General features: G+C 39.9%; 3 protein-coding genes across 3 annotated transcripts in view; 2 read left to right on the top strand and 1 right to left on the bottom strand.

Moving 5' to 3' along the window:
- The window catches only part of jam2b (junctional adhesion molecule 2b), an 8,547-nt gene extending 5,128 nt beyond the window's left edge, over positions 1 to 3,419 (top strand). The window contains exons 6-10 of the mRNA XM_078262824.1: positions 141 to 249; positions 354 to 461; positions 2,347 to 2,365; positions 2,463 to 2,511; positions 2,655 to 3,419. Coding sequence (XP_078118950.1) covers positions 141 to 249; positions 354 to 461; positions 2,347 to 2,365; positions 2,463 to 2,511; positions 2,655 to 2,693 — 324 coding nt within the window. The 3' untranslated portion in view covers positions 2,694 to 3,419. The remainder of the gene's footprint in view (positions 1 to 140; positions 250 to 353; positions 462 to 2,346; positions 2,366 to 2,462; positions 2,512 to 2,654) is intronic.
- A 33,496-nt stretch (positions 3,420 to 36,915) lies between these two features.
- Positions 36,916 to 84,268, top strand: LOC144525395 (beta-galactoside alpha-2,6-sialyltransferase 2-like). Its single transcript, XM_078262175.1, has 7 exons — positions 36,916 to 37,122; positions 56,151 to 56,207; positions 56,294 to 57,401; positions 65,700 to 65,797; positions 67,029 to 67,130; positions 71,624 to 71,798; positions 80,110 to 84,268. The coding sequence occupies exons 3-7, from the start codon at positions 56,384 to 56,386 to the stop codon at positions 80,355 to 80,357; spliced, it is 1,641 nt and encodes a 546-aa protein (XP_078118301.1). The 5' UTR covers positions 36,916 to 37,122; positions 56,151 to 56,207; positions 56,294 to 56,383; the 3' UTR covers positions 80,358 to 84,268.
- LOC144525396 (vertebrate ancient opsin-like) lies at positions 73,715 to 106,418 on the bottom strand. The gene is made up of 4 exons (XM_078262177.1): positions 105,533 to 106,418; positions 91,122 to 91,447; positions 84,289 to 84,522; positions 73,715 to 77,551 (listed from the first exon to the last, which is right to left on the bottom strand). The coding sequence occupies exons 1-4, from the start codon at positions 105,897 to 105,899 to the stop codon at positions 77,336 to 77,338; spliced, it is 1,143 nt and encodes a 380-aa protein (XP_078118303.1). The 5' UTR covers positions 105,900 to 106,418; the 3' UTR covers positions 73,715 to 77,335.
- Positions 106,419 to 110,601: the final 4,183 nt, after the last annotated feature.

Below are 110,601 nucleotides of genomic sequence, written 5' to 3' on the forward strand. Positions count from 1 at the left end.
TTTCTGCCAATAATCCCCCCTGAATCCTACACACTGGTCCTCTTAAATGCACCCAGGAGTATATAAACACACTTATACACACATGTAAAGACACACAACTGTCTGCAATTCAACTCTCAACTTGTCTTTGTCTGGAGCAGAAGTTTACGAGTGTGTCCAAAACAGACTCAGGGATGTACCGCTGTGAGTCCTCCAACAGTGTGGGTGCGCCTAAAAGCTGTGTGGCCCAAAAACTGAAAGTTATTGAATGTAAGTAAGTTTGGTACAGCTCTTCTTTGAAGTTTAACTGTTTTGATCCACTCCAACAAACAACAATAAAGACTGAGGAAATCCTCTCTTTCCCCTTCTTCTAGATCCTTTGAATATGACAATTTTGATAGCAGGTGCTGCAGGTTTTCTGTCGCTCATCCTTTTCTGCTGCATCTGTGTGTGTGTCTGCCACCGCCGAGGCTGCTGCAAGAGTGAGTAGTGTGATGTTTCTCTGTGTGTGGTTGTGTGTGTGTGTGTTGCTTTTACATTTGAGGCATTTGCATTCAAACTATGTGAAAGTCACAGAGAATTGGCTTGAAAAAGTGTTCTGTCGGCCTAACTTACCGACAGTAGAAGTATTCGCATCCTTTACTTAAGGCTATAGTGCGTAGTTTCTGCCTCCCCCATGAGGAATTCTAAGTAATGACAAAACTTTCAGCGCATCCACATGACACAAACATTCCGTGGTCACGCACCACCCTCACCCCTCCTCCACGCAGTTGCTAGTAGCCAAGGAGGACACAGAGGATTAAAAAAACATGATGGACTCTTCAGAAGAGGTAATTATCTTCAATTGATTTTTTTGCGTGCGAAAGTCACCGGACGACACTAGTTTCTGAACATAGCCATACTGAGAAATACAGAGAGAGTTTTGTGGAGCTGATAGTCATAATTAGCTTTGTAGCAACTCATTTGGCAATGGCTTGAATGTAACGGACGTTTATTAATATCAAAAAGTTACGTACTAAAGCTTTAACTAAAAGTATAAAGAACAAAATGTAATATGCTCCTTAGCAAATAAAAGTCTTACATTTAAAATATTTATTTATGTAAACACAGAGATAATGATCACCCGTCAGTGCAGTTTCTCATTGTTTTGGTTTGATAACTTTTTTTTTTAAGATTCTTTTTTGGGGGTTTTTCCCTTTTTATTAGATAGTGACAATGTATATACATGAAGGGGGTGGGGGGATGACATGCAGCCAGTGTTAGAATTATACCGTGAGCTTCTAGGGGTACAGCTATTTCTATTTTTATAGATAGCGTCATACGCTCATTCGCATATTTATGACATCATTACGCAATAATTTGCATAAAGCTTAGTGTCGTGTCAGCAAGGTAGATAGTAAGAAATATAAATGTAGCTAAATTATCACAAACTCACTACGGGAATATATATTAAATTATAATTATTACTTAGGTAGCCTATATTTGAAAAAAAAAAAAAAATCTACTAAGGGAGGGCGAAAGATCGATAAAAAATTCTCAAAGAAGGCTGGCTGGCCCAGGGCCAGGCCAGCTCAGCGGCGTCTTTCTCCTTCTCTTAAAACATCCGTGGTCGCGTCCCGATGTCTCTCCTACCTACACCGGCCCCCGCACCCTGTCCCCCATCCCCTCCAAGTAGTATCTCGCTGCAGCCTGCGGGAAGGCGGGGCTTGACATCTAGATTATTTTCGGAATTGTTGGTATGTGATGGTAATACTGCATTTGAATACATACGATTTTCTATAGGCTAACATTATATTTTATTACATATTTTCAGTACCCCGCCCCCACAAACTATTATTTTCATCCCTTTTGGGACGGTCCAAGTCTCATCTAGAGGGGGTCAGACCCAACCAATACCCCCTGTAATTCGAACAGTGCATGCAGGAAAGGGCCGCAGGTCGGATTCTAACCCCGGCCGCTGCAAAAGACTTTACACTCTGCTAGGTGAGCTAGAGGTTGCACCTAGTTTGCTAACGTTACTGTTTTGGTTCAGTCTAATTGCTCTTATCATTCTTGTTTTTAGTGACAAAGCTCTAATAAATCCACTGTGCACTACCTGCTCAGCACCAAACAGCAGACAGACACAATTAGCTGGTTAACAAAGTGGAGCTTTTAGCTGCTAAAGAGCCAGACATTTGCCTCAGGAGAGCTGAAAGAGAGTGAATATTGGACTAACATTTTTCAGGTGGACAGAAACACGAGTCTTAATGCATACTTGAGTAAATATTTACTATCCACCATTGCCAAAAGACAATGTCTGGCAGCTTCTTTGGCAATTAGTGATCATGACAAATGTTAACTTTTCTTCTTTGTTGTTTCTTTGAACAGAGGACAAGAAAACAAAAAGGTGAGGGTTTCACTTGTCAGTCTAACTCTTGTTTCACCTGTAGCTGTGTGTTATTGGCTGGTATGAGCTCAGACTAAACGGCCTCCTTGTCTTTCAGCACCAAGTCCTTCAACCCTCCTCCTCCACCACCTCCTCCCATCCGCAATGTGAGTGATCAGAGGGATTGTTATCGTATCACATCTTGTTTTGCTTGCTGGGTTGCCGATAAATTGTTGATAAGTTGCTGATAACACTGGTCCCTAGCTAATTAAAGGAAATGATTCATTGTATGCCTCTCTGCTCTCGACAGATCAAGCACTACAAACCAACTCACTCCTTCATGATCTGAGGGCGAAACACTCACTTTGACTTCAAACCATCCAGAATCTAAAGTGTAGCCTACACTTATTGTTCAACACACTGGAAAGATACCTGACTGTCGCCTTGCTTTTGGACGGCTGCTCGCTGCTTTCTGAGACACGCAGATCCTCAAATATTAAGCCAAAACAGAGTTAAACAAGATTTTGCAAAAACCCTGTTGCTTCCTAAACACTGGCATTTATGTGTTGATAGTTTGGAAAAGGGCTCCTACCTTATTATCTACTACAAACGTACAGTACTGTAAATTCAGCGTTTAACTCAAATGCTATAACATATGTTTTATTATTTGTGTCAAGAAATTTTAAAATCTTTTTTTTTTAAACTCCTCATTCTTTAGGGGCCAAGGTCAGACCCTTCAGTTTAAGTTTTAGCTCTCTTTCGACACCTATAGACAAGTAACTCTTATTCATCCACACTAACAAGTACTGTATAGATTGTGTCCTTCTTATTGCCTTTCATTTATATTTAGATGCAGATATGTTTTATGAGTTTTTTTCTTGTTATATTTTTAAAATATTTTTGTGTTCTCATAATTGTTTAATCTTTGGCTGTAAATTTAAATATTGTGAATTGAGCGACAAATGAACGGGTGTCTGCACACACTGAATGGTGCTTAGGACACTTTTGAAATCTTTTATACTATTTTGATGAGTCTATCGCTTGTTCAGTAAATAAAGAGGAAAGGAAAAAAGTAGCACACTGTGTTGCGAGTTTATTGGCTTGGTGGATTGGTGGATTCAAGATGTTCATTGTCAAACCTGTTATACAAGTACAAACGTCTGAAATGCTTATGCTGTTTAGTGCTAATTAGCAAATGTTAGCATGCTAACATGCTTAGGTAGGCGGGGCAAGTTTATTTATATAGCACATTTCAGCAAAAAAGCAATTCAAAGTGCTTTACACAAAATACCAACAGCTTTGAAACAAAATGCAAAAGAAACACACAAAGGAATTTTCTCATTCTTTTCCCTCCATGTTAGAAAAAGTGCCAAACAATGGTTACTATGTGTTTATTATAAAGATATATACAGTAGCTGTACTGTACAAAGTTATACGTCGGTGCATTATTACTGGATATTATTAATGGAATAGTAATATCCTGCTTTTGCCAGCATTTGCACAGAGGGTGGCTGTTTTCTTTTGTTAGCGGCAGTCACAGAAAACTATGTTGGAAAAAGAGCCTTTATTAGATAATGAGGACATCACTGATGCAAATCAACTCAAATCTATCTCCCTTTGACTTTTGTCTAAGGAAGACCAGTTTGCCATTAAAAGCAATAAACACGAAACTTTGAATACCAGAGTTTAAAATGGTTTTCTTTCTGTGAAGCAGATTTTTGGATGTACACACAGTCTGCTTCCTTGGCAGACAACAGTTTAACTGTGATCAACATTTCTTGTTTGACCACTAGATGGCACCACAGCACTGACTCTATCTGCTCATACCAGCTCAGGCTACAGGCCTAGCTACACCATTCCAGCCATTAACCATTATTTGACTATGAACAGTAGCACTATTGTTCTACTCCTTTTGTACTCGCTGTTCTCTTTATTGTGCTACCCATAAATTGAAAAGCACTGATCTCCTGCAGCTTCACTTCCACGCGGTTTTAAAGAGGATGCATAGTCAGTGCATGTATGTTCATGTTCATGTTAATGACTACAGATTTTGGACATTGTTACATTTGGCTTGTGCATGATGTGTAACTGCTACAATGCAGACAGTGTCTGGAACCAGTAACAGAGATCTATTCTTGTATATGGTCATAACCCCCTGTAATGAGAACATTAAGTGCCTCATATTGATCTGCTAATATGGCGGTAGCTCAAACCTTTTCTGATCAACCACTATAGCTGCGATGAAAAGACATCAGCCGAGCTCTAAAATATGCAAATGTTCTTTCACAGTCTGTGTGAAAACTGCACCCTCAATGGGAAGTGCGCTGGTTTTCAGCATAGTGACAATCCATTTTGAATGGTTTTTTGAGGTATTCATAAGCCCAGGATGTCTGAGTCCAAAAACAAATTAGTGTAAAGGACAATTTAATGTGTAGTTGGCTAAATGAAAAAAATATTGTATTATTATTATTATTGTACAATTATTATTGTAATCCGAGTTTCTCTATTCTTTGATTTGATAGGCGGTCTGTCTGCGCGTGAATGTGGCCGTGAAAAAACTTATTTTACGTATAAGTGAACACTCTGTGAGAGCTGGTGGAGGCAGCCCACTGTTTTTTAGTATTTCGAGTACAGTCCCTTTAAGTATATTTTGATGCTAATACACTTTTACTTAAGAAAGATTTTGAATGCAATGCTTTTACTTGTAATAGAGTATGTCTAGACTGTGGTATTATTACTTTTACTTAAGTAAAAAAAATGGTCTGAGTACTTCTTATAATTTATAGTGAGCAATTCTGGACACAGCGTGGGAGTTCCCTTTGACCCTTACCAAACGTCCCACATGCTAATTAACTAATGGAGTTCCTGGTTGTACTTTGCACATACACATTATATTAGCATACAGACACACAGAGCTAGATGTGTGACTTGAAGTACCCAAATAATAACCCCAGCTACACACACACACACACACACACACACACACACACACACACACACACACACACACACACACACACACACACACACACACACACACACACACACACACACACACACACACACACACACACACACACGCACACGCAACTAGACAGCCAGCTACAGTATTTTTTGTGATTTCCTGTACACTTCTTAACAGGACTTTTTTTATGGATGCTCGCCCTGGATTACAGCTCAAGGGGGCTCGTACATCACTTTTCATAAATGTGTGTGTATCTGTCAGATAGTGACAGAGGAAAGAGTGTGTGAAAATAAGTAAGCGAGAGAGAGAGCAGTTGAGTGTGAGTGGGTGGTGGCTGTCAAATGAAATCTATGTCAGTAACACTGTTTTCTTAGATGTTAAATTAATCCTCAAGCCAGGTTTTGTCCAAGACGTTACTTCCTCTGATGCCTGGTACCAAATTGCCTTCACCGGAGCTTTACCCACATGCTCTCTGTTTTGAGCTCCCCTAAAAAACCTCCAGGAGCACTACTCATCTGAACAGGTGGCACAAAGCTCACAGCACATGGCACAACACCCTCAGGGATTAAGTTGCCTTTTTCATATTTTACAATCCTTTTTTTGCTAATGAAAAGAATCTATTTGCGACAATTTTTATTTGTTAGCTTTTTTTCTATGTTTCTGGTCTCAGTTTGTGGCACATTTACAGCTTTCATAGCCCTCCACATTAGTAACTCTTGGGTTATGCCAAGCCTACATCATACAGACATTGATGTATAATGCCTCAGGGAAATTGTTGTGACAAAGGGAGCAGGAAGAAGAACACTGACACAGGGATTACCACAGGAAACTCAATCTTCCCACTGTAGCAGCAAGAAATAGCAACATTTAAACATTTAAACCCCACCAGACGACATCCCCTACCGTTTCATTAAATCTTTATTCTAAGGTTCTCCTACAATGCTCTGCTGTGAGTGTGTGTGTGTGTGTGTGTGTGTGTGTGTGTGTGTGTTTTTTCAGGCGTGTGTTTGTGCGTTAAGTCGAGACAGGGAGCAGAGGAAGTTTGCTATTTCTGCTGTCTGTCTTGTGTCTGCAGCCTGAATTGTGCTGTTATTTAGCATCATTCACTGACAAGACGGTTATGTGTAATTGCAGCAAAGTTGGTGGAGGGAAGTGGTTTTGGCACACACACACACACACACACACACACACACACACACACACACACACACACACAATAGTAGACAAAGATGTTAATAGTAGACAATTAAAAAAAACACAGCATGATAACAAATTGGTTAATAAATCCAATCAACAGATCTGATTTTTATCAGAGACCCAATTAAAAAGATGTATAAACTTACAATTAGACTCTCAAAGTCTCTGAGAAATTGAGGACACCATTGACTGGGGCTGCAACTAACCATTATTGTCATTATCGAATAAAGTGCAGACTATTTTCTCAATGAATCGATGAATCATTTTATCTATAAAATGTTAGAAACAGTGAAAAACGGCCATCATAATTTCCCAGAATTCAAGCTGATATATTCAAATGTCTTGTTATGTCAGACCAACAGTCCAAAACCCAAATAAATTAAATTTTCTATGATACAGGATGAATGAAACAGGCAAACATTAACATTTTAGAGGCTGAAACCAGTTTTTTTTGCATGCTTAAATGATTAACCAATTATCAAAAACATTTGTTGCAGCTCTACATGTACCATTGATGCCAGGGAAAGGTTTGGAGATACATACACCATGTAAAAATATCATTTGTGTTTTGTCATGTACGTATTGCTTTTCAAATAATTATGCATTTATACATTGAACAACTTTTTTTGCAATTCATGAACAATGCATACATTTCTATGTTCTTGGTAAAAATACCATTAATCTTCTTTATTTTAAGAGACAAAGAAAAACGCAGCACTGATTCAAATTCACAAACCTTACTTATCATTTGTTTAAAGCTGCAAGAAGAACCTTTTAACCACTAGGTGTCAGAGGTATGATATACATTTACCAGTCAAGTCTGCAAGGCATTATGTTGCAGGATTCTGCTGCATTAGAGCCTGCTTTCACAGCTCAGAATTGCACAGCATTTCAGTCTAATTATCAGACTGCTGTTCTACATGATTTACATCCTACGTGACCTTTATGTTGCAAAGCAGATATAGAATCCATATTCTTTTCAGCTCTCTTTTGGTCTCCACCAAATTGTAAGAGGGTCTTTGATTTTCTCTGCTTTCAACACACACCTGTTTACCTTTTGACATTTCATGATAGGCAGGTAGCTTTCACTTGATTTGTCTTCAAGCCAGTTTACAGTTTTTGTATTGCGGATTGTAAGAGCCATCACACTCAATCATACCATTTATGTGCAGCCAGAGAACCAAAACAGTGGTGTGTTAAGCTGAAAGCTCCAACCTTTTCTCAGTACAGTTACTTGATGTTATGTTAATATAAAACACATCTTGATGTAGTTTTTCATTTACAAGCAATAAGAATTCACATACAATAATCTGCAGGATTGTGTCAGCATGCCTCAAGAGGAGACTCAATTTTCTAATGATATTGAAACCAAAATCATAAGTAAGCCTGCTGTAGGTTGTGTTTAAATGTAGCATGTACTATACCATATGCATACTTGTCAGATGTCTGCTCTGCTTCTTACTGCCCATCAGTTTCTAAGATCCTGTGCTGCAGTGTGCTATTTGATAAGACTGTTTAGCATTCAAGAGGAATCCTCAGCACTCAAGTACTCCAAGTATTATGCTTTTAACTCATTCCCCCCAGAGGAAAAGAGGGATAGAGAAGAGAGGAGGGAGTGGAAAGACAGGCAGAAACCGAAGGATCCTTATGGGAAAAGTAGAATTTCACAGGACAAAAGCCCGTTATTGAATTCCTGTCATGATTCTTTAGATAATAACCTCCACTATTCAGCTCCCAAGACACCTTTTACGGATTGCACAATCCCACTCCCATCTGATTTCCCTGGCTGGAAGTGTGTTACTGCATACAAGCCACTCCACTGTCCCACCACTTTTCGGATGCTACTGGACGCCTCTGTGTTGGATTAGACTTTCTGTCCCTTGACCAGAGCTTAGAAAACACCCAAATGCATCCCATTAGTATGTGAAACGTCAAACAACGATGGCTTTACCCAGCTAATGGCTGGATAAAGTCATGCCCTGTTAAAAAAGAAAAAAGGAGGCGAGATGTACCTCAGTATTAAGGCTGCACTGATCGCGCAGCCACAGGAGCCATGATGAGGCCTGATTGCTGTGTGATTTGAGCATCCTCAGACCCACAGCTCATCAATATCCCTAAAAGCTCTGCTCTATAACACACTGCATTGCAGCAGGACGCAGGCATCAGCAGGATGAATATTTATCAAAGTCATGAAAAAGCACAGGAAACAATTTATTCTTCACAGAAAAAAGGCAGAGACCAAAACTCTCCTGGATCCATTTAAAAACAATACTGTAATTCAAACACATGGCCTGCCATGGGATTGTAAGTCTAAAGTTGTTTGTACGCTCCCTGTCAGGACACAATTTTACCATATGTTACAGTTAATTGCTGAATGAAAGCATCAGGTTTAGTTGAGTGTCCTTAGAATAATTGTCTTTGCTAATCTGCAGGGTTTTATTAAAATATACAGATTTGACAGTCCCAGCCACCAGGATTATAAAGTGGAGAGAGAGAGCAGAATGGCCAGCAGAACGTTCCTAAAATGCAAGCAAACATGAGGAGAGACCGTCTGGTTTTACCCCTTAGTCCAATCGCACTCTGCCTTCAGACACAACTCATCTCTTCCCTCTTTTCTTCCTCAGCCCAGTGAGCTGGCTGAAGACAGGATGGGGGGAAACAACCCCCCCCAGTTTATTAAACCCCCGAGTCTACAGGAAGAACCTTTTCATTTGGAAAAGATTTACGTAAGGAGGAATGTACTCAATTCTGTCCTCATTTCCATATGCTGTACACACCAAATCCCCTTCTCTATACAGCATATTTGAGCCTTGCTTTCCACAGCATTGTTCTGGCATCCACCAAGTTTTCCCTGTATTTCTTCGCTCTGACTAACTGAGAGGGCGTTTTCGCAACAGGCCATGTTTGATGTGCTGGCCCTGATTAGAACATGTTAAAAATACCACCACCCTGCACCCCATCCATCTACTCAATCCTGCCTTCTGTCTCCTCTTTGTCCCTTTCTCGCTGTACGATTAAAGGTTTTACTTCAGATGTATTTTTTTTTTTGTCGCTATGTATGTCCATGTAATCCTTTTTTCTTTTCTTTTGTCACGCTTTGTCTGTTTTGTGCCAGAGATCTATGATCTTTGATTATAGCTTCACTCTCTCTGATTACAACCTCTTGTCTCTGTGAGTGGCGTTGTCTTCATCTTCCTCCCCATCAGCCAGAGTGACCTTGGCAGAATAACAGAACCAGCGATAGTGACACGTTCAACTAAATCGTATCTGGTCGCATATGAAAACTGATAAAGGTTCAAAGCTACTGAGAAAAACAATGTATTTATTATGATTTATTTTGCAAACACCTTCATAATAAGGTAACAAAACATATGCTTAATGTTGTCGAATTTCGGAGACTGAAGTTTCAGGAGACTTTGATGACTTACGTAGAAGTGTTTGTTGACACTCGGTCGAGGATAATCTGGATTAAGCAGTACAAGTCAACCACTGCTTAGCGTTGTGTAATGCCACCCCAACTCTGAAGTTCCTGTCTTCTTGAAGAAGTATTTACACATGCTGGACATACAAGATTAGAGATGACTAAATAAGGTCCTTCTTCACTCATCTATTCATGTGTGAAGACGCTATTGGACCATTTACAACAACTATTCTTATATGTAACAAGTAATGTGTCTATATTTAGGCGACAGTCTTTATTATGTTTATGTGGGGTTTGTGCTCCCTGGGACTGCATTTAGTATTATTTTCAGCTTGTCATGCATGCTTACAGACCTCAACACCCCTTACAACATAATATAGCATACGGGTAGAGAATAGATAGCTAGCCCTTGAGCAGAGCATTTGGCACTGTCTTCAAGAATATCAGGGAGATTTGGTGCTTCTCTTCACCTGTCTCTCCTGCCTCTCCCGCTGATTGCACTTCCAGACTTATGATTCCTCTGCAGCGCAGGCAGGAATCCATCGAACCAAGGACAATATCAGAACGTGTGTTATGTCTGTAAACAGTGTTACACGCAGGAAGGAGAGCGAGAAAATTAATGTTTGCCCAGAGAAATTACATTCTTCCCCTCTCACTGTACCTGCTATTCAGCCAGAGAAGGAAAAAGAGTAATGAATATGACACTGAATCACTGCATGTATGATGTTATCAGTTGCACGGTGCACAAGCTTCAAGCTGCAGATGGACTGCGACTGACTCATTAAAAAAAACACTAGGACCACAAACAATGTGTGAGTGAATATATTACAGCAGGATGTGATATTGAAAAGAGGCAGTATGGGTAGAGTACGCTGTACAGTGTGTCTTCAGGTAATAAATCTTCTATTGTGTCTCAGTGTGCAGGTGCACTGCAGGTTAGAACACAGCAGGCTGAAAAAGATGGAGATGAAGAGAGTTTAGTTTTGGTTGCTGAAAAGTTATGTTGTTGAGTGAATGGAAAGGAAAGCAATGATCATTGGTTGTTTCCTGGATTATCCCTTGAACAACCAGCAGTCTACTGTGGGTAGTGCTCCCAATTTAAAACAAAATGTGATTGATCCTTGCAATGATTTTGACATCAAGTTTTTGCAGATTTATTGTTGTTGGACTAAGAGACTGAAGGTTTGGAGACTTCATATTTGGTTTCTTCCGTATAGTACTCTGCTGTTGAATTAAACTAATCAATACAGATTTATCATGTCACTTTTAATATTACTAGAACTCTGTGAAATTCCTACACAGGCGTACAGTGGGTATGGTTAAAGAATAGTTTTGGGAAATACGCTTATTCGCCGTCTAGTTGAGAGTCAGATGAATATCGATACCACTCCAATGTTTGTCTGCTCATTATGAAGCTGGAGCCAGCAGCTGGTTGGCTTAGCTTAGCATAGAGACAGGATATGGTGGAAAAAGCCTGACTTTGTCCAGAGGTAACAAAATCTGCCAAATAGTACTTCTAAGGCTCACTAATTAACATGTTATATCTCATTTGATTAATCAGTACAAAAAAAAAGTCAACTTCCATCACTACATCATTACATCAACTCTCTTATTTTCAGTGTTGTAGTCCTCAAGAAAAGATTTTTCAAAACAGTGTTTTCCTGCAGTTACATAACAAGCAAGCATACGGTGACTGGAACAAGATGATAAAGACCCACTGTGATGGTTTACATGTCTTAAGCTTAATTCAAGTCTCTGCAAAATGCTTTTCATATCATATTCAACTCAATGAAAAACAATGCCTGTCTGGACAGTAGGCCTATGGTCTATTTTGGAAAATGTATGGCAGGTATATAATATTGGTACTTAGTGGCTTGAGTTATATAAAACCACTGGTGTTGTCCCTTTTACACACTGGAAAAAAAGTATTAATAGAGAGAAGAACAGAGATCATGGGAGGACAGAAGAGATGGCCGCTAAGGTTCAGACCAACGGGGTAAGCTTCGCTTCAGAATTCGCACCTCCTATGGCGCCATTTTGATGCTACCAAACGATCACCCGACGTTAGCATTCCATTGACTGCCATTCATTTTGACGTCACTTTGACAGTGAATAACTTTACATCTGAAGCGTTTAAAGACTTTTTTTGTCCATTGTTTATTTCTAAAAAAACACAACAATGTATAAAAGGCTCCATTACCTTGTATCTAACGTTATGGCTCCGTAGTAGACGTTTTTATAAAAATAGGCTAACGATTGTGTCATAACCACATGACTTACTGTCGCATAGTAGAGGAATTACCGTATAGTACAGGAGAAGCTCGCAGGCAGTTTTGACTTACATTAGCTGTTTAAGTTTAATTACTAATGTGAACTAGCATTTTAGTTAGCATTAATTAGCCTGTGTCCATGTTATCTCCTTACATTTACCTACTCTCTCCGTCTCTGTAAGATTGGGAATGATTGAGATTTCTCTTGGCACAGCTACCAGAAGACTTAGAACTTTTAGACAGGTGGCTCACATCACATTTATGTCGTCTCTCTCAGTTGGAGGCTGCGCAGTAACGTTCAGCGCTCACCGGAAAAGTGCTTCTAATATCCTTCACTGGTCTCCGTCCAGAGCAACGGGATCTGTTGGTCCAGTTTATATACTGTCTATGGTTCAGACCCACAGGAGAAGCCATTTAACAGGAAGTCCTGCTCCCACTGTAAATGGAAGCCATTTTTCATCCTTTCATTGCGGATGGGTATGAGTTATCAAACATTCTCCTTTTTCTCCTCTCTCCATCTGTCATATCCGTCTCGCTACATCTATCATTCACTGTCCCTGCCTGCGTCTGACTCCACATGTATCTGCTGTCCCACTTTTCCCTCCACATTTTAGTGTGAGCTCCTTCTACAGCCTGTCTGTATTGTTATTAGTACCCATCATTGTATTCAGCATTGTCTTAATGTGTATTACAAACCCCATTATTCACCCTTTTGTTGTCTCTTTATTTAGTACTGTGACAACCCCTCTCTCCCCTGCTCTACGTCTCCTTTGAGTCTGCTCCACCCCCATTCCTCTCACCCTACATTCAGCTCTTTGTCTGGAGGCCTGTGGCAATTGGTTGTTTTATTCGCCCATACATCACTCAGCCACCCTTGGCCATTTACAACTTTCTGTTCCTCCCCATGCCTTCAGGGCTTGAAGTCTGAGCAGATTTGTCATTGGTTCTCCAGGCAGCCAGGAAGTCACACAGGAAATGAATTTGCAAATGATGAAACCGCAAAGACGTAAATGATGTGCCTCATGTGAGCCAACATGATGTTAATAGTACAGAGTACAGAATAGATGTACTGTTAAACATGCCATTTCAGTTTCAATGGTAGCAGTTTTATGTCTGAACAGGGTCATCTCTGAGCATTACTGCCACCACAACAAAAGATTGTTAATTAAATAAATAAATTATATATATTTAATATTTTCTTTTAGTTTCCACATGCTGCAAGAAAATGTTCTTGTCTTAACAAGATCTATTATGCATTATAATATAAGACCGTTTAGGTCTTTTTTATTGTTTTAATAATATATTAAATGTGCAATAACGAGAACTTTTCTTAAAACAAAAAGTGATATGTTGTTAAGTTTCATGGTAAAACAATTTTAAAAAACTACTATATAAAAATTGGTAATATTTGGTATTTAGTCACAAGAGACATTTGTCATAACATGAAAAATATCTTTTTTTATAATGAGAAATTTAGGACATTTTGTTGTTGTCACCATGGCACTTTAACATACATAAATATGGATGTTGGGTGTTGGTTAATTTGAAACGCTGCGGTCCGTATTTCCTAACAGTACACATGCATGCACGCACACACGCACGCACACACGCACACACACACACACACACACACACACACACTTTTTGGTGGGCTATGCAAACTTTCTGTTGATCAGTGTCCTATCTGAACAGGAAGTTTTATATATTTCGTTATGAAAAACATTCTTCCACTTTCAGATTTAGAATGTGATACTGTATGGAAATGATAAAAAAAAAAAAAACACTCAAGGTGGATTATCTTGTAAATGGAAAAAGTACATGTGTATGCAAAGGGAGAAAAAAAAAATCACATGTAGGGTTGAGGGAGAATTACCAAAGGGAAATGTTTTAGAGTTAAAGCACACACAGGCAGTAGTGAACTGACTTGTAGTTGGGTGGGGTCACCGCTGCAGATGAGCTGGACCTTAAGGTCATGTTTTTTTACCACACTATAATGCTTATTCAGCCTTCTCCCTGTGGTGCGTCTGGAAAAGTATCAGAAGCGGCAGCCATCCCTTGAGGGAATGCTCATTTCATCCAGCTGCTCTTTCATGTGACTGAACTCATCTCAGCAGCTATGTTCTCTGAATCCCCACAGACTTTTACTAATTTTATCAAGGTTAAAGAACACAGATACAAAACGCAGCTGAGTATCCAGGTCTTAAAGCTTTAGTGCGTAACTTTTTGATATTAATGAACGTCTGTTACATTCAAGCCGTTGCCAAATGAGTTGCTACAAAGCTAATTAAGACTGTCAGCTCCACAAAACTCTCTATGTATTTGTCACTATGACTATGTTCAGAAGATTGGGTCATCCGGTGACTTTCCCGCGCAGAAACTCAAGTGAAGATAATAACCTCTTCTGAAGAGTCCATCATGTTTTTTTAATGCTCTGTGTCTTCCTTGGTAAGCAACTGTGTGAAGGTGGCATGGGGGCGGTGCACGGTCTGTTAAGGTTTTTATCATGTGGATGCGCCAACAGTTTTTTCAAATTAGTTAGTAACTTCAAGTAGTTTATGGTTTTGTGTTGTTTTGTATCTAGAAAACTGAGCAGATGTTACTTACAGTTTTCCAATTTAAAACGTCACCCACAGTTTTAGGAAATGAGATCCCTCACATTTGCAATCTCAAGAGCCTCTGGGATATTTTTGCAGAAAAAACAAGAAGTGAAAGTGATGTTGCAAAGCCAGAGAGAATATGCTCTGAAGTAAGTGTGCTTGTTATGAAACAATCCGATCATGATTGTTTTGTCTGCATGTTAAACAAGGACTCATCTGAGCAATCCCAGCGCCCGGCTGGTCACAGATGGTTCTACACAGTTATGCTTTTTGCTTAAGTGTAACAATGTCACTTAAATCCAACTCCTTTTAAGGTTACTTTCATGAAGCCACTCAAGTGCACCTCAATCCAGACTGATGACTGCATATGTAAGTGTCTTCCTACTGCTGTCTAGGAGTAATACGCCAAAAAAAACGGAATGGATGCACGGACATTTTATGATACAGTTCATACCTTAAAGGTTCTTGTTTTTTTTTATTTTATTTCTTTAACCCCGTAAACATACAGTTCCCCCCTTTTCTTCCCCTTAAGAAGCTTTAAGGTTGTTAAATAACCTCATTCCACACTTGTCACATACTGTATATTTTTTATCAGCTTGTTCTAACTTTTTATTGAAGCTCCATGATGTTTACACTGAGTGAAATATTTATTCTCAAGACTCCATGTTTTTATGGCTGCATCATTTCATCAAAGAGAAATATTCTTGTGGATCATTTTGCACATATTTTCCCCAAATTCAACCAGACATAAATGGTATCATTGGGATCTCAACTAGAATTTAAAAAAATAAGTATGGCATGTTTGAACAGTGTTTGGCAGCACAGCATGAATTTGTAATGACTGACCAACTGGTAGGCTGCTGCCAACTCTAATTAATATGAAGTGTGCTATTCACATCATATTCTCCCCCATCAAAGTGTCTTGTAGTCCTGACAATTACAGACACACGTGTGACTTAGTTTTTATCCAACCCGGAAGCCTATTCTTGATAGTGAGGTCCTGAATAATCAAAGATTAACATCAAACTTTTTATTTCTAAGCAATCTATTAATGTTTAAACCACTTTATAAGTAAAAACAATATTCTGAAGGAGTTCCAGTCAGGTATTTAGACCTACACCACAGAAACTACACACGGCAAAACAATCATGTTGATAGTGTCAGTTCTGGTTGTCATGGATCTATTATGAAATTATGAAAATGTTAGGGTTAAGTGTTTCAGAAATATAACACTTCTCTTGGTTCAGTCCAACAAAGCTTCCTTGGTCCCATTCACTTTCCGTTCTGTCTACATTTAATCAGTGTGCAAGTAATAACTTTTTAAAGAATAGATGCATTATTGACAAATCTAAATCACATAAAACATATTGCTACAGCCTTTCCTGTAATACAGAGGAAAAAAACTACAGTAATTCACGCCTTCATCCCAACCAGGCTTCACTATTATTATGCATTTTCCGCCCTTCTTCCTAAAACCTTAATTTAGTGTCAATCAATTGAGTGCTGCTAGACCTAACCCTACAAAGAGAGAGCAGATCACTTTAGCTTCAGCTGAACTTCACTGTTGCTCACATAATTGACTTTAAAGGTCTAAATGGCTGATGGCGGGTTTGCATCTTTTAGCTGGTAGTGACTTCCTGTGTCTGTATGTTCGTTTAGTATTTTTTTTTTATTTCATAACTATTACTGATGTTATTCTCTACTTGATCATTTGTATTTGTACTAACATGTTACCAAGTTATCACATTACAATCCTGTCTAATCACATTCACAATCCTGAACTACAAAGTCAGACGACAATTCTCTGTAGGCTTGTCCCCTTTCACATTTCACTTTGGCATTTGATCCATTGTTAATATAAAAATATTAATTAGAGCAGCTTTAACTGTTCCTGTTCATCTTGTTTCTTCATTGTAAAGAACTTTGGAGTACATTCTTTGTATTAAGAGTGCTTCGAGAAAAAAACAATAATGATCATTATTGCAATAGGCCTATATATGATATATCATCAGAATGTAAGCGCATACACAACAGTATATTTCTATCTTTTTATAATTCTTACCCCTTTGTTTGTATTCTCAACAGGCCTATCTTGGCTCAAGGGGTGAAAATATTGTATCAAAAGGTGAATCTCAATCAATCAGGAGAGACTTCGTTGCAGATATGCAAAGATGTATTGTACATGTGCATAATATGAAAAGTACAGTCTTTGGAGATTAGACTCCATCGTTATGAAATTATATTTTTTTAAAAGATAATCCCCTGATGGAGTCTAGACACTGATGGTGGTGTGAGGAGCCTGAAGACCAAACCGAGGAGCCGACGGCAATGCCTGCTGGAGGAGGACCCAGGAGCCGTGCATGATGAAGAACGGAGGGGCAAGGGGAGGAGGAGGGTTGTGCCCTTGAAATGACAACTGAGCAGCAGAGAGAGACAGGTTTAAAACAGGGATGTCATGCTGTGATTGGCTCGTGAAATTCATGGCCGCTTCTGATTGGTTAAAATAAAAGTGAACGCCTCTAACAGCTGTTTAGTTTAGAAGAGAGAGAAAAGTGATTTAGTTTAAAAGTCTTCCTGAAAGAATTTACGCTGTGCTCCTTTTATCTCCAGAGTAATCCATGCAAACACCTCTCAAATGAACCGTACACAGTCTCCAACACAGTTTACCAGTGGAATAAACAACACCCCACAGTGAAAGTGGCTCAATAGCTGATTTAAACAGTGTCTCCTTCTGTCTTAACCCTCACTTTACTTCTTCTTACCCTGGAGGCTCTCGTAACCAACCCCTGCTTTGTTGCTTCCTTCTTCTCGCATCCAAAGTAGTCCAGCCAAGCATGAGATGGTTGTATAAATGTTATCTCATGGACTGGTGACCTTTTAGGGGCATCATGCCAGGCAAACACTCCAGCTGAAAGCCCTGAATGGATCTGTGATGACCCATGTGTCCCCCACTCCAACCGGTCGTCACACTTGGATGAGTGCACAGAAAGACCTTCTCATTCTAGGCCACTAATGGCCGCCTCTGGACAGCCTGAAGCAGGAGGTCACAGAGATGCTGTGGAAAAAAAAGTCAGACCAAGCTGAAGCTTAACTGTAGCTGTGATTTTTAGGAATATTTGTCCAAATGTTTTCTACACTGCAGTGTGTGTCACTGTCTGAAATCAACCCTGAGAAAACCACGGGGTTGCAGCAAACTCCTAAATGGTTAGAGTTTTTCAATGTTATACACAGTGACATAATTGTAGTCAGGAATGTCAATACATTATGGTAGAGTTGTATTATAAGACAGATATAGTGAGTTACATTACCAGATGTACAATAGAGTTTTAGAGCTGTAGAGTTAAAAGGAGTGAATAGGTTAAAAGGAACTCTATTCAGGAAAGAAACAAACACGGTTTGGTAAAATGCCTAAAGAACTTAAGCGATAAGAGTGCTGACATTTTATTGTCAATAAATATCATAAAAGACAAAAAAACGAATGAATTGACCCTAATACAGTGTATTTACTTTCTAGCTAAAGCCTGATATATCTTATTTCTCTGTGCCATATACTGTAGAGTTTCATTGTTGTCCAAAAACTATTAAAAGCACATTTATGAGCCACACTGTTGCACTGGGTGGCATGTTCCCTCTTTATGGTGAACATGGGCACAATCGTTTATTATAAGTCAATCCCATATACTGTCTTGCTGCTTTAAATACTCACTGGTACACCAAATGTATACCAATTCACAGCTGATAAAAGGGCCCTACGAAATGCACTATTTACTCTACAGAGCCCAGCTGTTTTGACCCATGTTCAAAGATTTATGTCCTCTGTAAAAATGAATGGGCTTGTGGCTCGGCACCACAGACAGGGTAGGGAAGGCAGGCAGTACTGAGAGACGAACTAAAGCATTGTTGGCTTTGGTCTTATCATTGAGATTTGTTGACAACTAACCAATCAGAATCTTGGAGAATTTAGACTGAGGTAAATATGTAAAGAAGAACTGCGTCAACATTTTAAATATATTTTTAGTATAAAAACGCAAATATGTGAAATCACTTCTAAACCTTACAACAGTGACAAAAGTATAGAATAATGCCAGCCTTGATCTTTGAAGGTCTGCGGTTTGTCTGGGAAAGCAATAATTAAAAATAATAATCAAAATATTAGGTCGTAAAACTTGACATCTTAGTATGAAATATATATATTTTTTATTTTAGGTTTGGTATCTCTTTTCCAGTCCTATTCTGTGATGGTACAAATAATTCAAAATCACTCAGGTATTTAGACTACATTATTAGATTTCTGCTACATTAGTCTTGAGTATGTTTTAGAAAGTGTTTGTTCCGGAAGAGCACAAAAGTGGTTAACACTGTGAGAGGGATAATAATAATGATCACTGCAGGGATGTAAATGAAGACACCATGCTATTCCCTGCTACACATTGTTGTTCTGGCTGCTTAACCAACTCAGCCTCCTCCTGACTGTTCTGGTTTCTTCTTGCCATACCTCTCTACGGCTCTTTCATAAATTTCATGCATCCCATTTCAGTGACATGATTCTGTTGGGTATTGCACCGTATAGCTGTGCGAGACTCCTCATGCTCCCAGCAGAATCTTTTTCTTCTGCTAGATTTCATTGTGGATCAAATACATATTTCACTATAATAAAATGTATGCAATAATAACTGACTAGATTTGAGGTGTACAAAAAAAAGACAAAGAAAATGGTAAAACAAGTTTACATAAGATTAATTCTGCGGCTCAATTTTATAAATAACATTTACCTCCTAGCTCTAGATGTGATATTGTGAGATGATTGGAAGAAGAAACAGACATCAGGTATCTTCTGACAAACGTCAGATTCTAACCCTGAACGTCACAGTTACATGTCAGGTTTCTTAGACAACTGAGGCACTTCTGCTTGCATTTCAAAATTACTAAAAAACGGTATCCTGTCGGTCTAGCAGGGCTGTATATTGACTACTAATCAGAGTACATAGTCATAGTAAAAGAATAGAATAAGCAGTGCTTTTAAAGGCATTCTGAGGTCAGAGTGCATGTTGGTGACAGCTCTCGGCAGTCATATGAGCATCATGCCTTTTCCATGTATTTAGAATGAATGTGTTAGAGGCAAGCACACACTGGGACACAATCTGTCGTACATACTTTGCTAATTAGAGTGGCAGCGGGAGAGACAATTAGCTGGAGAAAGCTGTACATTCACATGGGCTTAAAGGCATCTTGTGAGGCTTTTTGTCATGAGCATGTGGCCAGGGTTTTAGTTGTGCTAATGACGACGAAGCATAACATGTTAAGAAAGTTATTGTGTAGTATCTGGTTGTCCATTTTTATATTATAGGAACAGCAAACAATCTATGGGTTAAGATTGTTGGAACAATCTTTTATGCAAGTTTTCTAGTAATGAAGTTAAAGCTGTGCTAGCATTTCACTCTGGTATAAATAGACGTTATGGATGTTGAGGGCTAAAATCTGAACTCACTACATTCCTTCTCCTGGGCTCCACAGCTAAATATATGGCTGCCATCTAAATGTGTCCTATTACTGTCTTCCAATCTCTAATTCTGCTGGGCTAAATCAGTCCTCTCTCTTTTAGTAGTGGGGAGTCTTACTCATTACCATTTCAAAACCTCTAGATTGGCTTCCATGTTCCCTCATTATATCTGATGGGGAGTCTGGCCAGTTTGGGTAAAGGGAAGCAGGCATTCAAAGCCTATACAGAACTCAAGTAAAATTACACAGCGCCGTTCAAAACCACACACCCATAAAGCAACAACAGTGGTGTTGGTGGTCAATGTGATGACACACACCAAGTTTACAGATACTTGTGTGGATGTCTGTCTGTGTTTTGTGTGTATAGTTCATGTTGCATACATGTAGTGGATGCAAAACTGTCTTACTGCAAAAATAATTACAACTGTGCTCTCTAGCTACAGTCAGCCACACTGGGATACATACATTATGTATTACTAACAGCGCTGACTCACAGTGCACACGTCTGCTGCTTTACCTGTTGTGCTTTCCATAAGCCTTTTTTAACATCAAAGGCAGGGGACTACTGATGAAAAATAGCCTTTTGGCTAATTCTGGCTTTTTTAACCCATGGGAAATCATGTGTTTTATTAATTTGCGTTGTCCCCTTCCATAAATAAACTAAACTCAAACTCAAACTTCAGCATAACCAAATGAGCTCTCTTGTGTGTGGGTGTGGGGGTCCTGCTCTTCTTGTGAATTGCTATCCAAAGCATATGGTGTCTGTGACCTGCAGGTGTTGAGTTGCAGGCGTGCTGAGAGTCAGGAGGGAAAACAGGAGGGGAATAGCGCCACTCTCAAACATGCATTCGCTCTGGTGCTGTATAATTACAGTTGGTTCAACTGCAGTCTTTTTTGATGAAGCTGTTATTATTGTTTACAAAAGTGAATTGTTGTTGGCTTTTTCTTAGCAACCTGACTTAAAAACAAAGCAAAAAACAAGTGATAATAACAATATGGTTTTCTTGCACTTGCAATCTAGGGAAAAGAAATGAAAAATCTCATCCTACTCACACAGTAATCCTTTAAAGAGGGCTTTGCTGCCTCTCACTGCCAAACACTTTGATACATCCTTTTTGAAAATAACTGAAAAAGGGCTAGAATATAGTAATTTAAGGGGATTCAGGAAGAGAGAGAGAGAGAGAGAGAGAGAGAGAGAGAGAGAGAGAGATTTGCAGTTATTCAACATCAGTTTTCAGCATGAATTCTTTTTTAAATGCACGGTCTATTTTAGAGGAAATTAAACTTTCATTGCTCAGTGCAACTACTGATGGCAGACTTTGAAATCTTTAAGTTTCTCCATGTTTATACTGAAGATGAGTAAACCGTTCTGAACCGTGTTGCACTAATACTCATAATCACACATCAGTGGTGCTTTAGAATTAACTGTCACATTCTAACTTACTCATGTAGCAGAAAAATGGCCCCTGTGAATGTGACAATATTTCCCTCTGAAATGAAGTGGAGTAAATGTTTAAAGTAGCTTGAAGTGGAAATCCTCAAGTAAAGTGCAAGTACCTTTAAACTTGCACTTATGAACAGTACTTGTGTAAATGTACGTAGCTGTTTTCCACCATTGAGCATAGCTGTAGGGGATCTTAGTTACGTCTTATTAATGACTCAATCACTCAGTGATAACGTCATGCAGTACATGAATATGCATGCTGCAAGAGAAGACTCAGAAACATGACAGGTTGCAAGGTTTGAATCTGAAAGCTTTGTGTTTGTTTTCTATGTGCTGTCTCATGATGAAACAACATTTTGAGTGTAGGACTGGCTGAAAAATGTTTTTGTTTGTATCTAAAAGTAGACAAGCTTAGTTTGGGGTATGAATGCAATTGTTTCATTGCATGTAGGCCTACTGTATGTATGTATATGTACAGTATGTAGGTGTAGAGTTACAGACATGCTAAATCCTTCCATCCGGTGTGGATTGCAGCAGAAGGTGGAAGCTCTCACAGTGGACCGGCCATCATACACAGTCCTGTCCATCAAATACTTGGTCGCTATGGAAACAACCTAGTTCCAAGCTAGCGCAAGGCGGGTGCAGTGATATAATGGAGGACCAGACAGAACTGTGCCTGCCTGGGGATGTGTTGCTTTTAAAGCGACCACCCTCATCCTCGTCTTTTCAAACAAACAGCACCTTTATATTATAAGTGGTTGTTATTCAAATTCATTTTAATACTTAGGCCCAAGCCACATGACAACTCTTCCACCGTTTCTCGGGAAACAATGTCGTAGGTTTAGAGAGGTTTATACAAGAGTTTCAAAGAGCTCGAAAAGGCTTAGCTAATCAACAACAAGTAATCATTAAAGGTATTACACCCAGCTTACATCAGTCAGATAACAGGCAGATAACAAGCTGAACCAGAAAATAAAAGAGAGCGATGGGGAACGGGAGATGTAACATCAAAATAGACAGACTTGGTAAGCCTGTGATGGGATGACAGTAGAGTTTCTAAGGAATTGCAGAATTGTGACAACAAACTGAAATCTTATCAGTATGGTGATGATTGGGACCTTACACTGTCAGACATATAGAAAGGAAACTAATTGCTGTGTCGGAAAGTGTGAAGCCTATGAAGGAAATACTGTGAAAAGAAAATAAATGAGAAAACAAGCCTGAAGCCCAGGAGACAGAGAGAGAGAGATAGAGAGAGAGAGAGAGAGAGAGAGAGAGAGAGAGAGAGAGAGAGAGAGAGAGAGAGACCATTGGCGTATGTTATGAGCATGTTGAACAATGTCTGACCATATAATGTTACCCACTAAGCATTAGCATTAGCTACTTGTCAACCAGCACATTGTTGACAATATCAATACATAAAGTCTCTGCTGTATTACTGTGTTGTAAGTAGCATGTAATCAATGAAAAACGTATGCCACGTGGCAGAAAAAAGCAGTATTACAGTTACTGAGTATTACTCTTTCTGTGACTCAAAACGTAACATCTGGGTGCCCGTGTTTTGACAAAAGTTAGAGGAACCAGAGGGGTCAAAGCTTTTATGACGCCACTGACAGGCAACTAAACGAAACGTCCTGTGTCAAAAACAAAATTAGAGATTTCTCTGGGTTTGAAAATTGTTGGAAACGTTTGGGATAATGTAAGTACACAACTCAACAAAATATATAGCATAGGTATAGTCCTTTGTACCTTTAATTGTACCTTCATTTATGAAGCATAACATAAACATTCGCTAGTTACAGCTTCTCAGATCTGAGGATTAACTGCTTTGTCCTGTTACATATCATTGTAAATTGAATAACCATGGGGGTTTGGACTATTGGTTGAACAAAAGAAGACATTTGAAAATGTAACCTTGGACCCAAGGAAATCAGGGTGAGTATTTTTTTAGGTTTCACTTAAGATAAGATTGGATAACTTCATTTATCCTGAGGGAAACTGTTGTGCTGCAGTTGCAATACAAAGTGGGAAAGAGTCCAAATAAAACAAAATATAGAGTTAATCAATAAGGTGCAGAAACCAAATGTACAAACGCCAGAAATGTAAACAGGTTAATGGTGTCATAAATATAACTGGTTAAAGGTACACTGTGTAGGAATTTCTCCCATCTAGCGGTGAAATTGTATTTTGCATTCAAACAAATAGTGCTCTCTAGCGCCTCGCTTTTTCAAATGCGTGTTGCAACTACGGTAGCTGTTATGTACCAAGAAGCTATGACAACATATCTTCAAATTTTCGCTTTTTTGGCAACGAGGATTCCTTCTCCTGTGGCCGGCATAAGTATGATCCTCCATTATGAACTAAAGTGCAGTGCAGGCTTGCAAATTTTTTGGGGGCAGTGACAAGCGCCTCTCACTGATCTCCTTCTCCGTTTCAGCTGGTTTCAGTCACGTGACGCTGGCTCTGAACGGAAAAGTGTTGTGGATTAGCTAGACAGATAGGCTAGTGCTTTATGTCCCTCTCAGCGATTATAGTTTTTCAAAATGGCGGAACGACATGGACGCCTCCTTGGACTTGCCCGTCCAATGTAAATACAGATAAGAAATTCTTCGTTTACGAGGATAAGTCAGATCATTGGCAGAGGTAATTTTACACCAATGAGGACATATTTATGAATGAAGACATTTATTTTAGCTAATAAAATACTTAAAACACTACACAGTATACCTTTAACAGTGAGGTGCAAATCCAAAATATACACATGAAAAAAAATAACAGGTTCGTAAAATAAACAGGTTGATGGTAGGATAAACTGTATTTCCCACTTAGCATTAATAAAAAGTATGCACTGTTCATAATGGGCAATAAAACAGTAAAAAATGTCCATCAGTTAATATTCCTGTGTTGTCGCATCAAGAATCCAGAAGATGGAAAACAGTCACAGGGTGGAGAGAAGCAGGAGAAAAACAAGGTCAAAGGTTAAAAAGGTTTATTTGAGAAACGTGAATCTGCATTTACATCCAAATTACTTTCAAGCAATTGTATTGCCCCTTATGAGGTCAAAGGGGGGGTTTCACACCTGCCTTATTTAATCGCACTAGAGTTTGTTTTCCCCCTTGGTGCGGTTCGTTTGGGCAGGTGAGAACGCTGCAAACACAATCAGCGGACCAACCAAGCGTACCGAGACCTGCTTGATGAGGTGGTCTCGGTACGGTTTTAATCGAACTCTGGAGCAGTTCGTTTGTGGTGAGAACGTGATCCGTTGGAGTTGGAGACAGACACCTGCACAGCAGAGCAAAGTCTCGGTGACAATGTCTGGTTATTTAAATGACATGAGCTGGTTTGACCATGGAGATGCAAGAAATATGCACTAGTCCAGAACACAGGACCTTCTTCCTGTTTGAACTTTCTTGCTCCCGCCCCAGAGACATCTGACCAATAGGCGCAGTGAATGTTCTTGCATGATTTGTAATGACGTGTTAGGTACGCTTGGATTTTTACAGGTGTGGAACGAAACCGAACCAAGGGGAAACCGCTACAAGTTTACAAACTCATCAACTGATTCGGACCAAAGCAAACAAACTACAGTATAGGAGTGAAAACGCCCAAAGTGTTGCTAGCACATTACAACCAGGTAGGCTGTGAAAAAGCTGCACCAGTAATAAATATAGATTTGATATAGGATCATAAATGCTTGTTTCAGGTGTCTGACTGTTGACTGGAGGGGATTGGTTTATAAAACATGGCTGATCCAACAGCTTTTCTCTACATTTTCTTTTCTTGGGACGTTGAGTTCATCCAGCAATGTTGAGCACTGGAGGAAATGTGGAAAAGAGCAGGTGCCGTTACATCACATCCATCATCCACTGGTCTTCCTAATGCACATGCAATATTTAGGTGGAACAAAGAAATGTGGGAACAAAGGTAAGTGAAAGGACAGACAGCCACTAGCCTACCTTACCTTAGAATCTAAGAAAGCCTTTTTTTCTGTTTATTCCTGCCTATTTGATGAGTTGCAGGGACATCATCTCAGTAATGAGTTTCAGTGGAGATATTTCTCATCGTCTTGAGCGTGTTTGATCACAGTGTGGTGCATCGTTCGAGTAAGCCCTGTGGTTCTGTTACTCTTCACAATATAAGGTATTAAGGGAGCAGTGTGGACAAATATAATAAAACAGCAGATGAAGTGTGTATACATGTACCACATTGGAAGTTAAGTAATTGTGTTTTGAGGTTTATATACTCGTCCATAGTAAATCATAATCTTTTGTTTGGACTAGTTTTTGATTAGATTAGTGTGGTATCTGTCATCTTGTGGTTGTCTTGGGCTCCTCATGGAGCGTTCAGCCCAAGGCTTTAACACTGGAGAGGTGTAAGTGGTTCCTGTGGACTCACTTGACTGTTGTCTCCTTCTGTTATATAATAATTTGATGCAAGTCCTCCTATAGTCCAGCTTTCTCTTTCTCTTGTGTGTCTTTGTGTTTGTTAGTTTTGTGTTATTTTATAATAAATCACTCATCCTGAAAAGAAATGCTCTGACTCACAATAATGTTAATAAGAGTAAAGGGATCTAAAATTCTCTGAAGGGAAATTTCCCTTCCATTATAGCAGTGTTTAGTGGCTGGTGAAGTAGAATTTAAACAGGTGTCATAGGTGTAGCAGATAAAACCAATAAAACCATTTAATGATGATAAACATCACATTACTTATTGTACTGTAAGGCCAACAAGAGGGGCCTTCACTTTATAATGTAAGTCCTCAGGAGAACTTCATTGGAAAAATAATTCTGTATTTAAAGGACAATTCCAGCGCAAAATTAATCTAGGGGTTAATAACATGTGTACCGAGTCAAACGTTCTCTGGGATCTGTTTTCATGCTAATTGAATGCTAATTGAATGTTACCTGCTAACGCTAGCTTTCGGGGCACAGGGTAAATCACTATTTTATACCACTAACAAGGTTCAAAATAGCACCACATTTAAACAGTAACATAATGAGGGTCCCTACATGCAAACTGAAGCATTGAGAACTTGTAAGTGTACAGACAGTTTATTAAAAAGATAGATTATAAAGACTGTAGTGTTCGTGTTTACATTTGGGCACCATCTTAGAAAACAGTCATGGGCAGTCAAATCAACGCTGTGTTTGAGCTATGTTACTGGTTACTGGTTGCACGGTGTTCGTGGTTCGACTGCTCATGACTGTTTTCCAAGATGGCGCCCAAATGTGAGGGACCCTCATTATGTTACCGTTGAAGTGTGGTGCTATTTTGAGCCTTGTTAGTGGTATAAAATAGTGATTTACCAAGTGCCCCGAAAGCTAGTGTTAGCAGGTAACCACCGGTTTTGCGGTAGCTTGTTTAAAGCTAGAGACACCTTAGCATGAAAACAGATCCCAGAGAACGTTTGACTCGGTACACATATGTTATTAACCCCTAGGTTCATTTTGCGCCAGAATTGTCCTTTAAGTTATGTTTTCATAAAACTGCTCTTTAAATCATGCCAACCTTTTAGTCTAAACTTCTTCCTCTTCCTCTTTGCTATTTGCTACACTGTTTGTATTTTTATCCATGCTAGGGCCAGTAGAGAGGCCAGTGTTGGTTGGTCAGTCGGTTCACCACTTTGGCTTAGACTGAAATAACTTGACAAATGTTGGATGGATTGCTATTGATGAATTTGATACAGATATGTGAATGCCTCCAGGACCCTGAGGCAGGCAGGAAAGATTGTGGCCGACTCTTTAATGCCCTGGCTTCACAACTCTGTTTCTAAATGTAGCACTTAGAGCAGATCAGCATATTTGATGAAGTTGATGTACTTGCATTTTCAGATGTATCCATATGATTGAATGCACTTATTGTAAGTCTGTTTGGATAAAAGCATCTGCTAAATAAATGTAATGTAATATCTAGTTGATTATGCATGAGTATTCTGTTATGTTGATCTTCCTGTGTCATGTACGTTTTAGTCTTTCTACTCAAGCTTCAGCTGTACTTTAGTGACAATTTGCAAATGTTAGCATGTTAACATTCTAAACTACAACAGCGAACATGTTCAACATACCTGCTGAACATCAGTATGTTAGCATTGTCATTGTGACAGTACATTTAGCTCAGAGCACCACTGTGTCAAGTGCAGCCCCACAAAGCAACTAGCATGGCAATAGACTTGATATGGTTCTGCTGACTCTCACCACAAATAAACAATAATACAACTTGTAAACAAGTTTACCCTTAAAGTGATTACACTTAAAGGATTATTATAAAATAACTTATCCCAAATGTTTCCAACAATGTTCAAACACAAACACACAAATCTGTAATTTTAATCAATGATGTGTTATTTGATCACCTGTCAATGGCATCAAATCCTTTAACCCCTGTCACTACCCAATGTGAGTCAAGTGCAGATGTGAGTTAGGCATGCGTCACTTTGCGACAAGTAGCCTACAACAACCTGCTAACGAGAGACTTCTGTAATGTCAAGTTAGCTATCAAACACAACAAAGGCTGTCACTTGAATGGCGTTTTGAGCTAACGTTAGCAATCAAACAATCATGGATATCTAAAACGTTAGCAATCAAACAATCAGATAGCTAAAACATTTTTGAATTTTTGTTGTTGTTTCCATCTTTTGTTATTGTTTGTAATGAGAAAAGTTTATTATTTTATGGATTTCACAAATTTCAGTATGACACGTTTGTGGCAGTTCAGGGAATTAGAGGACCCAAATGCAGACAACAGGTAGGCAGGCAGGAGAAGTCTGAGTTGGCAGATTTATTTGTCCAAAAAACAAAGTAAAAATTAACAAAGGGAGTCCTGAGAGGTGCAGGCAAAAATTTATCCAGAGTGAAGAAAAACAAGAACAGGGAATCCAAAAAAAACAAAGCAGAACAAACCAGAGACTTGAGACCAAAGGAAATCCATGGAGCAAGAAACCAGACACGAAAGGTATAACAGCAAACACACACACAAACAGACAGGGCAAAAACACAAAACGATCTGACACAAGACAAAGGGAACACAAAGGCTAAACACAAGAGGTAATGAGCAAATCAGGGACAGGTTATACAGCAGGTGAAACACATCAAGGCGGGGCAGAACAATCAGACAAGTGGGAAAACACAGGAAGTAAAACTAGACATTACAAGACAGAAAACCAGACTATCAAAATAAAACAGGAAACAGAAATATACACAATCCACAGAATACACAGTCACAATAAGACAAAACATAGGACCAAAATACCAGACCGAAATAGAACAAAGTACAAAGCAAAATACCGAAACCATAACAGTGTTATGCCGTAAACAGTTTAAATCTGAGCATGCGCAACTCACATCTGCACTCGACTCACATCGGGTAGTGACAAGCCCTCTAGCTAGTTGCCTTAACTTTTGTCAAAACACCTGTAGAGTAATTGTAAATCATACAATGTCACAGAATTATACTCAGTTACAGTAATACATAATTTTTCTGCCACACAGCAGCATTTTTTCATTAATTACATGCCACTTTGTAATACAGTAGAGACCTAATGTTAGGCCTGCTGCTCCTAGGTAGCTTCTCTGTAGCTTAGGTAGCTTCTCCTCTCCCCCTCCCCTCTGTCTGTCTCTAATTACAGGAGTGGAGTCTGGTGTGCGGGAGTCAGGGTTCCAGCTGCAGCCCACAATCAACCTCTGCTTCATATACCTGGTCATTCCTCCACTCTGCGTCAGATCATAGTCAAGATGACCATAGTTAATCTTGCTCATGACCAAACTTGCTGCCTGTTTGCTACTTGTGTATTTGCCTGTCCTGATCCATTTTTCCTTTATTATTGGAACCTGACTCCTGCTACTGCTCCACTCCTGCCATCCACCAGACCAGACAATCACAACTGGACCTCACCACTAGCTGTTCACTGGATAACTCTGATGGTACCACTCCTGCTCGGAACCCCTTAGACCTGTTTGCCTCTCTGGAAACCTGGACTTGCTTTTCCCCCTCTCTGGAAACATGGACTGTAGTTAAGTACTTCAAATAAAGCTGTTAACTTTCACTCTGGCTCTGCGTTGTTGTCTGCATTTGGGTTCAGCTCTTGTTTCCAACGTAACACCTAATTCATTGATATATTTCAATATAGATCCAGCTACAATATGCTATGTTGACAAGTGTCTCATGCTAATGCTTGGTGGTTAAACCGTACTATGTTCAACACTCAAGTTATTTTTAGTATGATCGTTTTGACTACGGTCAACAGCGCTGGGCTAACCCACGGTTAAATTTGACAAGTAATATCAGGATGAGTAGTCTATTACTCTAATGTGAAGTTAGCCAGCTAGCTCACTCTGGTCTGTCAGCCTGACTCCCCGGCGCTAAGAGACTTCAGTTGGAATGACACTGCCCTGGGGACACATCCATAGTTGGCTCCCAGCCAGCAATGTCAACAACCCAAACCCACTCGGCACAAACCCCTGTGCCGGGCAATAACAAAGTTTAATGATCCATATCAGACCCCAGGCGCCCGCGTCTGGCCGAAATCGAGCCGCAACAGCAGCACTCCAGACGTCTCCGGTCTGCACTGGAGATGACGCCCGCCAACCCCACAAAGTAAGAAAATTACAACCACATTCTACACAAATGCAGAATTACATTTAGGGGCTAAGTTAACTACTGGTAAAGCTTAGATTGGACCCAAAAAAATCAAGCCCGACCCTATCCGATCCCGTGGCCCAACACATTAACTAATTATGAGCCCGAGCCCGATTTTTAAACCCAACAAATTTATATATTTTTTTTAAATACGTGGGCTGTTTATAACTGACCTTCTCAACTACATCTGCGTTGTTTGAACTACAGAAATCTGTTAGAATTATCTTAATGAATGTTTGTTTATTCAGACTGGAATGCATCGCAAATGGATCCGACTGAAGAACCGTAAAATAAAACCGCGACCCTAGCTTTCCTCAGCCGAATAGCCTAGTGTGACAGATCAAGGCAGCAACATAATCAAAGCCCTGGAACCATATAGGAGACTTTCTTGTCTCAATCACCTAATTAATACTGTCCTTCGCCGCGGTCTGCATGCCGACGCACTGGCCGACAACGCTCCGGATATAGGAGAGACCATATCTGCTGCCAAAGGACTTGTGAGATATCTGAAACAATCTGGCCTAGTTGCGCAATTATCGAAGACAGTGCTACAGATGGGGGGGAGACACGATTTAGCACAGTTTACCTCACTCAAGTCAGTGCAGGACATATACCCAGAGCTACGGGAGAAGCTGGAGAGGCATAGCTTTCTCCCCACCCATTTAGGCTAATAAAGTAGGCTAATTATTACAAAAACACAAATGCTTGAACAAGGGCCCAGCTCGGTCCGGCCCGAGGAGAGTGGCGGGAAATACTGGGCTCGGCGAATCTAAGCTCTACCCACTGGCTGTAATTTCACTAGATCATTTGCTGTTTACTTATCGCTCCATAGTGAGGATTTAATATTTAATAAAATGCGCTCAAAAGTCCTATCCTTCAAACTGTCAACCAAACACCTCCAACATTTCGGTGATGTGAACGAACCCATTAAGTCAGCGAGGCTTTCATAATGTGTTGACTCGCATAATTTCAAATCAGTTGAGATATAGTGATCAGGGGAAACAGATGGCATGAAATGACCGGGATATTTAAGGCTCGAAACACCCGAGCACATCAGTGTATTGCCATGGAAACCGTCACGCCAGATGTTCTGATATGATGTGGCAGAGAGCTTTGACTGCTCTGATTCATCTCAATCACACTGTTGTGTGTCTCAATGATGATTACGCAGGTAGTGATGAGGGTAGTGCTGGTGGTGGTGTTATGACTTAAAAGCACAGACAGACAGAAAACAGAACAGATGTCAGTGGAAATGAAGACCTTTATTCATTCATAAAAGGAAGCGTTCAGCTATGTAACAATATAAACTGAGAGAACTACTGTATATATTTCGTGGTGTCGCATGAAGTTGTGTGTCTAAGGGAAAAGCCAAAAAGAAAACCTAGCAGTTCATTGTTTGAGTAAACCCTTCCTCTAACAGCAGTTGTCAATCATAGCCAAACAACTGGAACTAGGCATGGCAAGCCTGTCAAACTTTGGATGAACTCAAATTTCTCTAAGCATGTTTCCGTCTGGTCTGACGTAAACTGCAAACATTAGCATGACCGGCTGACTAGCTTAATCAGTTGTAACCTAGTGTACTTCAAAGACTAAGAAGCATACAATTCGGTTTTTTTATGGTAAACATCCAAACATGGTCTGTTACAAGGAAATAATCTTACATATTGTAGTATTATGGCTACCTAGCTACTCTGCAATTAAAGAACTCTTTCTTTCTGCCCCGTTATTTCCATTTCTTAATCAACTGCAACTGGTGAGGATGCTAACTTTTGTCCTTGGGTGTAGCCTTTTTCTTTCAGCATATATGTATGTAGCAATGAAGTGCATTTTTAAGACCTTTACAGGTTTTAAAACGAGTAAGCTGAAGACGGAGTTCAACCATCTCAAGGAGTGAACTTTAGCTAGCTAGCTAAACTCACATGCAATGCTGTAACTTGTCAGGCAGATAGTCACTAGAGAGCCGGCTTAGGGAAGGGTTAATTGGTCCCTTTGATATTGTCATTAGTCATTTTCAAGGGAAACAGCTTTGCAGCTGGGATAAAAAGAACCAGACACACTTTCATGCACACATAGGCCTACTACATACACGTAAACTATTTTGCCATAACACACACTTTCACACACACCTAGTTACACACCTCTCTCCTCATTGTAAGATTATTTTTCTTGGATGTCCACTACAAAGGCAACTGTATAATGAAGTGTGGTTGACTGACACGCACCTGGAGAAAGACGATAAGCACCTGAGTCAGGTGTTCAACAAAGACCTGCTGGGGGGGCGGTGGGGATGATTCTAGGAGACATTTCATTACACAGGTCTTAACATATTGCTCTGGGCCAGAAACACAATTCCCACAGCCCACTCATACCCTCTATTTTTCAGTCACAGTCTGTGAGCACACCAGTAAGTTTGTGTGAGTCATCTCCCTCCAAATGCCCCGTTATTGAGCTTCACTTTGAAACAGCATGTGTGCAATGGAGCCAATGCCTCTGGTTACATTATTTTGAGACAACAGTTTGAATTTTTGTGCTAACTCCCTCCTCTATATGCACGTGTATCTGAATATTTGTTTGTGTGTGCGTGCGTGTGTGGGGGGCACATTTTGCAAGTTTCCTACCACTATAAGTGGTCCACCTCTGTTCTCTAAAAGGCCATCTGAACATCCTTCAGAGTATCAGTGGTTAAAGAGAATGTTTCTACTGTAAACACCATGTTTTTTTCCTTTTCAGTTGGTGTTATGGTTTAAGGATGGCTTTGTGTTGTGATGTATTATTCATTACATTTGGCTGTGCAGCAGGAATTGCAGCATGCAGCAGCGCCTGCATCTGATGGAGAACAAATGAATAAATAAATCTAGATGGCGGAGCCATTTCAACGTTGGACATTTACTGATGAGGTAATTAAGAGAGCAGCGCATAAACACACAACCAGCCATACACTGGTTGATCCTTGCAGAGCACAATAACACAAACGACAAACTACTTTCTCTATTTAACACACACAAAGGGACTAACAGAAAAAAACAAAAAAGGGTAGCCCCACATCAAAATTCTAAATAAACGATGGGGACCCTAATTGTGCATAACTTAAAAATGCTAAATTTAAGCTACTGCCATCAGCTGATTAGCATACAGACTTGAAAAACAGAGAATCAGCTAGCCTGGCTCTGTCCATGGGAAACAAATTACTCCTACAGTACAAGCAGCTCCGAAGCTCACAATATGACACATTATATCTAATTTATATTTAATCAATACAAAAACGACAATTGTGGTTTTTCAGGGGGTTATGTGCCAGACTATTTGGGTGTAGTGACCTCGAGTCTCTTCTGGTTGCCTGGCAACCTCACTGTTACACATGGAGCTGTTTAAAGTTGTTTTTCATTTATGTGTATGAACATTGATGTAAAAACCTATTTTCCATTCTGATCAGTTGTAGAACACCATGAAATACTTTTTTCATCTAAAAATCAGTTTCCTTATCCACCTTGAAACTACTGTAAATGCTCCGGTCAGTTGGCTGAAAACATTGCAGCAAAGCTTTTAACAAGACCAAAGGGACCATATTACCAAACGTCTTGCCTCCCATCTTTGGCTTCCTGTCAGAGTTGACGGTAAGATCTTGATATTTGTTTATAAAGGACCATATAGTTTCAAAAACAGCATTCTGTCCTTATATCATCCTACCAGACACCTGACGTCCTCTGAGACTCTGTTACATGTGTGGTGACAAAGGTTTCAGTTTCATCAGTAACTGCACCAAAATTCTCATTATGAAAATGTTGGTGGGTCACTTTCTCATAGACTTCTATAGAAACCGACCTCCGCAACCGCACGTGTCGCCCCCTGCTGGAATTCAGATAAAATGCAGGTTTAAGGCACTTCCGCATTTGCAGCACTTCGCTGAACCGGATGCTTTGTCCATTAATATTTACAGTCAATGGAAAAAACATTAAACACGCTATTACTTATTATTTTTAAAGACTTTAGAGTGTTGTGTGAGTGATTCTTTAAAAAATTTCAGATTCATAATTTGTTCTTTTTGTTCATCACTATCCTGCAAAGTATTTGGTCAAAGGTTGCCTCCGGGTCACAAGATGAGTCGGAAGTCCGTGTGGATGGGTGAGGGAGACGCAGTACCAAGTCATTAACAACCAATGTGTTGTGAAGGCCAAAGTAAGTAATGCAATAACGTCTTTAATCAACCTAACCTTAACTGTATGATATCATTGTGATACTCAAGGTGTAGCCAAGTGACTAGCCAAGTTTTTTTTTTCATTTCAAAGACCGAACAAGACAGAGTTTTCCCTCGTAGATCCTGGTTGAGCTTTGCCAACCACAAGCGCCTCCTTTCCTCTGATAACTTCTGGCATTCCTCTCCCTGGTTTTTAATAACTTTTGGAAGTCGATAATGTTCCAAATGTTTTGGTATTGGTACAACCTAAAACATGGCAATAATTAACCATTTTCCTTGACGCCGTTCGGGATCTACTTCAGTGCCTGTGCTTTGTTGTGATGCGGAGTAGAGCTGAAGATCTTTGCCCGAACCCGACGGGACCCGACGGGTTCGATCGGATTCGGTCTTAATTTCTATTATTTTACACGGGCTCGGGCTGGGCTCGGGCTTGTGCTTCGGGTTGCATGGTAAATGAGCGGTCAGGTGATGCGTTCCGATTAGCGTGAAAATGGATCCTGAGGAGGTGAAACGGAGGCTGGTCTCTGGAGGACTTAATTTCTTTGTTCCAACTTCCAAGTGGCCTATAGCCTCCGTTAGTCATGAATAAATTATGTTAAAAAATGTATAAATGACTCATTTTTTACGAAAGACAAAGGAGCTGTGTGCGTGCAGCACAGTCTCTTTTTTCTTTCTCTCCCTTTTCCGCCGAGTGATGCGTGTGTCCGCTCGCGGTGTGAAGCGCGTGTCTGCGCTATTCTCCGACACTCTAATCACTGCTGATAGCCGGCCTTTTGTACAGTCGGGCTGTAAACGGGTTCAGGCTTTTAAAAAGCTGTCAATCAAAATGTACTTATCAGGCTCGGGCCTTTTCGGGCTGTACTTTTAAGGCCCGATTACAGCTCTAATACAGAGTACCTCCAACATGGCGACTTCGGGTCTGATGATGCGTCTGATGATGCGTCTGATGATGCGTCTGATGACACGTCGTGAAAACCCTCTATAGATCAAGGTTAACTTGACTTCTTTCTTTCCTTAAATTTTGGGAAATTTGCTTATTCGCTTTCTTGCATAGAGTAATGCTGCGTTCCAGGCAACCCATAACTCGTGTTTTCACAACCTTCTGCCCGTGAAAGTGCCCTGGAACGGCAGTCAAACCCGTAACTTACTACTCGTACCAGATCGTTGTACTCCCAGTTACAGTTTTTGACGTCACACACATAAACAACAATGGCAACCCCTCTTGATGCTGTACAGACATCGGTGATTAACAGTGAGAAATAGAAATAAATATACATAAATAGGCAACATAAAGTAATTCCGCACATTGTAAAACAATACACATACGATTGTGTACTACTAGCTACAGGTTATGTTTATTAAATGAAGCCCAAAATATGTCGCCGACTAGAAATCGCTAGTATCAGCTAGTGCTAGCTAACGTCAACGTTAGGTAGCCACTAGCTAACGCTAGCTAGCTAGTGGAACACCACTAGCCTGGAACACTACCAAGTCATGAGTCGTGACTTACGGGCTAAAAATTGTGTCTGGAACGCAGCATTCGCCGCGCAGAGCAAAGAGGCAAAGCGCAGGGCAGGAACGTTCTGGAATTGGTTGCACCTTAAAGGTCAGCGGCAACAAGGTCAAAGTTGAAATAATTTGAACGAGCGCAGCGCACGGCGGCTGTTCTGAGCGGTGTGCCACGCCAAGGGTAGCGCCAAGTCGGGCTGCACCACTCTCCTATAGGAAAACAATGGAACGACCAGCGCAGAGTAGTTTTACCGCAGATCATGTATAGGCGGTTTAGAAGATTGAAACCATTGTCATATTTGTTTGGTAAATATAAGGCTACAGCTAGCAGCCTATTACCTTAGCGTAAAGAATGTAAACAAGGGGAACCGCTAGCCTGGCTTTGTAAACGTACAAAAAACGAAATGTAAAAGCAACATTTTTTTGTTTTATGGGGGGTTATGTGCTGCACTATTTCTTGGCTGGGAGCAGTTACCGTGCAACCAGCAGAGACACCAGGAAGTTACTACTCCCTAGTCCCGACCAAGGCAACCTAAGCTAAGCTAAGCTAACCGACTGCTGGCTGTAGACTTATATAGCATATCTTTTCATCTAACTTTTGGCGATAGGTAGGCCTAAGTAATAAGTGTTTTCCCAAAATGACCTGCTGGGATGTTATTTGTTTGATAATATGCTTTCCGTCCTCTTTCCATTTCCTGCCTGCTGCAGGGAAGGTATCAAATTCAATATCAATATCCCTTTACTCGCTCCCTTCATTCCTCCCTTTCCTTCCCTTCGGCCCAACAAGCCACGAAATCAGCCCGCGCTGACTCCGCCCCCCAATCTCAGTGGATGTGGATGCGAGAAAAAGGCCAGCAACAGAGTGACAGACATCGTAGTCCCGCTGCTCCGCTCAGCGTACTAGTGGATATCTTCTCTGTATACGGCGAGCAAAGGGGAGCCAAAACGAGCCGCATGCTTGCTGTGCAACAAGGCGAACAGGAGCAAAATGGACCACCGGACAGAAGCACCAGTACCAGCATCCAGCGAGGACCGATACGGTTTTTAGGTAAGGCTTTGTTCGCTTTCTGCAGCATTTCCATACAGATCTGCATTTGCTGCTTCAGTGCGCTTTGTGCAGGGCACGGAGCAGCACAGGGGGAGGATGTGCATGCACGATGTTTGCTTAAAACGATTGAATATTTAGTATTAGATCAAACCTAGGAGAAAATCCTTTGTCTACGTTACTTTACCCGGATCACGGTGGTCATAACAGGAGGCTCATTTAACAGCAGCTCATATAGTCTCCGCGCGGCTCTTTAAGGTCCACACTAACAATTGGTGTAATAAACATTAGGAGCATAATTGTCACATGCAGCAGCGTTCAATGTGCATCAGTTAATGACGCTCATCTGTATGGTGCCTTTGTGTCCTATTTAACAAAATCGGCGTTCTCCACACTGAAGAGTTCATTCGCATCTCACAGTGAAGGTAGGCCTGCATGCTGTTCTTCAACTTGAGGAGAAGATGCAGAGGTTTATTGTTCCCTTGGCACTCGGTTTTTGCAAAACAGCCGAGACTCCATTCAAAACAGGAAACCCAGGCCAAGAAAAGAGCTCCAGGCTGAAAGGCATGATGGCACCATAATGTGTCCTTTTCAACCCACTGATTCCACATGGATATTTGAAGAGGAAACTTAGGTATGCACGGGTCTGTGCCACTCTTTTGTCATGATGTAAATAACCTGCTCTTTTGGTCAAAAAGTTAATTTTAGGAACTGTGTTGAAATGTGTTTATTTCACATCAGTACACTTTCATATCCACAGCTGCATCGCTTCTCATCTGTAGCAGGCTTTTGTTTGGAGCAGTTTTATTAGTGACAAACCAGATAACATCTCAGCTTTCAGAATAAGTGTTTTAAATGCAAAGGTGTCCCCTCTTCCCTACTCACCTTCACATCATATGATTGAAGGCAGTGAAATCATTTAAACGCAGAGGAAAACATACAAGTGTCAACTGGGCAATTAAGTGTTTTCTATTTGTGTGTGTGGGGGGTTTGTGTTGCCTTTCAAGTGTGAGTTGTTTGATATCCGCAACAGGAAAGTGGAATTTGGGCAACTTGCGCTGTCGAGGCTTATCTCAATGTTACCAAAACGCATGTTCACATCACTTTCAACAGCAGCGGTGGAGGCGGTCACAAGTAGACGGAAACAATTATTGCAAAATGAACACACATTCACACTTCACTGTAGTCAACAGGAATAGAAGACACCAGCCTGTCCTTTTTGTAGTTTCTTATGTGCAGCAAAAACAGCACAGGGACATTGCGTCAGAAAAGTGTCAATTTGTTTGCGTGTGCAGCTTCTGAATAATTATATGCACTCTGTTTTTCAAAGCTTTTGAGGGGTTGCGACAAGGACAAAAAAAATTTAACCACCAGAGTACAGCTGAAAAGACACACATTATATAAAACTAAAGCTGAATTATTTATCTTTTTTTTTTTTTTTGCCAGGACATTTTCTTTCATAGTAAGTGAACTATAGATGTTGCTACCCACTCTCACTTACGATGCATTATTAATGTGCTAATGGCTACCTGATAAATGCACATACCCACCACCAGTGTGTGAAAGAGTTGTGAGTCTCAGAACATCTGCATTATTGCTTTTATGTAATTACCACTACACACTTGCTCGCACCTCCTTGTCTCTGCAGCTGGATATTTATTGTCTCAAACGGGGCGGCCTCCTTCTGCGTGTGCTGACAGAGTGCAGGTGTGTACTGTAGGGAAGCAGCTTTCTTTTGTATGCACTAACAATATACCACTTTTATCCTACAATGGCGAACCACTACACACCAGACATGCAGCCATAAGACTTGCTCCACTAAAGAGTTACTGGCATTTTGCTCAGCTGTAGAGCTGCAAAGATTAATCGATTAGTTGTGAACTATTAAATTAATCAGCAACTATTTTGATAATTGATTATCGGTTTGAATCATTTTTTTTTTTTTAAAGAAAGTAAAAGAATTCTGATTCCAGCTTCTTAGATGTAAACATTTTATAGTTTCTTGACTCCTATGACAGAAAACTGAATATCTTTGAGTTGTGGACAAAACAAGACATGTAAGGATGACTTCTTGGGCTTTGGGAAATCAACGTATTCTTATCATTTTCTGACATTTTATAGACCAAACAACTAATCAATTAATCGAGAAAATAATCAACAATGAAAATAATTGTTAGTTGCAGCCCTACTCGGCAGGTTGATATTTTCAAGCTTCCTTAATTTATTTTGACGTTCAAGGTCTTTGACAGGCATATCCATGTGAACACTAAACAGGCTATGCTGTCCAGACAAAAATGGCTGCGAGATTAGAAGGTAACACCCATTTTCCCCAAAGAAATTACTATGCACATAATGTACAAAAGAAAGGACTGTATCCCCTACAGCCCATACTGAGATGAGATAGTTAATTCGTCCGTTCACGGACAACCTTTCAGATTTATTGTGGAATAGATGTACACAGCTGTGAATTCGAACATGCAGCTGCACCCAGCTGAGAAGACTTAAACAAGAATAAATTAAAGCAAAGGTCAGTGTACAATAACTATATGAAAATGGTGATAATCTTCATTGTAAACCACCACATCAATCAAATCAAAAACGATTTTATTTATTTTTTTTAAGCCACAAAAAAGCAATGCGAAAGCGCTGCTGTTCTAAAAATACCAACTGATGGAATGCATAATTGCTGTCAGGGATGACCCAGTAACAGAGGTAACTAGTTAGTCAAAGAGTGACTGCTCTGATTAGCATCGCACCAGAGGAAGTCTGAGAGGGGTGGCGATTTGAGAGAGAGAGAGAGAATTCCCAGTGGAAGTATTAACTGAATTATTTGGTTCACATTAGTTAAATCGATACTGAACAAAGCAAAACATTATGGAATAAGCACACATTTTCTGATAATGTGTTAGTGTTTAGAGGTTGAGTGTGTGAGCAGCGCAGTGAAGCATCTTTTTAATATGGCACCACTGCAGCTTTAAGGCTGCTCAGAACAGTCTCATTGATTTAACCATAAGATGATATTGCCAAGTCATAAGAATGAGGCTAGATGCTGTCAACTTAAAATTAGAAGGTTTTACATGGTTTTTATTTTTAAATCAATTAATATTGGGGGGTTAAATATGTTTAAACCTGCAATTACTGTTTTTTTGTTGTTGTTTTTTTGGGGCTACCTGGGGTCACAGACATAAGCTTTGAACACTATGACCTATCACCACTTTAAGTTGATCTAGTGAACATGTTAGCAAACCGTTATGTAAAATGTAAATAGACTTTTTATGTAGCGCTTTTCTAGTCTTAACGACTACTCAAAGTGCTTTTACATAGTACAGGAACCATTCACCATTCACACACATTCAGACACTGTCCCGATACAGATTCTGATACCTGAACTTGCGTATCGGCCGATACAGAGTACTGATCCGATACCAGTGTGTCATATATTTTATTATGTTTTAACAACTGTATACTACTATCCCTGTATGGATGCGATATGATTTCTATATCTTTGTTGTCAGTCTGGCTCAGGTTAAACTCTTTGTGAAACATGAACAAACATAAACAATGAACGCCCCAGAACTTTATTATTATCCAGTTTGACAGTCAGTTATAACGGAAAAAGAACATAAATAAACTACTTTTAATGTAGATTTTCTTTAGGGCTTTCTTACGTGGTATCGGATTGGTGCATGAACTCCAGTACTTCCCGATACCAGCATTTTAGGCAGTATTGGAGCTGATACCGATACTGGTATCGGAAGGTGCTCATCAGATAAACACTCACACACATTTACGCTCAGATGGCGCATCACAGCCACAGCCACCCATCTATTTACATCTAATTTATTTACACATCCAGCAGTTACAGCACACTGTTATCAATATTACCTCTCTTATAGCTCTGTTTTTAGTCAGTAGCAACTACTGAGGGACATTTGTCTCTTTAGCCATTTAAAAAAAAAAAGAAAAAAAAAGATGATTTCCTCATCTTACTGTATATCAAAATTCTGTGCTCAGTATCTCACAGATGGTCATGAAATGGCAAGGCCAAACATTTAGGTCAACACTGTAGCTTATTTTTAGTTACTCTCGAAATTCTCGTATTTTTTTACTGTCTGCCAAAGCTAGAGTTTCATTTTGATCTGTTCCAGGCTGTATATGTGGAGACTGTACAGAGGAGTGGAATGATTGCATGGGCAGGGCACTCTGGGAAGGTGAAGGTGTAATTTCAGATGTGCGCTAACCGACCAGAGTTGCAGTTATCTGAGCTTAGCCTTCAAAGGCAAGAGCGCTGGAGTCATCAAGACCAGCTGTGCCCCTCTCTCCTGGCTGAGTGTGTGAGCGCTCAGAGGACAGGACTCTCCATGAGAAACACATGGATGTCCAGGGTTATTAGATGTCTTCACAATATTGTAAACTTCCTGAGAGGAGTTGTTTAGGCACTCATTTCTGTGTGTTTTATGAATGGTCCTCTACTCCTTATGTTGAGTCTTCTTAAACAGCGACATGGGAAGGTTTGTGCAGCTTATTGTGGCGTAGATTTCATAGTTGCTTTATAAATCTCTGATAGGCCGTAATCTCAGTCTGTGTTTAGAAGTAAGTGTCCAGAGTTCAGGCAGATTATAGAGAGGTTAAGCTGTCTGAAAATGGCTGTGGAGCTGTAGATTAGTGGGCTTGTTCTTTGGGCAGTCAAACATGATTTTCTCCACAAATGTAAAAGCCAGTATGTAAGGCCCCTATATGAACAAATCCTGACCGCATCTGTTTTTTTTGTTGTTTTTTTTGTTTGTTGAAGCATTAGCATATGTGTTAACCTGTAAGATCTGCTCTTAAATTGGGTCAGGACCAGAGAAATGTTGTTTTGGTTTTAGCTCTTGGAGTAATAGCAGCTTCCTAAGCCACATTTCTTAACTCTGATGAATCTATTCCTAGTTCAGACACAAATGGAGTGAGGGTCACTGTGTTAGAGGGTGACTAGTCATACAATCTGACGGCACAAGCATTATGTCCTCTCAGTCTCAACAAGAAGGGGAACAGACAGTGAAATGAGCTTTAAGTGGACTTTCTCTACTTTCTCACATCAAACGCCCGCCCGCAGTGCTCCCAGCTGTATTTATGGGCCATAATGTGAGGTGTAGAGCTGCATTTCCTTCATAGGACCTTGCTGTTGGCAGGCTGTATTGGAGAGGGCTCTGTGCACCGTGAAAGCCTGTCATCAAGAACCACTGCCCTGTGTGATTTATCAGAATAGGATGTGCTTAGAAGGTCAGTATGATTCAGCTCTTCCCGTCCTCGTGTTTTCGTCAGATGACTCTTTTTTTTGTTAAGTGGAGGTTACTCTATGAGGTGCTTTGAGTACAGCCCTGTTAGATTCAAACTTTTAAGTCTTCCTCCTGTTTCGACATTGAATAGCCAGTGGATGTCTGGTGGCTGATGACTTTTTCTTGTCCGATACTCACTTGGAATGAGTCAGGGGCTTGTTTTCTCTCAAGGGCTGTGTTAGTAGTGCTGATTTTAAATGAAATGCATCCTCTGCTCTGGTAATTACAAGGGGCATGAACACTTAACATGGTGCTCTGATAGAAAGAGAGGGGCTAATTGGTATTGCGGAGACTGTGTGTGTTTTAATGTGTCCAGGTGGATGTCTGCACTGCTCTTTTCAGAATTAAGGCTCATTGTGTGCACATAGATGCTCTCCGCATTGTGGATCCGTTGTGAGTTTACTACATAAGATGGACTGTGAAGGGTATGTGAGGGACTTCCTCCTCGCACCTTTTGGCCATTATTGGGTATAGTCACTTCTTTAGACTAAGATTGAGTGTCTAAGCACACCTTCGCAAAAATAGACATTTTTGCTCTGCTGATATAATCTGTGCTGTGGTTGAAGGAGGATAGCAGGGGACAGGACAGAGCAAATCTGCCTCAGCGGGATCAGTCTTTAATGGAGTTAGTACTTTCTTCACTGACCTTGCTGGACCTGTTATTACAACAGCATGAAGCCATCCCTCATGATTCTGCTAGCACATAGAGAGAACCAGGATGAAAGATGTCTTCTTTTTCTTTTGATCATTTCACAAAATCAAGACTGATTTGATGTGTTCCTGTTTTTGTGTGCATGTACCACATAGAGGCATATAAAACATATATTTTCTCCTTTACCGTGGAGACAGTGCAGCCAGTTGTATACTCTTGAAACTGCCACAAAACTATCTAACATCAGATACACATAACCAAATAAATATTTGCTTTAAGGAGCAAACTTTAAGCTGCATTAACATTAAATGTTTTTAAGCTGTTTTCTCATATGAACTCCAGTTGTCAAACGAATCAGGTCCGGTCATTGTCCCTAGTTGTCCTTTCTGATATGTAGCACACAACAGCAGATTGTCCATGTCTATATACTCCTTTCTTTGAAAAATACTTGTGTAGGGGATTATAGAAAAATTGGTTTCTAGACTCCCAATACTGATGTAGGTATTAGCCTTGAAATGTCAGTATTGGCTGAACAGTCAGTGGTGTTGGGAAGCTGCGGTTGACTTCAATCATTTTGTTTAGGGCTGCAACTTTCTTATTTTCATGATCAATTAATCTGCTGATTCTTTTCTTGATCAATTGAGTAACTGTTTGGTCTATAAAATGTCAGAAAATAGTGAGTTCTTTAAGCCCAATTTTGCATATTCAAACAGCTTGTTTTGTCTGATCATGTCCAAACCCCACAGGTATTTAATTTGGTGTTATAGAAGACACTGAAACATTTTGAGAAGTTGCAACCAATTAATATTTGGCATGTTTTTAAAAAAGAGTTAATGATCATTCTATTTATAATTTTTCGTCACTTGTTTTAGCTCAAATTTTGCTTATTCTTTTTTGTGGAAAGTTGGATCATACAGACAGATGTTACAGATGTGTGCATCTGTGTGGCTTGTTAAAGCTCAGTTTGATAATTTAGTAATTAACTGACTATCTACATCGTATTGCCTTGTTACAATGAACAAGCAACAAGGAATGACTAATAGTGTTTTTATTCATTCTTGAAAGCAGTGCTTATCATACTGGTGGAGAGTAACACTCACGTTGGCCTCCTGCATTACATTCAAGTCCCTGCAAGTTGATTTGTGGTCAGGCAAAACTAGACATGCCTGGCTTTTCTTTTTTTCAACAAGTTTTTAAGTGACCTGCTCTGTGCCACCTTTTAGCCTCCTTACTTATGAGGAGAAGGAGCGGAAATGTAACCTATGCTTCAATGTATTTGTGGCTAGATTTAATTTGTGCCGTAGCGGAAATCTTTTCTCAATGCACTTTACCACCACTATTAAGCAGTCCTCTTGGCTTTTAAGCTTGACACACAAGAATCTTCGGAGGCAGTAACTTCTGTTCATGAAAAAACTTTACTAAAAAAGTAAAGACAAAGTTACAAGATTCTTCTCTATTGTATGGTCAAAAAACTGTGTAGCTCCGTGGGCTGCTTAACCTAGTCTGCCTAGGGGGCGGTGATGTCATCACCTGTATACTTAAAGGAGCATTACAAAGTGTTTTAAAGGAAAACTACTAAAACTTTACAAGTATTAATATGGCTCTTACATTTCCAGCCCCTAATTGCTTATGGCATAACAATTATCAAATATTATACATATACATGAGAGCCATATAACATTCTACAGAATATCAGTTCTACTGTTATACGTACATCATACTACACAATATAAAACTATATACGTAAACTGTTAACATTCTCAAACTGTTCACATTGCATGTTTCAGCAGACACAGTTTGTTTATAGGTCTGTCCAGTATGTTAGTCTTAGTCTGCACACTGACTCGTCTCACTGTACCACTGGAATCTGGTAATGTCTTTATCACTCGACCCATACTCCAGGAGTTGCAAAGGGTGGATTCATCCATTATCGGTACAATATCTCCTGGTGCGAAGTTCCTCTGTGGTGTGAGACACTTTTGTCTCTCCTGAAGGAGTGGCAAATATTCTCTTGTCCATCTAGTCCAAAAGCGATTGGCTATGTACTGTATCTGTCTCCATCGACGGCGTGCATACTGATTGTCTTTGTCAAAGACTCCTGGTGGGATATTGGGTCGTGTTCTCATAAGCAACAGGTGATTAGGTGTTAAGGCTTCGACATCATTAGTGTTGTCTGATGAGTGGGTTATCGGCCTGCTATTGATGATGGCCTCAACTTCGCACATGACGGTTTGGAGTCCTTCATCATCTAGATTCTGTTGCCGTAACACAGAGTTCAATACTTTCCTTACAGTGCGGATTTGCCTTTCCCATACGCCTTCTTGATGTGAGGCTGCCGGGGTGTTGAAAATCCACTTAATACCCTTTTCTGTCATGGTGTTCTGTATTTCTGATTTCTTCCGTGTAGTCTTGTTTCTGACTTATCCGTACTCTTTTTCTGCTTCAACTAGCTCTTCAGGTGACAACGGATGTTGCTGGAATGTTGATTTGAACTTCTTCATGTTCTGTGCAATGAGTTTGTTCTGGTTTTCAGGACTGTTCTCAGACTGACTGTTGTTTCAAGCTCCTTTCTCTTATTTTTCAGTAGCATTCATGTCTCTTTTAGTCTGAGAAACCATGCAACAGCCCTTTTTAGTCGTTGCCATGTCGAGTAGTAAGCAGTAAGATTGTTGATTGCGTCATAGTTCTCTTGTGTGCCGGTCATGATCACTCGAGCACATGTTTTGATTTCTGGGTCTTCTTCTGTGGTCAAACATTTTTTATCCAGTTGTTTTGGCCACTCACTTTCAGGTTCCAGCAAGAAATCTGGACCATGTATCCAGACTTTGTTCTGCAGGAACTTCCTCACTTTGACTCCTCGAGAGCCCTGATCTGCTGGATTTAGCTCTGAGTTCACATTGCAGCGCCACTGGGTAGGATGAGAATGATCCCTTATTGTAGTGACTCTGTTTGCTACAAAGGTTTTGAAGCGAGCACTTTCATTTGAAGGATGTCTGAGCACCGTAGTGCTATCAGTCCAGAAGACGGATTCCTGCAATGGAATCTTAAGCTCCTGTCTCAACATTCTGTCCATTTTTACTGCCACGACTGCTGCCGTCAGTTCCAGTCTTGGTATTGTGACGTGTTTTAAGGGAGTCACTCTTGATTTTCCGATGAGGAGGGAACATTGTTTCTTGTTTTCATGGCTGGTAAGCAATATGTAGGAAGCAGTAGCATATCCATCCTCACTAGCATCAGCAAAATGATGCAACTGTGCTGATTGTTCGGATCCGAACTCTTCTGTTTTGATACATCTGGGTATGCTGAACTCTGCCAAACTTTCCAAATCTGCTAACCATTCATGCCATCTTTTTGCATGTTCACCTTCAATCTCCTCGTCCCAACCATGTTTCTCTTTGCACAGGTCGCGCAAGATGAGTTTTGCTGGCAATATGAGTGGTGCTAAGAAGCTGAGGGGTTCAAAGACAGAACTCACTGTGGACAGGATGCCACGTCTGGTGACAGGCTTGTTTTGCATGTTTATCTGGAAGCGGAACTCATCAGTTTCTGTGCACCATTGCACACCAAGTGCACGCTCCATTGGGAGGGTATTGTGGCTGATGTCCAGATCTTTAACTTCAGGTACTCTTTCGTTGTCGGGAATAGACACCAAGACCCTCTTACTGTTACTCACCCACTTGGTGAGACGGAAACCTCCCCTGGCACATAAGGCTGTGAGTTCTTGCACCAGGCTGATTGCTTTCTCACTTGTTGCCACTGCTTTAAGGCAATCCTCAACATAAAAGTGTCTTAGCAACTGGGTGAAGACGTAGCACTGAAGAGGTGTACATTCATCCTGAACACTTCTGCGTCACGGTTAAGGTCACCAGTTGGCCACCACAGAAACCACAGTAGATCTGCATCTTCCTTCGGGATCCTCACCTGGTAAAACATAGACTCCACATCCGCCATCAGCGCGACTGGATGCTCTCTGAACCTCAATAGGACACCAATGAGGTTGTTAGTGAGGTCTGGTCCTTGGAGTAACTGTTCATTTAGTGAGACACCCTGGTACGTAGCCGTGCAATCAAAGACCACTCTCATTTTCTTCTTCTTGGGGTGATACACCCCGTGGTGGGGGATGTACCACACACGCCCGTCATTGCGGCTGAGCTGCTCGGCTGGTATCTTCTCAGCGTAGCCTTTGTCAGTGATGTCTCTCATGAATTTTATGTAGTCTTTATGGAAGTCTGGGTTTCTCTTTAGCTTCTTCTTGAGATTGTCAGCCCGCTGCTGAGCCATGCAGCGATTATTTGGCATCTTGGTGTTCTCATTTCTCAGGGGTAACCTCAGACTATAATGTCCATCAACTAACTTCGTCGAACTTGAAACCAAGTGCATAAACTTACGATCATCCTGGGACATTTCTTCCTTCTCTTCACAGCTTCGTTCTGGGAAATCTGTGTTGTACTGTTTCACTAACAGTTCTTCTATTTCACTCACTTGAATGCGATTAGCTGCACAGCTTACCACTGTCTGTTCTGCTCTTCGTCCGGTCTTCCTGAGATTTTTCTCTTTTGTCTCCTTTTCTTTACCTTTGGTGGTTTGCGAACCTTCTATAACATCTCCAAAAAGAGGGTCCAAAGCTACTTTGGCTTGCCGATCAATGAAGTCGACTAGGTGAGAAAACCTTGCTCGTCCTCTTCCTGCCTCACAGACCTCAAATGCAGTTGTTCTCCACCTCTCTCTTATCCTATAGGGAAGCTTTGAAATAACAACATGCATATTAGTAGGGTTATCCATTTCTTCCATGAATTCAATATCATTCATCGTATTCTTACAACCAATCGGGAAAAGAGCATAGGCGCTCATTGCTTTACCATCTTCTGGTTTAATCTGAGGCCATTTCAAAGCTTTATCCATGTAAGCATTTGCTATCTTCAACTCATCACCATATTGCCTCTGGAGTAACTTTCTGGCCTCCTGGTAGCCTCTGTCAGTTGACATATGCTCACAGCTACGAACAAGCTCCTGCGGCTCCCCACTGGTATACTGCTCCAAGTAGTACAACTTGTCCTGATAACTGTCAGTTTTGTTATCCACGGCATGATCAAAGGCCCTGATGAAGGATTTGTAAGTGAGAGGGTCTCCTTTAAAAACTGGAATGTTTTTAGAAGGGAGATAGGACCTCGTCTGTTGCTTTAAAAGCATCTCAGTAATAGCATTTTGCTTCTGCATGACTTCAAACAGTCCTCCTTCAGTGCTCGTTACCTGTGTGTGTCTATTGCCACAAGGTTCACTTTGTTGTGCGTCTGGTGAAGACTGTGCCAACAAGCCAGGGACATATGATTCTTGTCCTGCTGCAGCAGCATTTGAGGTCAGCAAAGCGCCATCACTCTTTTCTTTAGGTCTACTTTGTGGGCGCATCCATGGTACATCATTATGAGTACTTCCTTTTAACACTCTCATATTCCTTAAACACCTTGGGCTTTGCGTTAGACTCTGCAATAGCTGTATCAAGTTCAAGCTGTTCCATTTTAGCCTTCAGCTGCAGCTTTTCAATCTCCAGCGCTTGCTTCTTTTTTAAAGCTGCTGAACGCGCCAACAAGGCAGCATGCTCTGCTTCTTCTTTCCTTCGTGCTGAGGACCCAGTTGTTGATGATGAAGTAACTGAAGTTTTCTTTTTACTATGTCGACTGCTTTTAGCAACTTGAGATATGCTGTCTTCTGCCTGGATGTCATCCTGACAAATCTTGCCTTCTGGGTTCTCGCTTGCAGTTTTAACTTCACTAGCCTTACTTCTATCTGTTGACCTTTTCCGCATTACAGCACACCGGTTTTCAGTGTTTTTCAACAAAGTCTTTCACAGGTGCTGTTCTTGGTTCATACCAGTTATGCTGATCAGCTTGTCCTTCGTCTTCATCCATTAATGCAACGACCACAGCATTGATATCTTCAAACTCACAATATGCTTTGTGAAAACTATTGTGAAGCATCTCTTCCACTACGTCCACATTTGAACCATCAAGCTTCAAATTTTCGATGTGTTTCATCATGCCTGTAAGCGGAGATAATTTACCTCTTCTGGATCCAATAAGCCTTCTTATTTTATCATCCATTGCTTGTTGTGTGGGCTTTGGCGCCCTCTTTTGGTCAGACTCTTCCATGACCACAGCACAAACCACTCGACTCAGATTTAGCTCAAAACAGCGCGTCCTACAAAGAAAAACCAATGTCCAACTGTGTTTTCACAAGCACATCACGTTTCACAAACGGCTGATATCCAAAATCCGTCCCAATGAAATGCATCCACATCTGCGCTGCGCAGCTCCGACATGATACGACAAGCACGTGCTTAACAAGTTAAGGCAGACTGACCGACTCCAGTGCGTTAGCTTTCCTTGTGTTAGCTTACTTAGCAGTTGAAATCGTGTTGCAAAGCATCCATAGACTTACTTTCTTCCGCTATGAGGGCTTGCGTTAATTCCTCATCCATCCAGAAACGGCTTTATCCACATTAGTTTGTCTTCTTTCCATCGAGAACTGAGTTTTTTGACTCGCATGTAGCGGCAATCTTTTGTCAATGCACTTTACCACCACTATTAAGCAGTCCTCTTGGCTTTTAAGCTTGACACACAAGAATCTTCGGAGGCAGTAACTTCTGTTCATGAAAAAACTTTACTAAAAAAGTAAAGACAAAGTTACAAGATTCTTCTCTATTGTATGGTCAAAAAAACTGTGTAGCTCTGTGGGCTGCTTAACCTAGTTTGCCTAGGGGGCGGTGATGTCATCACCTGTATACTTAAAGGAGCATTACAAAGTGTTTTAAAGGAAAACTACTAAAACTTTACAAGTATCAATATGTCTCTTACATGTGCTATACTTTAGGTTTCAAAGCTGCTCTGTACTAAGCTGTGCTTCTTTATGCGTGCGTTCAGCCATGCAATTGCATGCTCTAGTGTATGTGATTGGCAGGCAGTAGGATGGCTGGAATGAGCTGTATCTCCTGCAGTGTGTTCTCGGCTCCACATGCTAGGTGCCAGTGGTGAAGAGCTGGTTGATCTATTGCTGGCAGTCACATTACCATGACATTTCCAAGACTGGCAGGCAGAGCCATAATACAGTAGTGACACGCGTTTCCTCATGTGGACAGAGATGCAGTAGGAAATGCAATATTAATTTGGTTCTTTGCGTGGGTAAGGCAAAAAATGTCTGCGTTTAGAGCAAACACACATGGACACAAACAGTTGAGTGGTATCTGCATGCACAGCACCACAGTTAAATGTAGGCCACAGAAAAAGGCAGATGTGGGGGAAGGAAAGAAGGTGAGCAGTGGAAGTAGCATTGAAGGAAGGAGGAAGCCTTTCATTATGTCATTATGCTGGAGCAGCGGCAGGATTAGGGTTTGGCAGGATATATAGGGAGAGTTTAACCCTTGAAATTTGAGCTTTTGTCTTGGAAGTAAAAAGTAGTAATTCTTCCATCCATCAGTCCTGTCTTGTTCTCTCTCTCCTCTGGCCTTGAAACTGTGCTACAGGATTAACATCAATAGCAGATTTGAAACTAAATGTTTTACACAACAAGATGGCGCTTTTAGCTTATTTATATATAAAGGTTTCAAAGCAGCGCTGTACTATATATACTTACACTTACTTAGGTAGCCCAGCCATTCAGTCTACAGCCTATTCTTAACAGCTGCACTGACGGTTTCAGGATGTGATGAAGTGCAGCGGACCCTTCGGAGAGCTCGGACACTGGCAGTTTAATTACACAGGGTAAAGTCTGATGTCCTACTTGGTAATAACCTCATTGCCTCCTGAGGCTAAAGCGGGGTGGGCCTGTAGCAGGGGGTTCAGAGAGAGAGAGAGAGAGAGAGAGAGAGAGACTCGGTTCATTTAGTCTGTGCATATGCCTATGCCTTCTTTGTAACTCAATTTTCTCACTTCAGTTCAACTTTAAATGGCTTCTAATGTCCCTGTTTCAGTCCACCTTTACTGTGTTTGCAGTGTCTAATTTTTCTTGTCTAATCTGCAACCACAAAAAAATGTCATCTCTGCATGACATGAGAAAGCACAGACATGTGTGTGAGCGGTACAATGAAATATTATGCCTTGTATTGGCTGAGTTTGGACAGTTCGTATTACCGCAGTCCCTAAAAATGGTACAAGATCAATACCTTTTTAAGTGCCTCTCCGTTAATGACGGATTTGTGAAAAATTATTTCTAGGATTAAATTGCAGACGGCATTTTTTTATTTATTTTTTTATCGGATGCAGCCCAAAAGTCTTGAGGCATATAGAATTTTGACATGCTGTAAAGTCAAACTTAAGCATGTAAGAAGGGTGTTGATCACATGGTTAATTTATATAACTGTGATCTCAGTCGCATACATACATAGCCGTTGAAATAGTGAGATTAAACACTTCTTAGCTGCTTCACAAGTTTACACCTTGACGTTTTTGACTTTGGTTTAAATTCCAATTTCTTCTGTGCATACAACAGCTGTACAGGCTCCCTGTTCTAATGATAATTTAAACTCTGTTCAGCAAAAATGTGCTCATTTAAAGTGGAATTTGTAAAATTTCAGGAGTGGAGCATGATCTCTGCAACGCAGATGTTCATGTTCATTGCGTGCAATTGGGCAGATGGTACTGTCCTCCATTTTAAACTGGATTCTGATAACTGCGTGATTCAGACAGAATGTCTTCATTGTATCTTCACTTCTTTACGCTTCGCTTCAGGCAACTAAAACACGACTAGGTTTAGGCAACATGTTAAGACAGGTGGAGTTAAGAATTCAGTGTACCCGTACAATGTGCTTATACCTGCTCCACGTGGCTACAGTCGAAGGTGGGGTGAAAAGCCTGCCGTTGTAGCCTCCTCCTGACTGTATCACACTGCCTCCTTGAAACAGAAGTATAGCTGTTAGCAGCTAAGCTGTTAGCTCCAACTATGTAAAAGCAATGCGTGGAAACAGTATTTGGGAAATTAACTAATTTGTTATGTACATGTGCCACATGATCATGAAGTACACAGTAGAATTACGGCCTCAAGTATTTCACTAGGAATGTGTGCCTGCATTGATTTGATTGACCAACGCAGTGCATTGCTGCTCCACTCAAGCTCATAAATAACTGTGCCCCAGTTATAAAGGTTCATACACCCAGCCGGTTTCTAAATGTGTCTCCCTCATGTAATACCTTAATGGAAAATCTGTTTTTCTCACTTTTAATACATGAAGCACGTATTGTATTTTTTTTCATGTTCTATTCACCTAATCCTGGGAGACTTGGCCTGGACAAGTTCGCAAATTAATTCAGAAATCTAAAATATCTCTTGACCATACAGTTCATACTTCTCTCTGCCTGTCCACAAATGCTTAGTGGACCTTGTCCTCTTGCCTTTTTTTTTTAACCACACAGTGATTTATTAGTGTGTACCTCATTGAACTGCTGTGAGGTGAATATTAAAGTAAAACAGCTTTATTTTTAGATGGAGAACAACTTCACTCTGTGGGTTCAATATTTCATGAGCAACAAGCCCTTTGGTTATTGTTTTATTTGAGAGAACGTGCACACTTTCATCCTATTGCTGTGCAGTGTGCAAAATAGAGGCCAGCATGTTCTCTTGCAGAACTGAATACCTCAGTCATCCCCTACCTCCTTTGTTAGACTCTTACTGTTGCCTCTATGTAATTTCAAGTGTTAAACACCACAGATTATTTTTTTATTACACTAATCAGTGTAATCTACCCACTCATTGTGAATTAACATACTGTATTTCTTTGCTTAAATGCAGGCATTGAGAACATGTTCCTGTGAGCCAACCTCACAGCATGGCCTTTGTATTTTCTGTAAAGTTTGTGTGGTCCTTATTTACCTATGTCACAGTCAGAACCTCTACTGCCTACAGAAACTGTTCATTTATTCGAGATTTTTTGATTCAAGCATTCATAACATCTTCACTCTGGTAGTGTACTGAACAATTTTCAGAGTGGCTGTATTCCCTCAAGGGCTGATAGTAACCTCTGGCGATGCCTGAACTGTAGACAATATTACAGCAGGCAGCAGCAGGGCATGCTGGGACACAAGGAATGTGGTTACATAATTTATTTTATCTATATAGTCTCTATATTTTACTCTTCTGGTTCTATTGTGGCTTTAGCAGCATTTGGCTGCCTTGAAGAGATGCAGTCATATTATAATCGACTATTTTTATTTCAAGCAGTGTTCATTTTTGGCAGTCTGTTGACAAACAATAGTCCACAATGATGGATTTTTGTTAGTTTTTGTCAGTGACATTTTTTATTCACATATTTTAAATGTTTGTCTCCTAAGCATTTTTAGACACACAGTGTTCATGTCACTCACAACAGACTGACTCAAATCTAGTCATCATTTCCAAACTCTGACAGTTTGATCAGAACTGGTTTCTACGTCCTTCCTGCTCTCCGAGCATTATCGCAGCTACCTGTTCTCTCCACAAAGAAGCTGGATTAACTCACTTGTTCACTAAAATAGGCAACAAAATATTTGTTGTCATATTTTTCGGTGACGAAATTAACACTGGTTTCAAGCAATAGATTTTGAAAGAAATTTACATCGGCCCGCTGTTCTTATATGCTGACTGAACAGACAGACATGGAGGCTTGCTTGTACTCAATAGTTATGATCAAATGTGTTCAAGGTTAAACTATAACATGTATAAGCAGTGAAGTCTAATAATAAAGGTCACTTGATGAAACGGTTATTTCAGTTAAATATAGTTAAAGTTGTCTACAAATCTACAAAGTACAACATGTACAAAAAAAGACCACAAACCACGCAGCAAACCAATACATTTCTAGCTTTGTGCTCTCAGCCTGAGTAAATGTAGCCCTGTAGAGTTTTTCGTTTTTAATGGTTATAATGTTCAGTTCTTGTTGAAACTGTTTTAAAGAAATGTTGATTCAACTTTGTCATTTCGGAGGATGTAGTTTATGGTGCTCTTGAATTTTATTGCATTATACAGATTTCTCTTTCATGCAGGTCATAAACCACATAATTTTCCTCCTGAGGGCAAATGGCCTGCAAATATTTAACCAATCTCCTTTTCCCAATTACAAAAGCTTCCTCTCTCTTCCTCAATGACATATCTACATTGGATCTTGGTTTTGGCCTGTACAACGTCGATGCTTTATATTTCATCAGGCTCCTTTGTTCATCGCCATCTCCTGCTAACTCCCACTAAGTCATTTAGTCGTCCTTTGCTGCCTGGCAGTGGCTCGTTTCCATGTTTCCCGTTTTGTACTGTGTCTTTGTGTATTCCTCACAAAACTAGCTCTGTCCTCCACCCCCGCCTCTCCATCTGTGCCACACATTTGTTGTTTCACCGCAGTTACTGAAGCACACATCCTGATCGCTGCCAGGTGAGGCAAACTAGCTGCACGCACACACACACACACACACACACACACACACACACACACACACACACACACACACACACACACTGGGCTTATGTTGAGCAGTGGTGCATGTAGATGCCATTTGTTAGTTGACAACATGTCATTGGGCAGCTGTGGGTTTTCCTGCTTGTTTTCTTTGTTTTGTTTTTGTGCGTCAGGCCTTCTGGCCTTCTGTTGTTATTTCCAGATGTTAAATGTCATATTTTTTAACTGAGTGACATTTGGCCCCAGCCTAGTAGACATGTTGAAACTGCTACACAGGGGATTGGGATGCCTGACACCTACCCCACCTGTCAATGACTTGAAAGCCTTAGGCAGAACTGCAAGTTTTGGGAAAGTAGTCAGATTGTTGTCTGTGTTTGTGCAGACACAGACAATTACACGCCTTTGTCTGAGTAATTGCATTAGTTTCTTTCCCGTTATTTTCTTTCTCCCACACTGTGTCTTCTCCCTCTGGCCCAGTTGCTCCCCATTGTTTGACCAGGGTATGTGGATGAGCTTTGGCCTCCTGTGTGGCTGCGGGAGGCCTGGATGTCTGGGTATATGGGGGGGCACAGGGGTGCCTGAGATCACTTCTGCTGCACTCTGCAGGACTCGGCAGCTATAGAGACGGGAAGCTGTAATTAGGACTAGAGGAGGCTTGACACTCAGGAGCTTTTATTCTCCTGCTTTACCCAGCCACTCTCTTTCTCTAGGGATAAAGAAATGCTCCCACATTAAGAGACCAAAACTCATAATTACATGTGGTTGAGAGGATTGTAGTTCCTCTGATGTGAGGCAATTTAATGCTTCATTTATTCACCTTCATTGCTGTGTATTTCAGTGTGTAAGCCATCATTGAACCTAATGTGTTGTACACCAGAGTATTAGAGTAAGTCAGGCTGATAATGGTAGTGCTATTTTTAATGATTGTGTTTTTTTGTACAGCAAAGGAATCATGTTGATGCACATGTGAAATGTTGATGAAGTGTTGATGATTTTGAAGTAGTGTCATAATCGTAGTGCATTTCATTGGAGCACAGGAACAGTGGTTGATACGATGGGGACAGCTAATGGAATGCCAAACAAAATAAAAAACAGATGTTTATCTTTTTATTTAGATAATTCACATCTGTTCAAAAACGGTGAGCTTTACTTGACCAATTTTTGGTTTGAAAAATTCTGGTTTCAAAATATGAAAGCATTTGCTGCTTTTGCTGCCGCCAGGGGGCGATCGAGATGTTTTGGCTTCACTTTTGGGGAGCTGTCATTCATCCATCTTTATATACAGTCTATGGATGTCTGAAGTTCTTCACACTTAACAATTTCCTTGGGCGAAACCCTGGAGTATGTTTGTTTTTTTGTTTGTTTGTTTAAAAAAAGGGGGTTTCTTTAAATGATTCATATTTTGTGGGATCTTTTGTTGTCTGAGTGTTAAGTTCTTGTTGTGCTAAGGATTTAATGAAGGAAGCTGTAAATTTGATTCTAGTGGTCAGAAATAAAATGTCTCCTTTTTTGTTAAGAGTGGAAAGCTGCCAACTTCTTCCCTGCATGAGGTGTTTTCCTGTGGTGTGGCGTCTTCTTTTTCATTCACACACAGCCTCATGTATGCATGTGCACTCTTGACTTCACTAATTTGTACCACTCCTCTTCTCAGGGTCCTGCTATATCCTTGAGGACACATGGTCATGAAGAAATAGAAGTATCAGTTGAGGTGAGTGTCTCAAACTTTTGCTTCACTAGTCCCCATTTTTCTTTTCTCCCCTGAGCAGTTTCATTTTGAGCTTTCGTCTTTTACAGGCCCTCCAGCTGACCTCTGGGCTAAGTCCTGGCCGTGGGGCTTTGTTGTTGGTGGGCCAGCTGAACAGGCGTGTATGTGAGTGAGAGGTAATGAAGTCCAGGATGAGGCAGTGGCGGAGGCTAGTGCTGGTGGGAATGCTGGCCTGGGTTCTCCTCTTCCTAGCCCTCCTCTCTTACTTTCTGGATGCTCGTGTGAATGAACCCCTGACCTCTGTTGGCTCTTTACTCTCCCAGCACCCTGACACCCGTCGCCTAGCTTCTATACAGGCCTCCCATCAACAACATGCCAACCTGGGCTCCCGACCTGAGCTGGTTTCCACCTTAACGACAACCTACCCTGGAGATAAGCCAGAGCCGGAGCCGGAGCCTTCTGCCAGCTCCACGACCCCAGAGCTCAGCCTGGAGGTGAGCCACAGCCCCAACAGTGCTCCCTACGCCATTTATGGTAGCCAGGAGACCAGCCACCAGGATTACCTGGACCCACAGAGCCTGGCTGCCTGGTCCTCCTTTGGTACAGAAAATGTGGGTTCTCACTCGGACCCTTCAGTCCAGAGTCGTGAGAGAACTTCCCAGACAGAGTACCAGAACCACGTCGGCACCACACACTATCACGGTGGGGGGGAAGAAGAAGAAGAAGAAGAAGATGAGAGGGACAACGAAGAAGAGGAACTAGAAAACAGAATAAGGGTTACAGGAGGCAGGAGGCTCGGTGGTGACTCCTCTGATCTGGATGAATATTACTTCTCCAAGTCTGCCTCTGTGGTGCAGAGGTTATGGCGGGGTCGTGTGTCCGCCGGCATGCTGAGTCCTCGGCTGCAGCGCGCCATGAAGGACTACGTTAGTGCCAACAAACACCACGTTTCCTACGAGGGGCATCGCAGTGCCGCCCAGAGTGCTAAGGAGCTGCTGTGTCAAATGAAAGCCCAAGCCCAGCTCAGGACAGTGGACGGGTCGGAGCAGCCCTTCTCTTCACTTGGTTGGGCTCGTCTCGTGCCGTCTCTTCCTCTGAAGCGACTGCACAGGCGGGAGGACCAGAATAGCTTCAAGACCTGTGCAGTGGTCACCTCGGCGGGTGCCATCCTGCGCTCAGGACTGGGCAAAGAGATCGGTGAGTAGAGAGGAAAACAATTCTGAGTATGAGCCACAGGGCTTCTTTTGTTCTTTTGTTAAATGAAAAAAGGTTTGTAGAAAAAGGAGTTTGTATTCTTAAAAGCAAGGTATGGGAAAAAAAAATATATACATTTTTTTTTTTATTGGTACCAAAACTTAATAATGTTAAAGAAAAGGTAATCATACCCAGCCTGACAATTAACAAAAGAAAATGACAAACTTTAACCGGAAATATAAGCTTCATTACACACCACAATAAACCAGTCACTGAAGTTTCCACTCCATACAGAGATGGAAAACAAATCAGCTCTGTATGGATGAACGCGCAGACTTTATTTGGTTCAAGTTTGCACTAAATTTGAATGAAAACTTGACTAGTGTCATTTTGTTTTTACTTACGTGAACTTTTTCATACATACAATAATTAGCATTGTTGGAGGGCGATCCTGAGCTTTTCTTTACTGCAGTAGATAATACTATTGCCAACAGAGAAATAGTTGGTATCATAAATTCTCAAATAATAATTTTTATTTGTGACAGGATATTATTAGAGACCAAAGCCTTAATGTTATTAAGTGTGGGTGTCAGTTTACACTAACAGCAAACATGGCAAATTAACTTGAGATCTTGAATCCGTTTCAAATACAAACACTCCTATCAGGGGGTGTAATTCTTCACTTTAAAGTATTGTTATTTTTAAACTTCTGCAAAAAGTGTAGACTTTCATTAGGAGCATCTTTACATCATAAAATGATACAAAGCATAGCTACATTATAGCTCTACCGGAATAGTACTGGTGTAGTCTATATCCACGACGTTCCACTTCCAGGATTGCTCTGTTGCCGTCGGAAATTCCGCTGGAGTAACCTTCCGTTTTGTTTGTGTTGGAATTTTAAACTCCGGTGGATTTCTGAGGACTATGGTTAACTGCTCCTCAGATCTCTGCAGGGTAAATCCAGACCGCTAGCTAGACTATCTGTCCAATCTGAGTTTTCTGTTGCACGACAACTTTTGAACGTACACATGTTCCACTAAAACAAGTTCCTTCCCGAGGCTATTTTGCAGCGGCACCGCTGCTTTTCCCAGTGCTCAGTGCCAGCCATGACGATTGTGATTGGTTTAAAGAAATGCCAATAAACCAGAGCACGTTTACAGCACAAGCCCAACATAATGAATCAGGTTTACCATACTAGTGAGTAAGCTAACTAATTTAGCTTGATCTGTAATGCTTTGCGCACAGTGGCCCACCAATGCTGCATTATAAAGGTCAACAAATATCTACTTGTATAATATCCACATGTACGGCATTTGCTGATTAACTTGTCAAGCTGATTGTGAGCAGGCTAGAGTGTGTGCCTAGTAGGGTGTATGTCGTTGTGTTTGAATGTGTGTGCTCTTGGTTTACAGACTTTGGCAGCTATTTGGTAAGTGGGGAGAGTGTGAACTCAATGACAGATGGCTCACTAGAAAAAAGCTGAACCCCCTCTGGTAACCGATCAGGCATTCACATCACATATAGCTTCCTTGCATTGCCTTTTGAAATCAGTGTCTCAAAGCAAGCAAGATCTTTAATACTAAGAGCTTTGGCTTTATGAATTATGTTTCTATATTTCCACAATATGTCGATATCCTATCAGTGTTCTATAGACACTAGCCCCAGGTAACACTGTCCCAGAAAGAGAAACGAGCAAACAACTATCACTGAAAGTACAATGCAGACAAGTGTTGCAAACCTACAACTGCACTTGACCCTGTGATAACAGTAGGATTATCTTGTGATGCCGCGTCAGTGAAAACATCAGCGCTGCAGCCTTTCCACACTGATGCCTCCACTCGCTGCAGGAAAAGTTCTTTTGTTGCAAAAGAAATCTGAACTTTATAAGGTCAGATTTATTTATAAAGCTGTAGGTGAATCACAGACTAAAGTTGCATTCAGTAAACCTCCAAGTGAGGTTTGGATTATTGAATATTAAGGTGTTTTTGGTGTATCTGCTTACTGTTTTAGTGCTGGAGGATGAAGAATATTTGACTGCGTGGTATTTCTTATTTTTAGAAGCAAAGAAAAGCGGCAGTTTTCAGCACCAGGCCTTGGACTTAAACTCAGCAGGTGCTTCTAAATCCCCCCCCATGTTTGTTTTTGGTTTCTGTCCAATAATGTGAACCAAATGCACATGCTCATAACCAAAGGAAGTGAATGTGTCTTTTCAGAACCACACATCATTGTTTTCTTTGTTTTGAGCATGCATACCATGCAAAAGTCGTCAAATAAAAAATTGTAATTCATGACCGTTTATTCTCTGAGGGCAAACGCATACATCTTAATGTCAGGGTATTGGTTCAGTGTGTCATCATCATGGTATTCAGTTCTTAAGAAAAGAGATTTTGCGTTGACAGGGGGACTTAATGACTTGACAAATTAGATAAATGTTGTAGAGCTGATTAATTATTAAACAGTGTTGGAAAAGCTTGACTTTGTTACATTAATTCTCATACTCAGCCTCAACTGCAAATCAATCAATCAAACTGCATCAATCCCTCTCCGTCTTCTCACCCTGCTGTCCTTCTCAAAAGGCTGCACTGCATCAATACCTACATTAACCTACATTATGCAGCTGTGAATTGTGACAAATGAATGTGACCATCATACTCATTCATATTTTTTTTTTTTTTTTTTTTGTGTCTGTGCCACTTGTAGGTTGGCTGACATTTAGATTATTGGGTTTCTCTCATTGGCTGCAGCACAGAGTTCATCCTGTGAGAGCTTTGTAACTGAGGTTTTGGTTCAGCTCAGTGTCACGCGTGTGTGATGTGTGGCTGCCATCATGTGGTGAACAGGAAAAACTGCATCCCCAGTGCAACGTAGGATGGATTAAATAACAGGTTACATGTTACATGAATCATTGAAATGCCCTGCAACAAATTTGAAGTTTATAGCGTTTATTGCTTTTGACACTTGAATCAATTTACATACAATTTACATTTTTTAGATCATAGTTTTTGGTAAATATACTGTTAGGATCCTTTAGTCTGTACTGGTGATGCATCAGCCTACCCATCTTTGTTAATGTTGGTTTTTTTGTGCAAAATTGGCTTATGATTTTAGATTGTTTTAATGAAGTAAATATGACTAATTTGTGTTGTTGTCTTTGTAACTGTGATTTACCAAATTTGTGATTGGGTGCCCCCCAGTGGTAGAATTAAACAAAGACACTTGGGTAGAAGTCCTAGCAGATCTGACCTGGGGACACTGGGATATAAAGGGTTTAGTTGCAACGCATAGATTTAACTGACTTTCACTGGGATTGTGTCCTTTTTTCTACAAACAAAGTGATGCCATCAGAGGAATTTAATTTATAAATGCACACATCTTGCAGTCTCTACCCACCTTTAAAACCTTCCTCAAAACCCACCTATTCTGAAAGGCCTACCCCACCCTCCATCCCATGACTCCACTCTTCATCAAAATCATGGATAGATTGCTAGATCTCAATCTTTTAAATATGTTGGTTTTAATTTAATTATATTTGCCTTTTAACTGTATTTTTGCTTGTTTTAACTGTAAGGTGTCCTTGAGTGCTATGAAAGGCGCCCATAAATAAAATATGATGATGATGATATTATTTTTACCTCCTGTATGTGACAACACAGTATTGTGGCGCTGCTCTGCCTTTTAGTCTTTATATTCTGATTGAATGAAGACAGAAAATGTAATACCCTTGACACCAGAGTCTTAACAGCTTAACTAACCCTAACCCTTTTTAGCTACTACACTCCAAGACTGCACAAGAAAACCCTGCCCAGCTACATATGCACACTCTGACATTTTAATAAATCAACTGAAGACATACTTTTTCAGGCAGGCATTTAGTTAATGTTTGTTTTAATCTTTTCTGCTACCACTTTTACAACTTTTATTTTACATCTTCAACAACAGCCAGCATATGCCTGCTGGGTTCTCAGGCACACAATGGCTAAACAGGTTAGTAATGTAATTGAAACAATTAATTAATTAAAGTCATCTCAGTTAATAACTTAACACAAAGCTAATTCAAGGTTGCCAGCACAGTGGAAACATGGTAAAGTAATAAATGGAGCCATTATTGATACCAGAATAGTGCATTATAATATTTTATTATAATTTATAATATATTAAAACATTTCATTTACTGCCACACATCCAGCAGCCTGCTTATGACATTATTTGCCTCTTCTGATTTTATTTGTCAGGCATGGATGTTGACATTCACACTTTTAGACATAAAAAGACCCCTTACTTGAAGTACATATATCATAACTGCAGAATCAGCTACACAGGAGCAGTTATATTAACTTGTGTCAGCTGTACAAGAGGTCTAACAATCAACATATCTATATTTGAGTTTACAAAGCAACATGATTCATCTAACAGGTCCCAAAGAGCCAGAATAAACTCAGTCACAGTCAATCTCAAACTGTGAAATTCATTGATCATCTGATAAGGGCAATGTAAAGGTCGTGACACACTAACCCGATTTTCAGCCGTTGGACAGTCTGGCGAGGTCAGTGACTTGAGTCTGTTTGGTGTGTTCTGTGCCGTCGTCCGTTGGGGGGGCCGTCGGCCTTCATTTTGGCGAATTTGACATGTTGAATCGGAAGGTGGGCACGGCTGGCAGTCGGACTCAAATGACCAATCTGATTGGTGGAGTGCTAACCCGGAAACGAAGAGCGGGATGAGCGTGACTAGAGTCTCTCAAAATCTGACAAAAATCTTTTAAACTGACCTTTGTCGGATCTGAAATGAAGACAGATTCAGCAACTGCATGGCCTATTTCTCGCTTAAAATGTTTTCAGAAACACGTTTTGGTGAACTATTTTAGTAAAATATGAGATTGTATTCTGAACAAGCCGCCATGACAGTCTGGCTTTGAATTTCTGGAGAAAACAAACCCACGTGACGCGTTCGTCCAATCAGCTGCCGGTTTTCATTTTTGGGCGACAATACAGATTAGCGCCGCCTGCTGTTATGGAGACGTATTACGTCTCGTTGCTTTGGTGTATGAATAATAGTGTTGCAATACTTTAGTTTAATCACTGTATATGTCACAAGCTTCACATGCTTTATGGTAGATCTGTTTACAGTAAAAAAAAAAAGCCAAGGTTTACTTTTAACTATTAATACTACTGTTAATATTAATGGTCAACGCATCTGGTTCGGCAAAGTGCTGCAAATGCGGAAGTGCCTTAAACCTGTTTATATTATATTTGAATTCCAGCGTGGGGGCGACACGTGCGGTGAGGAGGTCAGTTTCTGGAGAAGTCTATGAGAAAGAGACCCACTTATCACTTGATTTATTACCTCAGTAAACATTTTCATAATGAGTTTATGGTCTCAATCACTAGTTTTAAGTCTTCTGCAACACAGAATGATGTTCATTTTTTGAATTATGGTAAAATCGGCGATAAAGCAGGGGGTGTTTTAGGGCGTGGCTATGATGTGATTGCCAATGAAAGTGTGTAACGTAACGTGGCTCCTCCCTCACTTTTTCCTCTCGTCTAAAATCGTCACATCCGCAACCAGGATGGCTGCACCCATAACGGCAAACTCGACTACTCATAGCAGATCTCCACAAACCAACGGGTGACGTCACACATGCTCTCTCCATTAATATTAACAGTCTATGGATTGTACACATACTTAAAGAGGACATATCAATTCACTATTTAAGTTCTTGTGTACATTTGGGTATCTGGAGTGCCTACCAACTGTGAAATAAGAACAACCCATTCATTTTTGGGGGGTGCCTTGATGCGTTGAAATCGCTGAAGTTGTGGAAGTCGTGGAATTACAACTTCCGTGTCCGTAACATGATGCCATGGGGCCCAAAAAGACGTTTCCCCATATACTTACATGACGAAAGAGACGTCTGTAAAGAGACGGGCGCTATAACGGAGCGTTTCAGACAGGGTGAATACAGGTATATTCAGAGAGACTGTACGAGTATTATTTGTACATAAAAGCATGCAAGTTTGTAGTAGAAACCCAAAATACAAGTATTAACCTGAAAATGAGCATGTCTTCTTCAATAAACTTTTACTTCAGTATATTGCAAGATGATATTGCTACTAAATGCTGCTAAACAAATTGAAGAATATTTCTATATTATATCAAACTCCTTCTCACATCTACCTTTTGTGTAAAAACTATTTAAATTCATCCTGAACTTAAGGCATTTCTTCTTGAAAAAGATATTCTGATATCAACTATACTGCTCATACCATTGTACTAATTTGCTTGTTACTAAGTTGTAATGATTTTTTCTAAAATAAATAAAAGAAATGCAAAGTGGGTTTTGACTCATGAGAAATTGTAGACCTAGACATAGGACAATAATTGCAAAAACAAGGTGAGGGTTGAATATCGATTCTGGTCAGGTTGAGGTTAATCTAGACCAGTTTTATACCTCGGGGTTATGGAATTATGATTTAAGAGAGTTGGTTGTTTTTTTTGGTTTTTTTTACTATTGATATTTTGGTATATTTTTTGAATTGGGTATGTTTTTTTAAATTTCTCTGGAAGTACTTGATAGTTTTAAACCTCTAGGGCTTCTCGGAGAAGGAATCAAATGATCTTTTGATGAAACTGCTCACCACTCTGCTGCCTGTAATGGGGGTCATGAGAAAGAAATCACTTTATTTTAAGGGGTCCCAGTTGGACAAGCTGGAGAATCACTGGCTACGAGAAAAAAATATCCATAGAAATGATTTGTCATGAACTCAATTCAGGGGAAGGGTACTCTGTGGTATGTTACATAATTGATGTCAATCAAGCAGTCTTAGTGAGTTTCCTAACACAAAGATACTTACAGTATTATTACTAGGCGTTTTGTTTATTCTGTGAAAGTAGTAGCAGCACTATAACACAAACTATTCTTTAATAAGAACCACAAGTATATGTAGTTGGATAGTCAGCTGATAAAAATATACTATAGGCAAAGGCACGTTTATTGATATAGGCTAGTACAATTCATACACAATTCAATTTCAAAGTTCTTTACATTAATTTCACCTTAGTGATGAAAACATCACCATCAAAAACAAATAACTGAAACACTACAAACTAGACAATTATATATTTTTATATATATGTGTGTGTAATTACAGTAATGAAAAATAATTGTTTTAACTGCAAGTAAAAAATAAATAAATCATGAAAAAATGGATAATAAAATAAAAATGGAGATAAGAAATCTCACAAAATATTCTTCAGTCTGAAGATTGTGTGAAACATTACTAATGTAAGTTTCAGTAAAACTAACCTCAGATGAGTGGACAAAGAACGATCCCTGCTTCAGGAAAACCTTCTTGAAAAGCCATCAATCTGGTGCGGCTCCGTAGGAAACGGATATGTTTACAGTATTCTATTGGAGCAGGAGGGCAGACTCAATGTCAAACTAGCCAACAGGTTTTGAGTGTTTGCAGTAGGTCGTTTGTTGTGAATGCCAATCGGTGTTGTAACAGTCGACTGGCGGGAGTGATAAAAGAGTATTAGATCAAAAGCTGGAGGATCATACATTCTGGTGTCAGATGACTGACGGATCGATCAATAAACAAGTTTCTAATTATTACTATAACTGTCCATCAAGCTGAGGATTTCATGTTGGTGTGTGAACTGTGAAGGATGAACAAAACAAACAAAAATATGGACATAGCATTAAAGATGAAACTGTAATGTTTTCTTTATTAGTGGTGGCTCATCAGTTACAGGAGCTAACCACTAGAGAGCACTTTGGTTATGTCTGTGAGCCTGACAGACATCGTTGTTAACGGTCAATGTGATTATAATTTACATCACTGCAGTCAGCGGCGCGTTGTCTCTATAATTACTTCTGCCACCAAGACTTTGATGATCTGTCTGACTACAAAAAGCATTAATCAAACTACCATTGGAAGTCATTCAAATGCAAACGACTGTTGCCATTTAATGTAGTTTTTCTTTTTGAAGTACCCCTTCAAAATAAAAGACTAAGCAGCAATTCTAAACTCACTTGTGACTACATCAAAACCTTGATGTTCTGCCTCGCTGATATCAAGCCAGATTTAAAATTGCTGTATTTTTTTCTCAGTTTGTCCTAGTTTGCATTCATCTGAACAACTCCAGGGCTGGGTGTCAAACCTCAAACACCAAACATATATTGCCTGATATTTTGATATAAGTATTTAGTTTTTCTATGTTCTGTGTTTTTACACAATAACATGTATACCTCAAGGTCAGTTAATTACCTGCTTCAAGTGATATGGTCTGTGGTTTTTCTTTTAGATACTCATGATGCAGTTTTACGATTCAACGCTGCACCTACAGAGGGATATGAGAGAGACGTGGGCAACAAAACCACCATCCGTATCATCAACTCACAGGTGAGCGAGAGTCTAGCATGCATGGTGCATATAAATTAATAATTGATAGATGTATACCTCAGAGCTGTGTCGCTGAAACACTTGTAAAACGTGGAGTGGCAAAAGTTAGAAGTATAAATGATTTATGACTTCAGTCCACTTATTTCTTGACCTACAATTACAAACATAATTGTGGCACTGGAAACGGTGGCACTGGAAGACAATCCTCTCCAAAGTAGGCGAAATGTTCTCCTGTTTTAACAACGCATTAAACTAAAGAAAAGTCTCATCTGTCAGCCTGAACCTGAACGATCCCTGTGTTGTTCAATTCATTCTGCTCTAATCAATATTTTTATTTTTACAATGGATGAAATGACTGTCATGTGAAAGGTGTCGCTTGTAGTGGCTCAGTGGTTAGCACTATTGCCTCTCAGCAAATAGACACTGCTGAGTGCTGAGTTTGCATGTTCTTCCCCTGGGTGCTCCGGTTTCTCCCACCACCAAAAATATGAATGTTAGCTAAGTACTCCCGTCAGTGCCCTCCTGGCAAAAAGAACTGGACCCTGGGCGCTGCGGATGTCATACCCTTTACAAAATAAGATGGGTTTAATGCAGCGGACATATTTCGTTTCTATGTATATAAGTGCTTAGAAATGAAAATAAAGGCACCTTTAACCTTCGACAAACCTGGGAATATTTATCACCCGATTCTACAGTTCTCCTCAGCTCTGGAATAAGGGGGAAACCGCTAGGCTGGCTCTGTACAAAGGTAACAAAGTATGTGTACCAGCAGCTCTAAAGCTTGATATTTAAAATGTTATATCTCTTGGTCACCGCTGGTTGCCTGGCAACCTTGCAATGATGACGAGACTGTAGAAGTTATTGTGCCGGCCCAAGAAAGAGTCTAATACATAACTGCACATGAAATAACATGTTTTTAATTTATGGGCACTTTTCAAAGCAAAGTTAGAGCAGACTTGTTGTTTTTACACTTCAGTTTTGTACAGATTGATCAAACTAAATTGAATGTGTTTGTCGATGACAGCTTTTGTTACATCTGGATAGAGCCAGGCTAGCTGTTTCCTGTTTCCAGTCTTGAAGCTAAGCTAACTGTCGAATAAGCATATATTTTCCAAAATGTTGAACTATTATTTTAGGAGATTTGGGCTTCGATGTTGATTTAGTTTGGTTACAATAATTGTTAATACACTGTTTGGCTTAATTTAACAACGATACATATTTCCCTCTACAGATTTTGGCCAATCCTAAACATCGATTCAACACAAGCTCAATCTACAAGAATGTGACTCTGGTGGCCTGGGATCCTGCACCTTACACTGTCAACTTACACAAGGTATGTTTTATTTGTATCAAATGAGCCTGTTGCTCACACAAAACATAACCAGTTCATTAAGTTCCCAGCTCAGTTCATTCAGTCAAGTAGGACAATGCATAAGTTTGTCACTCCACCACAGTCGCGCTGCGGAGGAGGGTCTGGCTAGGCCACACAGCATTCCAGGATGGGAGAAAAACGTGCTCTGGTTTATTGGTATTTCTTTAAACCAATCACAATCGTCTTGGGCGGCGCTAAGCGCAACAGAAAATTTAGATTCAACAGCTTGTTTAGCTAGCTGTCTGGATTTACCCTGCAGAGATCTGAGGAGCAGTTAACCATAGTCCTCAGAAATCCACTGGAGTTTAAAATTCTAACACAAAGAAAGCGGAGGGTAACGGACATCCGGCCGAAAGGAGGGACATCCAGTGGAATTTCCGGCTGCACCTGAACAATCCCAGAAATGAAACATCGTCGATATAGACTATTTCAACTACACAAAGTGCTCATGAAATCTGCAGCTGACCCTCCTCTCCTCCCCACCCCCCTTCTCGCTCATATCCGCTGCTTGCTCTTATCTACCTAACCTTCACCTTCCCTTGACATTGCTCTGATTCATGTTGGCACAGGTTCAAAACATGTTTTTATTGTGACTCTTTTTCATTCTTTTCTCCCCCTCTCTTCTCCCCTTCTTCATGCTACCTTATAATTGTTATTTAAGTGAATGGTCAATCATTTCCAAGACTTCTGCGAGGACTGAAGCTTTTTTTTTCTGCAGCTGCAGTACCTGTTCGGAGAGAGCTAAAAGGAATAAAAGAGAAAATATTTTTTTCCCCCCAGAGGACAATATTTCATTAAGGAAATAGATTAATAATAATACTAAACAAACAAATAGAAAAGAATAAATTGACAAGATGTGTCCATATTGAGCCTGTTATTAGGCGAAAGCAGCAGCAGAGCGTGAAGAAAATTAATTTCCCCTTGAGGGACTAATAAAGGTTTTCTTTCTTTCATGCACCCAACATTAGTTCTCTTGCCTTATGTAACGTTAAAGGCTACTCAAATAGAAATGTATAGAAAATAAATGGGTGGTATCACACAGCCTTGTTCTGCCTACATATAAATAGAAACCTTTTCCCCAAGTAATATGATTTTTTTTTTCTCTTTTTTTGGCCTAAACAAATCTAAAGCCTGTTCTTTGCCACAGGAGCGTCGATTGACGCGGGTCAAATGAGGCACATCCATTATTACTTTCAGTGCGTTTGAGCCTTTATTAGTTTTACTTTGGCCATTTACATTTTTTATAAACGAATAATTGAACGACTTGCCCTTCTAAATGAACAGTGACACATTTTCAGGCTTTAACTATTAGTTCTATCTGGAACTAATGGAACTTGGAACAGGGGTCGTTATGTGCAGCATTGTCATCTCATTTACGAAATATTTTACAGGCGTATTACAATTACAATGCAATGCTGCAAGGAGTGGGAGCTCTTGTTTTGAAGCCCAGTACTGAAACACCTAGTTTAAGAATTAACACAAAAAGGTTGAGCAGTTAGTGTGTTACTGCTCTTTTAAATTTTAAACTTTGACTCATGTTAGGACTCTGGACTAGAAAGGTGGAGGCTGGGGTGGTGGTAAGTTGTGCTTCTGGGGCATACACTTGTGTTCCAATTAAAGCTGAAGCAATTCATTGATGAATCAAATAGTTGATTGACAGAAAATTAGCAGCACAATTTTTGGTAATACATTAATTGTACTTTTTCAAGCAAAAATGAGCTTTTGTTTGTTTTCTGTGATAGTAATCTGAATGATAGTAAACTGTTGCTCAGATAAAACGAACAATATGTTTTTGAATACGTCGACTTGCACTTTGGGAAATTGTAATGGCCAAATTTCTTTCTTCTATTTTTCTGATATTTTATAGACTTAACAATTTAGTTTTTTTATATGAGAAAAGTTTGCCTTTTAGTAAACATACTTCACCTAAACAATTAATCACAGTAGACTGTAGAGTGCACTATGTATTGTGTGTAATTGGTGCGTCATTTAAAGGAGGTCAAACTGTTGGGAATTAGGAAGGTACAGATTAAATTATTGCCAATTTATCAACGATGTTTTATCAATATAAATAAAGTTATGAATATGTGTATTCATTCTTTTCGACCTCCAGCCATCTTTTCTCATGGAGGTGTGACTTTTAGGCTTTTACAGTTGCATGGAGGCCACATTCTTTGTTTGAAAAGGGCACTCAGGCTGCTTGTGGAACATGGGGTTTCCTTTGTTTCAGAGGTCACATGCTCTGAGATCTTTGTTTAAAAGATAGTGTTTAACCACACTGCTCGGTTCCCAACACAAAGTAATTCATAACTATGGATCTATGGAAAAGCCCAGTATTTCAGCAGGCTCTCTTTGCTTTATGAAAACAACAAATGGTAGACAATGATCTAATGTTCATTTTGTCTCTACTGGGAAATTAGAGATGGTACAATTTATTAAAGAAATGCACAGTATTATGAATAGTATGAAAATGATAAATTATATGATGATGGGTTTCTGCCTTGAATGGTTGTAGTAGTACAAGTAGTGTATTACAACAGACATATACATACAGCCGGTATGCATGCAGTGTACGTCTGTTCTCTTGTAGTTGCCTCTGTACACTTATCTTTCCATTTCCTTGCCTCCGTTGAAGAGATGCACGCACGCGTGCGCTAAGACATGATGACATTTTTATCTTCAGTATGCACAGTGACATTGTCAGCATGCAATGTAGATATGCAATGCACTCCAAAGCAGCACAACTGTGCAGAGGCTGTTTGGAAATGTAAACACTGTAAGCTCATCTTAGAAACTCCAGCATGTCAATATCCACATCATGTCTCTTCGACTATCATTTTATAATGCTTTCTCCCTCACACAGCTGTATAACATTAAAACATCCAATTATACCAGGAGTATATGTTTACCCCAAAAGCAACAGGCCATTCTTATTCTCATTTTTTCTCGTTGCCTTGGAAAAACAACAAATGGTAGACAATATGTGGTCCTTAAAAGGTCCTTCAGAAATCTTTACACAATTAAATTTAACAATTGTACTGTACTGAATACGTACGAGTTAGAATAGAATAAAATCAACTTGATTATCCATTATGACAGAAAATATGTATTTTTATTCAATGCATACAATGTACATATATCTACATTATCTTTAGGGGTAACAAAAACGACATGTGAATGATGTATTAAAACATCAGCACACTAACTGTGAAAGAATACACAAATTAAATCACATATACATGTAGTACAAAGCCACAGCTACTGTATGACCACACAGCATGACAAAGCATAAAATGGCAGTCTGTTATTTTCCTTCAGAAGTCATTGAAGTACAACCTCAACATATTTTTTTACATTCAGTGGCCATAACAGCATTGATATTTGCAAAAAAGAACATTCTCCATTACAGTTGTAAAAAAGTGTGAGATACAGTTCAAAAGGTTGACTGTAATTTAGAAACCAGCATGAAGCTCTGATAAAAGCATGCTCTGTCCATCTGGAAAGATCTGTATTGCATCACAAGTAGGGCTGCAACTAACGATTAGTTTCACTGTTGATTAATCCGACGATTATTTTCTCGATTAAGCGATTAGTTGTTTGGTCTATAGAATTTCAGAAAATGTCAGACCAGTGTTTTCCGAAGCCCAAGAGCCCATTTTCTCTCAGCAAGCAATATAAGCACATCATTATACTACTTTGTATTTACATGTAGGCCTACATCCATGTACCTTCATTAACACATACTTCCACCCTAAAAGACCCTAAAGATTACCTCTGGACACATGTTTCAAGACCTATGAAACTATTGCGCTTTGAATAATAATTTGTGTCAGATATGGTCTTTCCAAAAAAAAAAAAAAAAAAATCAGTTACTTAGTTAAAAGTTCTTAAAATTACATGTACTCCTTATCCCTCATTGTAAAACCCAAAGCTATGATATGCAAATATTTTCCAGTCTTAAGAGTTTAATTGCTGGACAAAAGATGTCTCCTACTTCACTTAAACATTGATTGTATGTTCAGGCTTTGATCTCAGATTTAAAGTGAGCACAGAGAAACTTTCCCTCTTCAGCAAATAAATATGGAAACAGTCTTTGCACATACTGTACATCATTCTGCACAGTGAAGCTCAAACATTCAAGTGAAGGAACGTAAGAAAAAACACATTTGAGTGGAAGGGGAACATTGACTCTCTGCACACATGGTCCGCCTTTGTGCTTACTTAATTACTTTCTCTGTGGCAATGCATCATTGCCTGTTGGAGGTGATTTGGAGGGGGACTGAAATCCTGGCACTTCATAATTGCCATATTGATTTCATTTTGCCTTTTTAAACCATACAAAATATGTTTATTCACCAAAGTGGAGAAGAGGGAAATTAAACTCAGAAACCAGTAGAAAGTCAAGACAATGTTTTCCTGTAACTGAGGTGTTTGTCCATCTCTTTCTTCATCAGTGGTACGCCAGTCCGGACTACAACCTGTTTGGTCCGTACACGGAGCACCGCAAGCTCCATCCCGGCCAGCCCTTCTACATCCTTCACCCGAGCTATGTGTGGCGACTCTGGGATGTGATACAGGGCAACACTCAGGAGAATATCCAGCCCAATCCTCCCTCCTCTGGCTTCATAGGTAAGTGCATACACGCACATGGATACATACAGCCGTTATGCATGCCGTGTAAGCCTGTTCTCTTCTCTCTGTACACTTATCTTTCCATTTCCTTGCCTGTTTCTGAAGCAGATATAGACACAAGCATAACACACACACAGACACACACACATGCTAAGACATGAAGACATTTTTATATTCAGTATGCACAGTGACATTATCAGCATGCAGCGCCGCTATGCAATGCACTCTAAGGCAGCACATCTGTGCAGGGGTTGGCGGAAATGTAAACACTGTAATCTCATTTTAAAAACTCTCCAGCATGTCAATACCATAGACAGTTAAAGAAATGGACAAAGCCACGCCGTAGACATCCACTGAGTCCAGTGAAGTCTATTAGAAGCACTTTTCACTGAGCTTGCCGACGTAGATGTGACGTGAGCAACCTGTCTGAAAGTTGTAAGTCTTCTGGTAGCTGTGCCAAGAGAAATCTCAATCATTCCCAATCTTGCAGAGACGGAGAGCGTAGGTATATATAAGGAGATAACATAGGCACAGGCTAATTATTGCTAACTAAAATGCTAGTTAACATTAGTAATTAAACTTAAACAGCTAATGTAAGTCGAAACTGCCTGTGAGCTTCTCCTGTACTGTACGGTAATTTGTCTATTATGCGACAGAAAGTCGCGTGGTTATGACACAACCTATTTTTACAAAAATGCCTGCTACGGAGCCATAACGTGAGATACAAGGTAATGGAGCCATTTATACATTGTCTTGTTTCTTTAGAAATAAACAATGGACAAATAGAGTCTTTAAACGCTTCAAATGTAAAGACATTTTTATGTGTGCCATTGTAAAGACCTGTGACCGTTGTAGCGGGCTAACTCATTCTATTTCTATGGTCAATACACAGTGCTGAGCGCCATTTTCTTTTGAACTAGTCAAATTACCACAACAAATGGTTCAATGTCCGTTCTGCTCTCATTCTATTTCTATGGGTTGCAACTATGCTGTTTAAAGTTATATTCTGTAGAAATTTTACAATATAGCTAGCACAATGAGCTTCTTTCATTTATCACAGCAATGTAGCTACAAATATCACATATCTGTCATTGAAATGCAGCAAGAGATAAAAACCTAGAAGCTAGATTTGATTTGTCTTTGACTAATGGTCTCTGTGGTTCAGATAATGTTTAGGCAAAAGTATCAAACAGCAATAAGAGTCTACAGTCATGCTAGCAGCTTTGTGAGGCTCACAATGACAATGCTTATATGCTGGTGTTTAGCAGGTATACCATTTACAGTGTTCCCCATCTTAGTTTAGTGTGTTAGCATGCTAACATGTGCTCATTAACATTAATTTCGGCCATTTAGGGTCCACAGAAATAAGTTGGAAACACAACATTAACATAATCACCTTTTTCGTTATTTACACGTCCAGCAGTTACTAAGCAACATTTATTTAGAGTTGTGTTAAGTCCAATATTCACTCTTTTTTTAGCTCTGTTTTTGACATCTACCATCACCTGAGGGACTATCTGGCTTTTTATCTGCTAAATGCTCCACTATATTCAGCTAGTCTCTGTGTGTCTGCTGTTTGGTGCTGAGCAGGTGTATAGTAAATTTTCAGACCTTTTTTTTCACTGAAAACCGCTGCCTGCTGTGGACAAAAACAAGATTAGGACAGCGGTGAGAATAAACCACATCAATAATAAAGTTGTGGGCCAGACAACTAAACAATGAGCTGAAACTCTCTACAAAGCTTCATGAAATTGAGAAGAGCTGCAGATTTAGATAATTCTTTGGTTTATCACTACAAGTGTCCCCTTTGACAAGTCTACAAGTGTCCCCTTTAGTTTTTCAGAGACTCAAAACCGTTAAAAGGTTTGAAAGTGGCTATTTGACAGAAAAACGCACCAAAAAATTACTTCCTCACAAAAAATGTATTTATTATTGAGAGCATATCATTATGCAGTCATAATCTACTGGTCAACAGTCTTTTAAGCAAAGCATAACAAATAAAGCATTGAAACAGAATAAAAACGGAACTAAAAACAATCAAACAAGACAACATGTTTCCACACAAGCACAGTTTAACTACACAGGAGACACTTTGATCTGTTGTTGGAGACATGTCCATTATTTGAGACTTGGTAATAGTAATTTGTTTCTATTTCAACCATCGCTGAGTTATAACGGAGTGCAAATGGGCCTGTGTTTTCTTCCAAACACTCACATTACATTTCACTACATTTATTTGGCAGGTGCTTTTGTACAAAGCAACTTAAATTTTAAGTGTGTTCAACCTTCAAAGGAACAACAGCTAGATTTTCCCAGAAAGTAGTATGTGCAGTGCATGGGGCATCAATTTCTCCTACTCGAAGGCCATGGCTAGTAATTGCTTTTTTGAAGAAATACAGTCATTATGGCTCAGATACGGAGAAGATGCACTGCAATTTTCTAGTACAGATGTCATTTTTTTACGATAGTACTTATCACAAAATCATCATCACAGAAAAGACAGATTGGTGTGGCACATTTAAGCTGTTGATAATTAAAAAATCTATTGACAGTAATGTGGCACATTGGAGCCTAACATGTCATTTTTTAGAAAATTCAATTTTTCAGTCAAAGTTTTGTTTTCATATAATTCTCACAAGAACCTCGAGCCTCTTTATTTGCAATGTAAATTTACACATATGAGGAATGTATCCTCTGCATTAAACCCATCAACAACTTAACAAATTAGGAGCACTGCGCACCCACAGTCTGGTACCCGGGGATCAACTCCAGTTGTAATGTTGCCAATGTCAAGGGCAATGGCAGAAATTACCTACCATGCATGTCTTTATGGTGGGAGGAAACCTACGCGAACACAGGGAGAACTCCACACAGAAAGGCCCTGTCGGATCAACCAGTACTCAGCAGTGTCTACTTGCTGTGGGGCAGCAGTGCTAACCACCGAGCCACCGTACAGCAACACAATGATTCTCTTCCACAGCAATGATATTTATTAATAATCATTAAAACCTACAAAACAATGACTACCTGTCACTTAGGGTTACTGTCTAACTCAAATCAGCTTCCAGACAGGCTTAAGTCATATTGTCAGAATACTCATGTTGCAGGGCCTCATTACTACCGTGCAGTGAGAAGATCAGAGCGAAGCAACTGCATCTTGAGAAAGTCTGTATCAAACGCACGTGGTATCTGCTTCACGTTTCACTCAGGGCCATTCAATTTTAGCAGTCTTTTCCAATCCCTGATGTTGCATCCTATTTGTCTGTTGAGAGACCCTATACACCACATGTCAACATTCATTAGAGGGGTGTGGTATGGATTCCTATCAGTGATCACATATGGGTCTTCTTGGCACACCATTACTCTTACTGGCCATACTGTACAGTATTGCACACTGGCTTCACCCCTCATGGTGTGGGAAACTAAAAGCAAGTGAAATAGGAGCCATTTGGCATCCCATATCCCCTTCCTTGTGCTTCCCTTCTTTTAACCGGTTGTAGCCGTAATCGCCATCGGTGTCTTGCAGGACAAAAGCTCCATGACGGAAACCTACCATGGTCTCCACTCTCTAGCTGTGTTCGAAACCGTTCCCTCATTCACTCACTCACTATTCCCTCTATAGTGTTTATTAAATAGTGAACTATATAGGGAACGACCAAACAAGACTTCGGACACTCACTGAAAACACATTATTGCGTGACTTGGGTCAGGAGACGCACCCGTTATTTGTGTGACGGAGGCAGGCGCGCCCAGCATCATGTCAACAAACCAAAACAAAAATACTTCTAATACGTGCCTGAAACAAACCGAGCACCCAGGAGGAAAGTAAAGTGTTGTGTGCATATATGTTACATTTCCTCTGTTTAGAAACGAGAGCCCGCTCCATTTTTCCTTTTCAGTTTTTGCAGGTGCTTCTGCTTCTTATTCTCCTCCGGGAAAACACGACCACATTGCATTGTGGTATACAGGAGTAAAATGTAGGGTACATTGTATGTACACTCAAATTAGCTGTGCATTGTGGGTATGTTATAGCGGACTATATAGTGAGTGAAATTGACTGCTGAGAATTCGAACACCACTACAAAATGGCAAACACACTATATAGTGCACTATTTCCGTGATAGGGAACGGTTTTGAACACAGCTTCTTTGTCACTAGTGAGACCACAAGTGTGACCAGACACTCCTAGAGAGGGTGGAGCTCTTTAATTGAATACAGGTATAAGTAACTCTCCAAATGTCTCGCCATGATTTCTGATCAATTTAGAATTTAATGTACAAAGAAACTTGCAACAATATCATGCAATAACCCAAAGCAATTATATCAAAAGAGATCACTATCACAGAAATACAAATAAATAACATAAACCCCATGAAGAACAAAATTATACAATTTTAAATATATACAGGTTAAAAGGCAAATCTTTGTGTGAGAATTTTTAGGATTCTGCAACATTTGCAGTCGGAGCACAGCAGAGGCTGGAGTAAAGACGAGGAAAAGACGGCAGTTACATGATGATGATTACATCCATCCACTGAAGAGTCTCATTGAAGGAGCACGATTATTGACATTTACAGCAGCACAATGACAAACGACAATCAAAAGAGAACAGGCACTATGTTTTTGTTTTGTAGAAAAGATGGTTGAAGAAAAAAAAACTATTTTTTAAGTGTGCGTGCACCTGGGTTTTGAAAATCTTTGTTAACAAGAGTTTTTGACAAACAACAAAATTCTTCACTTATGTGTAATGTATTTTCACCCTGATTCCTGTGTAATAAAGAGAAAATGTACTTCATAGAGGATAAAATTGACAGGTGAGTTTATAAAAATCATGTACATCTATTAAACCTTTTAATATCAACTATTACGATTTGTAATTAATCAAACAGAATATTGAAAAGATAAATAGACCTATAAACAAGGGTAAAGTACTCCATATGGCAAACATTAGAGTATAATTTTGTTTGAATTAAGAGTATTGTTGTTTTTGTCTTTAGTTCCAATTAAGGGAAATCCCAATGCTATAACACATAAATAACATTAACAACATTAACTGTTTCAACATTACAATTCCACTGTGCACAAAGCAAGAACCATAAAGAAATTACCTAAACCCTTCAAACACCTTTTCTTTGACTGCGAGCCAGGCCGTATCACCCAACATCAGGGCCCGACCTTTACATTGTGGCTAAATTGGTGCAAAATCTTGTGGAAAGCTTTCTCGGAAAACTGGAGGCTGTTATAGCAGCATACCATGTTCTTGGTTTAGGAATGAGATGTTCAACAATCGCAAACAATACTGTAGGTTTAATATTCAGGTGTCTGCATACCTTTGACCATATAGTGTCTCCAGACATTTAGTACTAGTGTCTAGTACATAACAAAGTAGTCACTAACTCTAGGACAAACACAAGCTCACACATAAAGTACATATACTTTCTAAATGCATCATGATTTAGTTCAAATCCACGGCAGTTCACGTAAGTGTGGCTGTCGAGCTGAGTTAATGCCTCATCGTTAAGGAATATTCAGACTCAGGTTGTGACCTCGGGGGGGGTTGTGTGCTTGGTGGCCGAGGTTCTGCCACACTGGTTGAGAGCATCAGTGGAGATGTGGGTGGTGCAGGCCACCGTGTTGCTGTAGACTCTGCGCTTCAGCTGGATCACCGTAGTCTTGGAGGGCATCGAGATGTTGCGGTTCTCTGCTGACCAGTGATCACATTGGAACAGAATCAGTAAACACCTGTAGAACTGAGAAAGAGATGGAAAGACAGATAATGTGAACACAACTTAAACGGAGAGTTCTTGGAATCATCAGAGAATCGTTGGCCTTGGTTCCATGCTCTTAGAGAGATTCCGAGTACAGGTCTGTTCAGAGTTTGAGTAGGCAGAAATCATGCCTTAGTGCACTTTCATGTCCTCACTACTCACAGTCTATTGTTAGTGCCACTTAAAGGGCAAAATGGTCCCTTAATGTCCTGTTGGACTGATAAAGTAAGTGGTCCAGTTAGTTTGACCTTTATTCAACACAGTAGTTGGAAACGTCTGAGAACTGCTGTCTGAAATATAGGTATTTGCTCTGTGTTTCCTGAATATTGCGAGGGACTGAGTCATGGTGCTGTCTTTTTTTCTTTCTCTTTTGTCATTCTTTTGCTTCTGAATAAATACATTTGTACAACTTAAGGCAGGTCTCTTTTTGCACATTAATGGGACACATTGGTGAAGACAAATGTTACAAGTAAATAACAATTATGTAAGGGTACCTTTTGTTATGCAGTGGTCATTACTTTAGCACTATTGTGCTGGTTCTGATGGCTTATCTACAACTTTGGAGAACAATGTAAAATAAATAGAAATTGTAGTTCCGTGCTGGCTTGATATTAAAATAAGCCACAAACGGGCTGTAGACACAGTAACTGCTCGAGTATATCGCACATGAAGTCACTCCCTATATTATTAAAGGTAGCATCAACATTCAACATACATGCATTTGTCTTTGTACCTTCGTATACAACTGTCTTAAACAATTACTGCATGATATTTAAATTAACTTGGAGTCACACATTCTTACAGTAATAAAAATTATCAATTTACATACAAAGTCAAATTAGAGAGTCATTTTACTAGAAAAACATGTATTTATTGGTTTTGAAGGACTGTGTTTTAAAGGCTAATGACATTTACTGTAAACTGGTCTAATACACATTGCGGCTGATAAGATTTTATTTACATTTGACCAGTATGTTGATAATTATGAGAATGTTAGGTCTAGATTGGACAACTTAGAGGTTCGAATTTTTGGATCTTATCCAAAAAACATTACAGGACCAACTGGCCTACAAACAGATGAAGAAAGGCTAAATCAATGTACACAACATGCGTATATATTGTGTAGGAAAGCTTTTGCTTGGTTATATGTGGTGACTGTGGTCAAGCTGGAGAGCAACAATGGAGAAGTTTGAGAGTTGCGAGCAGAATAACAATCATCAGAGACAAACTAATAAACAAAAATCAGCAGGGATGTTCAAAGCAAGGTGGAATGAAAAATACCAAAGGGTAAACTATATGTGGGGGCTGACTGCTCTGTGTTGGCAGGATGTCAGTGTATGAAAGGCACCAATGCAGAGCATGCTGAGGCAGTCAAACTCACCGTCTTCATACATAATGTATTCAGTTCTATTTTTATTTTTATCCAAAGGAGGGTTTTGCTGAGTGTGCATGCTCCTTTTCCGCACAACCGGACGTCACATTTACACTTATAATCATATTTGCATGTTTGAACTGCCCAGTGTAACTGCAGTCCTCTACTTTTGACACTATGCAGATCCAGTGGAGATTTTATGATGAATGATTTTCCCAAAGGAGCATGTGTAGCAGATGCTGAAGAAGACACTTTCCCTAATCAGATGTGCATTTTTAGTATCGCTTAAAAAAAATTAAATATGGAAACATTTGAAAGGCCAAATGGTGCAGAGGTTATGGCGAACTGAGGAGAAAAGACAGCAGAACTTGTCAATATGGACCCAAGTGGTGTAAAGTGAAAATCTAAGAGCAGTGGTGGCCAGTTTTCTGGTTAGTCTCTGGACCAGATGAAAACAATGACATCTAATTACTACTGAGGTGACCTTAAAGGAATAATTTGACATTTTAGGAAATATGTTTTTTTTTTTTCTTGTTGGATGAGTTTGAGAGTGAAATGAGAACATCATTAATTACTCTTACATATGTCCGTTAAATACAATAATACAACTAACTAGCCATTTAGCGTAGCTTAGCATAAAGACTGGCTAACAGTTTCCCCCTGCTTCTGCTCTTTATGCTAAGCTACGCTAATCAGCTGAGGGCTGTAGCTTCATAATAAATGGGTAGATACTGCATGAGAACAGTATAGATCTTCTCATCTAGCTCTCAGCAAGACAGCAATACGCGTAATTCCCAAAATGTCTAACTATTTACCCTCAACTGCTTCAGTAAAGTTGCTAAGTGGCTAGCAGATCACACTGTGGTTGTACTGGGCAGCTTTCAGGTGGGAATGTGAACAGAGAGCTCCTGGAAAAAGAGAGCACTGCTGAACTTCCCTGGATAAAAAAAAAAAAGATATTTAGATAAGGTAAAATATGGCAGCCTATACTTTGTCTTTCCAAGTGTAATGTGGTATTGATTACTGATGTTAAAAGGCTCAGCGTTGCACTTTTATGTTTTACCCTAAACTAGTTTGCAGTTGAGTATCAACAGGTTTTAAAGTAAGTCCAGACCTTAACACTCTCTCTCTCTCTCTCGCTCTCTCTCTCTCTGTGTTACCATTGCAGGCATCCTCCTGATGATGGCGCTATGCGAGCAGGTGCATGTGTACGAGTACATTCCCTCCATGAGGCAGACCGACCTGTGCCACTACCATGAGCGTTATTATGATGCTGCCTGTACACTGGGTGCCTACCATCCCCTCCTGTATGAGAAGAGCCTGATCCAGCGGATCAACACCGGCCCCGAGAGTGACCTCAGGAGGAAGGGACGGGTCACTCTTCCGGGTTTCAGCACCGTCAACTGTGAAATCTAAGATATGAAACCTGACCCCTCTGAGCCCAAACATACACACACACTCCGGCCTTTTCTGGCTGACTAAGGGAGAGCTGCAATAAAGCCACTGGCGACAAGGAGGCTGGAGCTTACAAGATTCACATTAGATCCACGAAGAACATAAGCCATAGCCCTCCAGGGAGGGATCTATGTGGAGACTTCTGAAAGAATGTTTCTTCATTTAAAATGGTTTACTATACCAGAGACTGGCAGGTAGTCTCCAAGATGAAGCTGAAAAAGACGTTTCTCTCTGCTTTAGCTGAGCCACGTTAGCTGTGGAGCTGACTAGGGTAGCAACAGATAAGTGTTTTTAGATAGACAAGTGAATTTTCAATAACTGGGTATGTATCAATGGTGTAAACTCTGTGTTTTTCAATAGTATGGGTGGTTCTCCACTTGAAGGAAATGCCACTGTTTATAACGTGGATCCTTGTGCTTTTTCTTTTTTACTGGTCCAAAGGGTTGTGAATAAGCAAAGAAGTCATCCACGCTGAATGTCATAAATGCAACATACACTCACAAATATACAAACATTCACACTTACATAGAGCAGCAACTCATGCAGAAAATCGCACAGTGTAAAAAGACAGTTTTGGAGTCTCCACAGAGACAGAGTCGAGCTGTCACACCAGTCATTTTACGCTCTGCAGCAGTTGTTGCCGTTCGACATTCCTCTATCTTCTTGTGAAATCCAACATGTTTCGTGTTGTCACGAGGGGTTTATTTTACACTTATAAGGCCTATTAAATTACCCTCCTGTGCATGCCAATTTGCCAGCTCACTACCACCTGTATGTCGCTCCTTGTTCACACTTAAATGATTCCTCATACAGAGTCAAGAAGCCTGTCTCTGTTACTAGCCCACAGGAAGGAAGACACTGGTTGTCCTTTGTGGATTCACCCTACCAATAGTAAAAAAAAATTGTACTGACAGTGTCATTAAATCAAAATGAATGGGGCCTAAATGGATCTTCAGAACAAACTGGTGCTCAGAACAGCTGTAACCCTGTGCCTAGTGGTCGACGGAACACGTTCCTGGGGTTGCCTTGTGACTGTTCAGGTACATGCGGTACATACTGTGGCAGGACGCAGGTGTGAAGCAATTGATATTGCGGTGTCAGTGAGCTGTATCAGGGGATTCTCAGCTCTGCCTTTGGCAATCACTAGCCCCCTGTTTTTGACGGTCAGTTCACTCTTTATTGAATGTAATTTTACCACTGCGTGTAATGGCCAAACCCTACCTGAAGCTCACCAATGCAGTACAGTCTGCGCATGTGCAGGGTTATTTCTTTATCATGTAACAGCATAAATATAATTTCCTGCAACTATTAATATCTCATATTTGCTGAATTCTTTAATATTGGTCTGTGCCCGTTCACAGCTCAGAGTGGAGACGATTATAAAAGAGGAACTTGAACCGGTAATATTAGCAGATTTGCTTTGTCTCCAACTAGGATGGTTTTTATGATTGCAGTCAGTGCCACATCTGCGGCAAGCTCTAGAGGTATTATGTCAGCGTGGAGAGGAAGATTGGTTGTGATTTTCGCAGCAGACATTAAGAAAAATCTTGCCTATATCAGAGATTTCTATTGCTAAGTGTGCTTTTCAATATGTTCTTGTGCCATTGGTTGTGGTTCGATATAAGATGTAAAAACGTGTCTCAGAAATGTTGCTTTGAATAGACTGATGTATGTTGAATTAGATGGCTGTGTAGTAGTATTATGTAGATGATTCTGGGGCATAACATTACTTGTTGTTGAGTAGGGCTGGGTATCATCCAAAATGTGTCAGTAGTACTATAAACAAGTACAGTGCTGATACCAAAACAATGCATTTTTTTAATTTACAAAACACCCTTTTTATAACTCAGGCAACACCTGATCAAAGAATATAAAAAAAACACCTGAACAAGTTTTTGGTGCAAATGTTCTATATTTGACAGTCGGGGTGGGCGATATAGATAAAAACCTCTATTGTGGTATTTTATTTTGCAACATTGACTGTATATCGAGATATAGTAAATTCTCTGGAAATTATGTTGAGAAACTACACTCAGTTGCCAGTTTATTACAGTAGGTACACTTTGCTAAAACTAAGTCTAGTAAATAAATATAAATTCATTAAAATACATCGCAGTGGACAAAATATTAGAAACACTTCTCAGATATATTGCTATAACGCAGTACAACTCAACAGCACCACAAACTACAGCCTATAAAATGACCATACAATTGAATCATCTCTCCAAAACAGGATTTATTGCAGAGCTGTGCATTACAGCATTACTTTTAGCTAGGTGGGAAACTGAGTGTATGTATACATGTAGATAAAATAACCAGATGGGAATGACTAATTCAGTGAATTACATACATGACAAAGGTATTTCATCACATTGATGCAAAATTCTATAAATCTAATGTTGCCACAAAGCAGTTGCCCTTATTGATTTGCAGCTGCCTTAGTAGAAATTGTAAAGAAATATCTCTGACAGTGACAAACGGTCTCATGTTAAATATATGGTCATATCGCCCAGCCTTACTGGACAGTTTTTAATACTAAATTTAATGAACGCATTTAGAATACAAAAACATAGTGAGGTTTGATACCCAGCCCCAGTTTCAGGTGGATTATCTGGCATGTCATTAGAAGATTTTTGGAACAAGGAACCTGGTAAAAACTGGTAGATGACTGTAACAGAGGTTTAAAAACGGACTATAGAAACCATTTTTGAAGCTTAAAGCAACACTATTAACTTTTCCCGCTTCGGTCCCCCTACAGGTTCTCATTGGAACTACAGCTTGCGCTAAAAGTTACATAGTGTTGCTTTAAGGAGATTTATCAGTTATTTTGGATCATGCAGGTTTTCAGCTCTGCTGTAGGTTTTATGTTTCTCTGTTGAGATAAATAATCAAATGTTTTATTGCTTGTGATTGTAACACACTGAAGGTGAAAAAACCCTGAACATATTGTACATGTATATTTCTAATAACTTGGATTACTTTCCAATGCACAGAGCATGCAAATCAGGATCAGGGGTAAGAGTCTTAAACTGTCCGTGCTGTACTGTGCTGCAAGTAGACACCATTGTCATTAATGTTGTGAGAGGCAATTGTGCTATAAGATTTTTTTTTTCTTAAGTGTTGTTTTGGAGATTTTAGTGCATGTTTGTGGACAGGGAATCACATTCAGCAGAGGTGCATCTGTAAGTAGTTCCCTGGGAGCACTTGATTTAGTGCTATGCATTCTGGCAACTTCGTCTTCACATCTTAATATTGTGCCAAATTCCATTTTTAAATGTCTTAGTGGACTCTAAGTAATAGCAGGACTTCTACGGTGCTATTGCTTCTCTCTGGAATGTTTTAAGGTGGGATTTAATGGAAATTTTAATTCTCTTTAAGATAACAATTGTATTGCCAGGATTACATACAGGATATTGTGCTAAAACGTGAGTGGTGAGATTAGAGAAAAATCCATGAGAAATTTGCAGCCACTGTTTATTACGTTTTTCCCTCTCAGCCTCTTTCTCTCCGCTCTTTACTCCAGAGGCCTAGTTTTCATGCCATATTTTTACTCAGTATTGTGGGAATTTCTGCACCACACTGCCTCTAAAGGATTGTTTAACACTTTAAGTTTTTTTTGGACATTTCCCTCCTGCTGCTTCCTGCAGTACTCATGAAAAGAGGAAGAGGAAAAAAATGCATCCATAGCTGAACATAGTAAGAGTGAAAGTCCTGTTTTTACTCCCAACAGCCTTAGGGTGTTCTTCTGGACTTTGATTTGTCAGTGAATTCTCTTACACTTGAATTGATATTTAAATAGACCATTTGTATGATTTCAGCTGTTGTAATTTGTCTTTTTTTACTGTGTAAATAAAGCTGTCGTACATGTCCAACTGTCCCATTGCTGACTCACCTGTTTGTTCATGAATATATAGATGAGAGGGTTGATGACAGTGCTGCTCTTGGCCAGTAGTGAGGGCACCACGCTGACCACAGGAGTAATGATGTTGGGAGGGCCGAATGTTGCCATCAGGGCCACGACTCCATAAGGCATCCAGCACAACATGTAGCAGGCCGCTGTGGTCAAAACCATAAACAGTATGTGGTACTCTCTCCTCCGAGAGGCAGTCTTCCGGATCTTACCCACCTGTAGATGAGAGTCAGAGAGGGTCGATGAAGCAAGAGCAAAACGAGATCTTGTGTAGAAGTTTTCTGTTCACTGAAAAGATTCCAGCTGGTGATTTCCCTTAAGGAACTCTCCTTGGTTTTTCCATTCAAGGATGTTCTGACATCCAAGATTCAGGATTGCTTGTCATCGGTTTCAGAAAAGGAATCAATTGTCCTATCATGCAACAATAAGAAAAGTGATGAAACAAAAATAAAGGCAACGCCTTGTTTATTGTGATATACATAAACTTTACTTTGGAATGACGTCACACACTTTACAATCGCTTTTCTAGACTGGGAAAGTTAAAACCGACCCTCTCTTAACACATCCGTGATCAGTTCAGTTCAGTTTTATTTATATAGGACATTTAAAAACAACCATAGTTGACCAAAGTGCTTAACAAGCGCACCCCCCCCCCAAAAAAAAATAAATAAATAGATAGTATACACAAACAATACACAATACAAAATAATCAATAGTTGAAAAGGGTCAAGGTGTCAAAGCTCAACTTGAATTGAAATCCAATGCATAGTAATGGGTCTTAAGCAAGAACTTGAATGTTTCAACAGTCCGAGATGTTCATATATGAATAGGTAAACTATTCCAGAGGTTTGGAGCAGCCACTGCAAAGGCTCGGTCACCTTTGTTTTTTAACCTGGATCTGGGCATATCGAGGAGCATCTGATTGGAAGACCTCAGTGCTTTGACAGGTGTGTGGACATGTAAAAGCTCCGATAAATAAGAAGGCGACAACCCATTTAAGATCTTAAAAACAAGCAATACAATTTTAAAATCAATCCTGAAACAGACAGGAAGCCAGTGGAGCGTGGCCAAAACAGGTGTAATGTGGTCACATTTTTTGGTCCCGGTTAAAAGTCGAGCTGCTGCGTTCTGGACTAACTGTAACTGACGAAGGGATGACCGATCCAATCCAACATATAAAGAGTAACAGTAGTCTAATCGAGACGTAATAAATGCATGTATGACTCTTTCAAAGTAGAGAAAAGAGTCAGGTAGGGCGCAGCAGGTAGGGGTCAACCTTAGCCAAAAGTCTCAGCTGGAAGAAACTGGTTTTAACAACAGAACTAATCTGTTTGTCAAATTTAAAAGAACTGTCAAAAATTACACCCAGATTCTTGGTAAAAGGACGAATATGGGAACCTAAAGTACCAAGAGCATCAACACAGGCACTAAAATGTTCAGCACGACCAAACACAACAATTTCAGTCTTATTGATATTGAAACAGAGAAAATTCTGATCCAACCATATTTTGAGATCTCTCATGCAGTTAAGCAAAGGCTGGATAGTGTCCTTATCATTGTTTTTTTTTACAGGCAAATAGATTTGTATATCGTCTGCAAAACAATGGAATGAAATCTTATGCTTTTTTAAAATGGACCCCAATGGCAGCGTGTAATGAGAAAATAGCATGGGTCCCAAAATGGAGCCTTGGGGGACCCCACAAGAAAGAGGGGCAGCAGATGAAGAGCAATTACCAAGGTGGACAGCAAAACTCCTATCTGTCAAGTAAGATTCAAACCATTGGAGGGCTATGCCCATAATGCCAACACTTTGTTTGAGTTGGGATAAAAGGATAGAGAAATTGACAGTGTCAAAGGCAGCAGTCAAATCTAAAAGCACTAAAACAGCAGATTTTCCTGAGTCAAGCGCTAAGAGAAGGTCATTATAGACTCTTAGAAGGGCAGTTTCAGTACTGTGGCGGGGCTTAAAACCAGACTGGAACTTTCATAAATACTGAAGTCATCTAAAAATTATTGAAGTTGATTAAAAACAACCCTCTCCAAGACTTTTGAAAGAAAGGGAAGCTTAGAAATATGTCTAAAATTAGAAAAAACTGAAGGATCCAGATTCTTCTTTTTTTAAAAGTGGTTGCACAACAGCATGTTTAAAAGCAGCTGAAACACACCCTGAGCTGAGAGATGTATTAACCAGGGATAAAATACTGGACCCAACAGTGTTAAACACATCTTTGAGTAAGCGTGCAGGAATACTGTCCAGCAGGCAGTTTGCAGGACGAAGCTGCTTGACTATGTCAGAGAGAAGGTGGAGTGAAACTGGCTCAAACTGCTGGACATAAAGGGGGAACAGAGGAGTCACTGGTAAAAACAGTGGATGAAAAGCTCAGACCAACAATTTTATCAATGAAACAGAAAGTTTTCACACAACAATGTGGATGGCACAGCACAGTCAGTTTCACAAGGGTTAATAAGAGAGTTAAACACTGTTAAAAGAACCCGAGGGCTCTGGGTGTTATTAGCAACCAGGTGAGATAAAAAAAAATTAGTTTTGGCAGATTTAACTGCTCCTTGGTATTTCTGTAATGTGTCCTGTAAAATTTGAAATGACACATGGAGTTTGTCCTTTTTCCATGATCAGGTCAGGCAGAGTTCTGATGTTATAATTGCATTAACAGATTGCGGTCAGCTGTTTCATTCAAGATTTTAAGATTTCACAAAGTGGCTCATTGACCAGTTGCCTGGCTACAAGCTGGCAAAGACCACCCAATCGACCACCACCCCAACCTCCTCTGTATGGGCTGAGCTTCTGCATTGACCCTACCAAGATCAAATGTTATATGTATGTGTTTGCTAATGGGGATTACTTCTCACAGCAGAGTCATTCTCAGTCAGAGTCAGATTCTTCAAAAGCTTCCTCAAAGAGCGAAGCCTTTTCTGTACAACCATTTGCCATAAATTCATTGACATGGGTGTTTTTGGACAACCACGAGCATGCAACAAACTGGAGAGTTGAAGCATCAACAGCAAAAAGAGACATTGTACTGAAAACACTAAGAGAGATACCTACTTGATTGGTGCGCAGAAATGGGCTGATGATTTTGCCAACCATCACTTACACTGATATTTCTCAAAAGAAGGGATTTCTTTGTGGCCAGTATAGACAGGAAAACAATGCTGTCAGGGGACATGTGGCATGTGAGAATTATTTTAAGACAGACTTGAAATATTGTACTCTTATCCTTTCACAAATCTCTTTTACAAGAACAGGAATGCCTACATTATAAAAAGTTGAGGGCCAGCTTTTAAAGCAGCCAAGGCTAGACAGGGATCTCACTCGCAGAAATAAATCCCTTCAATACTTGCAATATATTCCACAGGAATGTACAGTATACATCTAGTATAGCGAATGCATCATATTAAATATGGTGTTTGTGCATGTGTGGAATTTATTTAATTAAAATAGATATTATTTAAGTTTCAAACCCCAAAGTGGTAGAACTGTATTGTTTTTGCTCCGGTTTATTATTATTTGTTGTCTTCCGCCCCGGCTCAAATTGCCGTGAACTGGATGAGCTAGAACAACCCAGTCTCACGGCAGTTTGTGAAATGTTCACGTAATTTAATCGTGATCACAGCATGATTTTTTCTGCCAGTCCGGCTGCAGCAGAGAAGCTGTATACAGCTTTGCTATTATTGGTATTTTTAGCCCTGTAACCGCTGTTTTAATCAACATTTCTTCATGAGATCATGGTTTATATGTATTTCTTTTAATGTTCATGGTTTATATGTATTTCTTTTAATGTTATTATTTTCTTATTACTAGCAACCACACGTTGCTTAGTTTTGTTCCTGTAAGTTATGCACCGTAATAATGTTTAAAGAAATCATCGGAATACTCCGGAAGTGACGTAGTAATTACCGCTCCGCATCTGTGAAAGAATGCTGCATATTGTACGTGAGAATTTATACAATAAAAATACCAATAATGAAAAAATAGTGTTTTATGCTAAGCACTTTGATTTGCCTTGTCACAGAAAAATACTATATAAAAAACCTACAGTTAAGTGTTTAGAAATACAGCCTAATGGCTTGTTTGACTAATTTGCATTTGTTTTGACTTGTACTGTTGTGAAAAACAAAATAAACTATTTACAAAGAGAAGCAAGGCTGTATATCAGCCTTGCGGGACTGATATACACATTTCTACTTTAAATGAGCAAGATTCGTCAAAAAACATGGCCGCCATCAATCAAATAACTTTGCAAAGGGCAGGGTTTAGCAGGAAATTGGGCATAACAGTTTGTCCAATCATCAATAAAATTGTATCATATCTTTAGTACATCTTGAGGAATAGGCCTACGCAAATATTTTGAATGTTTAACCCATAGGGGGTGCCAAACACACAAGTTGTACCGCAAAACCCTGTGCCAATTTCCGTTTAAATCTGAAAAAAGGGAGCAAAATGGCGGTACTTATTATATGCATCAATTGTATTGCTGAAAGATGTGTGTGGTTGATCTCATCCCTTCTTCAATACAGAATTAAACCGGCTGAAGTGACTTTCTCAGCTTTGTAAAGACCGAAACCCGTTCAGTGACGCTTGCAGCTTTGACTTTTGGCGATTTAGCTGCTTTCTAGGGGCGGCTGTGGCTCAGGTGGTAGAGCGGTCGCCTAACAATCGGAAGGTTGGTAGTTCAATCTCGGGCCCTGCAGTCCCATGTCGAAGTGTATGAATGTGTGGGAATGGTCCCTGTACTATGTAAAAGCACTTTGAGTAGTCGTTAAGAATAGAAAAGTGCTATATAAATACAGTCCATTTACATCCTTCTGTTGGCTGAGAAAAGGTTTGAACCAGAGAATCAGCACTTGCAGCTATATTTGTGATATATTTTTTTCTGCTTTCCTTCTGGTTTGTTTTATGATCAGGTCTGTTTAGTTTCAATGGACAGCTGCTCAGATAGGGCTGCTTCTTGATATTATCAGAAAATTAAACAATTTTCTAAGTCAACGGGTTATTTAACAAGCCCCGAAACACTCTCAACATGTGACTGTCGGCTGAAAACAGTGGGTGCATTTAGCAAAAGCTGCACATCCAGTTTCCTTTGCTGATTCTTTTGCCTATTGAGAATGATTGTGCAATTTAAGATTAATGATTTATATCATGAAACCTTGAATAGACTGGAGGTTTTAAACTGCAGTGCTAATTGCACATAATGGAATACACTCTAGCCAACGGTATGTGAAATTATTACTTCCAAAAACGTACTCCAAATGAGAAAGGGTTAGTTTGCTAAATTATCGTGGTGTAAATGTATTTAGGACTGCACAGGTGGTTCAAAGAGTGACTGAACAGAGGTAATACAACTGTACTGAAACCAATTCAACTAATGTGACCCACACAGAGGTACAGGTAAAGTGAAAGCAGCTTATTGATACCAGAAGGTCATTACAAGCAGAGAATATGCTTTATTTTTAGAAAGAGCCACCCAGCAGTTAGAGGATAAGACACCCCTGAGACATGAGACATGCTCCTGTGGAGCTCGACAGCAGTGCCAACAGTCCTGCAACAGTTCCTCCTCCTCCTCCTTACGGGTCAGAGGTTGTCTATTGTCTTTCTGTGTTTGTATACTTTACAATCGTCTTCTAATAATCTTAATCTGTTTAGCGCTATAAAAAACTGAGGTCCAAAGTACTTTACAAACAAGAACATGGCTTTAGGCTTTGTCAGTGCAGCTGATCTTTCTGGGGTGTAATGTTGTGATAATCCCCTGCCCCTTTCTTATCTATTTACTCTCACGTCATTGAAGTGAATGGGGAGTGATTGTTAGGAAATGTATATTTACTTGTGTGTCTCATTAAACCTTAAAAAATATTGTTGAACTGAACCTTGCTTCATGTCACTTTGTTCTCCGAGCGCTCGTAACTGCTTTCAGAGTCAACTCACAGAGCAAAGCAAGTAGATGATAGGATATGAACCAAAATAACAGATGCATTTATTTGGTACGTTATGCAATCAGCTATGCAGTCCAACTGAAAGAATGGAACAAAGCCTACTGTTTGCCTGAGGTATTAGCTACTATTTTGGGATACATGTATATCACATTTGTTGACTGTGGTGTGTGAGACACACATGCCATCCCAGAAGGGAGTGAACGTTACCTCTGGCAAAATACAGGTGGCTGTCTAGAGAGGATCTATTTCTGTGGTCCCAGCAGATGACAGGAAGGTTTTTTTCTAGATATTTCTTGGTCCCTAAGAAGAAATATATCTCAAAAAGCCACTTCCTTAGTGCTTTGCACCTGTAGAAACATAGACCAGAGCTTTGTTAAAGGGTGAAGCCCGAGTGAAATATATTACAGATGTTTTATAATTCTGCTTCAATGAACAAAAGTGGCATCTTCTTCCTCCACTACATTCCACTAGCCACTGAAAGTCACCCTCTTTCATGGGGATGCCAATCGAGCATGCATTTTGTGTATGTCTTTGGTTTGAAAGGTTTCCATTGATGTTTGAAACTTCCTTCACCTCCAACATTGGAGTCGGTTGCAAATCACATGAATTCAATCTAACCACCTGCTGCTCTTTGTGAAAAAGCAAACTATTTATTTAGCTATTTCTAGTTGTAGTCTACTTTCTTTTCTCTTCTTTAATTTTGGTGGAGGATCAATTTAAGCAATTAGTGGTTGCAACATCAGACAGGAAAAAAGCATAAACATTCACACACGCGCGCACACACACACACACACACACACACACACACACACACACACACACACACACACACACACACACATACAAACACTTTGATGTCTCTCTACCTGTTTGACTGCCCATAACAGCCTGCTATAGCAGTAGATCATCACCAGGATAGGTAGACCCAGGCAGAAAATAAAGAGGCAGATGATGTAAGCGTGCGACTGGGCCGTCTGAACATTCCAGGACACAGAGCAGCTGGTTCCTGCCCCCTCTATGTCATAGCTGCTCCAGCCCAGCAGAGGGGGCACTGTCCAGAAAAAGGAGTACAGCCAAGAGCCGCCGACAGCCAGCAGAACCTTGCGATAGCCTGGCCCACGCTTGTTGTATTCAGTCAGAGTGCTGTAGCGGTCATAGGAGAGGATCACCAGAGAGATCAGCGATACAATACCTGAGAGGGACAGAGAGGTGGAGAAGTGAGAGTGGGCAACTGTTTTTCATCAAGACTATACTTAAGATATTGCCGCAGATATTGTCACATCCTGTGGGAAACATGATTATCAGAAAGACATTTATTGCCAGGTAAGTAGCACTTACTAGGGATTCAATTTGGTTAAACAATACAGAAACAAATAACACATACAACATACATTTTACATATTAACTATTTTACATTAAGAAAGAAAAAAGAGGCTGTATGGGTTGGTGCAGGATGTACAAAAATGTAGAGGGATGTGCAAAAGTTCAGGATATATAGAATGTGTAGAGGACAGAATGTAGGATTAAGGTTCAATATCATAGGTCCCGGGGCCTTGTTAATGACGCTGACTGCAGAGGGGAAGAAACTGTTTCTATGGCGTGAGGTTTTGATCCTGATGGACTGCAGCCTCCTGCCAAAGGGGAGGGGTACAAACTGTTTTGTGTCCGGGGTGAGAGGGATCGGCCACAATCTTTCCTGCCCGCCTCAACGTCCTGAAGACGTACGGTTCCTGTAGAGATGGCAGATTTCAGCCAATCACCTTCTTAGCAGAACGGACGATAGTGTCAGATGGTGCTGGAGCAGGTGAGGATGGACTTAATGATGGCAGCGTAGAAGTGCACCATCATTGTCTTTAGCAGGTTGAACCTCTTCAGCTGCTGCAGGAAATACATCCTCTGCTGAGCTTTTTTGACGAGGGAGCTGATGTTCAGCTCCTACTTGAGGTCCTGGGAGATGATTGAGCCCAGGACCCAGAAAGACTCCACAATATTGACGGGATACACCCAGGGTGATGAGGGCGGGTGGGACTGTGTCCTTCCTAAAGTCCACAACCCTCTCCACTGTCTTCAGAGGGTTTAACTCCAAGTTGTTATGACTGCACCAGGTCACCATGTGGTTAATTTCCCACCCGTAGGCGGACTCATCCCCACCAGAGAGGAGTCCAATGAGAGTGGTGTTGTCCGCAAACTTCAGGAACTTGACAAACTGGTGACTGGAGGTGCAGCTGTTGGTGTACATGGAGAAGTGCAGAGTGGAAAGGAGGCAGCCTTGAGGAGAACTGGTGCTGCTGGTCAGAGACTAAGAGATGTGTTTCCCCAGCTTCCTGCGCTGCTTCCGGACATGCAGGTGGAGTCAGGCACATGCAGCTGGGTCAGCTTGTCCTGCAGCAGAGCCGGGAGAATAGTGTTGAATGCAGAGCTGAAGTCCACAAACAGGATCCTGGAGTAGGTTCCTGAGGTGTCCAGGTGCCGGAGGATATAATAAAGAGCCGTGTTGACCTCGTTGTCTACAGACCTGTTGGCGCTTTAGGCGAACTGCAGGGGGTACAGGAGTGGATCGGTGAGGAATTTGAGGTGAGCCAGAATAAGGCGCTCAAAAGATTTCATGACCACAGAGGTCAGGGCCACGGGTCTATAGTCATTCAGTCCTGTGATCCTTGTTTTCTTGGGGACAGGGATGATGGTGGAGGAGTTAAAGCAGGCTGGTACGTGGCATGTCTCCAGTGAGGTGTTAAAGATGTCTGTGAGCGTGTGTGTGTGTGTGTGTGTGTGTGTGTGTGTGTGAACACTGGAGACATCTGATCAGTGCAGTGCTTCAAGGGGGAGGGAGAGACAGAGTCTTTGCGGGGGTTTTGTTTAAACAGCCATTTAAAGGCTTTAAATTAGTAAAATGTAACCTAATGTTTAATTCACATGCTCTTGTCACATCATAGGAAAGCACATTGCTATCGCCAGATAGACAATTTAGTTTGGCTAATCTTCGGAAACCAGTGTATGTTGAAGGCATGTTGGATGGGTGAAATTAGCAAGATAACGTTAGCTAATGAGCCGGTGTATCAGGGCCTTAACATCTCTTTTCAGGATTATAAGGAGGGAGGGGGGACTCTGGGCTGGGCAGTGAGGAGGCCCCAACACCTATGGGCGAATGCCAGAACTGCCAGTCAGTCTAGGATTTAGACGATGCAATTATCACTAAACTAACAACCAACAGGTTTGAAAGCAGTGTGGCAAAACAAGCAACCAAAAATCATTGTTTCGTATCATCATCATCTAGTGGTGTCAATCACCAAGGACAATGACATGAAATCAAACGAAGACAACCACAAAATGTTCCTTAAACTCACCACTGACTGTGGGCATGCATATATGTACTAGGTCAAGTTTTACTAGGTCCATGGTCCTCTTTCTGGTTAGCAGCATCAGTTCTTATTCTCAGGAAGCTCCAATGAGACAGAGTAGCCTGGGGGTAAGCTGTACTGATAGTTTATGCAAGACCTGCCTCTGCTCTACACTCATATTCAGTGCTTTCACAACTCTGCTGGTTTGAGGGCAAAACTACACTGATAACGCGAAGTCAGATCATTTAATGTCAGCATTTCACTCACTCACGCTCTTAATGTCTCCCATGATGTCCAGTCATTTGCAGCTAATTAGCAATAATTATTCATGTTCTAGCACCATCTACTTCCAATGTAATCCTGACACACTGACGATGTTGCATTCTTTAATACGTGTTAATTGGCATGTATGTAGCACATACTGAACCCGTAAAACCGCCAGTCTGTCATGGTGCCATAGCAGAGATGTGCTGAGCTGCGATGTGTTAAGCTGCATACTGAAATAAGAGCCCCCTTTAAGCAGGCTTTGCTGGTGGTGCTCTGCCTGAGGCTGTTTGTATTACATAGAGAGTGAGTGAAACCCTTACCTTTGTTCATCATAGAAATATATAATATAAATATGTTATCACATGCGCCACTTGAAATGCAAAATAACTATATCTCTTGTAGTCTAACCTTCAGACAGGGGAGATAATGCTGAAAATCTGCTGATATAACATACTATTGAATGTTGACTCATAAAGACCTTGAGCAGTGTATATTTTTCCAGTGTTTGGTGTAAGTCTTATGTGTAACCACGGCTATAAATATTGAATTTAATTCAATTTACCATTAGTATTACTGTCAGTATTTTATTCTGACACAATCTGTGTTTTATTCAGTGTGGCAGGGTTGTTGTGCTTGAAATTTTGCACTCTAATTTGTTATTGTTAAGATGATAACATAAACAGATTTTGAACCGTGCAATCTAATTTACAAATGGGGGCCAATTGTGTGTGGGGTGCCAAATGTAAAAATTCAGATATAATTTTATAGCTGATATATTTTGATTATTCAGCTCACTTTCCTAATATTTAGCTATTTGTGTTGTTTATAAAAGTAAAATAAAAAAGATAAATGTTAATTGTTAAATCTTAATATTAAATCTAAATATTAAAACTAAATGTTAAATCTAAATCTAAACCTAAATATTAAATCTAAATGTTAAATCTAAATCTAAATATTAAATCTAAACCTAAATATTAAATCTAAACCTAAATGTTAAATCTTAATGTTAAATGTAAAGCTAAATGTGCAAATAGACCACGCCCCTTGCATTGTCCCCTCCAACACCGCTGACTGCGGATCAGCCATGGGATCAGCAGGTGAAACATAGAATAGAATAGGCTGTTTGCATATTTAACATTTAGATTGAGATTTTAAATTTAGATTTAACATTTAGATTTAATATTTAGAATCAGATTTAACATATAGATTTAAAGTGCTCATATTATGCTCATTTTGAGGTTCATAATTGTATTTAGTGGTTATATCAGAATAGGTTTATATGGTTTAATTTTCCAAAAAACACCATATTTTTGTTGTACTGCACATTGCTGCAGCTCCTCTTTTCAGGAGTATGTTGAGCTCTCTGTTTTAGCTACAGAGTGAGACATCTCACTTCTGTTCCATCTTTGTTGGGAGACGCACATGCGCAGTAGCTAGGTAAGGACTACTACCCAGTCAGAAGCAGAGTATGAGGGCGTGCCACGCTAGCAGCTAGGCGAGCATTATAACGTGTGTTACAAAGTGACTATGGCTGCAACTAACGATTATTTTAATAATCGATTAATCTGTTGATTATTTTTTCGATGAATCAATGAATCGGATAAAAAAAACAAAAGCATTAATTTACATCAACTCAATACATACTTGCATACATACTTGTTGGTTTAGTTAATAGTTGTGTAAAGGTAAGTAACCCAAAGAGCAGATACAGACACACACACACACACACACACACACACACACACACACACACACACACACACACACACAAAGCTTATTCATTAAATTATTACCATCATTGTAGTAAGTGCAAGTTAAGTTCATTTGTACACCACATTTAAACACAGCTTAAGATGACCAAGTGCTATAAAAGAACTTTAAAATGAAATTAAAAAGTACAACACACACAAATATATTTGTCAACAATAACTGATATGTACAGTGGCCCTGAAGTGCAAATCACAACAGCAAATAGAAAAACGCAACAGCAAATCATAAAACACAACGGCAAATAGGAAAACACAACAGCAAATATGAAAACACTTCAACAAATCATAAAACACGACGGCAAATAGGAAAACACGACAGCAAATATGAAAACACGACAGCAAACATGAAAACACGACAGCAAACAGGAAAACACGACAGCAAATATGAAAACACTTCAACAAATCATAAAACACAACGGCAAATCGGAAAACACGACAGCAAATCGGAAAACACGACAGCAAATATGAGAAAACACGACGGCAAATCGGAAAACACGACAGCAAATCGGAAAACACGACAGCAAATAGGAAAACACAATGGCAAATAGGAAAACACGACAGAAAATAGGAAAACACGACAGCAAATATGAAAACACGACAGCATTAACTTCTACCGGAAAAGGTAGGGCCTATCTAGCAGAGGACGGACCCTCCTGATTGGAGAGACGGACTGTCTGTCTTTTAACAGGAAGGAAAGGTGAAAAACACGGAAAAGCGCCTACTTTTAACAATCAGGAGGCTCCGTCCTCTGCTAGATAGGCCCTACCTTTTCCGGTAGAAGTTAATGCCATTTTGTTTTCCTATTTGCTGTCGTGTTTTCATATTTGCTGTCGTGTTTTCCTATTTGCTGTCGTGTTTTCCTATTTGCTGTCGTGTTTTCATATTTGCTGTCGTGTTTTCATATTTGCTGTCGTGTTTTCCTATTTGCCGTTGTGTTTTATGATTTGTTGAAGTGTTTTCCTATTTGCTGTCGTGTTTTCCTATTTGCTGTCGTGTTTTCATATTTGCTGTCGTGTTTTCCTATTTGCTGTCGTGTTTTCCTATTTGCCGTTGTGTTTTATGATTTGTTGAAGTGTTTTCCTATTTGCTGTCGTGTTTTCCTATTTGCTGTCGTGTTTTCCGATTTGCTGTCGTGTTTTCCGATTTGCTGTTGTGTTTTATGATTTGTTGAAGTGTTTTCATATTTGCTGTCGTGTTTTCCTATTTGCTGTTGTGTTTTATGATTTGTTGAAGTGTTTTCATATTTGCTGTTGTGATTTGCACTTCAGGGCCACCGTAGCTACGGGAACAAAGCACAGAATATATACATGATAACAGATTGAAAAATGAATGGGCCACAAAAGGCAAGTAAATAAAAACGTGTCTTTAGTCTTGCCTGCTTTACTACTGTTATTAATGAGCTAACGCTAGCTTGTCATGCTTGTCAAGCTGGATAACGAGTAAATACCACACCAGCACCAGATAAGCTACTGGAGGGACGTTACGTTCCAACACTTCAAAACGGAACAAAAGTAGGATTCTGTACACTTTGCCCTGCTGTTGAACTCCCTTCCTCCTCATCAAGGACTCCAACATGTTTACGTGTTAGGTGTTGAATCATCACCGTGGTGCGCCTGTGCCATGCCATGTCGCTTTTGCTTATCTTGCAATTAACACGTTTTCGATTTATTTAGTGTGAAATGCTCCCACACCTTGGATGACTTAGGTCGTACTGATTTCACTGCCTCCGCCGTGTGTTTCAGAACAACGTTACGGGTCTCTCCGGTCTCTCTCCGGTCTCTCTCCGTATTTCCTCTACCCCCGCTCTGCTCTTTTTTCTTTTCTTTCGCACTGCGCTGCTCCGCGATCAACTACATTTTTTTTTATCTCTGCAACTGAGTGGTGTAATAGTTGCACGACACAACGAATCGAAAATGAAATTCGTTGACAACTTTTTTAATAATCGAATTTTATCGATTCGTTGTTGCAGCCCTAAAAGTGACACACTTTCGTCACGGAAGTAAAGGCTGGACTACAATAGAGCTGTTTGGAGCAGTTTGTGAACAGTGTTTTCTGTTGGAGATGGTAAGTCACTTTGGGGTGGACTTTGGGCTTTTTCACTTTGTAAACCTATAACATGCACAAAAAGATATATAACACAATAAAGGAAAGGGAAAAAGCCAAAAAGCATTATATGAGCACTTTAACATTTATCCTTTAAATCTAACATTTAGGTTTATATTTAACATTTATATTTAGATTTAATATTTATATTTAACATTTAACATTTAGACAGATATAATATTCAGATTTAACATTTCACTTTTTATTTCTTTTATAAACACATTGTTGACAATTGCATATAACATGTTGTTTTACACTTATTTATGTCTCAAATGTGAGAAAACTGATCTAAATGTGAGAAAAGTGAGCTAAATAATCAGATGAGTGAGATCAAAGGGTGTTGGAGAGACGGCATGTCAGCTGACTCATACTCCCCTTGCAGTGTAAACTTGACCATACAGAACATACAATCCAAAAGGACAGTAATGAGATCTGTTCAGAACAAGGCCCATCTCATTTTGTAGTTCCTGATGCTTTCGTACTCTACGTTCAGCTCACTAACAAGACGGTTTATGTATCTGTAGTGAATTTTTTTTATTTGATTCTTAACAATGAGTATTGCAGCCCCCTCTGTAATCTTACAACTGTGTTGATAAATCCAACACAAGTCGTTAACCTGGGAATCCTTACCATTTCTACCATCACTGAACCGTCACACACTTTAACTGACGTCACCTGTGTGATCAGCCTGAGTGTCTGAGTGAAAAAGGCTGTATGAGGAACAAGGCAGCACTTTGTGAAATCACATTACTTGGACACTATGTACGTGAAGTGACGATCACATTCAATATGTAAGAATTGGAGTGTTTGTTTTTCAGTCTTGGTTTATGAGCAAAACAATACACACACAGTATTTGTGTGGTGATTAGCAATGGCAAACAGGTGTGCAAAATAGGCTTTGTGGTATTGTTGTATGTTTTTGTATCACATTTGAACCTATTTTGCTTGTCTGAGGTGGTCAAGCCTAGTTTATTACTCAGATTGGGTGTTTTTGTTTCCTAACCACGACTAAAATTACGGTGCTGTTTCAGGAAATTACTTAATCTTTTCATGAAATAAAGACTTGTGTCTTCAGTTGACACAAAGGGGCTACAAACAGGGTGGGGGAGCCGGAAAGTATTACGAGACAGATAATGCATTGTTGCTTTCGGTCTTTTCAAGGTATTTGTTGTCAATATGAAAATGAAAGAATAAAGCCAAACTTATATTTTAAGCAGAGGAGTGGCAGATCAGATGCAATGCTTTCGTATAAGGGCAAAACACAATGATTACACGTTTCCCTCATAGGACTGACATTCCCAGACTGATGAAACGCCTGGTACCATTAAAAATAATTACTATAGGTTTTTACATCTGTAGCACCATGACCTTTAAATTATCTTGATACCTTTTAAGATTGCAGTGCCAAAGCCTGCCTCAACACATCTGTCACCAACTGTTAATGAGCTAGTATGCCAATACTGTTACACAATGTTGATAATCATGATTAAATTAGTTCTGACTGAAATTCATATTGATTTTATGTGGATGGTAATTAGCCATGCTGTATATTAACCTTTGTAAAATAAAAGGATTGTTAAGGTTTTCATCCCTTAACCATTTAATTGGAAAAGACAATCTTTTGACACAAGATAGATCTTTTGACACATTGCACAGTTCAAGGCAGTTATGGCTTTTAATCTTAAGTATTGTAGCACTTGAACCCCACAATGTTTTTGGTAAATACACTACGTCTTCATTGCTATTTTAAACATGTTGCTGCAGTCAGTTTATTCATTGTGAAACCATCTGTCTCTCTGAAGCACTAAAATAACAATGTGTATACCTCCACTCATCAACTTTTGATTCTACTCTCATGTACCATAGATAGCTCTCCATACATTAGCTGGAAAAGATTACACTTGGTTATTTACAGCAACATGAATGACATATTTGTGGTCAGGTGTTCTTCTCTGGCCAACCCACCACAACACCTTCCCATGAAAAACCCAAACAGGCTGGAGGATCTGTAACTCTCACTCTGGCCAAGCGAACCCAACAGAGACAACCAACTATTTGTTCTTCTGACCTCAACTTTACTGATATAATTGCAGGTTTTAGCTGCTTAAAAGTGCACAACAGTCCCACTCCCTTAATTGTTGAATGATGTGTGATATGTGCCTCTTTGTTTGTTCCCATATGTGTGTATAAGGACTCTACTGCAAACAAAATCTACCTCTGGGTACAAATAAAGTAACTTGAACTTGAACTTAATGTACGTATGTTCATCATAATGCACAGTTTACAAGAATAATGATCATAGCTCATGTATAAACCAACACTTTTAAAGGATCTCAAGTCATTTTCCGTAAAAAGGGCTGTGGCACTCTCTGTAACACTTCATAAGCAGTCACATTGCTAATAAAGGGAAAATGTTATGACGTCTTTTTGCAGTTGGCAAACTAATCTCAAGAGAGTAGTGAATGACTATTAATGCTGTGATTTGATTAGGGAGAACAGTTTGCTGTCTCTGAACAGACTTTTGTGAGCTATGCTACTATACTTTTAACAAAACTAAGCGTCTACAGCGGGATCACCAAAGTTATTGAAATTTATACTGAGGGAGGCAGGAATGTGTGTACCAAATTTAATGGTGATCAATCCAATACTTGTCAAGACATTTCCCTCAAAACCACAGATTTCACCCATAGAGGAAAAAATGGGACCACTAGTAACCATGGGATTAATGTTCTGGGGACTATGAATGACACAGTTTTTGTATTTCACTAGATCTTTTTTGGTGGCGAATATATTTTCTCTTAAAGTGTTGTGTGTCAAAGGTAACACTTAGAAAACATCTGTAAAGCTGTATTAAACAACAACAAAATAAAGACGGGTGAGTCATCTGCATCATGCTGGTTTATGGCATTCTGTTTTCCTTCAGAAAACCAGAGATAAAACAGACCTTTATAAGACCAGGGGGAGGGGGGCTGGAGTAATATATATATTTTTTTTTAATTGATCCTTGCTTGAAGCTAGCCTTGGGCAGTCCAAGACCAAGTGGTGATCAATCATGATATTACATCTGATGTGTGAGTTCGTGCTCTGGCAGTGACATATAGAAGCAGCTCCTCTGATATCTCATCTGAAGAAAAGACAACAGGGTGGGAATGGTGGCAGGGAGATCTATAGATGAAATGAATAATTCAAGTTAGACATTAATGTTAAGGGACCGTTCGGTATTTATGGAATGGACCACCGGAGGAAAATAGGGGAGGGTCATGTCTTTTTATTTTTTGTTGAGGGGAGGGTCATCCAACATTTTTTAGTCATGAAAAGAGCAAAATTTCAAAGGGGCTTGTTTGGTGCATATTTATCCATGTAGCTCTCAGTCTCGGCCCCCTAGCAGATGGGTCTGACCGCATACGCGGAGTTTGCTGGGGGGCAGGAGGAGCACTGACCCCCTGGTAGCTCAAACGGGTAATTGCATTGTTTAAAAAATGAGTGGAATAATTACGTCTGGCATGACCAGATATTTTATAAATATCTTAAATAACACAAAACAACTAAATGGTGGTAGGTAATACATCTGATTTCATATACTGCTTTAGTAAAAAAAATATTACCTGGCTGACGATGGGAGCAGCAGGACGCAAAAAACGAAAGTTACTGTCTGGACATCTTGCCGTGCCAACCTTGCAAAATTTTTCCTAAATGCTGTGTATATAAATGTGATGTCAGCTTACTAATTGATTGCAGGTTTTGTGTAGATTTGGACTTGTATACGTTTATTCCACTTTGTTTAAACGGCGAAGTGGAGAGGTCTCGTTCACCTGTTTGGAGCTGGCTGGTGAACGTGACGCTCGTATCGGCCTTGCTGGATACACCGTGACTCTGTTTGTGGATCTACTGATCGCTGTGGATTACTTTTTTTCTGTGTCATTGGATTAAAATACGGCAAAATACGGATATTTTTTTATCTGTCTTAACGTTTTATGGTGAGTTTGAAGAGGCATCTCAACAGACTGTAGGTCGAACACTGATTGTTCACCGTTACATTTTAGTTGAATTTAAGCGGGTCATGCCTCTTTTTCAAATCATTTTGGGGGGGTCATAGGAAAATTATTACTGAAAAGGGGAGGGTCAAGTCTTCTTAGGTTAGAGGCCACAAAACTCCTCCAGTGGCCCCTTAATTAAATAATGAACAGTCCCTAAAGTTTGGCCATGCATCAATGGACATGTGAAACAGATGTGCATAATGTGTAATGCCGTTGCTAGGGGGAGAACAAGATGTTCTGGAAGATGTGAGTGTGCTGGATGCTGATGAACATGTAAACACATTGCAATAACATATTGTATACACTTCCTTCAGGTATTAGAGAACTTATTGTGAATCAGGATGTGAGATTGCTTGTGTGTTTAAATTTGGGCATTACTCACTTTAGGCATTACACATTTTGACCCTACGCCATCACATGTCAAAACAAAAAGAAAACATGGACAAGAAAAACAACTAATACAACTAAGACACATACAGAGGCATTATTTATTTTTTTATGTAATTTTCATTGATAAAATGTTATGATTGTAATAAGAAATCATTTACTTTTTCATCATTAATTTTATTTCAAGGATGAGAATCAAAAACTATAGTGAATTATCACTGCATGAGTGTTAACATGATACACAGATGCGCACAACAAAGCACACATTCTGTTATTTACATGCAGATGCACACAATACGGAAATTATCTTTATGCATCCTTATGTTTGTTCACAATGGTAGAAAAATAAGCAAAAGAAGATATTATGATATAAAAGTGGCATCAAAATTAGTAAAATAGGACTTAAGAGATGGATGTTCTTTATATTCTCATTAAGCAGTTTTCTAAGGCCAAAGCTTTTATATCTCCGGAATTCGGTAAGGTTATTCTAGAAACTATATTTATGGCCGGGTGGAAATTCATGTTACAGCAGAAGAAGAACTAAAGAAGTATACCTGAGTGTATTTGTAAAACTGTCTTGTTAATATGCGGCAGCATATTCTCATTAGAATTGCAGAACAACATCCTGCAAAAATGATACCTGCAGGAGTCATGAAATAAGTTATGTATGTGTCTAATGGTGTCTGGCAACTGACTTAATCAGTGGACAGCAGCACTCAATGAGATTTGCGCTATCTCCAGCATTCAGCACCATGCTGAGTCAAGTCCTGCATATATGCAAACACTGAGCCCAGAGGAGCGCAGAGGAGGGAGACAAAGTCAAAATAAACATCTGCTGATTTGAAAAACACAGTTTTTTGCCAAAACAATGGAAATTCATCTCAATCAAAATTCCATCTCTTTTTTTTTTTTATCAGTGAGGCATAACAAAGCACAGCAAGTGAACAGGTGAATAAACAGAAGTAAACTTAACAGAACATTGCAAAATACAAGATACTCTGTCAAAGGATGTGAGAGGGTGGAAAAACTATTTGTGAGGATAGAAATATAGACAGGGGAAATTATAATAAAAAGGGAACAAAAGGAAGAATAAACTAGTATGACAATGGTGCATATTATCTGTTAGCATCTATCTATAAATTACAATTAAATTGTCTTTGTGTCTGTATGTCTTTTATTGCCATATCTCTCGAACCGTTAGTCCGATGGATTTCAAACTTGGCAGGTGTCTTGCTACGGGCACGAGTAAGTGAAGTTGTTTGGATTAGAAATGCAAAAGATATCATTAATTATATATCGGTAAAAGAAGCACACATTGGCTTTTGCCGCTCTAGCCGCTGGCCACTCCCCCTCTCACACTGCACACTGACTGAGCACAGTGCAGGACCAGAGAGACAGAGAGGGTTGAAGAAAGCAGCGGAGCTTTGGCAGCTAAAATGTGAAATACACCTCAGACCCACAAAAATGTGCAAAGTAGCACTACTTTACGACTATCTTTGACTTTGAATAAACAAACAACAATTCCCAAATTTAAGAACGTTTCAGAATCCCACACATGCAAAGCATAAATACAGACAACAAGTGGCAGACAGAGCGTGATGCCACCTATAGGCAGGCTACCAGACACTGTTTTTGAGTCACATCATTGTCCGTGTTTGGGGGGCGTGTTTGGTGGGAAGGTAACCTGCACGCCACACACAGACGCCACATGCAGAACGCCTTACAACACCGCCTTTGACTCTTTTCCTGCTTCCAACGTTAGCTATATGATTGCTGGATATTCCAAACTTACTTTTATTCACTTTCCTGGAAAGGAACATTGCGACTGTTGTGTGGAATAAGGTTGGCGCTACGCTTTTCCGTGTCTATTTTCCGTAGCCATTTGCCAACACTAAATATCACACAAAAGCCAGACACTATATAGTATTAAGTTGTTGTGAGCTGTAGCCTACATTCACCACTTCTAACCAGAGGCAGAAGTAATCTCGGAGATTATTCCTTCACAGCACTGTGCAATGCGAGAAAATCTCAGAGCTGAACCGGGCAGACACAGCACTTTTCATCAGACTCACCCCGGATTAATTAAGTCTACTGCTAACTAATAACATTCCCGTCGCCAAAATAATAGTAAGTAATTTTGGGGTACAATTTGGTTTTGATTAATTCTACAAGCAGCAATACCACAGGCCAAGCAATCGGCCCATTCCAAACAGGCACATTTTCAATGGGCATTGTACTAGTTACTATAATGTCTAAATTACATGAGGTCCCCTGGCTTAAAACTCTAGGAAATCTATATCTCATTTTAAACCCATATTGGAATATAGATCAATAGATCAAAATATATATAAAAGATAAGAAACACATCCACGAGGATCAATGAAAAAAAAAGAGGCTAGTTCAAAAACAGTAAAATTCTGTCAGGTGTTAAGTAAAATATAAAAATGGGGATGTTTGACACTTGATGCACATTAACGAGGGGTTAACTCACAAGGTATAGGACTTTTGCCCAGAATGCTCAGCTATTGCAGTAAAGCAAACAATCTCATGCTGTTTCATTTGGAAAGATGCCTCTATGAATCATAAACAACATGGTACATGAATAATATACTTATTCCTTTTTGCATTCGGCTAGAAAAGGTCAAATACAAAGTAGAGCTAGGGGTAATAAAGAAACAGTGTCACTTTTACTTTGTCCACCAGCATGTACTGACTTATATTTTTTAACTCTAAAATGTCCCACTGTAAAATATGGATAATGTCCGGGAATAATGTCAGGAATTATGGACAGGGGGACAACATTTTCCAAATTGGGCCCCTTATTCAACCCACTCCAGTAGCATTGCATGGGCAATTTGTGTTAATTGCCTTAGTAAAGTCATGGTGCAGATGACCTGCCATACTGAAAACATTAACGCATCCAATCCAGTTACTGATGTAGGTTATACTGCAACAGGGAATATAAAGTAACAATAGGATTGGCGATATTGGGGCGATGGAGATTTGCCATACTATTTATTTATACTGAGGTCGCTTACCCTTAAATATCTCAGGTTGTATCCATTGTGGGTAATGTAGCAAAAAAAAGCAGCAGACATTTCATCACTTCCGCGTTTGAGTTTGCAAAAGAAATGTAATATGCTAGGCTATAGCCTTTCACATTGTCTTATTTTTTAATTTCATTATTATTTAAAATAACTAAACGGATGATGACGGTTGATGTAGGTCTAAATTATTTATAAGAAAAAAAATTGTTTTTAATAGGCTATATGGTAGAAATGGTATACCACAATTAGTTTCTCAAACATAGGCTACCGGTTGAAACCGTGTTTTTGCTCAGGCATCTGCAAAGTATCAGGAAATATAAGGACCTTACCAAAGCAGGAGTTGATGAAGCCGTACCAGCAGCAGCCGCTGCGTCCCAGCAGCCACTTCCCCCGAATACTGGAGGCGAAACTGAGAGTGGTGCCGAACAAACACACCAGCATGTCACTGACACTGATGTTCAGCAACAGCATGTTCACCGTTGTTCGAAGCTTCTTGAATTTGCAAAACAAAAGCAGCACAATTAAGTTGTTTAGGAAGCCAAAAGTCATGATGAAGCCCAGCACCACGGACAGCACTACGAAGCCCGTCGGGGAGAGCCTCCCAGTGCCCGCCGGCGCGTCCACCAGCTCCCGGTCATCGCTCATGTTGAAGCTGTAATTCAAACCACTCTGACCAGAAAACATCCTGCTGTCCATTAATCGACACTTGTCTTCACTCGAGCCGTTTTGGTAGTTAAAAAGTCACTTTGCTCACGTGGAAAGTTCATGAATGGCAGCTTCCTTTTCAAGTCTTTCTCGATGCTGTTTCTCCTTTGGGACGACCTGAGCGCTTCGTGTTTTCAAAAAAGCGCATTCCTCCACTGCAGCATGTAGTTAGCTGCTAACTCGTTCCTATAAAACTGACACTGACACAAATGCTAAAAAAAAAAAACCCCATTGTAACCATGAAGTGCCACCTGTTACGTTAACGCATCGCGCGTCCCCTTCTCCGTAGGCCTCATTTCAGTAGGAAGCGCACAATCCTCTTTAATATTTGGCCAAAGCTGTCATTATTCATCACCGTTTATCACAACACTCAACACAACACTCAATCTTTTCCTGACTGGTTGTAGGCTATGTTTGGGGAAGTCTGTCATCTCTAAGTCACTACTTTTAGATGAATAGTAGCCTAATCCGCGCATATAGACTCCCGCAAAATGAAAGGTGTTGCGTGAAGGGCGCTCTTCTCCGCTACCCAGCATCTTTTAAAGGCGACTCTTACGTCACGAGACATGACGGGGGCCACGGAATGTGTGTGTGTGTGTGTGTGTGTGTGTGTGTGTGTGTTTGTGTAAAAGAGAGAGAGAGAGAGAGAGAGAGAGAGAGAGAGAGAGAGAGAGAGAGAGGCTCCTTGTACATGTATTTAGGTAGGCTACAGCAGGGTCAGCTGTTTTTAAGATACAGACCTACTGAAGGAAGGGAAATCTACAACAACCCTGTTCGATTATCACAAGGTTCTCTTTTAGGCTACATTAGCTGCACATTAAAATCCACTTGCAGTAAATGTAATTGATTATCTGTCACTTAGGTAGCTTAAGGACCAAATGAGCAGTATATGGTTGTGCTGAGTCTCTGCACTTTGTGCGCTGGGGGAATGTCATATTTTTTTATGACATATTTGGCATATAATGGTTATTTGTAAAACTACGGTGGCCCTGAAGTGCAAATCACAACAGCAAATAGAAAAACGCAACAGCAAATCATAAAACACAACGGCAAATAGGAAAACACAACGGCAAATAGGAAAACACAACGGCAAATAGGAAAACACAACGGCAAATAGGAAAACACAACGGCAAATATGAAAACACGACAGAAAATAGGGAAACACGACAGCAAATATGAAAACGCTTCAACAAAGCATAAAACACAACGGCAAATAGGAAAACACGACAGCAAATAGGAAAACACGAAATAAAATATGAAAACACGACAGCAAATATGAAAACACGACAACAAATATGAAAACACGACAACAAATATGAAAACACGACAACAAATAGGAAAACACGACAGCAAATAGGAAAACACGACAGCAAATATGAAAACACTTCAAGAAATTTTAAAACACAACGGCATTAACTTCTACCGGAAAAGGTAGGGCCTATCTAGCAGAGGACGGACCCTCCTGATTGGGCAGAAGGACTGTCTGTCTTTTAACAGGAAGGAGAGGTGAAAAACACAGAAACGCGCCTACTTTTAACAGAGAGACAGTCCGTCTGTCCAATCAGGAGGCTCCGTCCTCTGCTAGATAGGCCCTACCTTTTCTGGTAGAAGTTAATGCCGTTGTGTTTTATGATTTGTTGAGGTGTTTTCATATTTGTTGTTGTGTTTTCATATTTGCTGTCGTGTTTTCCTGTTTGCTGTCGTGTTTTCATGTTTGCTGTCTTGTTTTCCTATTTGCTGTCGTGTTTTCCTATTTGCTATCGTGTTTTCCTATTTGCTGTCGTGTTTTCCTGTCGTGTTTTTATGTTTGCTGTCGTGTTTTTCTATTTGCTGTCGTGTTTTCATATTTGCTGTCGTGTTTTCCTATTTGCCGTTGTGTTTTATGATTTGCTGTTGCGTTTTTCTATTTGCTGTTGTGATTTGCACTTCAGGGCCACCATATAAACTGACCAAAATCACTTCAAACCGGTAATATCTGTTGTCCTGCAGGCCATCTGTGCATGTCCTCACATCACACCTCTGGTTTAACATGGTGCTTTTAATGTGGCTGCCTGTATGTATGCTGTTGTTCTTTATCATCACTGCTGGGTAGTTTTTATAGAAACAGGAAGGAGAGGTGAAAAACACAGAAACGCGCCTACTTTTAACAGAGAGACAGTCTGTCTGTCCGATCAGGAGGGTCCGTCCTCTGCTAGATAGGCCCTACCTTTTCCGGAAGAAGTTAATGCCGTTGTATTTTATGATTTGTTTAAGTGTTTTCCTGTTTGCTGTCGTGTTTTCCTATTTGCCGTTGTGTTTTATGATTTGTTGAAGTGTTTTCCTATTTGCCGTTGTGTTTTATGATCTATTGAGGTGTTTTCCTATTTGCTGTCGTGTTTTCATATTTGCTGTTGTGTTTTCCTATTTGCCGTTGTGTTTTATGATTTGCTGTTACTTTTTCCTATTTGCCGTTGTGTTTTATGATTTGCTGTTGCGTTTTTCTATTTGCTGTTGTGATTTGCACTTCAGGGCCACCGTAGTTCCTTGCTTGTGATATGTCAAAATATTTCATGTAAAAACGCATGTTGATGAAAGTGTGAAACCCTTTGGTTTCTACGCAGTTGATTTCTGTACAGTTTAAAGATACATTTTATTTTGAAAAAATATATATTTTTATAGTTGGAAAATGATAGTTATCTTTACCTTCCTGATAATCCTCTTTACTTAAAATCTCTGAGATCCACTGTTGATAAGTGGGTGATATCCAATTCATTGGCTCATAACTGTGTTTTCCCTCTGCATTGACCCTGCAATTCTGGTATTCAGTTGCCAATGTCAGTTCAGTTCCCCAAGTTTTTACTTTTGATGATGCAGCAGGGCCACAAATTATGAAACAGAAGCTCTGTGTTTTCATGCCAATTCCCACTATTAACAACTGTCAGATGGTCAATTACCAAACACCTCCGTCCACAGATGGGTTGTTCTGAAAATTATCTCTGAGGGATTCTATCAGCCATTGGTGTAACCATATAAAAAAAAAGCCAAAAAACAACAAACATACAGAAAGCAGATAAGGTGTGATGCTTCCTCATGGTCTTTGATAATAAAATGAAAATGTGTCCCTCTTCCTCTGACATTTAATTTGTATTAAGCAGTTCTCTGCTGACGAAGGAATACTTTTATATATGAGCAATGTATGAGGGAAATTGCTTCTGTTTATTTCAGTCAGCTCCAGTGAATGCAACAAACCTTCCTGACACAAAATAAGTCTTTCTAGATGTGCTGTAAAAGTTCTATTAAAAAATCCTTACAAATAATCATGCTGTGATCATCTAACCTCCGATGCTTCGGTCTAATTTAGTTAATTTATCTTGTCTTACAGTGGATGGCAATTTGTGAGGATATTCATGGTCTTGAAAGAAAACAGTCAACTGGAAAAATGTGTTTCATTACAGAGTAATTTACTGAATTTACATTTACTGAATTAATTGTGTTTTCTGCCATCTCAGTGACTCAAAATGGGCAGCTGCATTCAGAAGAAAAATTAGATGTGCCATTCAAGACATGAACAACTGGATTATTCCCAGCTGAGTGTTCATATCTGTACCTTCTACCAGGTCTCAGAGTACAAAGACGGCCAGGAAATGAATTATTGAACTGTGACTGTCTTCAGCCCATATTGATCAGAATATATTCCTAATGCATTTAGCCTCTGTGTATACTTAACTCAGATGGGCAGATGTCACTTGGTTGAAGTCAATTAAGTGATCGTTGCCAGTCTCTGTCTCTCTCCGCTCATTTGCTGTGAAGACAATAAAGGGCCAAGCAAAAATAAAACAGAAAACAAATCATTCTGAGAGCACTGAATGTGTGCACCAAATTTCATACATCTAATATGTTGAGAGCCATTTCACCTAAAACTACACATTTCAACATCATCAGTCATCATTCACACCACTGTCTCACGACTTCAGATGCTGCAGCCCAATGCCTTCATGGTTATCACTGGGGATTTTAGTCATGTTTCACTGGACATTTCACTCCTGGACTTTTAACAATATATAAACTGCCCCACTAGAGACAATAAAACTCTGGACCTCCTGAATGCAAATGCTAAGGATGCATATAGTGCCACTGTCTTCCCTCACTTGGCAAATGGGGTCATAACCTTGTCTTGCTGTCTCCAAAGTATGTTCCTCTTGTCAAGCGGCAGCCTGTCCACACAAGGACTGTGAGGAGGTGGACTCACGAGGCTGAGGAGGCACTGAAGGACTGCTTTGAGTCTACAGACTGGGACGTGCTCTGGAGCCACATGGGAGGACATCAATAACCTGACAGACTGCATCACAGAGTACATTGAATTCTGTGAAAACATCACCATGCCCTCCCAATAACAAGCCATCACCAGTGGCCTAAAGTTCTTCTAAATGAGAAGAAGAAAGCTTTCATGTCATGGGACGGACAGACAGAAGCTAAGGAAAGTACAGCAAGAACTGCGGGAGAAACTGAGGGAGTTTAAAGACTCCTCCAGGAGGAAGCTTGAGGCCAGACTACAACAGAACAATGTGAGGGAGGTGCGGACGGGATGAAAGAGAGCACCGCTCTGTTGTCTGTTTTTACATGTATTTATTTATAATTTCCTACATCATATGGTGCACAGTGGAGGTAAACAGTGTGTAAACAGTGGAGGAGCATGAATGTGGTACCTGACATG

Source organism: Sander vitreus, chromosome 11 (assembly GCF_031162955.1).
Source record: "Sander vitreus isolate 19-12246 chromosome 11, sanVit1, whole genome shotgun sequence".
In the NCBI taxonomy this organism is placed as follows: Eukaryota; Metazoa; Chordata; class Actinopteri; order Perciformes; family Percidae; genus Sander; species Sander vitreus.

What these genes read in the sequence shown, in the direction of transcription:
- LOC144525395 (XM_078262175.1), top strand. Translation starts at nt 56,384, where the DNA reads ATGAAGTCCAGGATGAGGCAGTGGCGGAGGCTAGTGCTGGTGGGAATG. An exon ending in ACACTGTCAACTTACACAAG is followed by an intron (nt 67,131 to 71,623) that starts GTATGTTTTATT and finishes TTTCTTCATCAG; the next exon opens with TGGTACGCCAGTCCGGACTA. An exon ending in TCCCTCCTCTGGCTTCATAG is followed by an intron (nt 71,799 to 80,109) that starts GTAAGTGCATAC and finishes TTACCATTGCAG; the next exon opens with GCATCCTCCTGATGATGGCG.
- LOC144525396 (XM_078262177.1), bottom strand. Translation starts at nt 105,899, where the DNA reads ATGGACAGCAGGATGTTTTCTGGTCAGAGTGGTTTGAATTACAGCTTC. An exon ending in CTTCATCAACTCCTGCTTTG is followed by an intron (nt 91,448 to 105,532) that starts GTAAGGTCCTTA and finishes TGTCCCTCTCAG; the next exon opens with GTATTGTATCGCTGATCTCT. An exon ending in TGTTATGGGCAGTCAAACAG is followed by an intron (nt 84,523 to 91,121) that starts GTAGAGAGACAT and finishes TCTCATCTACAG; the next exon opens with GTGGGTAAGATCCGGAAGAC.